We start from the raw sequence: 129,969 nt of genomic DNA, 5'->3' as shown, positions 1-129,969 counted from the left end.
TCTTTGTCCACCTTGTCTATTCCACGCAGTATTTTATATGTCGTTATCATGTCTCCCCTGACCCTCCTGTCCTCCAGTGTCGTCAGGCCGATTTCCCTTAATCTTTCTTCATAGGACATTCCCCTTAGCTCTCGAACTAACCTTGTCGCAAACCTTTGTACTTTCTCTAGTTTCTTGACGTGCTTTATCAAGTGCGGGTTCCAAACAGGTGCTGCATACTCCAGTATGGGCCTGACATACACGGTGTACAGTGTCTTGAATGATTCCTTACTAAGGCATCGGAATGCTGTTCTCAGGTTTGCCAGGCGCCCATATGCTGCAGCAGTTATCTGATTGATGTGTGCTTCCGGAGACATGCTCGGTGTTATACTCACCCCAAGATCTTTCTCCTTGAGTGAGGTTTGCAGTCTTTGGCCACCTAGCCTATACTCTGTCTGTGGTCTTCTGTGCCCTTCCCCTATCTTCATGACTTTGCATTTGGCAGGATTAAATTCGAGAAGCCATTTGCTGGACCAGGTGTCCAGTCTGTGTGTGTGTATATGAGTGTGTGTGTGTGTGTGTGTGTGTATGAGTGTGTGTGTGTGTGTGTGTGTGTGTATGAGATTGTGTATGTGTGTGTTCTCACCTAATTGTACTCACCTAATTGTGGTTGCAGGGGTCGAGACTCAGCTCCTGGCCCCGCCTCTTCACTGATCGCTACTGGGTCCTCTCTCTCTCTGCTTCCTGAGCTTTGTCATACGTCTTCTTAAAACTATGTATGGTTCCTGCCTCCACTACTTCACTTGCTAGGCTATTCCACTTGCTGACAACTCTATGACTGAAGAAATACTTCCTAACGTCCCTGTGACTCGTCTGAGTCTTCAGCTTCCAGTTGTGGCCCCTTGTCCCTGTGTCCCCTCTCTGGAACATCCTATCTCTGTCCACCTTGTCTATTCCCCGCAGTATCTTGTATGTCGTTATCATGTCTCCCCTGACTCTTCTGTCCTCCAGTGTCGTCAGTCCGATTTCCCTTAACCTTTCCTCGTACGACATTCCCTTGAGCTCTGGGATTAGCCTTGTTGCAAACCTTTGTACTTTCTCTAACTTCCTGATACAAGATTTGCCTTCCATGAACCCATGCTGGTTTTCATTTATAATCTTGTTCCTTTCCAGGTGTTCGACCACTCTCCTCCTGATAATCTTCTCCATGACTTTGCACACAATACATGTCAGAGACACAGGTCTGTAGTTTAGTGTCTCGTTTCTGTTTCCTTTCTTAAATATGGGGACTACATTAGCTGTCTTCCATTTCTCAGGTAGTTGCCCAGTTTCAAGGGATGTGTTGAAGATTGTGGTTAGAGGCATACACAGCATCTCTGCTCCTTCTCTAAGGACCCATGGGGAGATGTTGTCCGGTCCCATCGCCTTTGAGGTGTCAAGGTCACTTAAGAGCTTCTTCACCTCCTCCTCAGTTGTTCGTATGTCATCCAACACTTGTTGGTATATTCCCTCTTGATGTTCCCTTCTGTGCTGTCTTCCCACAGCCCTTCCTGTCTCTACTGTAAAAACTTCCTTAAATCTCCTGTTCAGCTCCTCACATACCTCCTGATCATTTCTTGTGAGTTCTCCACCTTCTGTCCTTAATCTGATCACCTGGTCTTTGACTGTTGTCTTCCTCCTGATGTGGCTATACAACAGTTTCGGGTCAGTCTTGATTCTCGATGCTATGTCATTTTCATACTGTCGCTGGGCCTCCCTCCTTACCTGTGCGTACTCATTCCTGGCTCTGCGACTGATCTCCCTATTTTCGTGTGTTCTCTGCCTTCTGTACTTTTTCCATTGTCTATTGCACTTTGTTTTTGCCTCCTTACACCGTCGGGTAAACCAGGGACTCGTTCTGGTCTTCCCATTGTTACTGTTGCCCTTGGGAATAAACCTTTCCACTGCCTCCTTGCATTTTGTTGTTACATATTCCATCATTTCATTTACTGGCTTTCCTGCCAGTTCTCTGTCCCACTGGACCTCCCGCAGGAAGTTCTTCAACCCTATGTAGTCCCCTCTTTTATAGTCAGGCTTTTCCCATTCAACTCCTGTTATTCTCTCCACTTGCAGCTCTACTATGTATTCAAAGCACAGAACCACGTGGTCGCTAGCTCCTAGGGGACTCTCATACTTGATGTCCTCAATGTCTGAGCTGCCCAGGGTGAACACAAGGTCCAATCTTGCTGGTTCATCCTCCCCTCTCACTCTGGTAGTGTCCTTAACATGTTGGTGCATGAGGTTTTCCAGCACCACGTCCAACATCCTGGCTCTCCATGTTTCGGGACCCCCATGTGGCTCCAGGTTTTCCCAGTCAATCTCCCTGTGGTTGAAATCCCCCATAACCAGCAACTTTGCTCTGCTGGAGTGAGCTCTTCTTGCCACCTCAGCAAGTGTGTCCACCATTGCTCTGTTGCTCTCTTCACATTCCTCTCTTGGCCTCCTGCAGTTCTGTGGTGGATTATACATCACTGCAATGACCACTTTGTGTTCCCCAGACTGAAGTGTACCTGCTATGTAGTCTCTTTCTCCCGTCTCATCTATGCCTTCCATTTTCTCGAATTTCCATCTGTTTTTTATGAGCAGAGCAACCCCACCTCCCCCCCTGCCCCTTCTATCTTTCCTCATGATCTGGTATCCTGGTGGGAAGATTGCATCTGTTATTGTCTCCGTGAGTTTTGTTTCTGTAACTGCTATGATGTCTGGGGACTTCTCATTGATTCTTTCTTGCCATTCCTCATGTTTATTCGTTAATCCATCTGCATTTGTGTACCAAACCTTCAACTTCTGTTCTAATACTGTAACTGTGGTGCGGGGGGTGGAAACAGAGGGATTGGTGTGTGATGGTTGGTTTGGATTGTTCAGTTGCCTTGGGGGTGTCGTGGCTGGAGTCCTTCTGCAGGTGTTTCTGGGGGGTGCACTTGTCCTTCCATTTGATCCTGGGTTATTCTGCTCTCCTTTTTCATTTCCTCCCATTTCTCCTTTCGTTTTTGAACTCTCTCTTTCATTGTCTTCCTTTCGTCCTGTGTTCTGTCTCGATCGAGGTACACACTCCGGAACTCCTGCTTGCCTCTCAGCCGTGCTTTCTCCTGCAGGATCATGGTTCGGGTTGATTCTGCCTTGAAAATTACTTTGAGAGGCCGATTCCTTTTCTTTGTGAACCACCCGATTCTCCGAAAATTTGCCACCTGGGTCATGTCCCCCTCGCCTATCACCTTCATGATATCTTCAATCGCTTTTTTCTCCTCCTGCTTTCTTTCATCATAAGTTTCCCGTTTAGCTTCATCTAACCCATAGACAAACACGGATCTCTCCCTTTCCACCTCCCACTGTGACTCCCATTGCATCCTCTGATGTGTTTTAGTTCCTTCCCATGGAGTGTTCCTTCCTTCAGTCCCTTCCCTAGTTATGGCCCCTATGCTTCTTGGTTTGTCCTTCCTGCTCACCTGTTCCTGGCCCCCACAGGTATCTGGTAAGGTCCTTGCACATGTCCTAGTTCCTTCAATGTCTTCCAACCTCTCGTTCTGTCCTAGTGTGCTCCCTGTCTTTGTTTTGGCCCCATGTGGGTTTGACAGGACCTCTGCATACAGTTTAGTTTCCATGCTTCCTTCAGACCTGTTGTCTGTGTTTGATGTAGCCATTGCCGATACTACTTCTGTAATATCTTTGTCTCTGTGCTGTTTCAGATGTCTCAGCTCCTCTTCTAATCTCTCTATCTTGATTTCTGCTGCTGTGGCCTGTTGCTTCCACCTTCTGCATTCTGCTGCTAACCTCTCTTCCATCTTCCTTTCCAGCTCATCTAGTCTCCTTCCCCAGTCTTCCTTCCTTTTTTTGAGCTCTCCCTCCCATTCCTCCCTTCCAGATTCGTCCTTGGAGCCCCTTGTCCTCATCCTGGTTCTAGGTTCCCCCCGTTGCTCCACAGAAGGAGGGACGGGTGGTTAGGGGGAGGGGAATAGATGCTTAGGAGGAGAGGGGATGGATGGTTGTGGGGGGGAGGATGGTTATTGGAGTGGTAGAGATAGTTGGGGGAGGGGTTAGATGGTTTGAGGGAGAGAGGGGATGGATGGTTATGGGGGAGGGGGAGGATGGTTATTGGAGGGAGGGAGGTAGTTGGGGAGTTAGATGGTTTGGGCAGGGGTTAGGTGGTTTGGGGGAGGGGTAGGTGGCTAAGGTACGGTGGTTAGGGAAGGGGGAGAGGTGGTTAGGGGAGGGGGGTACATGTTTGTGTCAAGTGTTTGTGTCAAGTGGTGGAGGGTGTGTGTGTGTGTGTGTGTGTGGGTGTGTGTGTGTACTCACCTAGTTGTACTCACCTAGTTGAGGTTGCGGGGGTCGAGTCCGAGCTCCTGGCCCCGCCTCTTCACTGATCGCTACTAGGTCACTCTCCCTGAGCCATGAGCTTTATCATACCTCTACTTAAAGCTATGTATGGATCCTGCCTCCACTACATCGCTTCCCAAACTATTCCACTTACTGACTACTCTGTGGCTGAAGAAATACTTCCTAACATCCCTGTGATTCATCTGTGTCTTCAGCTTCCAACTGTGTCCCCTTGTTACTGTGTCCAATCTCTGGAACATCCTGTCTTTGTCCACCTTGTCAATTCCTCTCAGTATTTTGTAAGTCGTTATCATGCCCCCCCCTATCTCTCCTGTCCTCCAGTGTCGTCAGGTTGATTTCCCTTAACCTCTCCTCATAGGACATACCTCTTAGCTCTGGGACTAGTCTTGTTGCAAACCTTTGCACTTTCTCTAGTTTCTTTACGTGCTTGGCTAGGTGTGGGTTCCAAACTGGTGCCGCATACTCCAATATGGGCCTAACGTACACGGTGTACAGGGTCCTGAACGATTCCTTATTAAGATGTCGGAATGCTGTTCTGAGGTTTGCCAGGCGCCCATATGCTGCAGCAGTTATTTGGTTGATGTGCGCTTCAGGAGATGTGCCTGGTGTTATACTCACCCCAAGATCTTTTTCCTTGAGTGAGGTTTGTAGTCTCTGGCCCCCTAGACTGTACTCCGTCTGCGGTCTTCTTTGCCCTTCCCCAATCTTCATGACTTTGCACTTGGTGGGATTGAACTCCAGGAGCCAATTGCTGGACCAGGTCTGCAGCCTGTCCAGATCCCTTTGTAGTTCTGCCTGGTCTTCATCGATTGTATTCTTCTCATCAACTTCACGTCATCTGCAAACAGGGACACCTCTGAGTCTATTCCTTCCGTCATGTCGTTCACAAATACCAGAAACAGCACTGGTCCTAGGACTGACCCCTGTGGGACCCCGCTGGTCACAGGTGCCCACTCTGACACCTCGCCACGTACCATGACTCGCTGCTGTCTTCCTGACAAGTATTCCCTGATCCATTGCAGTGCCTTCCCTGTTATCCCTGCTTGGTCCTCCAGTTTTTGCACCAATCTCTTGTGTGGAACTGTGTCAAACGCCTTCTTGCAGTCCAAGAAAATGCAATCCACCCACCCCTCTCTCTCTTGTCTTACTGCTGTCACCATGTCATAGAACTCCAGTAGGTTTGTGACACAGGATTTCCCGTCCCTGAAACCATGCTGGCTGCTGTTGATGAGATCATTCCTTTCTAGGTGTTCCACCACTCTTCTCCTGATAATCTTCTCCATGATTTTGCATACTATACATGTCAGTGACACTGGTCTGTAGTTTAATGCTTCATGTCTGTCTCCTTTTTTAAAGATTGGGACTACATTTGCTGTCTTCCATGCCTCAGGCAATCTCCCTGTTTCGATAGATGTATTGAATATTGTTGTTAGGGGTACACATAGCGCCTCTGCTCCCTCTCTCAATACCCATGGGGAGATGTTATCTGGCCCCATTGCCTTTGAGGTATCTAGCTCACTCAGAAGCCTCTTCACTTCTTCCTCGGTTGTGTGCACTGTGTCCAGCACTTGGTGGTGTGCCCCACCTCTCCGTCTTTCTGGAGTCCCTTCTGTCTCCTCTGTGAACACTTCTTTGAATCTCTTGTTGAGTTCTTTACATACTTCACGGTCATTTCCTGTTGTCTCTCCTCCTTCCTTCCTTAGCCTGATTACCTGGTCCTTGACAGTTGTTTTCCTCCTGATGTGGCTGTACAACAGTTTCGGGTCAGATTTGGCTTTCGCTGCTATGTCATTTTCATATTGTCTTTGGGCCTCCCTTCTTATCTGTGCATATTCGTTTCTGGCTCTACGACTGTTCTCCTTATTCTCCTGGGTCCTTTGCCTTCTATATTTCTTCCATTCCCTAGCACACTTGGTTTTTGCCTCCTTGCATCTTTGGGTGAACCATGGGCTCATCCTGGCTTTTCCATTATTCCTGTTACCCTTGGGTACAAACCTCTCCTCAGCCTCCTTGCACATTGTTGCTACATATTCCATCATCTCATTAACTGGCTTCCCTGCCAGTTCTCTGTCCCACTGAATCTCATTCAGGAAGTTCCTCATTCCTGTGTAGTCCCCTTTCCTGTAGTTTGGTTTCATTTGTCCTGGCCTTCCTGCTTCCCCCTCCACTTGTAGCTCTACTGTGTATTCGAAGCTCAAAACCACATGATCGCTGGCCCCAAGGGGTCTTTCATATGTGATGTCCTCAATATCTGCACTACTCAAGGTGAATACTAAGTCCAGTCTTACTGGTTCATCCTCTCCTCTCTCTCTTGTAGTGTCCCTTACGTGTTGTTACATGAAGTTTTCCAGTACCACCTCCATCATTTTAGCCCTCCATGTATCTTGGCCCCCATGTGGCTCCAAGTTTTCCCATTTGATCTCCTTGTGGTTAAAGTCGCCCATGATCAGGAGCTTTGCCCTGCATGCATGAGCTCTTCTCGCCACTGCAGCCAGTGTGTCAACCATCGCTCTATTGCTCTCGTCATACTCTTGCCTTGGCCTCCTTCTGTTCTGTGGTGGGTTATACATTACTGCAATTATCACCTTGGGACCACCAGAGTGAAGCGTTCCCGCTATGTAATCACTTTCTTCTCCGCTGTCTTCTCTCTCCATCTCATCAAAATTCCATCGGTGTTTGATCAGCAATGCCACTCCTCCACCCCCCCCCCCTGTTTCTTCTGTCTTTTCTCAGGATCTGGTATCCCGCTGGAAAGATGGCATCTGTTATCATACCTGTAAGCTTGGTTTCTGTGATCGCTATGATGTCTGGTGATGCCTCTTTGACTCTTTCGTGCCACTCCTCCCACTTGTTTGTTATTCCATCAGCGTTTGTGTACCATACCTTCAGTTTCCTTTCCAACACTGTGGTTTGGGGGGCCTGTGGGGGTGGGAGACCTGGTAGCATACTGTGGGATTCTATGGTTGGGGGTTGGGTGGAAGCTGTGGGTATGGATTGTATTGTGTGTTGGGATGGTGTGATAGGTTGTGGGGTTCTGAGGATAGTTGTGTGTGTGCTTGCCCTTGCTGCTCTGTTCTGCTCTGACTGACCTCTGCTGGTTCCATCCTTGTCTCCTTTCCTAGCTCCTTTCGCTTTTTTGTCCTCTCCCTCAGCTGCTGTCTCTCTGTTTGTGTTCTGTCTCTGTCTAGGAACACCTTCTTGTACTCTTCCGAGCTTTTCAACCGTGGTTTCTCTTGGAGGATCCTGTTCTGCACTGTTTCTGTCCTGAGAATCAGCTTGATTGGTCGGTTTCTCCCCTTCAAGTACCCCCCTATTCTCTGAAAATTTACAATCTCATCCATGTCTTCTCCCCCTATTTCCGTGATGATTTTCTCAATCTCCTTTCTTTCTTCCTGCCATCTTTCAGTGTGTGTCTTTTCCTCTCTCTCCCAAAGCCCATGGATAATCACTGATTTTGCCCTTTCCTTCTCCCATTGCCTCTCCCTCTGTGACTCTGGTTCCTGTCTGTATGTGGTCATTTTCTCCCTTGATTTTTCCAGTGGCTCTTGGTAGCATGGTTGTGCCTCAGCATTTGACCTATCTCCCTCTCCATCTGCACCCATCTGCTCTTCCCTTCCACTCCCTGGCCCTTCTTTGCAGGCTGATATGACCTTAGCATAATTCATATCTCCTTCCTTCCTGTTCAGCCTCTCATCTTCGTATGGTGTGACTTCTCTGGTCACTACCCCTGAGACTTGCTTCAGCCTATTTACCTCAAATTCTAGGACCTTTACCCGGCTACTGCAGTTTCGACTTGTGCCTCCCAATTCTTCGTCTCCTTCTCCAACCTCTTTTCCCATTCCACAGAGAGCTCTTTCTCCATTTTCTCAGAAAGCTCTCCTAATTTTCTCTCCCATTCTTGCTCTATCCTTTTCCACTGTTCCTCCATCCATTCCTCCCTACCAGTACCATTGTCATCTGATCCCTGATTCCTGCGAGTCCCAACCATTTTTTTTTTTTTTTGTTTTTTGTTTTTAGTGAAAGAGAGAGCGAAAGAGAAAAAGAAAAAGGGGGAGAGAGTGAGAGAGAGGGAGAAAGAGAAGGGGAGCCTATTAGGAGGGGAAAAGAAGGGAAAAAGGGGGAGAAAGTGAGAGAGAGGGAAAAGGTAAGAGAGAGGGGGGGAGTGACAAGGGAAGAGAGAGGGAAAAGAAGAGAAAGAGAGAGAGTAAGAGAGGAAGAGAGGAAGAGAGAGAGGGAGAGGGAGAGGGAGAGAGAGAGGGAGAGAGAGAGAGAGAGAGAGGGTGAGAGAGAGAGAGAGAGAGAGAGAGAGAGAGTATGCTCCACTTTCTTGGTTTGCCTGCCCCCCCCCCTCTCAGAGAGAGAGAGAGAGAGAGAGAGAGAGAGAGAGAGAGAGAGACAAGGCCAATATTGAGAGAGAGAGAGAGACGAGAGAGAGAGAGAGAGAGAGAGAGGAACACATTCGTAGCATAATGAGTCAACGAGAGAGAGAAAATGCTGGCCCACAGATGGCTCCAACTTCATCCTGTTCCCTACTTGTATGTCTCATAACAATAAAAATGAGAGCTGATGAGGTAGCTCTTAGCTTGCCAATAAAGTTAGGAATCCTTAACCTGTAAATAGCTGTCAATAAAGCTAGGGATCCTTAACCTTGTCAAACCCTGTGAGAGGAGAGGGCGAGAGATGGGGGGGAAAGGAAGGGTTATAGGGTCACTTCACAGGAAGGTGTAAAATCCTGTATATGTGTGTGTGTGTGTACTCACCTAATTGTACTCACCTAATTGTGGTTGCAGGGGTCGAGACTCAGCTCCTGGCCCCGCCTCTTCACTGATCGCTACTGGATCCTCTCTCTCTCTGCTTCCTGAGCTTTGTCATACCTCTTCTTAAAACTATGTATGGTTCCTGCCTCCACTACTTCACTTGCTAGGCTATTCCACTTGCTGACAACTCTATGACTGAAGAAATACTTCCTAACGTCCCTGTGACTCGTCTGAGTCTTCAGCTTCCAGTTGTGACCCCTTGTCCCTGTGTCCCCTCTCTGGAACATCCTATCTCTGTCCACCTTGTCTATTCCCCGCAGTATCTTGTATGTCGTTATCATGTCTCCCCTGACCCTTCTGTCCTCCAGTGTCGTCAGTCCGATTTCCCTTAACCTTTCCTCGTACGACATTCCCTTGAGCTCTGGGACTAGCCTTGTTGCAAACCTTTGTACTTTCTCTAACTTCTTGACGTGCTTGACCAGGTGTGGGTTCCAGACTGGTGCTGCATACTCCAGTATGGGCCTAACATACACAGTGTACAGTGTCTTGAACGATTCCTTATTAAGGTATCGGAACGCTATTCTCAGGTTTGCCAGGCGCCCGTATGCTGCAGCGGTTATTTGGTTGATGTGTGCCTCCGGTGATGTGCTCGGTGTTATGGTCACCCCAAGGTCTTTCTCCCTGAGTGAGGTCTGTAGTCTTTGTCCACCTAGCCTATATTCTGTCTGCGGTCTTCTTTGCCCCTCCCCAATCTTCATGACTTTGCATTTGGCTGGATTGAATTCGAGAAGCCAGTTACTGGACCACATGTCCAGCCTCTCCAGGTCTCTTTGCAGTCCTGCCTCATCCTCGTCCGATTTAATTCTTCTCATCAACTTCACGTCATCTGCGAACAGGGACACTTCAGAGTCTATTCCTTCCATCATGTCGTTCACATATATCAAAAATAGCACTGGTCCTAGAACTGACCCCTGTGGGACCCCGCTCGTAACAGGCGCCCACTGTGATACCTCTTCACGTACCATGACTCGTTGCTGCCTCCCTGTCAGGTATTCCCTTATCCATTGCAGTGCCCTTCCTTTTATGTGTGCCTGATCCTCCAGCTTCTGCACTAATCTCTTGTGGGGAACTGTGTCAAAGGCCTTCCTGCAGTCTAGGAAAACGCAATCTACCCAACCCTCTCTCTCGTGTCTTACTTCTGTTACCTTGTCATAAAACTCCAGGAGGTTTGTGATACAAGATTTGCCTTCCATGAACCCATGCTGGTTTTCATTTATAATCTTGTTCCTTTCCAGGTGTTCGACCACTCTCCTCCTGATAATCTTCTCCATGACTTTGCACACAATACATGTCAGAGACACAGGTCTGTAGTTTAGTGCCTCGTTTCTGTTTCCTTTCTTAAATATGGGGACTACATTAGCTGTCTTCCATTTCTCAGGTAGTTGCCCAGTTTCAAGGGATGTGTTGAAGATTGTGGTTAGAGGCACACACAGCATCTCTGCTCCTTCTCTAAGGACCCATGGGGAGATGTTGTCCGGTCCCATCGCCTTTGAGGTGTCAAGGTCACTTAAGAGCTTCTTCACCTCCTCCTCAGTTGTTCGTATGTCATCCAACACTTGTTGGTATATTCCCTCTTGATGTTCCCTTCTGTGCTGTCTTCCCACAGCCCTTCCTGTCTCTACTGTAAAAACTTCCTTAAATCTCCTGTTCAGCTCCTCACATACCTCCTGATCATTTCTTGTGAGTTCTCCACCTTCTGTCCTTAATCTGATCACCTGGTCTTTGACTGTTGTCTTCCTCCTGATGTGGCTATACAACAGTTTCGGGTCAGTCTTGATTCTCGATGCTATGTCATTTTCATACTGTCGCTGGGCCTCCCTCCTTACCTGTGCGTACTCATTCCTGGCTCTGCGACTGATCTCCCTATTTTCGTGTGTTCTCTGCCTTCTGTACTTTTTCCATTCTCTATTGCACTTTGTTTTTGCCTCCTTACACCGTCGGGTAAACCAGGGGCTTGTTCTGGTCTTCCCGTTGTTACTGTTGCCCTTGGGAATGAACCTTTCCACTGCCTCCTTGCATTTTGTTGCTACATATTCCATCATTTCATTTACTGGCTTTCCTGCCAGTTCTCTGTCCCACTGGACCTCCCGCATGAAGTTCTTCAACCCTATGTAGTCCCCTCTTTTATAGTCAGGCTTTTCCCATTCTACTCCTGTTATTCTCTCCACTTGCAGCTCTACTATGTATTCAAAGCACAGAACCACGTGGTCGCTAGCTCCTAGGGGACTCTCATACTTGATATCCTCAATGTCTGAGCTGCCCAGGGTGAACACAAGGTCCAATCTTGCTGGTTCATCCTCCCCTCTCACTCTGGTAGTGTCCTTAACATGTTGGTGCATGAGGTTTTCCAGCACCACGTCCAACATCCTGGCTCTCCATGTTTCGGGACCCCCATGTGGCTCCAGGTTTTCCCAGTCAATCTCCCTGTGGTTGAAATCCCCCATAACCAGCAACTTTGCTCTGCTGGAGTGAGCTCTTCTTGCCACCTCAGCAAGTGTGTCCACCATTGCTCTGTTGCTCTCTTCATATTCCTCTCTTGGCCTCCTGCAGTTCTGTGGTGGATTATACATCACTGCAATGACCACTTTGTGTTCCCCAGACTGAAGTGTACCTGCTATGTAGTCTCTTTCTCCTGTCTCATCTATTCCTTCCATTTTCTCGAATTTCCATCTGTTTTTTACGAGCAGAGCAACCCCACCTCCCCCCCTACCCCTTCTATCTTTCCTCATGATCTGGTATCCTTGTGGGAAGATTGCATCTGTTATTGTCTCCATGAGTTTTGTTTCTGTAACTGCTATGATGTCTGGGGACTTCTCATTGATTCTTTCTTGCCATTCCTCATGTTTATTCGTTAATCCATCTGCATTTGTGTACCAAACCTTCAACTTCTGTTCTAATACTGTAACTGTGGTGCGGGGGGTGGAAACAGAGGGATCGGTGTGTGATGGTTGGTTTGGAATGTTCAGTTGCCTTGGGGGTGTCGTGGCTGGAGTCCTTCTGCAGGTGTTTCTGGGGGGTGCGCTTGTCCTTCCATTTGATCCTGGGTTATTCTGCTCTCCTTTTTCATTTCCTCCCATTTCTCCTTTCGTTTTTGAACTCTCTCTTTCATTGTCTTCCTTTCGTCCTGTGTTCTGTCTCGGTCGAGGTACACACTCCGGAACTCCTGCTTGCCTCTCAGCCGTGCTTTCTCCTGCAGGATCATGGTTCGGGTTGATTCTGCCTTGAAAATTACTTTGAGAGGCCGATTCCTTTTCTTTGTGAACCACCCAATTCTCCGAAAATTTGCCACCTGGGTCATGTCCCCCTCGCCTATCACCTTCATGATGTCTTCAATCGCTTTTTTCTCCTCCTGCTTTCTTTCATCATAAGTTTCCCCTTTAGCTTCGTCTAGCCCATAGACAAACACGGATCTCTCCCTTTCCACCTCCCACTGTGACTCCCATTGCATCCTCTGATGTGTTTTAGTTCCTTCCCGTGGAGTGTTCCTTCCTTCAGTCCCTTCCCTCGTTATGGCCCCTATGCTTCTTGGTTTATCCTTCCTGCTCACTTGCTCCTGGCCCCCACAGGTATCTGGTAAGGTCCTTGCACATGTCCTAGTTCCATCAATGTCTTCCAACCTCTCTTTCTGTCCTAGAGTGCTCCCTGTCTTTGTTTTGGCCCCATGTGGGTTTGACAGGACCTCTGCATACAGTTTAGTTTCCATGCTTCCTTCGGACCTGTTGTCTGTGTTCGATGTAGCCATTGCCGATGCTACTTCTGTAATATCTTTGTCTCTGTGCTGTTTCAGATGTCTCAGCTCCTCTTCTAATCTCTCTATCTTGATTTCTGCTGCTGTGGCCTGTTGCTTCCACCTTCTGCATTCTGCTGCTAACCTCTCTTCCATCTTCCTTTCCAGCTCATCTAGTCTCCTTCCCCAGTCTTCCTCCCTTTTTTTGAGCTCTATCTCCCATTCCTCCCTCTCAGATTCGTCCTTGGAGCCCCTTGTCCTCATCCTGGTTAGGGGGAGGGGAATAGACGGTTAGGAGAGGGGATGGATGGTTGTGGGGGAGGGGGAGGATGGTTATTGGAGGGGCAGAGATAGTTGGGGGAGGGAGTTAGATGGTTTGGGGGAGGGAGTTAGATGGTTTGGGGGAGAGAGGGGATGGATGGTTATGGGGGAGGGGGAGGATGGTTATTGGAGGGAGGGAGGTTGTTGGGCGGGGGTTAGACGGTTTGGGGAGGGGTTAGGTGGTTTGGGGGAGGGGTAGGTGGCTAAGGCTAAGGTGTCAAGTGGCGGAGGGTGTGTGTGTGTGTGTGTGTGTGTGTGTGTGTGTGTGTGTGTGTGTGTGTGTGAATGTGTGTGTGTGAATGTGTGTGTGTGAATGTGTGTGTGTGTGTGTGTGTGTGTGTGTGTGTGTGTGTGTGTGCGTGTGTGTGTGTGTGTATGTGTATGTTTATGTGTATGTGTGTGTGTGTGTGTGTATAAATATGTGTGTATGTATGTGTGTGTGTGTATGTGTGTATGTGTGTGTATGTGTGTGTGTGTGAGTGTCTACCCTTGTGTGTGTGTGCTTGTGTGTGAGGGAGGGAGGGTTAGGGGGGGGGGGGTTGAGAGGTCCGCCGTGTAGGCACAAATTTAGTCTCATTTATCTTTCCCAATTATGCTACTCTCTCCACTTATTGCCCTTTCTGGATTTACGTGTTAATTGTTGCTGGTTATTATCATTTTCCTTGTTCACATTGAGAGAGGACTTCCTAGCTTCCTAAGTATTCTTACTGCTAATAACTACCGGTAGTAACACTGCCTGTGTGCGTGTGTGCGTGTGTGTGTGTGTGAGTGTGTGTGTGTGTGTGTGTGTGTGTGTGTGTGTGTGTGAGAGAGAGTCTTGTGCGGTGTAATGACTGGCCGCAACTTCTTGTGACCTGACTAAACCCTCCTGGGACCCCCTAGCACCGTCTTACCATGTTGCCCTTAAAAGCTTGTCCCACCTACCTTCTCACACTCGTCAACACTATATTCTCTATGTCTATGCTATTTCTATTCTAATTCTGGTAATAGCTTGCAGGAGTGAGTGACCAGTATCAAACAGTATACAAGGCCAGCCAGGGCCGTCAACATGCAAACCACAACTAGGCGAATAAACTTGCGGTTGACAGTTGCCAGCTGCTGATGACGTAGTCGTACGTAGGCCTTAAATCCCTATTTTTGGAGATCCTTCACCCGTGATGATTATAACCATATATTCCGCTTCCTCACTTCACTCTTCACTGATGGTAGTATACACTTCACATTATATACACTTCACTTCATATGTATAATGGCACACAACTTGTCGTGACGTCACTTCATCAGGCCTACCGCTGCCAATGTGGCAACAGCGCCTAAGACCCCCAGCGGTTTGCGCTTTGAAATATTATGATTTCAGCTTTCCTCTCACTTTCTTTAACTAATAACTTTAATTATCACTCGTAGTATTGTTCACTGACGTTCCACTACCACTGATTACTTCTAGCTGATATTACGCGTCTTTCAACGCCAAGGTTCTCGGAGCCTTGTTACCCACGTCTTCACCCCACGGACCCACGTGTGTGTGTCTGTATGTGTGTGTGTGTGTGTGTGTGTGTGTGTGTGTGTGTGTGTGTGTGTGTGTGTATGTGTGTGTGTGTGTGTGTATGTGCATGTGTGTGTGTGTGTGTGTGTGTGTGTGTGTGTGTGTGTGTGTGTGTGTGTGTGTGTGTGGGGGGGTGGAGTGTGTGTGTGTAGTGTGTGTGGAGTGTGTGTGTGGGTGGTGTGTATGTGGAGTGTGTGTGGTGTGTGTGTGTGTGTGTGTGTGTGTGTGTGTGTGTGTGTGTGTGTGTGTGTGTGTGTGTGTGTGTGTACTCACCTATTTGTACTCACCTATTTGTGGTTGCAGGGGTCGAGTCCTAGCTCCTGGCCCCGCCTCTTCACTGGTTGCTACTAGGCCCTCTCTCTCCCCGCTCCATGAGCTTTATCAAACCTCGTCTTAAAACTGTCTATGGTTCCTGCCTCCACTACGTCATTTTCTAGGCTATTCCACTGCCTTACAACTCTATGACTGAAGAAATACTTCCTACTATCTCTCTGACTCATTTGTGTCTTCAACTTCCAATTGTGGCCTCTTGTTTCTGTGTCCCCTCCCTGGAACATCCTGTCTTTGTCCACCTTGTCTATTCCACGCAGTATTTTATATGTCGTTATCATGTCTCCCCTGACCCTCCTGTCCTCCAGTGTCGTCAGGCCGATTTCCCTTAATCTTTCCTCATAGGACATTCCCCTTAGCTCTGGAACTAACCTTGTCGCAAACCTTTGTACTTTCTCTAGTTTCTTGACGTGCTTTATCAAGTGCGGGTTCCAAACAGGTGCTGCATACTCCAGTATGGGCCTGACATACACGGTGTCTTGAATGATTCCTTACTAAGGTATCGGAATGCTGTTCTCAGGTTTGCCAGGCGCCCATATGCTGCAGCAGTTATCTGATTGATGTGTGCTTCCGGAGACATGCTCGGTGTTATACTCACCCCAAGATCTTTCTCCTTGAGTGAGGTTTGCAGTCTTTGGCCACCTAGCCTATACTCTGTCTGTGGTCTTCTGTGCCCCTCCCCCATCTTCATGACTTTGCATTTGGCAGGATTAAATTCGAGAAGCCATTTGCTGGACCAGGTGTCCAGTCTGTCCAGGTCTCTTTGAAGTCCTGCCTGGTCCTCATCAGATTTAATTCTCCTCATTAACTTCACATCATCTGCAAACAGGGACACTTCTGAGTCTAACCCTTCCGTCATGTCGTTCACATATACCAAAAATAGCACTGGTCCTGTGTGTGTGTGTGTGTGTGTGTGTGTGTGTGTGTGTGTTTATGTGTGTGTGTGTATGAATTTGTATATGTGTGTGTGTGTGTGTGTGACTCAACAATCAATATTTGCACCAATAACTCATTACAGTTGTGACCGGGTGTGGAAGTGTGAATTGCTCATTACTCTAAAATTTGTTCATGATTGTAGCCATGTATAAACGTAAGTAACCATTCTTACAGTATTCATTACCTTTGTAACTTGTGAGTTCATTACCTTTGTAACTTGTGAGTTCATTACCTTGTACCTAGTTCAGCCATCAAAACTTTGGGGCCCAGTCCCTGGACCCATTATGTACCTCTGTAATCTGTAAATACCTTTGTAACTTGTCATGATTGTGACTAGACCTACCTGGAGTTCATTACCTTTGTAAATTGTGAGTTCATTACCTTTGTAAATTGTGAGTTCATTACCTTTGTAAATTGTGAGTTCATTACCTCTGTAACTTGCTCAGGTATCAAAACTTTGAGGTCCAGTCCCTGGACCCATTATGTACCTCTGTAATCTTTTGACTACCGCCCACAGGATGGGTATGGGGTGCATAATAAACATAAACATACTAAACTAAGCCACTTGTGAGGCTGAGGTACCGACCTCAGAGCTCGGTGTCAACAGAGTTTGCCAGGGAAGGCGACTCACTTGGAGGCAGTCCAGACAAGTTTTCACATAAGTAGTCTGTAAGCCAATAATGTTAAGTTGGCCCATAATGCCTGGGCATAATAGAGGCTCTCTTTGCATTGCAACCCACTACTGTAAATACGAAATCTCAATGTACTGTTTGCAAAGACATAAAATAAATAAATAAAATCAATAAATAGAATAAGTTAATCTTTAAGTTCGCCCGAAATGTTCAGCATACAGAGGGGCTTTTGGCATGTACACCCATCTATTATATTCCTCTGAACAACCATGTAATTTGTCAAAATAAAAAATATAAATTTAAATCTAAATCCATGTGCACTCTGACTCCACTCTCTACAATCTTGCCATACTTGTGTCTGGCTTCTGACACAGCCATGCCACAATTTACACTTAATGAGTTGAGAGCATTTATGGATGACAGAGAATCAGTTACAACTGTTAGATACATGGACGTATTTGAGTGCAAGGAGTATTACAGCCAGTTCTGTTGGAAGGTTAGAGGCCCAGTTATTGATGCGTTTGCACTGGAGACGTCTAATACACCCAGTTTGGTTGATACAGTTGTGGTCAATACGGCTACGCTGTCAGAGGCTCTATAAACTCTAACAACAACAACAACAACTTAATCTGCTGTTACCCCTCGCCAGTAGAGGTGAGTGGGACTATTCTTTAATGGTTTTGCTGGAAAACCGGTTACTGAACTTAAGTGGTGAGTGTGGTCGTCTCCCTCTAGTGCCTGGCAAGGAGGTACAACTGATCTCAATGGCAACTTCTAGTTTATATTTCTGTTTACAAAGGAAATCTTGTTCCTTTCTCTTTCATGACCCAGCTGTAATTAATATCTTTATTTACTACAAGTATATGTACAAGGTATACAGACCATAGTTGACATCAGTGACATACTACAATATAGAAAGCCGCTTGTTATGCTGAGCATTTCAGGCAAATTAGGTTATTTTTTTCCCCAGGATGCGACCCACACAAGTCCACTAACTCCCAGGTGCCCATTTTACTGATGTGTTTCTACCCTCACTGGCAATCAAACCCAGACACTCGCCGTATGAAGTGAGAGCTTTGTCCACCAGGCCATTATTATTATTATTATAATCAAAAAGAAGCGCTAAGCCACAAGGGCTATAAAGCGAGTCCACCAGGCCAGAGGGCAACATATCATCCACATACATCAGCAAGTCGGGCTCGATACAGCGTAAACTGTCAGTGACCCTGATAAACACACCACAAACAACAACAAAATAAATAAATAAATAAATTAAATGTATATATATATATATATATATATATTATATATATATATATATATATATATATATATATATATATATATATATATATATATATATATATATATATATATATATATATATATATATATATATATATATATATATATATATATTTTATATATATATATATATATATATATATATATATATATATATATATATATATATATATATATATATATATATATATATAATTATTTATTTATTTATTTATTTATTTGTTTATTTATTTTTGTGAAGGAGAATGGAGGGGGGGGGTGAAATATGAAGGCGGCGATGCACCAGACATAATCACAGTTGTCTTGATCATGTTACTATGTTATATTGAGGGTAAAGTTGAGTGTGAGGTGATAGCTGCTTAGGGAGGCTCAGGTGTTGAGTGTGTGAGGTGTTAGGTGCTCAGGAAGCAGCAGGTGTTGAGTGTGTGAGGTGTTAGGTGCTCAGGAAGCAGCAGGTGTTGAGTGTGTGAGGTGTTAGGTGCTCAGGAAGCAGCAGGTGTTGAGTGTGAGATGGTAGATGCTCAGGGACCAGCAGGTGTTGAGTGTGTGAGGTCTTAGGTGCTCAGGAAGCAGCAGGTGTGGAGTGTGAGGTGTTAGGTGCTCAGGAAGCAGCAAGCGTTGAGTGTGTGAGGTGTTAGGTGCTCAGGAAGCAGCAGGTGTTGAGTTTGTGAGGTGTTAGGTGCTCAGGAAGCAGCAGCTGTTGAGTGTGAGATGGTAGGTGCTCAGGGAGCAGCAGGTGTTGAGTGTGTGAGGTGTTAGGTACTCAAGGAGCAGCAGGTGTTGAGTGTGTGAGCTGTTAGGTGCTCAGGGAGCACCAGGTGTTGAGTGTGAGATGTTAGGTGCTCAGGGAGCAGCAGGTGTTGAGTGTGAGGTGTTAGGTTCTCAGGAAGCAGCAGGTGTTGAGTGTGTGGGGTGCTAGGTGCTCAGGGAGCAGCAGGTGTTGAGTGTGTGAGGTGTTAGGTGCTCAGGGAGCAGCAGGTGTTGAGTGTGTGAGGTGTTAGGTGCTCAGGGAGCAGCAGGTGTTGAGTGTGAGATGTTAGGTGCTCAGGAAGCAGCAGGTGTTGAGTGTGTGAGGTATTAGGTGCTCAGGGAGCAGCAGGTGTTGAGCATGTGAGGTATTAGGTGCTCAGGGAGCAGCAGGTGTTGAGTGTGTGAGGTATTAGGTGCTCAGGTAGCAGCAGCTGTTGAGTTTGAGATGTTAGGTGCTCAGGGAGCTGCAGGTGTTGAGTGTGAGATGTTAGGTGCTCAGGGAGCAGCAGGTGTTGAGTGTGTGAGGTGTTAGGTGCTGAGGGAGCAGCAGGTGTTTAGTGTGAGATGTTAGGTGCTTAGAAAGCAGAAGGTTTAAGTTAGCCACTAAGTTTTGAGGTTTTTGGTGCAGCACATACAAATTTATTCACAGTGTTTCTTGCAGCACACATGTGTGCATATGCAAGGTTCATTATATAAATTTAACCAATAAAATCTCCCATTAACACAACATTTTCATATTTAGACGACTTATGAATTTCGTCCCTTAGCAGCCCACTGCACTCCCTATCAAGGTTCGGGGGCCAATAAATCACACCCAAAATTAATTTTTCATGACATTCGAGAAACTGTAGCCAAACAGAGTCTGTGTTCGATGTTTCTAATCTTATATCTTTTCTAACACAAAAATTTAAATTATCTCTGACATACATCGCCACTCTACCACCCTTCCTGTTGACCCTATCAATGTGGAATAGTTTATAACCCTGTATGTTGCATTCAGAAGGCATTTCTCTATCTTTCAAGTTGAACCAGGTCTCCGTTATAGCAATAATATCTATATTACCTGGACTTACAAGTAATCTTAGCTCATCTATCTTATTTCTTAGACTCCTACTATTTGTATAGTACACCTTAAGGGAGCTAGTCACTCGTTGCCCTCTACTATCGCTCTTTGTTTGTTAAGCAGTTGCTTTGCCTTTACTAGTAACTTGATTTTGAATATTGTCTTTTAAATGTATCCCTGGGGTATCCTGGTAATATCTGCTGTTTTCAACCCTAGTACTGCTGCCTGATTGTTTCCCACAAACACCCATACCTCTATAATCTATCAGTTTAAAGTCCTAGATAAGTCATCAGTGACGCCCTCAATTGAACTGATTAATGCAACCACTCCAGCCCCAAAGAGATGAACTCCATCCCTTGCATACATATCACATTTGCCATAGAGTTTGTCCCAGTTCTCAATGAATGAGATTGCAAGTTCATTGCAGTATCTGTCTTGTGAAGGACCTGGGAGTGATAATGTTAGAGGATCTCACCTTCAAATGCCACAAAAATTGATCTACCTCATCTGCTAGAAAAATGATCGGATGGATTATGAGAACCTTCAAAACCAGGGATGCCAAGCCCGTGATGACTCTCTTCAAATCACTTGTTCTCTCTAGCAGCCTGGAATACTGCTTTACGCTAACTGCCCCCTTCAAAGTAGGCGAAATTCCTGACATGGAGGATGTACAGAGAACTTTCACAGCACACATAAGTACAATACACACCTAAATTACTGGTAATGGTTTGTATTCCTTGGAATGCAGGCATGAAAAATACAGTGGAACCTCTACTTACGAGTTTAATCTGTTCCATGACCTTGCTTGCAGCTGGATTTGCTCATTTGCAGAGTCAATTTTCCTCATTTAAATTAACTGAAATGTACAGGTCTCCCTCAACATTCGCGTTTTCAACTTTCGCGGGCTTCACACATTCGCGAATTCCCAACCACCAAATTCCCAGCCGCCAAATCATATTTAAGTTTACCGCCAGGAGTCCTTACTACCCTCCCTCCGACCCCTGCAACTAGCAGCCAGCCCTCCCACCACTGTGTGGTGAGTGTTTTGTTTGTTTATTATTTGCTATTAAACTACAGTATAAATAATGTAAACCCATCCATGACTGCATATTAAAATGGCTATTCGGACAGGTATTGGAAGGTGACATCATGTGTTTACTCTTGAACACAGCAAAGAATCAAACATTTCTGCTACTGCTAATAATAATAATAATAATAATAATAATAATAATAATAATAATATTAATATAATAATAATAATAATAATATTAATATAATAATAATAATAATAATAATAATAATAATAATAATAATAATAATAATAATAATAATAAATACGATAGAATTGAAGAAGGAAATTGTACAAAAATACGAGGGTTGAAGCAGTGGTGGAGGAAGTGGTTGACACATCGTCAGTGTGGCTTTGTTTATGCTGGAGTGAGTATTAGTCTCCGTGCTCTTCCAAACATTTCACAATAATTCATTGTATTTGGTGCTTGTAGATTGAGTGTGACTGGAGTGGTTGAGGCAGTGGTAGAGGCAGTGATAGAGGCAGTGATAGAGGCAGTGGTAGAGGCAGTGGGTGAGGCAGTGGGTGAGGCAGTGGGTGAGGCAGTGGGTGAGGCAGTGGTAGAGGCAGTGGTAGAGGCAGTTATAGAGGCAGTGGTTGAGGCAATGGTAGAGGCAGTGGTAGAGGCAGTGGTAGAGGCAGTGGGTGAGGCAGCAGTTGAGGCAGTGGGTGAGACAGTGGTAGAGGCAGTGATAGAGGCAGTGATATTTACTAACATATATGTTATAAATAATAATAGTACATTATGAATAACATTTATTATTATTATTATTATTTTTATTATTATTATTATTATTATTATAAATGTTATTAATACAGTGGACCCCCGCTTAACGATCACCTCCCAATGCGACTAATTATGTAAGTGTATTTATGTAAGTGCGTTTGTATGTGTATGTTTTGGGGTCTGAAATGGACTAATCTACTTCAAATTATGGGAACAAATTCGGTCAGTACTGGCACCTGAACATACTTCTGGAATGAAAAAATATCGTTAATCGGGGGCCCACTGTATTAACATGTACTATTATTATTTATAACATATATGTTAGTAAATACCACTGCCTCACCCACTGCCTCTATCACTGCCTCTACCACTGCCTCACCCACTGCCTCACCCACTGCCTCACCCACTGCCTCACCCACTGCCTCTACCACTGCCTCTATCACTGCCTCTATCACTGCCTCTACCACTGCCTCAACCACTCCAGTCACACTCAATCTACAAGCACCAAATACAATGAATTATTGTGAAATGTTTGGAAGAGCACGGAGACTAATACTCACTCCAGCATAAACAAAGCCACACTGACGATGCGTCAACCACTTCCTCCACCACTGCTTCAACCCTTGTATTTTTGTACAATTTCCTTCTTCAATTCTATCGTATTTATTATTATTATTATTATTATTATTGTTATTACAGTGGACCCCCACATAGCGACTTTAATCCGTGCAAGAGGGCTCATTGTTATGCGAAATGATCGGTATGCGAATGAATTTTCCCCATAAGAAATAATGGAAATCAAATTAATCCGTGCAAGACACCCAAAAGTATGAAAAAAAAAAAATTTACCACATGAAATGTTAATTTTAATACACACAAACTGAAAAAGGCATGCACAATTACATGACACTTACTTTTATTGAAGATCTGGTGATGATTGATGGGATGGGAGGAGGGGAGAGAGAGTGTTAGTGTTTAGAAGGGGAATCCCCTTCCATTAAGACTTGAGGTGTCGAGTCCTTTTCTGGGGTTACTTCCCTTCTTCTTTTAATGCCACTAGGAACAGCTTCAGAGTCACTGGACTTCTTTCGCACAACATATCTGTCCATAGTGGCCTGTACCTCTCGTTCCTTTATGACTTCCCTAAAGTGTTTCACAACATTGTCAGTGTAATAATCACCAGCACGGCTTGCAATAGCTGTATGAGGGTGATTTTCATCCATGAAGGTTTGCACTTCAAGCCACTTTGCACAGATTTCCTTAATCTTTGTAGTAGGCAATTTCTTCAATTTCTCTCTTCCCTCCTTCGAACCAGTTTCCTCAGGTCTGGCCTCTTGCTGTTGAAGTTGATCTATCAGCTCATCATTGGTTAGTTCTTCATTGTCCTCCTCCACCAACTCTTCCACATCATCCCCACTAACCTCCAACCCCAAGGACTTTCCCAATGCCACAATGGATTCCTCAACTGGCATAATCCTCTCAGGGTTAGCCTCAAACCCTTCAAAATCCCTTTTGTCTACACATTCTGGCCACAGTTTCTTCCAAGCAGAGTTCAAGGTCTTCTTAGTCACTCCCTCCCAAGCCTTACCTATAAGGTTTACACAATTGAGGATATTAAAGTGCTCTCTCCAAAACTCTCTTATAGTCAGTTGAGTTTCTGAGGTCACTACAAAGCACCTTTCAAACAGAGCTTTAGTGTACAGTTTTTTGAAGTTTGCAATAACCTGCTGGTCCATGGGCTGCAGGAGAGGAGTGGTATTAGGAGGCAAAAACTTCACCTTAATGAAGCTCATGTCCCCATAAAGTCGCTCTGCCATGTCTGTAGGATGACCAGGGGCATTGTCTAACACCAGGAGGCACTTAAGTTCTAATTTCTTTTCAGTTAGGTAATCTTTCACATTGGGGGCAAATGCATGGTGTAACCAGTCATAGAAAAAGTCCCTAGTGACCCATGCCTTACTGTTTGCGCTCCACAGCACACACAAATTCTCCTTGAGGACATTCTTTTGCCTGAACGGTCTGGGAGTTTCAGAGTGATACACTAATAAAGGCTTCACTTTGCAATCACCAGTAGCATTGGAACACATCAACAAAGTAAGCCTGTCTTTCATAGGCTTATGTCCTGGGAGTGCCTTTTCCTCCTGAGTAATGTAGGTCCTGCTTGGCATTTTCTTCCAAAACAGGCCTGTTTCATCACAATTAAACACTTGTTCAGGTTTCAGTCCTTCACTGTCTATGTACTCCTTGAATTCCTGCACATATTTTTCAGCTGCTTTGTGGTCCGAACTGGCAGCCTCACCATGCCTTATCACACTATGTATGCCACTACGCTTCTTAAATCTCTCAAACCAACCTTTGCTGGCCTTAAATTCGCTCACATCATCACTAGTTGCAGGCATTTTTTTAATTAAACCCTCATGCAACTTCCTAGCCTTTTCGCTTATGATCGCTTGAGAGACGCTATCTCCTGCTAGCTGTTTTTCATTTATCCACACCAACAAGAGTCTCTCAACATCTTCCATCACTTGCGATCTCTTTTTCGAAAACACAGTTAAACCTTTGGCAAGAACAGCTTCCTTGATTGCCTTTCTGTTGCCCACAATAGTAGCGATGGTTGATTTGGGTTTCTTGTACAACCTGGCCAGGTCGGCGACACGCACTCCACTTTCATACTTATCAATGATCTCTTTCTTCATCTCTATAGTAATTCTCACCCTTATTGCTGTAGGGTTGGCACTAGAAGCTTTCTTGGGGCCTATGGTCACTTATTTTGCAGATAAAATCACCAAAAACACTGTAATAATACGAAATGTTCCGATTGTATGCTTGGATGTTACCGCGGAGGCTGGCTGGAAAACAATGCCACCGGCGGCACATGTGAGGCTGGCTAAGGGCGCACATTGGATGCGTCTCGGACGAAGAGCGGTGAGCGGGTTTTTGAGCGGTATGCGAGGCAAAATTTTTGCGATAAAAGCGAGCGGTATGCGGATTGAACGTTATGTGATGCCGACGGTATGCGGGGGTCCACTGTATTATTATTATTATTATTATTATTATTATTATTATTATTATTATTATTATTATATTATTATTATTATTATTATTATTATTATTATTATTATTATTATTATTATTATTATTATTATTAGCAGTAGCACAAATGTTTGATTCTTTGCTGTGTTCAAGAGTAAACACATGATGTCACCTTCCAATACCTGTCCGAATAGCCATTCCAATATGCAGTCATAAATGGGTTGATATTATTTATACTGTAGTTTAATAGCAAATAATGAACAAACAAAACACTCACCACACAGTGGTGGGAGGGCTGGCTGCCAGTTGTGGGGGGTTGGAGGGAGGGTAGTAGGGACTTGCAGTGGTGGAGGCAGTGGTATTTAATAACATACATGTTATTAAGCCATAACGTATGTATTTAGTACAATTTACGACGTTTTCATGTATTTTATGATTGTTCATGGTTCGACAAGTTAAGGAAGCAGTATTGTATTATATTTCCCTACAATATATTGGGGCACCAAACATTCGCGATTTTTCAACATTCGCGAGGCTCTTGATCCCCTAACCCTCGTGAATGTTGAGGGAGACCTGTAATTAATTCGTTCCAGTGGAATTCCAGGCACGAGAAAATACTTTAACAATTTCCCTAATATCAACTCTACACTTATTTATCTATTACAATTCATGTAATATGACATAATAATATTAGAATGAATAAAATACATGTCATTAGGTATGTGGCTAGTGGTGGTGACAGCAGCCATTGTTGTTGGGGTTTATAGGGCCACCACAGCGGTCATTCCTGCCTCTGACTACATGTGTAGAGAACCTTGGGTAACCCAGAAAAGTCAGACAGAGTGACTTATAAGTGCTACACTCTTAATGCTTCACTTAACCCTTTGAGGGTTTTGGCCGTACTAGTACGGCTTATGACCCAGAGTTTTTGACGTACTAGTACACCTAAATTCTAGCGCCCTCATATCTAGTGGGAGAAAGCTGGTAGGCCTACATATGAAAGAATGGGTCGATGTGGTCAGTGTGCACAGTATAAAAAAAATCCTGCAGCACACAGTGCATAATGAGGAAAAAAAAAACTTTGACCGTTTTTTTGGAATAAAACAGCGAATTTGCACTGTATTTTCGTATGGTATTTATTGTCGTATTCTAGTTTTCTTGGTCTCATTTTGTAGAATGGAAGACATATTACAGAAATTGAGATGATTTTTGACTGGTTTTACAATGAAAAGTACCTTGAAATTGAGCTCAAAGTAGCAGAAATGTTCGATTTTTACCAAAGTTCAAAAGTAAACAAATCATGTCAAGCATCCAATACACATCAACTGGTGAGTCTAATATTCTTTCGCATTTGCGCCAATATTATTTATACCAGTTTTTACACTAATGCAGTAGTCTGCATAGCAGTAAATCTTCTAATTTTTGTGAGAATAAAAATTCAAAGAGGAAAGCAAAAGAATATAAGAGGGGCCTTGAGACGTGACTAATGAACAGAGGAAATGTCATTTTAGTGCCAGGAATGTCTTTCTTGTTTATTCTGGACCCTATTCGGAAACTGGCATCTTTTGAAATTTGTGTGAAATTGGCAAAATTGCTAAATTCTGACCACTGTATTGGATAGTTGAAATTGATAAATGGGTGGTTTCTTGCACTCATTCGATAGAAAAAATGGAGTTCTAGCGAAATATTCATGTTTTTTGTTAACTAGTACAGTGGAATTGACCGAAAATGGGGCTCAAAGTGGGCAAAATCGCCGATGCATAAACATTGTCGAGACCGCTAACTTCGCGAGAGCATAATTCTGTAAGTTTTCCATCAAATTTCAAACTTTTGGTGTCATTATGATCGGGAAAAGATTCTCTATCTTTTCATTAGAGAAAATTATTTCTTTTTTTTTTTTTTTTTTAAATTTGGCCGACCCTGAGAACGAGTCTCGGAGAGGGCCTGTCGACCCTCAAAGGGTTAATTGCTACACTCTTAATGCTACACTTAATTGCCACACTCTTAATCCTACACTTTGCCACTGCTGCTTCATGTTGTATGTTGTCTGCCACTGCTGCTTCATGTCTGCCACTGCTGCTTCATGTTGTCTGCCACTGCTGCTTCATGTTGTCTGCCACTGCTAGCTCATGATGTCTGCCACTGCTGCTTCATGTTGTCTGCCACTGCTGCTTCATGTTGTCTGCCACTGCTACCTCATGATGTCTGCCACTGTTGCTTCATGTTGTCTGCCACTGCTGCTTCATGTTGTCTGCCACTGTTGCTTCATGTTGTCTGCCACTGCTGCTTCATGTTGTCTGCCACTGTTGCTTCATGTTGTCTGCCACTGCTGCTTCATGTTGTCTGCCACTGCTGCTGCATGTTGTCTGCCACTGTTGCTTCATGTTGTCTGCCACTGCTGCTTCATGTTGTCTGCCACTGCTGCTGCATGTTGTCTGCCACTGCTGCTTCATGTTGTCTGCCACTGTTGCTTCATGTTGTCTGCCACTGCTGCTTCATGTTGTCTGCCACTGCTGCTTCATGTTGTCTGCCACTGCTGCTTCATGTTGTCTGCCACTGCTGCTGCATGTTGTCTGCCACTGCTGCTGCATGTTGTCTGCCACTGCTGCTGCATGTTGTCTGCCACTGTTTCTGCATGTTGTCTGCCACTGCTGCTGCATGTTGTCTGCCACTGCTGCTTCATGTCTGCCTCTGCTGCTTCATGTTGTCTGCCACTGCTGCTTCATGTTGTCTGCCACTGCTGCTGCATGTTGTCTGCCACTGCTGCTGCATGTTGTCTGCCACTGCTGCTGCATGTTGTCTGCCACTGCTGCTGCATGTTGTCTGCCACTGCTGCTTCATGTCTGCCTCTGCTGCTTCATGTTGTCTGCCACTGCTGCTTCATGTTGTCTGCCACTGCTGCTGCATGTTGTCTGCCACTGCTGCTGCATGTTGTCTGCCACTGCTGCTGCATGTTGTCTGCCACTGCTGCTGCATGTTGTCTGCCACTGCTGCTGCATGTTGTCTGCCACTGCTGCTGCATGTTGTCTGCCACTGCTGCTGCATGTTGTCTGCCACTGCTGCTGCATGTTGTCTACCACTGCTGCTTCATTTTGTCTGCCACTGTTGCTTCATGTTGTCTGCCACTGCTACCTCATGTTTTCTGCCACTTCTGCTTCATGTTGTCTGCCACTATTGCTTCATGTTGTCTGCCACTGCTACCTCATGTTGTCTGCCACTGCTGCTTCATGTTGTCTGAGACTGCTGATTCATGTTGTCTGCCACTGTTGCTTCATGTTGTCTGCCACTGCTGCTTCATGTTGTCTGCCACTGCTGCTTCATGTTGTCTGCCACTGCTACCTCATGTTGTCTGCCACTGCTGCTTCATGTTGTCTGCCACTGCTACCTCATGTTGTCTGCCACTGCTGCTTCTTGTCTGCCACTGCTACCTCATGATGTCTGCCACTGCTGCTTCATGTTGTCTGCCACTGCTGCTTCTTGTCTGCCACTGCTACCTCATGATGTCTGCCACTGCTGCTTCATGTTGTCTGCCACTGCTGCTTCTTGTCTGCCACTGCTACCTCATGATGTCTGCCACTGCTACCTCATGTTGTCTGCCACTGCTGCTTCTTGTCTGCCACTGCTACCTCATGTTGTCTGCCACTGCTGCTTCATGTTGTTTGCCACTGCTGCTTCATGTTGTCTGCCACTGTTGCTTCATGTTGTCTGCCACTGCTACCTCATGTTGTCTGCCACTGCTGCTTCATGTTGTCTGCCACTGCTGATTCATGTTGTCTGCCACTGTTGCTTCATGTTGTCTGCCACTGCTGCTTCATTTTGTCTGCCACTGTTGCTTCATGTTGTCTGCCACTGCTACCTCATGTTGTCTGCCACTGCTGCTTCATGTTGTCTGCCACTGCTGCTTCATGTTGTCTGCCACTGCTACCTCATGTTGTCTGCCACTGCTGCTGCATGTTGTCTGCCACTGCTACCTCATGTTGTCTGCCACTGCTGCTTCTTGTCTGCCACTGCTACCTCATGATGTCTGCCACTGCTGCTTCATGTTGTCTGCCACTGCTGCTTCTTGTCTGCCACTGCTACCTCATGATGTCTGCCACTGCTGCTTCATGTTGTCTGCCACTGCTGCTTCTTGTCTGCCACTGCTACCTCATGATGTCTGCCACTGCTACCTCATGTTGTCTGCCACTGCTGCTTCTTGTCTGCCACTGCTACCTCATGTTGTCTGCCACTGCTGCTTCATGTTGTCTGCCACTGCTGCTTCATGTTGTCTGCCACTGTTGCTTCATGTTGTCTGCCACTGCTGCTTCATGTTGTCTACCACTGTTGCTTCATGTTGTCTGCCACTGTTGCTTCATGTTGTCTGCCACTGCTGCTGCATGTTGTCTGCCACTGTTGCTTCATGTTGTCTGTCACTGCTGCTTCATGTTGTCTGCCACTGTTGCTTCATTTTGTCTGCCACTGCTACCTCATGTTGTCTGCCACTGCTGCTTCATGTTGTCTGCCACTGTTGCTTCATGTTGTCTGCCACTGCTGCTTCATGTTGTCTGCCACTGCTGCTTCATGTTGTCTGCCACTGCTGCTTCATGTTGTCTGCCACTGCTGCTGCATGTTGTCTGCCACTGCTGCTGCATGTTGTCTGCCACTGCTGCTGCATGTTGTCTGCCACTGCTTCTGCATGTTGTCTGCCACTGCTGCTGCATGTTGTCTGCCACTGCTGCTTCATGTCTGCCTCTGCTGCTTCATGTTGTCTGCCACTGCTGCTTCATGTTGTCTGCCACTGCTGCTGCATGTTGTCTGCCACTGCTGCTTCATGTTGTCTGCCACTGCTGCTGCATGTTGTCTGCCACTGCTGCTGCATGTTGTCTGCCACTGCTGCTGCATGTTGTCTGCCACTGCTGCTTCATGTTGTCTGTCACTGCTGCTTCATGTTGTCTGTCACTGTTGCTTCATGTTGTCTGCCACTGCTGCTTCATGTTGTCTGCCACTGCTGCTTCATGTTGTCTGTCACTGTTGCTTCATGTTGTCTGCCACTGCTGCTTCATGTTGTCTGTCACTGTTGCTTCATGTTGTCTGCCACTGCTGCTTCATGTTGTCTGCCACTGCTGCTTCATGTTGTCTGTCACTGTTGCTTCATGTTGTCTGCCACTGTTGCTTCATGTTGTCTGCCACTGCTACCTCATGTTTTCTGCCACTGCTGCTTCATGTTGTCTGCCACTGTTGCTTCATGTTGTCTGCCACTGCTACCTCATGTTGTCTGCCACTGCTGCTTCATGTTGTCTGCCACTGCTGATTCATGTTGTCTGCCACTGTTGCTTCATGTTGTCTGCCACTGCTGCTTCATGTTGTCTGCCACTGCTGCTTCATGTTGTCTGCCACTGCTACCTCATGTTGTCTGCCACTGCTGCTTCATGTTGTCTGCCACTGCTACCTCATGTTTTCTGCCACTGCTGCTTCATGTTGTCTGCCACTGCTGCTTCATGTTGTCTGCCACTGCTGCTTCATGTTGTCTGCCACTGCTACCTCATGTTTTCTGCCACTGCTGCTTCATGTTGTCTGCCACTGCTGCTTCATGTTGTCTGCCACTGCTACCTCATGATGTCTGCCACTGCTGCTTCATGTTGTCTACCACTGTTGCTTCATGTTGTCTGCCACTGCTGCTTCATGTTGTCTGCCACTGTTGCTTCATGTTGTCTGCCACTGCTGCTGCATGTTGTCTGCCACTGTTGCTTCATGTTGTCTGCCACTGCTGCTTCATGTTGTCTGCCACTGCTGCTGCATGTTGTCTGCCACTGCTGCTTCATGTTGTCTGCCACTGCTGCTTCATGTTGTCTGCCACTGCTGCTTCATGTTGTCTGCCACTGCTGCTTCATGTTGTCTGCCACTGCTGCTTCATGTTGTCTGCCACTGCTACCTCATGTTGTCTGCCACTGTTGCTTCATGTTGTCTGCCACTGCTACCTCATGATGTCTGCCACTGTTGCTTCATGTTGTCTGCCACTGCTGCTTCATGTTGTCTGCCACTGTTGCTTCATGTTGTCTGCCACTGCTGCTTCATGTTGTCTGCCACTGTTGCTTCATGTTGTCTGCCACTGTTGCTTCATGTTGTCTGCCACTGCTGCTGCATGTTGTCTGCCACTGTTGCTTCATGTTGTCTGCCACTGCTGCTTCATGTTGTCTGCCACTGCTGCTGCATGTTGTCTGCCACTGCTGCTTCATGTTGTCTGCCACTGCTGCTTCATGTTGTCTGCCACTGCTGCTTCATGTTGTCTGCCACTGCTGCTTCATGTTGTCTGCCACTGCTGCTTCATGTTGTCTGCCACTGCTACCTCATGTTGTCTGCCACTGCTGCTTCATGTTGTCTGCCACTGCTGCTTCATGTTGTCTGTCACTGCTGCTTCATGTTGTCTGCCACTGCTGCTTCATGTTGTCTGCCACTGCTGCTTCATGTTGTCTGTCACTGCTGCTGCATGTTGTCTGCCACTGCTGCTTCATGTTCTCTGCCACTGCTGCTTCATGTTGTCTGCCACTGCTGCTTCATGTTGTCTGTCACTGCTGCTTCATGTTGTCTGCCACTGCTGCTTCATGTTGTCTGCCACTGCTGCTTCATGTTGTCTGCCACTGCTACCTCATATTGTCTGCCACTGCTGCTTCATGTTGTCTGCCACTGCTGCTTCATGTTGTCTGCCACTGCTACCTCATGTTGTCTGCCACTGCTGTTTCATGTTGTCTGCCACTGCTGCTTCATGCTGTCTGCCACTGTTGCTTCATGTTGTCTGCCACTGCTGCTTCATGTTGTCTTCCACTGCTACCTCATGTTGTCTGCCACTGCTGCTTCATGTTGTCTGCCACTGCTACCTCAAGATGTCTGCCACTGTTGCTTCATGTTGTCTGCCACTGCTGCTTCATGTTGTCTGCCACTGTTGCTTCATGTTGTCTGCCACTGCTGCTTCATGTTGTCTGCCACTGCTGCTGCATGTTGTCTGCCACTGTTGCTTCATGTTGTCTGCCACTGCTGCTTCATGTTGTCTGCCACTGCTGCTGCATGTTGTCTGCCACTGCTGCTGCATGTTGTCTGCCACTGCTTCTGCATGTTGTCTGCCACTGCTGCTGCATGTTGTCTGCCACTGCTGCTTCATGACTGCCACTGCTGCTTCATGTTGTCTGCCACTGCTGCTTCATGTTGTCTGCCACTGCTGCTGCATGTTGTCTGCCACTGCTGCTGCATGTTGTCTGCCACTGCTGCTGCATGTTGTCTGCCACTGCTGCTGCATGTTGTCTGCCACTGCTGCTGCATGTTGTCTGCCACTGCTGCTGCATGTTGTCTGCCACTGCTGCTGCATGTTGTCTGTCACTGCTGCTGCATGTTGTCTGCCACTGCTGCTTCATTTTGTCTGCCACTGTTGCTTCATGTTGTCTGCCACTGCTACCTCATGTTGTCTGCCACTGCTGCTTCATGTTGTCTGCCACTGTTGCTTCATGTTGTCTGCCACTGCTACCTCATGTTGTCTGCCACTGCTGCTTCATGTTGTCTGCCACTGCTGCTTCATGTTGTCTGCCACTGTTGCTTCATGTTGTCTGCCACTGCTGCTTCATGTTGTCTGCCACTGCTGCTTCATGTTGTCTGCCACTGCTACCTCATGTTGTCTGCCACTGCTGCTTCATGTTGTCTGCCACTGCTACCTCATGTTGTCTGCCACTGTTGCTTCATGTTGTCTGCCACTGCTGCTTCATGTTGTCTGCCACTGTTTCTTCATGTTGTCTGCCACTGCTGCTTCATGTTGTCTGCCACTGTTGCTTCATGTTGTCTGCCACTGCTGCTGCATGTTGTCTGCCACTGTTGCTTCATGTTGTCTGCCACTGCTGCTTCATGTTGTCTGCCACTGCTGCTGCATGTTGTCTGCCACTGTTGTTTCATGTTGTCTGCCACTGCTGCTTCATGTTGTCTGCCACTGCTGCTGCATGTTGTCTGCCACTGCTGCTTCATGTTGTCTGCCACTGTTGCTTCATTTTGTCTGCCACTGCTGCTTCATGTTGTCTGCCACTGCTGCTTCATGTTGTCTGCCACTGCTGCTGCATGTTGTCTGCCACTGCTGCTTCATGTTGTCTGCCACTGTTGCTTCATTTTGTCTGCCACTGCTGCTGCATGTTGTCTGCCACTGTTGCTTCATGTTGTCTGCCACTGCTGCTTCATGTTGTCTACCACTGCTGCTGCATGTTGTCTGCCACTGTTGCTTCATGTTGTTTGCCACTGCTGCTTCATGTTGTCTGCCACTGCTGCTGCATGTTGTCTGCCACTGCTGCTGCATGTCGTCTGCCACTGCTGCTGCATATTGTCTGCTACTGCTGCTGCATGTTGTCTGCCACTGCTGCTTCATGTCTGCCACTGCTGCTTCATGTTGTCTGCCACTGCTGCTGCATGTTGTCTGCCACTGCTGCTGCATGTTGTCTGCCACTGCTGCTGCATGTTGTCTGCCACTGCTGCTGCATGTTGTCTGCCACTGTAGCTGCATGTTGTCTGCCACTGCTGCTGCATGTTGTCTGCCACTGCTGCTGCATGTTGTCTGCCACTGCTGCTGCATGTTGTCTGCCACTGCTGCTTCATTTTGTCTGCCACTGTTGCTTCATGTTGTCTGCCACTGCTACCTCATGTTGTCTGCCACTGCTGCTTCATGTTGTCTGCCACTGTTGCTTCATGTTGTCTGCCACTGCTACCTCATGTTGTCTGCCACTGCTGCTTCATGTTGTCTGCCACTGTTGCTTCATGTTGTCTGCCACTGCTACCTCATGTTGTCTGCCACTGCTGCTTCATGTTGTCTGCCACTACTGCTTCATGTTGCCTGCCACTGTTGCTTCATGTTGTCTGCCACTGTTGCTTCATGTTGTCTGCCACTGTTGCTTCATGTTGTCTGCCACTGCTACCTCATGTTGTCTGCCACTGCTGCTTCATGTTGTCTGCCACTGTTGCTTCATGTTGTCTGCCACTGCTACCTCATGTTGTCTGCCACTGCTGCTTTATGTTGTCTGCCACTGCTGCTTCATGTTGTCTGCCACTGCTGCCTCATGTTGTCTGCCACTGTTGCTTCATGTTGTCTGCCACTGTTGCTTCATGTTGTCTGCCACTGCTACCTCATGTTGTCTGCCACTGCTGCTTCATGTTGTCTGCCACTGTTGCTTCATGTTGTCTGCCACTGCTACCTCATGTTGTCTGCCACTGCTGCTTTATGTTGTCTGCCACTGCTGCTTCATGTTGTCTGTCACTGCTGCCTCATAATGTCTGCCACTGCTGCCTCATAATGTCTGCCACTGCTGCCTCATAATGTCTGCCACTGCTGCCTCATAATGTCTGCCACTGCTGCCTCATAATGTCTGCCACTGCTGCCTCATAATGTCTGCCACTGCTACCTCATGTTGTCTGCCACTGCTGCCTCATAATGTCTGCCACTGCTGCCTCATAATGTCTGCCACTGCTACCTCATGTTGTCTGCCACTGCTGCCTCATAATGTCTGCCACTGCTGCCTCATAATGTCTGCCACTGCTACCTCATGTTGTCTGCCACTGCTGCCTCATAATGTCGCCAAAGAATCAAACATTTCTGCTATTTTGAGCTCAATTTCAAGTTACTTTTCATCATGAAACCAATTAAAATCATATTTATTTTTGTAGTATATCTTCCATTCTATCACATGAGACCAAATAAAACGAAAATACAACCATAAAAACCATATGAAAATGTACCACTAATGGGAGGCTAATGGCTGAGAAGTGAACCCCATTATTTATGGTCCAATTTCTTTCATTTTTGTGTACGTTAAGAAGCATCTTTTCATCATACATTGCCTAAGTTTCAATAAGATAGTCCAACAAACAACTGAGATCCAGTTCCCTAGATCAAGAGCAAGAGCCTCCTCACCAGGGTCAATTAACCTCCCTTAAGGCCCGATTGCATCTGGAAGCAAAAAATCGACTGAGCAGCTGCTCGTATCTGGAAAAACGCATCTGGAAGCAAAAAATCGACCGAGCAGCTGCTCGTATCTGGAAAAACTCACACTTGTAAGTAGAGATTCCACTGTACATGATAATATACACTTGGAAAATCCTAGAGGGATTAGTATCTAACTTGCACATGAAAATCACTCCCCATGAAAGCAAAAACTTGGCACAAGGTAAAGCATTCCCCCAATGAAAAGCAAGGGTGCCACGAGTACACTAAAAGACAACGTAGTAAGTGTCAGAGGCACAAGACTGCTCAACTGCCTCCCAGCATACATAAGGGGGATTACCAATATACCCCTGGCTGTCTTCAGGAAGTTGTTGGACAGGCACCTAAAGTCAGTACATGATCAGCCAGGCTGTGGCTCTTATGTCAGTTTATGTGTGGCCAGCAGTAACAGCCTGGTTGATCAGACCCTGATCCACCATGAGGCCTGGTCTCTCAGACCGGGCCATGGAGGAGTTGAACCCATAAAGGTTCTCTGTACATTCTTCAGGTCAGCAATTTCACCTTCCTTGAAAGGGGCCAATAGTGTACAACAATATTCCAGCCTAGAGAGAACAAGCAATTTGAAAAGAATTATTATGGGCTTGGTATCCCAGGTTTTGAAAGTTCTGATTATCCATCCTATCATTTTTGTAGCAGATACAGTAGATACATTGGTGTGAAAGTAAGATATTCTGACATTATCACTCCCAGGTCCTTCACATTAGTTTTTTGCTCTATTGTGTAGTTGTAACTTTTTTTTATACTACATTCAGTTTCAATTTCCTCAAATTGTCCATATTGGATTAATTGAAATTTCTCTTCATTGAACTTTATATTGTTTCCTGAGGCCCATTTAAAAATTTGGTTGATGTGTGCTTGGAGTCTTGCAGTATCTTAGATGGATGACACTCTCATGCAAATATTGTCTTTACATCCACAGCAGGACCTGCTACTCTGTATCAGAGTCCACAGTACTTTACCACTGAGCTAGACCCAAGATAAGCGTGAGCACTTAGCCGAAGCTAAGTGATGTTTCCCCATACCCCTGGGCACCAAGCTCGTTTTGAAAGTTATTTCATCGAATCCTGCCACATGCACTGGACAACGAAAGAGATTTGAAATGCTTAACAATTCGCAAACAGGTGAAATTATTTACACTGTCTCTATGCCTACAGCAGGACTCTAACCTGTCCCATCTTGTCTTAGCAGAGATCCAATAGTGGATGTTTTCACTTTAGATTTTACATAAGAAAAGAAATATTTTGGGTTTCTTTCAGTTTCAATTATGGCTTTTAGTTCTTCCTGAGTTTCTTGTCTCCTGTATGATTCCTTCATCTTAAGTTCAATATCTGCTATTTCTCTGACCACTGCCTTCCTTCGTATTTCAGATATACTGGCCACTTTCAGCAGCTCTGTGATTCTTCGCTTGTGTATGGAGCATCTTTCTATAGTTTACATCTTCTCTTCCCTTTTCTTAAAGGACTGTGCTTTGAGCATACCTCAAGTGCCATATAGTTAATTCTTTCTAGGCAAAGGTTGAGATCTATGTTGTTGAGGATATCTTCCCAGCTTGTTTCATTTAGGACATGGTTGACTTGATCCCAGTGTATGTTTTTGTTATTGAAGTTAAATTTGGCAAAGGCAACCTCATAACTGATCAAATTTTTGCTTGTCAGGAGCTCTGTGCATACATGTCTGCACCTCCATTATATTGTGATCTGAGTGTATTGTCTTTGATACTTTTATATTTCATATTAGATCATCATTGTTTATAAAGATGATGTCCAGTGTATTTTTCAGTCTTTTTGGTTCTATTATTTGCTGGTTTAAGGTGAATTTGGTGCAGAGATTTAATAGCTCATGTGTGTGTGAATTTTCATCTGACCTGCCTCCTATGGTTATCTCTGCTAACACATTATTTGCTGCATTCCTCTGTTTTAGGTGTCTTAAGTTGAAATCATCCAGCAGCAAGATGTTTGGGGCAGGAGTTTGGAGATTTTCCAGACAGTGGTCAATTTTCAAAAGCTGTTACTGAAATTGTTGGGAATTTCCATCTGAAAATTCCCAAAATAAACCAAAACCAAAACAAAACCCAACAAAAACAAAAACAAAACCCAACAAAAACCAAAATATTGTCATCCACAATGACAGTATTTTGGTTTTCGATTTTTACAGTGGAACCCCGCGAATTTGTGGTTCCGAATTCATGACTTCAGTAATTCAGTAACTACCATGTAATATAAGGGTTTGCTGTATATATAATTTCTTTATACACCCTCTCCTCATTTAATGACGAGTTCCTTTTCTAAGACCACATCGATAAATGAATTCGTCACTAAGTGAGGAGCATTCTGTAAAGGTAGTGGGTTTGTTTCATCCATCTTTGATATTGCTTTAACCCTTTCAGGGTCTACAGGCCCTCTCAGAGACTTGTTCTCAGGGTTGGCCAAATTTAAAAAAAAAAATTATTTTTTCTTATGAAAAGATAGAGAATATTTTCCCGATCATAATGACACCAAAAGTATGAAATTTGATGGAAAACTTACGGAATTATGCTCTTGCGAAGTTAGTGGTCTTGACGATGTTTACACATCAGCGATTTTGCCCACTTTGAGCCCTATTTTCGGCCAATTCCAGTGTACTTGTCGACAAAAATCATAACTATTTCACTAGAGCTCCATTTTTTCTATCAAATGAGTACAAGAAACCACCCATTTACCGATTTCAACTATCCAATACAGTGGTCAGAATTTAGCAATTTTGCCAATTTCACACAAATTTCAAAAGATGCCAATTTCCGAATAGGGTTCAGAATAAACAAGAAAGACATTCCTGGCACTAAAATAACATTTCCTCTGTTCATTAGTCACGTCCCCATGCCCCTCTTACATTCTTTTGCTTTCCACTTTGAATTTTTATTCTCACAAAAAATAGAAGATTTACTGTTATGCAGACTACTGCATTGGTGTAGAAATGGTATAAATATTATCAGCGCACTTGTGAAAGAATATTAGATTCACCAGTTGACGTGTATTGGATGCATAGCATGATTTGTTTACTTTTGAACTTTGGTAAAAATCGAACATTTCTGCTACTTTGAGCACAATTTCAAGGTAGTTTTCTTTGTAAAACCAGTCAAAATCATCTCAATTTCTGTAATATGTCTTCCATTCTATAAAATGAGACCAGGAAAACTAGAATACAACAATAAATACCATACGAAAATACAGTGCAAAGTTGCTGTTTTAATCCAAAAAAAACGGTCAAAGTTTTTTTTTCTCATTACGCACTGTGTGCTTCAGGATTTTTTTTATACCACGCACACTGACCACATAGACCCATATGTAGGCCTACCAGCTTTCTCTCACTAGATTTGAGGGCGCTAGAATTTAGGCGTACTAGTACGTCAAAAACCCTGGTGCGTAAGCTGTACTAGTACGGCCGAATCCCTGAAAGGGTTAATGTCACCTTTGCACCATTTATAACATACAGTGGACCCTTGGATAAGATAATTAATCCGTTCCAGAGAGTGTCTTATACCGAATCTGACTTAATCCGAATTAATTTTTCCCATAAGAAATAATAGAAATCCAATTAATCCATTCCAGACACCCAAAAGTATTAAACAAAATAATTTTTTTACGTGAAATATACATTTCCCTACACAGAAAACAATGAGACATGCAGAGTAAAACATTACAAAAGTGACACTTACCTCTATTGAAGACTTATTGATGAATGATGAGACAGGATGAGGGGAGAGGATGGAGGTGTACTATTGTTTGGAAGGGGAAACCCCTTCCATAAAGACTTCAGGTACCAAATCATTTTTCAAGGTTACTTCCCTTCTTTGTTTTTAATGCCACTAGGACCAGCTTGAGAGTCACTGAACACCTGTGGCACTAAATATCTGTCCAGAGAGCTCTGTTTCTGGCATCTCTTTAAGATTTCCCTAAAATGGGACACAACATTGTCATTGTAGATGTTGCCAACACGGCCTGCAACAGCTATGTCAGGATGAAGTTTGTCCATAAATGTTTGCACATAAGAAAGCAGGAACACTGCAGCAGGCCTGTTGGTCCATACTAGGCAGGTCCTTAACAAACCATCCCACTAACAGAATCGTATTTGCCCAACCCAATTTTCAATGCTTCCCAAGCAATAAGCTTTGATTATTCTATTCACTCATGCGCAAGTCCCACTCAAATCAAATCATGTGTGTGAGGAACTACCCTGGTTGGTATGTGGGGAAGTACCCTGGCTGGTGTGTGGGGAAGTACCCTTGCTGGTATGTGGGGAAGTACCCTGGCTGGTGTGTGGGGAAGTACCCTGGCTGGTATGTGGGGAAGTACCCTGGCTGGTGTGTAGGGAAGTTCCCTGGCTGGTGTGTGGGGAAGTACCCTGGCTGGTGTGTGGGGAAGTACCCTGGCTGGTATGTGGGGTAGTACCCTGGCTGGTGTGTAGGGAAGATCCTTGGCTGGTGTGTGGGGAAGTACCCTGGCTGGTATGTGGGGAAGTACCCTGGCTGACATGTGGGGAAGTACCCTGGCTTGTGTGTGGGGAAGTACCCTGGCTGGTGTGTGGGGAAGTACCCTGGCTGGTATGTGGGGAAGTACCCTGGCTGGTGTACCACAATCACTACCACCCTCTATCACCACCACTTTCGTATCTTTCTACAAACTTTTTCTTGAAAATTCTATAGTGTTTCTCGCCCTCTTTACCAAAGGGCTGGCACTAGAAGCTTTCTTTGGGCCCATGGTGGCTTATTTAGCAGTTACAAGCGCTAGAAACAATGGAATAATACAAAATGTATTGCATGTATGCGTAAAATCGTTCTCACTGGCTGGTAAACAATGGCACACTGGCTGTTCATGGAGTGTCCGGGCGCACGGACACGTTCGGGATGAATGACTTTAACCGAGTTCAGTGTCGTTAACTGAGCCAGTATTTTGACACTGGTATAATTTTAAATGTTTATACAGCAGTGTACTGTACAGTAGGACCCCACTTATATGGCGGGTTAGGTTCCAGGCTGTCGCCAGAAAGCAGACATTGCCAGAAGGCAGAATGCCATTTTTTCCATTTATAAATACATTTAAATGCCAGACAACAAGCTTACACTAAATTCTATTAAGTTAATAATAATAATAATATCTTTATTTACTACAAGTACATGTACAAGGTATACAGTCCTAGCTGACAACAATGACATACTACTATATAGAAACTCCTTTGTTATGCTCTGCATTTCGGGCAAATTAGGTCAGTGTCCTGGGATGCGACCCACACCAGTCGACTAACACCCAGGTACCCATTTTACTGATGGGGAACATAGACAACAGGTGGAAAGAAACACGTCCAATGTTTCTACTCTGGCTGGGAATCGAACCCAGGCCCTTACCGTGTGAAGCGAGAGCGTTAGCCACCAGGCCACCAGAGCTAGGCATTAAAAGCACACAAAGTAAAATACGTTCACAGTACATTCATTACTTATCTTACAGTATTTGTACGTAATCTTAATGTAGGGAGAGAGGTGAGTAGTACTTATTTGTAGGAAGTCAGGTGTAGGTAGCCCTGGCTCCCCATCTCATACTTAATATAGGATATTTAAAACATCCCAGAGAGGTAAAATACACATACAGTACACTCATTATTTACCTTAAAATATGTGTAGTCTTAATATAGGAAGAGAGGTGAGTAGTATTTATTTGTAGGAAGTCAGTGTAGGTAGCCAGTAGGTGTAGGCTGCCTGGGCTGCACCTACCGGCTACCTACACTGTGGCCCAGAGCCATATTATTAGCATCGACATACCTTGTTCACTGAATTTAATCATTTATAACATCTACCTTTAGATGCCATCATAAACGAAGGGAGAAGTAACGAATAATTCATGCCGAAAATTGTAAACAAAAGCGGAGTGGGGGAGTGGCTGAGCCAAACGCAGATTCATACACGCTTTCTCTGGTGGCTGAGCAGAGAAAACGTAATGTTGTCCCTCCACCTGGCTACCACACAGGTCCACAAGTACAGGAAGGCCCCACTTATACGGCTGGTTAGGTTCCAGGCTACCGCCATAAAGCGGAAACCGTCGTAAAGTGGAACACCCTTTTTTTCCACTTACAAATGCATACAAACACTAGATAACAAGTTTACACTAACATATATTGAGTTAGCAATAGAACCAGGCATCAAAAAACAATAAAAAAGTACAATACACACATAGTGCACTCATTACTTACCTTAAAATATTTATAGTCTTAATCTAGGGTGAGACAAGTAGTATTTATTGTAAGAAATCAAGTGTGGTATGTATGGTAGTCAGCCAGGCTACCATACCAAGCCACCCCACCCACACATACAATTCTATGATATTTAAGCATCCCAGAGCGATAAAATGTATATACAGTTCACTCATTACTTACCTTAAAATATAGGGTGAGATGAGTAGTATTTATTGTAAAAAATCAAGTGTGGTATGTATGGTAGTCAGCCGGGCTACCATACCAGGCCAACCCACCTACACATAATATTCTTATTACATTTAAGCATCCCAGAGCGATAAAATGTATATACAGTTCACTCATTACTTACCTTAAAATATTTGTAGTCTTAATGTAGGGTCAGGAGTAAGTAAATGAGATAAAACGAATAAATGAGAGAGAGAAAGAATGAGTGCATGAGAGAGGACAGGCGCGGAGTTATGTAAACAAACCAGGCGAAGGTAAGTTTTGTAAACGAAGTGTACACGTCTGGTTTGTGTACAAGTTACATTGTGTACAGGTTGTCTCTACATTGATACGGTAGAATAAATAAAGAAGAACACTCCCATTCTCATGTAACATCATTTTGAGAAGAAATGAAGCTCTGAGTGAAGGCAATGGAAATAAGTCACTCTGACTTTTTTGGGTTATCCTAGGTTCTCTACACATATGTTGTTATGTATGATAATCTATGTAACTGTATTTGTGTATACCTGAATAAACTTACTTACATACATACGAAAGGAATAATTTTCTACAGTTACCCCCAGTAACACATTTTCTCTTATGTTCGATTAGAGAAAATGTTATTCTTGGCATCACTTGTACAAGTTATCTGGCTACCACATCTCATATTTATGTTTATTTATTCTTTTGTAGGGTGTATTTATCATCTTTTTATGTTATGTATCGTGTTTATTATATAATTTTGAAAAAAATATCATGGATGGATTAATGAAAATGTGTATATTAACGTAATATACAACATTTAATGAGACTCGGTGATTATTATTATTATTATTATTAGCATTTCTAATATGGCGTCACTTGTGCAAGGCGTCTGCTACCACATCTCATATTTATGTTTATTTATTCTATTGTGGGGTGTATTTATAATCTTTTTATGTTATGTATCGTGTTTATTATATAATTTTGAAAAAATATCATAGATGGATTAATGAAAATGTGTATTTAACGTAATATACGACATTTAAATGAGACTCGATGATTATTATTATCATTACTAATATGACGTCTGGAGACATAAGACACTCTTACTGATTTTAATGTGTACCTGCATGCCAGCACAGTATGTAAGTTTATTTAAGTACAGGTATACATAAGTATAATTATCAGAGTATATATAAAATATGAAATAACTTTTAAAAACATTTGAAATTTTGGAGTTTCCAGACAAAATGGAGAGACTTAATGCTTACTGAGCTCACGAAGAATGTAAACAAACAAGGTGGGGCGCGGTGACTGTATTAGAAAGTCAGGTGGGGGGAGCCGTATAGCGAGTTTTGGTCATAATTTGAAATGACCGTATTAGCGGAATGCCGTAAAGTGAAACGCCGTAAAGCGGGGCCTTCCTGTATTATTATCAGAGCACATATAAAATATGCAATAAATTCCAGACAACAAGTTTACACTAACTTATATTAAGTTAGCAATAGAAATAGGCATTAAAAACACAATAAAAGGTAAGATACACACAGAGTACACTTATTACTTACCTTAAAATATTAATATTAATGTGTGAGAGGTGAGTGGCAGGGTGTTTATTGAATAAAATCAGAATGGCACACCATCATCCTCTAACTTGGCACTTAAAGCAAGAGTCTTACGACTCCTCTTTTTATCACAGCTAACCTTAGACGCTATTTTCAATGAGAGCTAACTAGTTAACGGAAGAGTAAACGAGAGAGAGAACGAGATACAGAGTTCAGATGTAAGAACACAAACTGAACAGGTAGTGGGCGATCACTTGGTCAGGCGAAATAAATGCGTATTAATATGTGTCTACTTTTAGTTCATTCACGTACGTTTGTAAGAGTTTGTAAAACATTTACCTCAATATTTTTTTTATTATAATAATAATTACCTCACAATACAAATACAGTGGACCCCTGGTTATCGGCCGCATCCATTCCTGAAGGTCGGCCGATAACCGAAATGGCTGATAAATTAATTAATATTTCCCATAAGAGTTAATGGAAAGAAAATTAATTCATTCCAAACAAAAATATTCACAAAAAAAAAATTTTTTTTACAATTATGTAAGTATTACATACCTTTATTGAAGCTAATGCTGGCTTCTGAAAGATATGGAGGAGGAAAGAGGGAGGAGTTTGTGTTTGGAAAGGGAATCCCCCTCCATGAAGACTTTAGGTAGCAATGCCTTATCTGGGGTTACTTCCCTTCTCTGTTTTTTAATGCCACTAGAACCAGCTTGAGAGTCACTGGACCCCTGTCTCACAAAATAACTGTCCAGAGTGCTCTGTTTCTGGCATCTGAAGTGGGACAGGGTTTTGTCACTAAACATGTTGCAGATATGGCTTGTTTCAGCTTTGTCAGGGTGGTGTTTCTCTACAAAAGCTTGCACCCTGGTCCACATTGCACACAGCTCTTGCAGCCTCACCATGCCTTACAACACTGTGTATCCCACTACACTTCTTAAATCTATCAAACCATCCTTTGCTGGCCCTAAATTCACAAACTGCAGCACTTGTTCCAGGCATTTTCTTTGCAAGATCCTCATGCAACTGCTTTGCCTTCTCACAAATGATTGACTACGCTACACTATCTCCCACTAATTCTTTTTTCCTTAATCCACATTAATAATAACTTTTCCATCTCTTCCATTATCGGTGTCCTTTGTTTAGTTAGAAAAGCTACTCCTTTTGCATCATTAGAGTCTTTGATTTGTTCATTCTTTTCCAGGATGGATGTAATTATTAATTTATTCTTGCTGTACATCCTGGTAAGTTCCACAACCTTCATGCCACTCTCGAATTTTTCTATCACTTCACGCTTAAATTCCATGGTGTTTCTCACTCTCTCTATCACAGGAACTTTACTAGGAACTTTCTTTGGAGCCATGGTTACTTATTTCACTGTTGCACTGCAAGAAAAACCACTAAAAACAGTGGTAAACAAGCAAAATGTTTGGATGTATGAGCAGAAACTTCCTCAGCCACCAAGAGACAAAGCAAAACTGAAACACAAGCTGCACCAGCCGGCGGATGGACGCGTCCAAAATGGCCGATAACCGAGCAAATTGCCGATAACCGAGCACCAAAAACCCCGCCGATAACCGAGTTGGCTGATAACCAAACTGGCCGATAACCGGAGGTCCACTGTACTCTTACATTGTGTACAAGATAGTACAGAATAAACAAACAGCAACACACCATTTTTAGACTGAAGATACTATTATTATTATTATAATAAAAAGCACTAAAACCACAAGGGTCATGAATTGCTATATATAGAGTGAAGGCATACGAAAAGAATATTTTTCTACAGTTGTCCCCCAGTTTGACTAGAGAAAACGTAATTCTTCCAACACTACCTACACAGCCGCTTTGTAAGTATATCTCATATTTACGTAAATTTTTATTCTGTGAGTGTATGTATCATGTTTATATGATATGTAACGGGTTTCATATATAATTTCGAGGAAAATATCATAGATGGATTAATGAAAATGCCTATATTAATGTAAAATAAGATGTTGAGTGTGCCCAGGAGTGATTATTATTACGTAGTATTGGCATCATGAGTAGAGAGACTCTTAGCGATTTTAATGTGTACCTGCACACCAGCACAGTGCGTAAGAATATTTAGGTACAGTATAATTATCAGAGTACATATAAAATATGCAGTAACTTTAAAACACTTGAAATTTTGGAAAGTTTCCTGACATAATAGATGTGGTAATGGGGAATGTAAACAAACCAGGTGGGGCGTGCCGTATTTGAAAGACCGCTTGCCGTATAGCAAATTTTGGTCATAATTTGACATCGCCGTATTGACGGAAAACCGTAAGGTAAAACGCCGTAAAGGGGGGCCCTACTGTATGTTGTAATAAACAAAATAGAGGAAATCAGCTCTAATATACTTTATTTAGGTATGCATGCTGGTCAGAGAGCCCATAGTAAGTTGGAGTCATTGTTAAATGAGTGCATTGCTAAGTGAGGAGAGGTTGTATTTGTATTTTACCATATAACTGCCCTGTTTTACTATTTAAAATTTTCTTAATATCTGTTGTTGCTCTGTATTACCATTTAAAATTTTTTTAATATACGTATGTTGTTGCAGGATATTACCATTTACAGTTTGTTAACATCTGTTGTTTAGCATTTTATTATTATATCACTACTAAAATTCACACAATCTATTTAATTTGAAACTGTGCACATTGTATTTTACTGTACAGCTTAAATTAGCTTTAGTGCAATTACAAGTCATAGTCTGGTGCTATATTATCTTCTAATCTTGTCTTAATAGTTTTATACAGGTCGGCCATCACTAATCCAGCATCTTCGGGACCTATAGGGTGCTGGATTAGTGACTGCCGGATTACAGAGTGGTTAGGTTAGAATACACTTAACCAAATGGTGATATTTACACATCAGCGATTTTACCTAATTTATGCCCTATTTTTGGCCAATTCCATTGTTCCAGTCTACCAAACTCATAGCTACACTCACCATCTGACTTACGACCTGTGTGACATGAGACCACTTGACTTATGACTCTGCATCTGGCAGCCCTGCTGCCAGATGCATGGTCAGATGCAGCAGTATAATGTGATCCTTTATTGACAACGTTTTGCCCACACAAGAAAAGGTGGTAGTAGTATTAGTTATTCATGTGGTGAAAAAGTCAGCTGGTACATGAGAAAGAAAGGTTACAAAAGCTATGGCTTGGGTAGCATAAAAAAATAGGTTGGGCAAATGTATATGGATGGATGGATTTGAGAAGGCATGTTTCAGTGTCCCATCTCGATTACATAAGAACAGAAGAAAGGAGGAACACTGCAGCAGGCCTGTTGGCCCAAACTGGGCATGTCCTTTATGTAGTAGCAACTATGTTTACCTGGAGTTTACCTGAAGAGAGTTCCAGGGGTCAACACCCCCATGGCCCGGTCTGTGACCAGGCCTCATGATGGATCAGAGCCTGATCAACCAGGCTGTTACTGCTGTCTGCACACAGTCCAACGTATGAGCCACAGCCAGGCTGGTCAGGTACCGACTTTAGGTGTTTGTCCAGTGCCTGCTTGAAGACAGCCAGGGGTCTATTGGTAATCCCCCTTATGTATGCTGGGAGGCAGTTGAACAGTCTCGGGCCCCTGACACTTATTGTATTGTCTCTTAACATGCTGGTGACACCCCTGCTTTTCATTGGGGGGATGTTGCATCGTCTGCCGAGTCTTTTGCTTTTGTTGTGAGTGATTTTCGTGTGCAAGTTCGGTACTAGTCCCTCTAGGATTTTCCAGGTGTATATAATCATGTATCTCTCCTGCCTGCATTCCAGGGAGTACAGGTTCAGGAACTTCAAGCGCTCCCAGTAATTGAGGTGTTTTATCTCTGTAATGCCCACCGTGAAGGTTCTCTGTACATTTTCTAGGTCAGCAATTTCACCTGCCTTGAAAGGCGCTGTTAGTGTGCAGCAATATTCCAGCCTAGATAGAACAAGCATCCTGAAGAGTGTCATCATGGACTTGGCATCCCTAGTTTTGAAGGTTCTCATTATCCATCCTGTCATTTTTCTAGCAGATGCGATTGATACAATGTTATGGTCCTTGAAGGTGAGATCCTCCAACATGATCACTCCCAGGTCTTTGACATTGGTTTTTCGCTCTATTTTCTGGAAGGAATTTGTTTTGTACTCTGATGAAGTTTTAATTTCCTCATGTTTACCATATCTGAGTAATTGAAATTTCTCATCGTTGAACTTCATATTGTTTTCAGCAGCCCATTGAAAGATTTGGTTGATGGCTGCCTAGAGCCTTGCAGTGTCTGCAATGGAAGACACTGTCATGCAGATTTGGGTGTCATCTGCAAAGGAAGACATGGTGCAGTGGCTGACATCCTTGTCTATGTCAGATATGAGGATGAGAAGATGGGAGAAAGTACTGTGCCTTGTGGAACAGAGCTTTTCACCGTAGCCACCTCGGACTTTACTCTGTTGACTACTACTCTTTATGTTCTGTTTGTGAGGAAATTATAGATCCATCTACCAACTTTTCCTGTTATTCCTTTAGCACGCATTTTGTGTGCTATTACGACATGATCACACTTGTCGAAGGCTTTTGCAAAGTCTGTATATATTACATCTGCATTCTTTTTGTCTTCTAGTGCATATAGGACCTTGTCGTAGTGATCCATTAGCTGAGACAGACAGGAGCGACCTGCTCTAAACTCATGTTGCCCTGGGTTGTGTAATTGATGGGTATCTAGATGGGTGGCAATCTTGCTTCTTAGGACCCTTTCAAAGATTTTTATGATATGGGATGTTAGTGCTGTCGGTCTGTAGTTCTTTGCTATTGCTTTACTGCCCCCTTTGTGGAGTGAGGCTATGTGATGGCAGGGTTTACTGTTTTCATGAGGATTCTTACTAAGACTTTCTTTTTCATGTACCAGCTAACTTTTCCACCACATGTATAACTACAATTGTATTGATAATGCACGGGAAGCTTATATTTGTTCACGTTTTTGAGCACGGGGGTTCTCAGCCATGGACACAGAGGGTATATGTGGGCTTTGAGTGAGGTGTAGTACAAGCAGAGGTAGTAGTAGTAGTTATACATGTGGTGGAAAAGTCAGCTGGTACATGAAAAGGAAAGGTTACAAATGCTATGGCTTGTGTAGCATAAAAAATAGTCTTGCTAAGACTTCAGAGATAATGAAGCTGCCTTTTTTTTGTGGCCACAATTTCTTCCAAGCAAAGTTCAAGGTCCTGTTAGTCACTCCCTCCCAAGCCTTACCTATAAGGTTTATGCAATTGAGGACACTAAAGTGTAAGTAAGTAAGTAAGTAAGTAAGTTTATTCAGGTATACACAAATACAGTTACATAGAATTATCATACATAGCAGCATATGTGTAGAGAACCTAGGATAACCCAAAAAAGTCAGACAGAGTGACTTATTTCCAGTCTCTTAGAGTCAGTTGAGTGTCTGAGGTCACTTCAAAGCACTTTTGAAACACTGCCTTTGTGTACAGTTTTTTGAAATTTGAAATGACCTGCTGGTCCATGGGCTGGAGGAGAGGAGTGGTATTAGGAGGCAAGAACCTGACTTTGATAAAATTCAAGTCCCCTGCAATTCGCTCTGGCAACTCTGAAGGATGAGCAGGATCATTGTCTAATACAGTGGACCCCCGCATAACGATGGCATCACATAGCGATTTTTCCGCATACCGATTACTTTTATCGCAAAATTTTTGCCGCGCATACCGATTAAAAACCCGCTTACCGATTTTCGTCCGAGACGCGTCCAATGTGCCCTCAGCCAGCCTCACATGTGCCGGCCGTCCCATTGTTTACCAGCCAGCCTCCGCGGTAACATCCAAGCATACACTCGGAATATTTCGTATTATTACAGTGTTTTCGGTGCTGTTTCTGGAAAATAAGTGACCATGGGCCCCAAGAAAGCTTCTAGTGCCAACCCTGTGGTAAAAAGGGTGAGAATTAGTATGGAAATTAAGAAAGATTTTGAAGGGTTTGGGGCTAACCCTGAGAAGCCTATGCCAGTTGTGGAATCCATTGTGCCTACTTCAAAGATTAAGGAAATGTGTGCACAGTGGGTTGAACTGCAAACCTTTATAGATGAAAATCACCCTGACACAGCTGTTGCAAGCCGTGCTGGTGACTATTTCAATGACAATGTTGTGGCCCATTTTAGACAAATCGTAAAGGAACGGGAGGTACAGAGCTCTATGGACAGATTTGTTGTGCGACAGAGGTCCAGTGACTCTCAAGCTGGTCCTAGTGGCATTAAAAGAAGAAGGGAAGTAACCCCAGAAAAGGACTTGCTACCTCAAGTCGTAATGGAAGGGGATTCCCCTTCTAAACAGTAAGAAGATAATGCTCTCCCCTCCTCCCATCCCATCAATCATCACCAGATCTTCAATAAAAGTAAGTGTCATGTAATTGTGCATGCCTTTTTCAGTTTGTGTGTATTAAAATTAACATTTCATGTGGTAAAAAAAATTTTTTTTCATACTTTTGGGCGTCTTGCACGGATTAATTTGATTTCCATTATTTCTTATGGGGAAAATTCATTCGCATAACGATTATTTCGCATAACGATGAGCCCTCTTGCACGGATTAAAATCGTTAACCGGGGGTCCACTGTACCAGGAGGCACTTGAGGTCCAATTTATTTTCCAGGAGGTAATTTTTCACAGTGGGGCCAAATACATGATAAAACCAATCATAGAAAATGTCGTAAGTGACCCATGCCTTACTGTTTGCCCTCCACATCACACACAAATTAGCCTTGACAACATTGTTTTTCTTGAACACTCTGGGAGTTTCAGAGTGATATACGAGTAAAGGCTTCGCTTTGCAATCCCCACTAGCATTACTACAAAACATTAGAGTTACCCCTGTCTTTCATAGGCTTGTGTCCTGGCAGTGCTTTTTCCTCCTGTGTAATGTAGGTCCTGTTTGGCATTTTCTTCCAAAACAGGCCTGTTTCATCACAATTAAACACTTGTTGGGGTTTTAATTTTTCAGTGTCTTTGTACTCCTTGAATTCCTGCACGTATTTTTCAGCCGCTTTTTTTTCTGAACTGGCAGCCTCTCTATGCCTTACCACACTATGTATGCCACTACGATTCTTAACCTTTCTGTCTACCTGTGTGTCTGTCTCTCTACCTGTGTGTGTCTGTCTACCTGTGTGTGCCTTTCTGTCTACCTGTATGTCTGTCTTTCTGTCTACCTGTGTGTCTGTCTGTCTGTCTATCTGTGTGTCTGTCTTTCTGTCTACCTGTGTGTCTGTCTTTCTGTCTACCTGTGTGTGTGTCTATCTGTGTGTCTCTTTGTCTACCTGTGTGTCTGTCTTTCTGTCTACCTGTGTGTCTGTCTTTCTATCTACCTGTGTGTCTGCCTTTCTGTCTGCTTGTCTGTCTCAGAGCCCCTCATTAAGAGTGTAATTGGTCTTGAAGACGCCATATTAATAATGATAATAACAATAATAATCACTGAGGCGCATTAAATGTGTATAAAACGTTAATATAGACATTTTACTTAATCCATCTATGATTTTTTTTTCAAAATTATGTAATAAACATGCTACATAACATATAAATTAAGAAATATGAGATGTTTTTCTGGTCGGCTTGACAGAGTGAACAGAAACCATTTGTGTCCGGGCTGGTAACAACAACAACAACAACGTTTGTTTACATAACTCGTGAAACTTCTACCCTCTCTCTCTCTCTCTCTCGTTTATTCATTTATTCACTCTACATTAAGACTACAGTTATTTTAAGGTAAGTAACGAGTGGACACGATTATTATATTATAGTTTAACAATAACATTATTATTAATATTAGTACATATGTATTATTGTAATAATAATAATGATTATTAATATTATTATTAATTTAGGGCACTGGAGCACAGATCCACTGTATAGCACCTTGTCTGGATTTTTTGGGTTTTCCTAGGTAATTTATACTATGATAACTTCACTTATGTGTACATGTGTGTGTGTGTGTGAGAGAGAGAGAGAGAGAGAGAGATACAGAGAGAGAGACAGCCACATTCAGTCAGCCAGTCAGTCAGCCAACCAACCACCTGGCCACCCACCCGGCCACCCACCTGGCCACCCACCCGGCCACCCACCCAGCCACCCACCCGGCCACCCACCCGGCCACCCACCCGGCCACCCACCCGGCCACCCACCCGGCCACCCACCCGGCCACCCACCCGGCCACCCACCCGGCCACCCACCCGGCCACCCACCCGGATAAGTATTACACAGAGTTGTTTCTCTTTACTTAGGGTATAGGTTATACTACATTCTGGCAGGATGACACTACCAATGGTATTCTCCCATTCCACTGTGTCGACAATACATAAAGATAACAGTAACATATGATACTGTATGCAATGTAAAATTTGCAATACAGTTCACTACCATGTATACATTATATACAGTACATAAATAATTAAAATATAACAATAGAAGTAAATTATGGTAAAAAGAATGAAATAATGATTGTACATTACATTACAGTACTATGTAGGTAGTTCATATAGGAAAGGTTTGACATTATGCCCTACCCAGTATGTCGGCAATTTTCAAAGGTTTGACTTACGTCCATTTTGACTTACGACCGGTTGGTCGGAACCAAGCTTGGTCGTAAGTCGGATGGTAGGTGTATATACAAAATTATTATCATATTGTCACAGACATACATACACACTGACAGGTGATTTTTGCACACCTGGCTGAATCACACATTATTATCTACAACTATATACAAGTATTTACATGTCCCACTTATGTTTCTAGAGCTCCACGATTGTATGATACTCCATGAAGCATGGATTCATACAGAGTGCCACCCCACACTGGTTACAAATGTATCATGTGTCCTTCGCTGTTGGGGTCGTTTTGTGGTGGTAGCACACACAACACACTTTTTCTGGGAATGCTTCTTCTTTGGGGTAGGTGGTATTGGTACCAAGTAGTGACAATTAGGGATGATTCGGTCTGGCACTTCCCCCACTGGCTGTGGTTGTGGTTGGGGGACAGGTTGTGGGGTGACAGGTCGCTGTTGAGGGGCAGGTACAGGTGTGGTGCCATACTTTTTTGCTCTCTGTTTTACGACATTCAGGGATAATTCTGCAAAACATTGTCGTTTTCAAGTCTTTATTTCGCACACATTGAATACATTGAGCACTGCAATGTCTACAAGGTGAAAAAACGGTTTTATATACCACTTGCGACTCCTACGCACACAGTCAATGAACCCTATCATCATGTCACACTTGCTAATGAGTCGCATATTGTTTGTACAGTGGTCCCTCAATAATCGTCCGTAATCCGTTCCTGGAAGTGGGACTATTATCGAAATGGACGATTTACGAATCAATTTTCCCCATAAGAAATAATGTAAATTCAATTAATCCGTTCCTGACACCCAGAAGTATTAAAGCAAAAAATTTTTTTACATGAAATATAGATGTAGTACATAAACAATACAGTGGCACATGATGAATTAAACATTAACAGAATAACACTTACCTTTATTGGCGATTCTTCTTTGTGTATGGAAGACTGGAGAAGGAGACTGATTGGATGAATTACTGTTTGGAAGGGGAATCCCCTTCCATCAACACCTTGGGTATCAATTGCTTTTCTGGGGTTACTTCTCTTCTCTGTTTCTTAATGCCACTAGGACCACCTTGAGAGTCACTGGAGTCCTGTCTCGCAAAAAAACTGTCCAGAGAGCTCTGTTTCTGGCGTCTCTTTAAAACTTCCCTAAAATGGGCCAAGACTCTGTCACTGTACAAGTTGCCGATATGGCTTGCAACATCCTTCTCTGGGTGATGTTTCTCCATAAATCTTTCCATCCTACCCCACATTTCAAAAATCTCCTTAATTTCTGAAGAAGGCACCTTCCTCCATCTCTCTTCCTCCTCCTCTGCAGCAAGATTCAGAGCTGCCATCTGTTGCTGTTCCTGCTGAAGCTCTTGCAGCTCCTCAGTGGTTAGCTCTTTGTTGTGGTCCTCCACCAACTCTTCCACATCCTCCAAACTCACATCCAACCCCATGGAAGCCCCCAGTGCCACAATGGATTTAACAACTGACATAGGCTCATCAGGGTCAGCCCCAAACCCTTCAAAATCCCTCTTGTGGACACAATCTGGCCACAATTTTCTCCAAGCAGAGTTCAAAGTCCTGGTAGTCACTCCCTCCCAAGCCTTACCTATAAGGCTTACACAATGGAGAATACTGAAATGTTCTTTCCAAAAATCTCGTAGGGTCAAGTGAGTGTCTGAGGTCACATTCAAGCACCTTTCAAACATTGCTTTGGTGTAGAGTTTTTTAAAGTTTGCAATGACCTGCTGGTCCATGGGTTGGAGGAGAGGAGTGGTATTCGGGGGCAAGAACTTTACTGTGATGAACCCAAACTCCTTCAGAATTAGGTCATCCAAGTTTGGAGGATGAGCAGGTGCATTGTCCATTACTAGGAGGCACTTGAGATCCAATTTCTTTTCCAGGAGGTAATTCTTCACACTAGGGCCAAACACTTTGTTGAACCACTCTACAAAAATTTCCCTCGTGACCCATGCCTTACTATTAGATTTCCAAAACACACACAATTTACTCTTCATAACATTGTTTTTCCTGAACACTCTGGGATTTTCAGAATGGTACACTAGTAACGGCTTCACTTTGAAATCCCCACTAGCATTAGCACAGTACATTAGCGTCAGCCTGTCTTTCATAGGCTTGTGTCCTGGCATTGCCTTTTCCTCTTGTGTAATGAAGGTCCTCTTTGGCATTTTCTTCCAAAAGAGGCCTGTTTCGTCACAATTGAACACTTGTTCAGGTTTCAGTCCTTCACTGTTTATGTACTCCTGGAATTCATGCACATATTTTTCAGCCGCCTTGTGGTCCGAACTGGCAGCCTCACCATGCCTTACCACACTGTGTATGCCAGTACGCTTCTTAAATCTCTCAAACCAGCCTTTGCTAGCCTTAAATTCACTCACATCATCACTAGTTGCAGGCAATTTCTTTACCAAATCGTCATGCAACTGCCTAGCCTTTTCACAAATAAGCAACGTCATAAGACTGTCTCCTGCTAATTGTTTCTCATTTATCCACACCAATAATAACTTCTCAACATCTTCGAGTACTGGTGATCTCATTTTTGTCAGCATATTTACCCCCTTTGCAACAACAGCATCCTTGATTTCCTTTTTCTTGGCTATGATGGAAGATATGGTTGTACGGGATTTGTTATACATCCTGGCCAGTTCGCCCACACGTACGCCACTATCATATTGTTCAATGATGTTTTTCTTAAATTCAATCGTATTTCTCACCTTCTTTACCAAAGGCTTGGCACTAGGAGCTTTCTTTGGAGCCATGGTAGCTTATTTAGCACTTAAATAACTTGCAAGCACTAAAATAAATGAAATATTATGAAATATTTCACTGGAGCACGTGAGGGGACCGTCGCTCACTGGTAAACAATGGCACACTGGCTGGGAAGGAAAGGCTGAGGCGGCTCGAGGCTGCTCAGACCGTGCATACGCGTCTGGGACGAAGGACTATTAGCGAGTTACCGGACCATTTCCGAGCCAATATTTTGACGAAAAAACAGGACTACGTATTTCCGAAATGGACGACTTTCAGGCCGGACGATTATTGAGGGACCACTGTATAGTCAACAACAGCAGCTGGTTTGACAATACGTTCATTGATCTCCCTGTTCACTTTGTCTGTTTGTACCATCTCGTTTCTATGGATGGATGATTGACAGCAATGTCACGTCCCGTTTGTCATGCCACGTCAGTGCCATGAAGTCATTGGCATGAAATGCTTGCACTGCACCTTCAACACTGCCTCCACTGAACCTTGGCATATGTTTTCTATTCCTTCTCACTGTTCCACATATATCAGTATTGTTCATGCGTAGGAAATCAGCGAGCATAGGGCTTGTATACCAGTTGTCTGTGTACAATGTATGGCCCTGGCCAAGGTATGGTTTCATCATTTTTCGAACAACATCACCAGAAATGCCCAACATGCGCCTGGTATCCTCAAGTGTGTTTTTCCTGGTATATACAATCACCATCCAACACTAGACCACTCTCACAGTCACACATAAAAAGTTTTATACCAAAACGATGATGTTTGCTTGGTATATATTGTTTGAATGACAAGCATCCCTTGAACAGAATCAAGGACTCATCAACAACAATGTTCTTGTAGGGATAAAAGTAGGCACTGAATTTCTGCTTCATATAGATAAACACTTCCCGGATTTTGTATAGAAGGTCATTTCTGTTGGGCCTATCCCTGTCTGAGAAGTGCAACATTCGTAGCAACAGAACGAATCTGTTGCAGGGAAGGAGGTCACTGAAGACAGGAGTACTGATAAAGTAGTCTGTGGCCCAGTAGTTACATATATTGTTCTTATAGATATGTGGCATAAGCATGACAGTGGCAAAGAATAAATACATTTCATCCACTGTTGTATCTTTCCATCTGTACAGCTGTGATGATTCCCCAACCTCTGGTGTATTGTCCGTGATATAGCGGTAATAATTGTTCGTCTGGGTCACTATCAAGTTCATTATAGGCTCGTCAAAGTATAACTGGAAAAAGTATAACTCTGTAGACTCATTCGTTATGGGACATTCTGGCAGGATGCCACTTCCACTCGTATCAAAATCAAAAGGCTCTGGCACGAATATACTTCATGTCCAGTTCCACTCTCGGTCACATGGTGCAGGGTGGACCTCTGGCATGGGGCGTGGGGGAGCAGGAGGGGGGACAGGAGTGGAGGCAGCACATGGTTGACGGGGTGCCGGGCAGTCCTTTGTCTGTCCACCCACCGCGCCATGTGGTCCAGGCACCGTGCCATCCACCACTATTTCCTCCATCCCCTCATATTCACCTTCATGATCACTTTCACTATCAGTGGCAGGGGTTTTGGATCGTGACCTGCCATGACCCATGCCACCAACTGCAAATGGCACACTGCCTGAACTTAGGTAATGACGCCTAAAAGTACGTTTCACTGGTGAATAATGATCACTGTCACTAGATGAATCCTCTAATGGCATAAAATCCATCTCATCATCACTTATATCACTTTCACTATCACTAGAACACTGGGAAAGCGATAGTTTCCTCTAGCGTAGTTGCCTATGTGTAACACTCACCACTCCAGAGGTGCTTGGCCCAGGGCCTTGTGTGGCCACACTGGCCACCCCAGAAGTGTTTGGCCCAGGGTCTGGTGTGGCCACACTGGCCACCCTAGAAGTGCTTGGCCTAGGGTCTGGTGTGGCCACACTGGCCACCCCAGAGGTGATGGGTTGAGGGTCATCTGGGTTATCGTCTATATTTTCACTATTTCCTTGATTATTAGTAGCCACATCTGCGTCAGATCCACTAAACTGACCTTCCATATCACTTTCCTCGAATAATAGAGTGCTAATACGACGAGGCGTGAGTGAATCACGAGGATGTGCCATGATGTTGACCCAAGATAGAGCTGAATGTAACTGGTCCTACCATGCGGTACCCAGGCATCCCAGATTTTTTTGATACTGCGCACACTGAGTGCGCACATCCATTCTCTCATGTCTATGCGACTCAGGCCTATCGTGCCAATTTTGAAGGAATGAAAAATAAAACGTAAATATACGTTTGGGGCAGTAGCAGTAAAAATGTATATATACGTTTGGACCATTTATGGATTAAGTCATATATTATAACCCTAGCAACTGATAATAAAGATTTTAGATCAACACTAGCATGACATGAAGCCAAGATATCCATCCTCGGATAATTCTCTGCAAACAGCTATCTCCATTCACACCAAGCAAACAACGTCTCAGAACACAAAGGTGGAAGAAGCAATCAAGGACTGGAAAATCAACATGAATGCTCATTTGAATGACTACCTTGATTACCACGATGACAAAACAGAACAAAAACAGTTCTCTGAAGCAGTTATAATTAACAGCTCTCACTTTACCAGTGAAATAACCCAAGCCAACTGCAAAGATACTGCAATCAGAATCATAAAAGACCACCTAAAAGCTTATGTACAAGACAACAGAATTAAAGAAACACACTTACTAGAAAACCAAGGTAGTAAACATTATGTTATGATCAGATTTCGTTCATATGACAAAAAAAAAGGATCTAATTCAATCATCAGCTAGAGTAAAAAATGGAATGTACATCAATGAGTGCCTGACGAGAAAATGTCAGAGCCTTTTGTTCAGGTTGAGAAAACTTAAATGGGAAAACAGCTACAAAGTCCATCAGTGCTTCACTCGAGATGGGAAAATTCTAGTGAGAAAAACAGAAGTATGCCGCTTATGTACTGTCACAAATGAATGTGATCTCTCTGACTTCCTTTAGAGATGCTGATCTTACTGTGACTGATTAATCAACTTGTCCTTAACATTATTATCTACATGTAGTGTATGTTCCTTCTGCATTATTATCTAGTTAGTACTAACTACCTCATATCCTATTTTTTTTTTATAGTGCTATTACTTGCTTAAATTTTGTGCTACAAGTCAAATCTTATTGTCTAAATTTGTTTAACTCTTTCAGGGTCCGTCCCGTAGATCTACGGCTTTGCGTTCAGGGTCCAAACTGTAGATCTACGCCAAAATTCTAGCGGCGCCAAATTTAGCGCGAGAAGGCTGGTAAGCCTACATCTGAGAGAATGGGTCTGGGTGGTTAGTGTACACACTATAGAAAAAATCTGGACGCCCGCATGGCATTGTGGGAACGCTGCCAAAGTAGCTTTGTTCATTGTGCCTGGCGGCAAGGAAGCTCTCACTCCCCACTCACTCTCCGGGCGAATTCTGACTCTCCTCTTCACAACTTACAGTTCTAAGACTGATGGAAGTGGAGCTGTAGAGGAATTCTATGGTTTTGAACCATATGGTACCACCGTACCATATGGTACAATGGTACCATATGGTACAATGGTGCCATGTCATACAATGGTATCATGGTACAATGTGCCATATGGTACATTGTACCATGTGGTACATTATACCATATGGTACATTGTACCATATAGTATAGGGTACAGGGACCCAAATGGAAATGAATCTCTCTGACTTCTTTTGGGTTATCCTAGGTTCTCCAAACATATGCTGCTAAGTATGATATTCTATGCAACTTTATTTGTGTATACCTAAATAAACTTATTTACGATGCCACATGCACTTGAGTAAGTTTATTCAGGTGTACACAAATACAGTTACATAGATTATCATACATAGCAGCATATGTATAAAATCCTAGGATAGCCCAGAAAAGTCAGGGTGACTTATTTCCATAGAGATCCCTGTATCTGTACCATATGGTGTCCTGTACCATATGGTACCCTGTACCATATGGTACCCTGCACCATATGGCACCCTGCACCATTTGGTATGCTGCACCATATGGTACCCTGTACCATATGGTACCCTGCACCATATGGTACCCTGCACCCTATGTTATCCTGTACCATATGTTATCCTGTACTGTATGGTACCCTATACCATATAGTACAATGTACCATATGGTACCCTGTAACATTTGATACCATGCACCATATGGTCAATAGGACGTGTTGGTGGCAGCAGGCACCAGCTAAGACTGAGTGGCGACGCAAGCTAGCTACTGACTCAGCAGTTTCCAAGACAAAGTTCTCTGTCATCCACCTCAAGGAACATGTCGAGTTCCTGTACATTTGTAAATATATAATAGAACATTACTAATACAGTGGACCCCCGCATAACAATGGCATCATAGCGATTATTTCGCATACCGCTTACTTTAATTGCAAAAATTTTGCCTCGCATACCGCTTAAAAACCCGCTTACCGATTTTCGTCCGAGACGCTTCCAATGTGCGGCCTGAGCCACGCTCACATGTTCCGCCGGTGGCATTGTTTACCAGCCAGCCTCCGCAATAACATCCAAGCATACAATCGGAATATTTCGTATTATTACAGTGTTTTCGGTGCTGTTTCTGGAAAATAGGTGACCATGGGCCCCAAGGAAGCTTCTAGTGCCAACCCTGTGGTAAAAAGTGTGAGAATTAGTATGGAAATTAAGAAAGATTTTGAAGGGTTTGGGGCTAACCCTGAGAAGCCTATGCCAGTTGTGGAATCCATTGTGCCTACTTCAAAAATTAAGGAAATGTGTGCACAGTGGGTTGAACTGCAAACCTTTATGGATGAAAATCACCCTGACACAGCTGTTGCAAGCCGTGTTGGTGACTATTTCAATGACAATGTTGTGGCCCATTTTAGACAAATCGTAAAGGAACGGGAGGTACAGAGCTCTATGGACAGATTTGTTGTGCGACAGAGGTCCAGTGACTCTCAAGCTGGTCCTAGTGGCATTAAAAGAAGAAGGGAAGTAACCCCGGAAAAGGACTTGCTACCTCAAGTCCTAATGGAAGGGGATTCCCCTTCTAAACAGTAAGAAGATAATGCTCTCCCCTCCTCCCATCCCATCAATCATCACCAGATCTTCAATAAAAGTAAGTGTCATGTAAGTGTGCATGCCTTTTTCAGTTTGTGTGTATTAAAATTAACATTTCATGTGGTAAAAAAAAATTTTTTTCATACTTTTGGGTGTCTTGCACGGATTAATTTTATTTCCATTATTTCTTATGGGGAAAATTCATTCACATAACGATTATTTCGCATAACGATTACCCCTCTTGCACGGATTAAAATCGTTAACTGGGGGTCCACTGTATACAACATTTTTGCATATTTTTGTTGTAAACAATTATTGTAAACAAAATAAAGATGAAAATATTAGTGTGTTTATTGTGTTGAATACAACAGTACCATATAGTACCATATGGTGAAGTGAACCATATGGTATCATTGTACTGTATGGTACAATGTACCATATGGTACCATTGCACCATATGGTAACATTGCACCATAAGGTACCATTGCACCATATGGTACCGTTGTATCATATGATACCATTGTACCATATCGTGCCATTGTACCATATGGTACCATTGTATCATATGATACCATTGTGTGAAACAAGATTATTTGATGAACTGAAAGCGGGGTGTGAATTATAAACGTCTTCGGAGGCTTCTTTGTTTATTGAAAATTCGTGGTGGGTACACAGGCTTGTGTATTGTGCCCATGGCCTGGGAGGCCATGCCCACGAGAGGGAGAACTAGTAGGCTTTGTATCTTGCTGCTAGGCCGCTGTGAGAGTGAGTGTGGGACCAGCTTCCCACAGACCTGGAGCAGGCCCAGAGGGCAGCACCTTAGTGCCGCGAAATATGAACTAAGCTGGCAGACAGCATAGGCTGTCTGTGCAGACAGTACAGGCTGTCTACATTCATTCGGCCACCTACCTCGCGTCGGGACTGGTGGTAAAAGAAACTCAGTCTCGCTCTCTCTCGTAGGAACAGGGCACAGAACACAAAATGAAAAACATATATATACATATGGACTTGGAAAAAAAACTTCCTTCAGGGAGGGAAGAAAAAAGCATGTGGGGTGTGCTAAACATTGTGGTCAAAGGCAGTGAGCGTCGAAGGGCATCACTGCACGCCTTCCTGTGTCTAGACAGATACTGCAACACAGGAGACATCGCTGCGGCTGAGCTGTGACGTAACAGGGTATGGTCTCGTCTGGAATGGTGAAGCAGTCATTGTAGGAGTCGCTGCAGGTTTCACTCAACCTGGGGCACAATATGCTGGTGCCCACGAGTGAGGCGTCGACAAAACTCGGCAACTGGGCAGGACTTTGGGCAAGCGACTCAGGAGGACACTTCTCGACTGGTACTGTCGCTGGGCTGTCACTGCCGGCGAGCGTAGAGCGAGTTGTGAAGCGAGTCGTGGCAGAGACGACTGGGCAAAACATCTGGGAGTTGTAGCATCATACACCAGACTGCAGTGAGTGAGCTAGCAGTCAAAGTGACATCATCTTCGTGCAGGCTGCTCACTGAAGCTTGTGACACGAGGCTGACAAAGCACCTGCCGACAGGGCTAACTGCGGCTTGACGAGTGTCATTCTCTCGGCAGTTGGAGCTATAGCAGAGGTTAGTCTAAGCATCCCCGGACTTGTTTCTCTACATATAACTGCACTCTGAAGGTCTGGAGGTGAAGTGAAACAAATCTCGATGGGAATCGTAGCAGGTACAGTTCTGCAGAACATCTATGAGCGACAAGCATAAGAGCTTTCTGTACAAGGAGGCTCATACGCTCAGGGGCTGGCTGATATCAGCTGTCAAACGCGCTGGTGCTACACAAGGGTCTGACTCAAGACCACTGGACACACGGAAAACTTTACCCACACCCGCGGTACATGCGGTACAACATGGCTTAACTAGCAAATGATGCCTTTCTGTGCACAAAACTGACACTAAGCTATATACTAACATGTGAGAACACTGAGAGGAATTATTTAATACACAACATATATCTTCTCGACAATACTGAAATATTTACTGAAACACTCGATGTGACATAATGTGATGTCAGGCGTGATGTCACGAGGTGACGTCAGCAGCACTGTGATGTAAGCAGACATCTCGAGGTGACGTCAGGCAGACATCGTGATGTCATGAAGTCAGGCAGCATCGTCGGTGACGTCAATGTAATGCGGGAAGCAGACCACAGCATGAGGCCTGGGACATCTGGCGTGGTAACCCATGTGGCTTGTAGATCCACGTGACATTGCCCACACCCCACGTGGCGTCGGGATCCACGTGGTGTTGTGATCTACGTGGCATGCTGATCCACATGGCTTGCTGATCCATGTGGCTTCCTGATCTGTGTGGCTTGCTGATCTACATGGCTTACTGATCCACGTGGCTTGCTGATCCACATGGCTTGTTGATCCACGTGGCTTGCTGATCCACATGGCTTGCTGATCCACATGGCTTGCTGATCCATGTGGCTTGCTGATCTACGTGGCTTCGAGTGGCCTCGGGCACTCGGATACACAGCTTTGGCAATGAATCACTCGAAAAACAGCAGAAAACACAGCAGAGGGAGTGAGTAGTGGTAGATGGGTGAGCATAAGTAGGGCAAGCATGGGCGAGGCAAGGAAACGGCCATTTCCTCCTCCTCCTCTCCCACCCACAAACACAGGGAAACACACTGGACACAGAAATCACCACAAAACTCACCTCTGGCTTGCTGAAATAGCTGTGCTGAGCTGAACAACAGCAGAACATACAAGTGACGCCAAACACGGACTTGAGAAATAGCTTGGGACGCTGTATCGTGGGGTCACTGGGATGCCACTTACAATTTTCGAAGAAATTCGGCAAATTTCAGCTAGATCCTGCTTGTACCTGTGTCTGGATGCTCAAACGTGCAGACACGATATCAGGATAACTCGTTGAGAGACAGATGCTTCTTGTATAGGATAATGAAGTGAAGATGACTTCATCCCTCTTCCTTCCTCTCTCTGGGCAAACACAACTGCTGTGACCACCGCTTCCCACCATTTATAGCGAGATTATTTGGTGAACTGAAAGCGGGTGTGAATTATAAACGTCTTCGGAGGCTTCTTTGTTTATTGAAAAGTTGTGGTGGGTACACAAGCTTGTGTGTTGTGCCCATGGCCTGGGAGGCCATGCCCACGAGAGGGAGAAGTAGTAGGCTTTGTGTCTTGCTGCTAGGCCACTGTGAGAGTGAGAGAGTGTGGGACCAGCTTCCCACAGACCTGGAGCAGGCCCAGAGGGTAGCATCTTAGTGCCGCAAAATATGAACTAAGCTGGCAGACACCATAGGCTGTCTGTGCAGACAGTACAGGCTGTCTACAATTGTACCATATGGTACCATTGTACCATATGGTACAGTTGTACCATATGGTACCATTGCACCCTATGGCACCATTGTACCATGTGGTACTATATGGTACTGTTGTATTCAACACAATAACCACACTAATATTTTCATCATTTTGTTTACAATAAACTTGTAAACAAGTTTTGTAAGCAATATAATGATAAACAAATTAGTGCAGTTATTGTGTTGAATACAATGAGTGTACACTTAAACAGTATACATTATACTGGTCTCACAGGCCACAAATGTTACTAGAAAAAAGAAAAAAATAGAAAAGAAAAGAAGAAAGTATAAAAAACGCAAAATAAAAAAATGCAATTTTGCGGTAGTCACTGATGTTGCCGCCACCGGGTCATTTTGGGTCAGCTTCCCTCCGCTGTATCTCGGTAATTACTGATCAGAATTTTTTTTTGTTTTATTACCTTCACAAAAATATTATCTTTAATTCTGTAAGAAAAAAATAATTTTTTTTTTTTTTCAAAATTTCTTGGGCACTGGAGCACCACTTCAGATTTTTGCCTTGGACCCTGTCTCAGTAGTAGTACCAGTTCCTAGTAACCAGTTACCAGTAACCAGTGTACCAGTAGATGACTCACTACTAACCGTCTCTGCGTGAATCACTGACTGTATTCATATTGCTGCTGACCTAGCAGGATTTCAAACACCCCCTCACATATGGGTACTGGGGTTAGTCAGTCTTACGAGTGAGAGCAAGGAGGCAGGTCACGGCTGTTTGGCGCTTCCCACACTATCCGTAATATACGTACTACCAGCCTATGCCACAAGCCATTGCAGAAAGACGTTTCTGTGGCTAGTGTGCTCACTTGAGTGTTGTTGTTGTCCCTTGTGTTTCAGATTGCGATCCCATCCTAGTTGACAGTAATCAGTGCATTGTAAGAAGTTATTTCTCGAGTAACTTCCACGTTGTTAACGTTTGTAAGTGAAGTTTATAGCTGATACCTCGTGTCACTGTGTGCGACTCAGATTGAATATCAGCATTGTTCACCGTGTTCATTTCTTTTCTCCTCTGCTTGCAGTTTGAGATAGTAGATTCGTTCTCCCTTGCTCATATTGCATGTTATAGCATTAATTTTTTTCAACCGGGGGGAGTCATCCACTCCACCGAGTTTGTTCATTCCTCCAGTAAGAAAGAACCGATCCCTTGTCTTCTGGTGATTCGATTCCTGTTCCAGGAAGATCTTATTCTGACTGTGAAGCCACCGGCACCCATCAGTGACTTTGTCATGAACCAAGAATTACTGTATCGAACAGCCGAGTTGGGTACTCCTAGCAGAAGAGTATACCAGTTAGTAATTCCACAGTCACTAGTGAATGTAGCTTTACAGCTAGTTCACGATGTACCAGGTGTTGCACACCCTGGTATGGATCGTTCAGTAAAACAAGCCAGATTGAAATACTTTTGGCCTCGTATGGCAACTGATATTTCTGAGTATGTTAAGAAATGTAGTGTCTGCATGCAACATAAAGGTAATGCTAATGGTCCTAATCCAATCCAAGTATATCCAACTACTAGCGAACCGTGGGAAAGAGTTGCGCTAGATTTGTTAACTAATTTCCAATATTCCCTCCAGGGCAACAAACATCTGTGTGTTATGGTAGACCATTTCACCAGATATTGTGAGTTAGTTCCTATTGCAGATAAGACTGCCGAGACAGTAGCTAAAGCGTTTAAAGAACGCATTATCTGCAGGCATACCACCCCTAAGTCCCTAGTAACAGATAATGGAGGTGAATTCTGTAATGAGATTCTTGAAAATTTGTGTACCTTGTACAAGATCTCTAAATCCACCATTGTTCCTCATCATCCTGCCAGCAATGGGTTAGCGGAACGAACCAATAAGAAAGTACTTGATGTCTTGAGAGCCACTATCAATCCCAACAGTGAAACTTGGGATGAAGTTATACCTGATGTGCAGTGTGCTATAAATTCTGCTTACAATGTTTCTATAGGTGACACTCCACATTATGCATTGTACGGTGTAGATAAACGTTTGCCTTATGAGTTGTTATATTCTAATCCGAAACCAAATTACAACCCTGATGATTTCATAGCAACTCGTACCAGCTTAGCTCAAAGTGTTTTTAGAAGAATCCGTGAAACACTTCATAAATCAACAGCAGAATTTACAAGAGTCGCAAACACTCGAGCAAAGCCATCCAAAATCAAAGTAGGTTCGAGAGTTATGCTGACTAACTTTAACAAAACGTCTGCAATGCCAAAGCTTGATCAAAAGTTTGTTGGTCCTTATCGAGTAGTTGAACATATCATTGGTAATAAGTATAAGGTTAGAGAAATTAGTACTGGTCAGTATAAAGAATCGCATTTAGATCATATGAAGTTAGTATGTGATGATAATGATGTTCCAACCCAGACTAATGTGACAGACTCTGACAATCCTCCTGATCCTGTACTCTCTTCCTCTGATACTCAGTCAGATGATCAACCTGAATGTCGTTATTCCCTACGTACACGACAGGTATTGAGAAATCCTCAAGTATCATTTGTAACTACCAATTCAGATTTGCCTCAAATACAGCATGAGTTAGCCAGTGCAACAGAGTTTGATCCTCCCAGAGATGACACCCATTCTGCATATGTCAATCTCACCCTAGCAGAGTTGGGGTTAAATGTAAATAACCTGTATAGATGAATAATTACAGTATCAACTTATCAGTATTCAAGAATTTTTTTGTGTGTTCACGTTCTCTCCGAATTCTGAGAGTTAACAGTCTAGATTTGAGTGCACCGAATCTGCCTTTCTGTTAAACACTTCTTTCTTTGTATATATTCCTTCCTCAGAATCCGTAGATCACATGAATACAGATCGATCGATCAAAAATTTTTTTTATCACTTCTGTTGTGTAATCTCAACGTTGAGTTTCATTCGATGAGTTGTGTTATATTATACCTTGTATTGCATTACAGTTTCAGTTACGTAAGCTTCCATTCCAATGTTCTACTTATGTATGTTATAATGTTCAATTGTTGTGTACTTTGACATTGTATAGAATCAGCCCAAGCCGTATACCTGCCATCTCTAGTTTGTATTAGTTGTATGTCGGGACGACATACGTTAGCGTCGCCGAGCTCTCAGTAGTACCAGTTCCTAGTAACCAGTTACCAGTAACCAGTGTACCAGTAGATGACTCACTACCAACCGTCTCTGCGTGAATCACTGACTGTATTCATATTGCTGCTGACCTAGCAGGATTTCAAACACCCCCTCACATATGGGTACTGGGGTTAGTCAGTCTTACGAGTGAGAGCAAGGAGGCAGGTCACGGCTGTTTGGCGCTTCCCACACTATCCGTAATATACGTACTACCAGCCTGCGTGAGTATTTCTTTACCCTATCCACGTGTTCGAACCCCACATGATACCTGAAAGGGTTAATACCTTATTTATTATCTATCCATTTTATGTTGTTGTATTATTACAGTGGACCCCCACATACCGTACGCATCGCATACCGTTCAATCCGCATACCGCTCGCTTTTATCGCAAAAATTTTGCCTCGCATACCGCCCAAAAACCAGCTCACCGCTCTTCGTCCGAGACGCGTCTAATGTGCGCCCTTAGCCAGCCTCACATGTGCCGCCGGTGGCATTGTTTACCAGCCAGCCTCCGCGGTAACATCCAAGCATACAATCAGAACATTTCGTATTATTACAGTGTTTTTGGTGATTTTTTCTGGAAAATAAGTGACCATGGGCCCCAAGAAAGCTTCTAGTGCCAACCCTACAGCAATAAGGGTGAGAATTACTATAGAGATGAAGAAAAAGATCATTGATAAGTATGAAAGTGGAGTGCGTGTCTCCGAGCTGGCCAGGTTGTATAATAAACCCCAATCAACCATCGCTACTATTGGTGGTACAGCTGCTGCTGCTGTTGTACCACTGTCAGCTGCTGCTGCTGCTGTAGTACCATCTGCTGCTGCTGTAGCATCGTCTGCTGCTGCTGTAGCATTGTCTGCTGCTGCTGTAGCACTGTCAGCTGCTGCTGCTGTTGTACCACCACCATCAGCTGCTGCTGTAGTACTGTCTGCTGCTGCTGCTGCTGTAGTACTGTCTGCTGCTGCTGCTGCTGTAGTACCGTCTGCTGCTGCTGTAGTACCATCTGCTGCTGCTGTATCACTGTCAGCTGCTGCTGCTGCTGCTGCTGTAGCACCGTTGTTGGTGTGGCTTATTGAGAATACCAAGAAACAATTAACCCCAGAGGATTTGCCACCCAGGATAACCCAAAAAAGTCAGTGTCATCGAAGACTGTCTAACTTATTTCCATTGGGGTCCTTAATCTTGTCTCCCAGGATGCAACTCACACCAGTCGACTAACACCCAGGTGAACAGGGAAAAATGCCTGGAACTAGTGCTCATATTGGTGAATTTAAAGCCAGCAAAGGTTGGTTTGAGAGATTTAAGAATCGTAGTGGCATACACAGTGTGATAAGGCCTGTTCTGGAAGAAAATGCCAAACAGGACCTACAGTACTCAGGAGGAAAAGGCACTCCCAGGACACAGTGTCTCATCAGTCATTGCTGCATCTTCAATAAAGGTAAGTGTCATTTATTCTTCATTTAGTAGACTAGTACATGCACAATATATATTGTGCATGTACTACTCTACTATTGTGCATGTATCCTTCTCTTTGTGTGTAGGAAAATGTATATTTCATGTGGTAAAAATTTTTTTTTCATACTTTTGGGTGTCTTGCACGGATTAATTTGATTTCCATTATTTCTTATGGGGAAAATTCATTCGCATACCGATCATTTTGCATAACAATCAGCCCTCTTGCACGGATTAAAGTCGCTATGCGGGGGTCCACTGTATTTGTTTAGTCTCTGTATATTCTTTTAGAATAGTTTTTTACATACTAATACTATGTACTGCCTCTTATAAGTTTTCATATTACCTTGAGTGCAATATTGAATCCTAAAAGTTGTGCAATATTGATTTAACTCTTTCACTGTCGGGACCTCTAATTCTGAAGTCTAGTTGTGTCAAAAAAATATTAAATAATTTTTTTTTTTTTTCATACCAGAATCTTAAGAATATTTTTCTAAGTGTTTTAACCCTTTGACTGTCGCAACCCCAAATCCTGAAGTTTCTCCTGGTGTCGAAAAATATTAAAAAAAAGAAAATTTTTTTTTATCAAAATGTTAAGATTAATTTTCTGATTGTTTTAACCCCTTCAGGGTCCAAGGCCAAAATCTGAAGTGTTGCTCTAGTGTCCAAGATATTTTGAAAAAAAAAAAAAAAAATTCTTACAGAATTAAAGAGTATATTTTTGTGAAGGTAACAAGACAAAAATTTTTTTTTGTTCTGATCAGTACTTACCGAGATACAGCGGCGGGAAGTTGACCCAAAATGACCGGGTGGCGGCAACATCAGTGACTTCTGCAAAATCCCATTTTTTTTATTTTACATTTTTTATACTTTTTCCTTTCTTTTCTAATTTTTTTCTTTTTCTAATAACATTTGTGGCCTGTGAGACCAGTATAATGTATATTGTATAAGTGTACACTCATTGTATTCAACACAATAACTGCACTAATTTGTTTATCATTATATTGCTTACAAAACTTGTTTACAAGTTTATTGTAAACAAAATGATGAAAATGTTAGTGTGGTTATTGTGTTGAATACAACGGTACCATATAGTACCATATGGTACAATGGTGCCATAGGGTGCAATTGTACCATATGGTACAATGGCACCATATGATACAATAGTACCATATGGTACAATGGCACATAATACAATGGTACCATATAATACATTGGTACCATATGGCACAATGGCACCATTTTGTACAATGGTACCATACGATACAATGGTACCATATGGTGCAATGGTACCTTATGGTGCCATATGGTGTAATGGTACCATATGATGCAATGGTACCATATGGTGAATTGTACCATACAGTATAATGATACCATATGGTTCATTGTACCATATGGTACTGTTGTATTCAACACAATAACACACTAATATTTTCAATATTATTTTGTTTACAATAGTTGTTTACAACAAAAATATGCAAAAATGTTGTATATTAGTAATGTTCTATTACATATTTACAAGTGTACAGGAACTTGACGTGTTTCTTGAGGTGAATGACAAAGCACTTTGTCTCGGAAACTGCGGAGTCAGTAGCTAGCTTGCGTCGCCACTCACTTAGTCTTGGCTGGTGTCTCATGCCACCAACACCTATTGACCATATGGTACATGGTATATGTTACAGGGTACCATATGGTACTTTGTACTATATGGTACCATGCAGTACAGGATAACATTTGGTGCAGGGTACCATATGGTACAGGGTACCATATGGCACAGGGTACCATATGGTGCAGGGTACCATACAGTACAGGACACCATATGATACAGATACAGGTATAACCAGTTTATTTGGTGTTCTGGTAGCAGGGAGTAAATGATACGTCTTCGGAGGCTTCTTACTTTATTGTTAAGTAGTGGTGGGTACACAGGCTTGTGTGTTGTGCCCATGGCCCGGGAGGGCCATGCCCACGAGGGAGAGAGGAATGGACACTTCTTGACTGAGTGAAGGGTGTCGCCAGATTGAGGCAGAGGCAAGGGTAGGCAGGCTGGCGTGCCCACCGAGAGGCCTGGCTACAGAGGGCAGCACCTTAGTGCCGCGAAATATGAACTAAGCTGGCAGACAGCATAGACTGTCTGTACAGACAGTACAGGCTGTCTACATACGCTCAGCCACCTACCTCGCGTCGTCCTGACGCGACAGTACTCGTGGTAAAAGAAACTCGGTCTCTCTCTCGTAGGAACAGGGCACAGAACACAACATAAAAAACATATACAGTGGACCCCCGCTTAACGATCACCTCCCAATGCGACCAATTATGTAAGTGTATTTTTGTAAGTGCGTTTGTACATGTATGTTTGGGGGTCTGAAATGGACTAATCTACCTCACAATATTCCTTATGGGAACAAATTCGGTCAGTACTGGCACCTAAACATACTTCTGGAATGAAAAAATATCGTTAACCGGGGGTCCACTGTATATACATATGGACATGGACAAAAAAAATTCCTACAGGGAGGGAAGAAAAAAACATGTGGGGTGTGCTAAACATCGTGGTCATAGGCAGTGAGCGTCGAAGGGCATCACTGCATGCCTTCCTGCGTCTGGACAGATACTGCAACACAGGAGACATCGCTGCGGCTGAGCTGTGACGTAACAGGTTGCGGTCTCCTCTGGAACGGTGAAGCAGACATCGTAGGAGTCGCTGCAGGTTTCACTCAACCTGGGGCACGACATGCTGGTGCCCTCGAGTGAGGCTTCGACAAAACTCGGCAACTGGGCAGGACTTCTGGCAAGTGACTCAGGAGGACACTTCTCGACTGGTACTGTCGCTGGGCTGTTACTGCCGGCGAGCGTGGAGTGAGTTGTGGAGTGAGTCGTGGCAGAGAAGACTGGGCGAAACATCTGGGAGTCATAACATCATACACCAGACTGCAGTGAGCGAACTAGCGGTCAAAGTGACATCTTCTTTGTGCAAGCTGCTCACTGAAGCTTGACACGAGGCTGACACAGCGCCTGCTGACAGGTCTAACTGCGGCTTGACGAGTGTCATTCTCTCGGCAGTTGGAGTTATAGCAGAGGTTAGTCTAAGCGTCCCCAGACTTGTTTCTCTACATATAACTGCATTCTGAAGGTCTGGAGGTGAAGTGAAACAAATCTTGATGGGAATCGTAGCAGGTACAATTCTGCAGAACATCACGAGAGACGAGCGTAAGAGCTTTCTGTACAAAGGGGCTCTGGCTCAGAGCTGACTGATAACAACTGTCAAACGCACTGGTCACATCGGGTGACTTAGCACAGTGGTGCTACTCAGGTCTGGCCGCAGACCTCACTGGACACACTGAAACTACACACACCCACGGTACATGCGGTACACTAACATGTGAGAACACTGACTGAGAGGAATTATTTAACACACGACATATATCTTCCCTCAAACTTCTCGACAATACTGAAATAATTACTAGAAACACCCGATGTGACATCATGTGATGTCGCGAGGTGAGGTCAGCAGCACTGTGATGTCAGCAGACATATCGAGGTGATGTCAGGCAAACATTGTGACGTCATGAAGTCAGGCAGCATCGTCAGTCACGTCAATGTGATGCGGGCAGCAGACCACAGCATGTGGCCTGGGACATCTGGCTCGGTAACTCACGTGGCTTGTAGATCCACGTGACATCACCCACACCCAACGTGGCGTCGGGATCCACGTGGCGTCGTGATCTACGTGGCATGCTGATCCACGTGGCTTCGAGTGGCCTCGGGCACTCGGATACACAGCTCTGGCAATGAATTCACACGGAAAACAGCAGAAAACACAGCAGAGGGAGTGAGTAGTGGTGAGTGGTGTATGGTAGGATGGTGAGGTGTGAGAGTACAGCAGGGCGAGGCAAGGAATGGCCACTTCCTCCTCTCCCACAAACACATGGAGAAACTCACACTGGATGCAGAAATCACCACAAAACTCACCTCTGGCTTGCTGAAACAGCTGTGCTGAGCTGAACAACAACAGAAACATACAAGTGACGCTGAACACGTGACTTGAGAAACAGCGTGGGACGCTGTAGCATGGGGTCACTTACAATTCTCAAAGAAATTCGGTAAATTTCGGCTGGATCCTGCTTGTACCTGTGTCTGGATGCTCAAACGTGCAGACATGACATCAGGATAACTCGTTGAGAGACGGATGCTTCTTGCATAGGGTGATGAAGTGAAGATGACTTCATACCTCTTCCTTCCTCTCTCCGGGCAAACACAACTGCTGCAACCACCGCTTCCCACCATTTATAACCGGTTTATTTGGTGTTCTGGTAGCGGGGAGTAAATGATACATCTCCGGAGGCTTCTTACTTTATTAAGTCGTGGTGGGTACACAGGCTTGTGTGTTGTGCCCATGGCCTGGGAGGGCCATGCCCATGAGGGAGAGAAGAGTGGGCACTTCTTGACTGAGTGAAGGGTGTCTACAGAGTGAGGCAGAGGCAAGGATAGGCAGGCTGGCGTGCCCACCGAGAGGCCTGGCTACAGAGGGCAGCACCTTGGTGCCGCGAAATATGAACTAAGCTGGCAGACAGCATAGACTGTCTGTGCAGACAGTACAGGCTGTCTACACAGGGATAACTAAGGAAATAAGTCACCCTGACTTTTTTGGGTTATCCTAGGATTTTATACGTATGCTGCTATGTATGATAATCTGTGTAATTGTATTTTTGTACACCAGAATAAATTTACTCAACTGCATGTGGCATCATAAGTAAGTTTATTTAGTTATACACAAATAAAGTTACATAGAATATCATACTTAACAGCATATGTTTGGAGAACCAATGATAACCCAAAAATGTCAGACAGACTTATTTCCATTAGGGTCTCTGTGCCCTGTACCATATGGTATAATGTACTATATGGTACTATGTACTATATGGTACCATTCTACCATATGATACTATTGTACCATATGATACCATTGTATGACATGGCACCATTGTATCATATGGCACAATGGTACCATATGGTTCAAAAACATAGAATTCATCTTCATCTCCACTTCCATCAGTCTTAGAACTGTAAGTTGTGAAGAGGAGAGTCAGAATTCGCCCGGAGAGTGAGTGGGGAGTGAGAGCTTTCTTGCCGCCAGGCACAATGAACAAAGCTACTTTACCGGCATTTCCACAATGCCATGGGGGTGTCCAGATTTTTTTCTGTGGTGTGCACACTGACCACGCAGACCCATTCTCTCAGATGTAGGCCTACCAGCCAGCCTACCAGCGCTAAATTTGACACCGCTAGAATTTTGGCATAGATCTACGGTTTGGACCCTGAATGTAAAGCCGTAGATCTACGGGACGCACCCTGAAAGGGTTAAGCCCCTCCCTCCAAAAAAAAAAAAAATTGGAATCAGTACTTACCGAGATATAAAGTCATAAAGTTGGCAGAAAATGAGCTGCATATGGCAACAGTGGCGAATGCCACTCACCCGGTAAACTTTGGTTTACTTGCATTCGAAGGTTTCTTGTTTTTTTCACTATTTTATTTTTTCATGTAACTTATGTGGCCTGTGAGACCAAGGTATGGTGCAATGTTCATATATACATTCGTTGAATGTAACACAATTATAGCAAAAACACTAGTATTTATTTATTTATTTATTTATTAACAATTTGAGCACACATACAGAGGTACAAAAAATACAGATAAGAGCAGCATGCCAAAGCCACTTATACTATGCATAGCATTACGGGCTGGCTTAAAATTAACTTAGGATTAACTAAGCAATGATGAAATCAGTGATAAAACATTAATGTAAACAGATAACTATAAAGCACAAGTGAGTATTACAAAGACAGGTCATATGGTTGCATGCATTGCTGTACATTCAGTCGTATGAAGTATTCTGTTAGGTAGTGTATTTAAAAAAATAATAAAGTTAGATTCGGTTTTAGGTTTAATATTTATGTGATATAATTGTGAGAAACATTTAAGATATACAATTTATAAGGTTCAGTTATTCAGTATTTATTTGGTTTTGGGTGAGTAAGTGATCTTTGAGAAGAGACTTGATCATCATATTGTTTACAAAACTTATTTACACAAACAATATAAAAAAATGTTTATTACTATTGTTCTATTAATACATATGTACAATCACTGGACACTTTCCTAGAACTGCTGCAGCTTTTGGAATTATTTGAAACATGGGTGTATGCACAATGGTGTTTTACACTCCTCACACATAAAATGAGTGTATCTGTGGACAGACATAACACCTCTTCTGAGCATTTTTTTAGAAAGTAGTAAGAGGCAGTGGTATGGTATGCAGGCATTACTGGCACTAACATTTCCTCTGTTCATCAGATATGTTTTCAGGCTTTACAAATGAATTCCATTTTGATTTTTTATTCACATAATGAATTTTTATTCACACCAAAAAATAGAAGATGTACTGTTATGAATTGTTGTAATAATTGTATAAATAATATCAGCACATTTGTGAATGTATATTAGATCCTCCAGCTGATGTGTATTAGACTCTTGATGACATTTCTTTATTCTTGAATATTGGCAAAAATTCAACATTTCCACTAATTTGAACTCAGTTTCAAGCCATTTTCAGTATTAACCCTTTCAGGGTTCGTCGCGTAGATCTACAGCTTCACATTCAGTGTCCAAACCGTAGATCTACGCCAAAATTCTAGTGCTGTCAAATTTAGTGCAAAAATGCTCATAGGCCTACATGTGAGAGAACGGGTCTGCGTGGTGGGTGTGCGCCATAAACAAAAAATCTAGGCGCCCACATAGCATTGTGGGAATGCCGGCTCAGTTACCTTTGTTCACCATGCCTCGTTGCAAGGCAGCTCTCACTCCAAGGAAAATTGGGACTCTCCTCTTCCTATCTGATAGTTCTGACACTGATGGAAGTGGAAATGAAGACGAATTCTTTTGCTTTGATCAGTTAGTGACCGAAAGGAATGACTAGGATATCGATAATAGCGCAGAAAACCCTGACGATCCTCAACCTTCTACCTCTGGTGTGGGCACTCCTCAGTCACGGTCAGTTGTACCTCAACACAAGAGAAAACTATTATTTTCGCGTGGCCAGGCCTCTGACTTCAGTAATGATGATGATAGTGACGTGGATTGTGATTTTATTACTCTTGACGATCATTCGAGTAGTGATAATGAGGAAACATATTCACCAGTGAAGCGTCGGTATGTATGCCGCCGCATGTGCTCGGGTAGTGTACCCTATGCAGTGCCCAGGGGACAGAGTACATCCCGGAGTACATCCCATGGCCCTACACCAGGAATAGACAGTGAAAGTGAGGATGATGTGGCTACACTTGGCATGGATAGACCACAGGCATCAGTAGATGGTGGTAGTGGTGATGGTAGTGCCACAGCCATGCGTGACTCACCAGCCCAGGCTGGGACCCACGCTGCTGACTCCGCAGTTCAAGGACAAAGCAGAGCGTCAGCCACTAGCCCACCACAACCACAACTACCCGCACAACCAGCCTATAATGTCCAGTGTCCACCAGCAAACCGTATCTGGGATTGGCAGCAAAATCCCAATTTTGTTCCCAAGCCCCACCACTTTGATGACTCTCAAAGTGGAATTCTACCTACTTGTTCCCTTGGAAACACGGCCAATGAACTGGAATTTTTTTAAATATTCTTTGACCAGCCATTGATGGAAATTATTGTCAGGGAAAGTAACAAGTATTTTCAGTACACCATGACAAATATGATGATATCACCACAGCCAAGACTACACCGGTGGAAAGAGACAACTGTTGCAGAAATGTATTTGCTTTTTGCAACAATAATGCTTATGCTTCATGTCTATAAGCATAATATAAAAGCATACTGGTCCACAGATCAGCTAATTTCTACCCCGGTCTTCAGTGAAATCATCCCAGTGAACAGGTTTATCTTACTGTTACGTATGTTGCACTTCTCTGACAAAACCAGGCCTGACAGAAGTGACAGGTTATACAAGATTAGAAATGTTTTTATGTATCTCAAACAAAAGTTCAGCATGCACTTTTATCCATTCAAGAATCTTGTAATTGACGAGTCTTTGATTTTGTTCAAAGGTAGGCTGTCATTCAAGCAATATATACCGAGCAAGAGGAAACGCTTTGGTATAAAACTGTTTGTACTCGGTGACTGTGACAGTGTCCTGGTATTGGATATTGTTGTATACATGGGAAGTAAAGTAAAACATTGAAAGATACCAAGATGTTATTGGGTATCTCAGGTGATGTAGTGAGAAGCATGATGGCACCTTATCTTGGTAAGGGGCATACATTATATACCGATAACTGGTACACAAGCCCTTTACTCAGTGATTTCTTGTGAGTAAACAAGACAGATGTGTGTGGCACAGTGTGTTCTAATCGTAAACATATGCCCAGGCTCAACGCAGGTGCTCGTGGTGATGACGTGCAGGTGTTTACTGCCAATGACATCATGGCATTAAGGTGGCATGACAAACGAGATGTCACATTGTTGACAACCATTCACAGTAACAAAATGCAAGACAGTGGCAAAGTTGATTGAGTGAATAATGAACGTATTCGAAAACCAGTGACAGTGATTGATTATACACAAAATATGCGCTTGGCTGACAAATGTGACATGCAGATTGGCTTTGTTGATTGTGTTCGTAAAAGTTACAAGTGTTACATGAAACTTTTCTTCCATCTCATGGGCATTTCAATGCTCAATGCATATAATATGTACCAAATGAAGACTGGCAACAGACCACCGTATGGTGAATTTTGTTTGTCTGTTGTCAGACAACTCATAAGGAAGTACCAGGTAACAACACCTGCTATACAACAAGGTCCTTGAATTCCTGAGAATATACCCAAGCATTTGAGGAGGGAAAGTGATCATTTCATAATACAGCTTCCTTCAACTCAGAAGAAATTTGCTCAGAAGAGATATGTTGTCTGTGCACAAACAAAACGACGGCAACAAAGACGCAAAGACACTCGGTTTATGTGTGAGGAATGTAAGGTACATCTGTGCATGGTGCCTTGTTTCAAGGAGTTCCACAAGCTCCAGCAGTTCTAAAACCATGTCCAGTGATTGTAAATATGTAAATATATGATAGAACATAAGTATTATACAAGATTTGTGCATGTTTATTGTAATAAACAAAAGTGGTAAACAGTAATATGATAATAACTTTAGTAGTAGGTTGGTAGACAGCAACCACCCAGGGAAGTACTACTGTCCTGCCAGATGACTGAAACAGAAACCTGTAACTGTTTTGCATGATGGTAGGATTGCTGGTTTCTTTTTTCTGTCTCATAAACACACTAGATAATGGAAATCTTGCTACTCCTACTTACACTTTGGTCACACTTCACAGACACGCACATGCATATATATATACACCTACCATCCGACTTACGACCTGCTCGACTTATGACCACTCGACTTACGACCATGTTTTTTATTCCAAACTTCTGGGAAATAAACAACTATTTGTGTTGTACACAGTGTTTATCCTAAACCTTACAGTATAAAATACAGTACTAACAGCATAAAAAGTAAAGTAAAACATGTAATACCAAAATAAAACAATAAAATAAAGTCATTACAAAAATGTTTTGTTGATATTCAGTAGTAAAGTTTGACCTACGACCATTTCGACTTACGACCGGTTTCTCGGAACCGAACTTGGTCGTAAGTCGGATGGTAGGTGTACATACATCTAGGTTTTTCTCTTTTTTCTAAATAGCTCTTGTTCTTCTTTATTTCTTCTATTGTCCATGGGGAAGTGGAAAAGAATCTTTCCTCCGTAAGCCATGCATGTCGTATGAGGCGACTAAAATGCCGGGAGCGATTGGCTAGTAACCGCTTCTCCTGTAGACATTTACTAAAAAAGAGAAGAAGAAAAACTTTATAAAACTGGGATGCTTGAATGTGCATGGATGTAGTGCGGATGACAAGAAACAGATGATTGCTGATGTTATGAATGAAAAGAAGTTGGATGTCCTGGCCCTAAGCGAAACAAAGCTGAAGGGGGTAGGGGAGTTTCGGTGGGGGGAAATAAATGGGATTAAATCTGGAGTATCTGAGAGAGTTAGAGCTAAGGAAGGGGTAGCAGTAATGTTGAAGGATCAGTTATGGAAGGAGAAAAGAGAATATGAATGTGTAAATTCAAGAATTATGTGGTTAAAGTAAAGGTTGGATGCGAAAAGTGGGTCATAATAAGCGTGTATGCACTTGGAGAAGAGAGGAATGTAGAGGAGAGAGAGAGATTTTGGGAGATGTTAAGAGAATGTATAGGAACCTTTGAACCAAGTGAGAGAGTAATTGTGGTAGGGGACCTGAATGCTAAAGTAGGAGAAACTTTTAGAGAGGGTGTGGTAGGTAAGTTTGGGGTGCCAGGTGTAAATGATAATGGGAGCCCTTTGATTGAACTTTGTATAGAAAGGGGTTTAGTTATAGGTAATACATATTTTAAGAAAAAGAGGATAAATAAGTATACAAGATATGATGTAGGGCGAAATGACAGTAGTTTGTTGGATTATGTATTGGTAGATAAAAGACTGTTGAGTAGACTTCAGGATGTACATGTTTATAGAGGGGTCACAGATATATCAGATCACTTTCTAGTTGTAGCTACACTGAGAGTAAAAGGTAAATGGGATACAAGGAGAAAAGAAGCATCAGGGAAGAGAGAGGTGAAGGTTTATAAACTAAAAGAGGAGGCAGTTAAGGTAAGATATAAACAGCTATTGGAGGATAGATGGGCTAATGAGAGCATAGGCAATGGGGTCGAAGAGGTATGGGGTAGGTTTAAAATTGTAGTGTTAGAGTGTTCAGCAGAAGTTTGTGGTTACAGGAAAGTGGGTGCGGGAGGGAAGAGGAGCGATTGGTGGAATGATGATGTAAAGAGAGCAGTAAGGGAGAAAAAGTTAGCATATGAGAAGTTTTTACAAAGTAGAAGTGATGCAAGGAGGGAAGAGTATATGGAGAAAAAGAGAGAGGTTAAGAGAGTTGTGAAGCAATGTAAAAAGAGAGCAAATGAGAGAGTGGGTGAGATGTTATCAACAAATTTTGTTGAAAATAAGAAAAAGTTTTGGAGTGAGATTAACAAGTTAAGGTAGCCTAGATAACAAATGTATTTGTCAGTTAAAAATAGGAGAGGAGAGTTATTAAATGGAGAGTTAGAGGTATTGGAAAGATGGAGGGAATATTTTGAGGAATTGTTAAATGTTGATGAAGATAGGGAAGCTGTGATTTCGTGTATAGGGCAAGGAAGAATAACATCTTGTAGGAGTGAGGAAGAGCCAGTTGTGAGTGTGGGGGAAGTTCGTGAGGCAGTAGGTAAAATGAAAGGGGGTAAGACAGCCGAGATTGATGGGATAAAGATAGAAATGTTAAAAGCAGGTGGGGATATTGTTTTGGAGTGGTTGGTGCAATTATTTAATAAATGTATGGAAGAGGGTAAGGTACCTAGGGATTGGCAGAGAGCATGCATAGTTCCTTTGTATAAAGGCAAAGGAGACAAAAGAGAGTGCAAAAATTATAGGGGGATAAGTCTGTTGAGTATACCTGGTAAAGTGTATGGTAGAGTTATTATTGAAAGAATTAAGAGTAAGACGGAGAATAGGATAGCAGATGAACAAGGAGACTTTAGGAAAGGTAGGGGGTGTGTGGACCAGGTGTTTACTGTGAAATATGTAAGTGAACAGTATTTAGATAAGGCTAAAGAGGTTTTTGTGGCATTTATGGATTTGGAAAAGGCATATGACAGGGTGGATAGGGGGGCAATGTGGCAGATGTTGCAGGTGTAGGAGGTAGGTTACTGAAATCAGTGAAGAGTTTTTACGAGGATAGTGAGGCTCAAGTTAGAGTATGTAGGAAAGAGGGAGATTATTTCCCAGTAAAAGTAGGCCTTAGACAAGGATGTGTGATGTCACCGTGGTTGTTTAATATATTTATAGATGGGGTTGTAAGAGAAGTAAATGCGAGGGTCTTGGCAAGAGGCGTGGAGTTAAAAGATAAAGAATCACACATAAAGTGGGAGTTGTCACAGTTGCTCTTTGCTGATGACACTGTGCTCTTGGGAGATTCTGAAGAGAAGTTGCAGAGGTTGGTGGATGAATTTGGTAGGGTATGCAAAAGAAGAAAATTAAAAGTGAATGCAGGAAAGACTAAGGTTATGAGGATAACAAAAAGATTAGGTGATGAAAGATTGGATATCAGATTGGAGGGAGAGAGTATGGAGGAGGTGAATGTATTCAGATATTTGGGAGTGGATGTGTCAGCGGATGGGTCTATGAAAGATGAGGTGAATCATAGAATTGATGAGGGGAAAAGGGTAAGCGGTGCACTTAGGAGTCTGTGGAGACAAAGAACTTTGTCCTTGGAGGGAAAGAGGGGAATGTATGAGAGTATAGTTTTACCAACGCTCTTATATTCAAATTCAAATTCAAAGTTTATTCTCTATAAGGATTACAATGCTGAGTTTACAGAATTTGGTTATTGTGTGGTTTACATGTAGTAAAATAATGATTACAGAGTGTACCACTAGAACATCTAGCATGGCTAGGCATTTCGGGCAGACTTAGTTTAATTCTTAATTTTAAAATATTGCAAATTATGAGGTAAGTTGGTATTATGGCTAAGTGACTAAATACTAGTTTGTGAGTTTAGCAATGTGAATGCTTTTGTTTTGGCACAGTACATAGTTTCAGTATTGGAGTATCACAGGATTCATTATTTTAAGATTGAGATTAATATTTCTGTTTATGGTCAACTGGGTGAGTGAGTGTAAGTGTGAACCACCAGGTGGTATTCGTGTAGTTAGTTGACGGGGTGTATCAGGGAGATAAGATGTTTTCTAATGGTAGTTTTGAAGGTGATGTGTCTGCAGCTCTAGAGTTCTCAGGTAGGGTGTTCCAGATTTTAGGGCCATTGACATACATTGAATTTTTTTAAAGGTTTAGTCGGACACGGGGAATGTCATAGAGATGTATATATGGGTGTGAAGCATGGGTGATGAATGTTGCAGCGGGGAGAAGGCTGGAGGCAGTGGAGATGTCATGTCTGAGGGCAATGTGTGGTGTGAATATAATGCACAGAATTCATAGTTTGGAAGTTAGGAGGAGGTGTGGGATTACTAAAACTGCTGTCCAGAGGGCTGAGGAAGGGTTGTTGAGGTGGTTCAGACATGTAGAGAGAATGGAGCGAAACAGAATGACTTCAAGAGTGTGTCAGTCTGTAGTGGAAGGAAGGCGGGGTAGGGGTCGGCCTAGGAAAGGTTAGAGGGATGGGGTAAAGGAGGTTTTGTGTGCGAGGGGCTTGGACTTCCAGCAGGCATGCGTGAGCGTGTTTGATAGGAGTGAATGGAGACAAATGGTTTTTAATACTTGACGTGCTGTTGGAGTGTGAGCAAAGTAACATTTATGAAGGGATTCAGGGAAACCGGCAGGCCGGACTTGAGTCCTGGAGATGGGAAGTACAGTGCCTGCACTCTGAAGGAGGGGTGTTAATGTTGCAGTTTAAAAACTGTAGTGTAAAGCATCCTTTTGGCAAGACAGTGATGGAGTGAATGATGGTGAAAGTTTTTCTTTTTCGGGCCACCCTGCCTTGGTGGGAATCTGCCAGTGTGTTAATAATAAAAAAAAAACTTTAGTGCAGTTATTGTGTTCAATACAGTGTATTGAACATATACAGGCTCCAAATGTTAGTAGGAAAAAAAAATTAGAAAAGAAAAGAAAAACTACAAAAAAATGTTAAATAAAGTAATGCGCGTATGTGGAAATCGTCGATGTTGCCGCCACCAGGTCATTTTGGGTAAACTTCTCGGCACTGTATCGGTAAATATTGATCAGTTTTTTTTTTTTGTCTTATTACCTTCACAAAAAATATACTCTTTAATTCTGTAAGATTTTTTTTTTTTTTTTTTTTTTTTTTTTTTTTTTTTTTTTTTTTTTTTCAAAATTTCTTGGACACTGGAGCACCACTTCATATTTTGGCCTTGGACCCTGAAGGGGTTAAAACCAATCAAAATCATCTCTATTTCTATAGTATGTATTCATTTCTATCAAATGAGACCAAGAAATCATGAATACAACTGTAAAAATCATATGAAAAACACTGCAAAGTCGTTCTAATCCAAAATTATGGTCGCAGGTTTTTTTTTTTCTCAAATTATGCACTGCGTACTGCAGTATTTGTTTCATGTGGTGCACACTTACCATATATATCTAGGCCCAAATTTACCTCCCACAGGTTGTCTGAGTGAGCTGAGCTCATGGCGTAGATCTACGGTTTGGTCCCTGGCTTCAGAGCCATAGATCTATGGCACAGACCCTGAAAGGGTTAATAACACCACAACAACAACAACTTGCACACATCCTAGTTTTTTATTACAAAATACGAGTGTACCAACTAAACTGATGCACAAATATATATGAAGTAGGTACTGTATATGCATTACGTCCAGGTTTCTTTCATTTTTTACTCTTTATTATGCAAAGGAAGAGGAGCAGAGGGTCTATATACACTGGGAGACTCCCTCCAGACAGGCGCAGTTCATGTCACCATTTACAATTTGTATATAAACACTGTCTCCAGCATTTTCACATTTGAGTACAGATGATGCAAATTCTATGAAAACTGTATGTATTAACTGGTATGTAGGAATCAGCTAATTAAGGTAATTTACACTATGAATGAATTGTATCTGTGTTAAAATAGACTTACCCAAACAGACCAGAGAATCATACGGGACACGCATGTACATATGAACCACCAAGACATGAGAGATGAGATGGGAGAGGTAAGGGTAGAAGCTATTCCTTCTCTCCACAGATAATGGCCTGACCCACAAGCAGACTGCCCACAAGGCCACTAGATGGAGGGGAAATCTCCCACAGTCCAACTTATGCAGCTTGAAACTTTTCTCCCAGAAGTTGCACCATCCTAGGCAAATTTCAAGGAGTGCTCATTGGAAATATGCCGCAATTTTGCAATACAATCTCCCCTACACATTCAGTTCTGAGAAGTCATTCGTAAGTCCAACATAAGCATGTATACAGTATTGTACAGTCATGCCACCGAAATGCCATGATGTCATTGGCAGCAAATGCCTACACCTCACCTCTACGAGTGCCAGCGTCAAACCTGGGCATATGTTTACGATTTGCACACACTATGTCACACACATCTGTCATGTTCACTCACCAAAAATCACTGAGTGAGGGGCTTGTGTACCAGTTATCAGTATATAATATATGCCCCTTACCAGGATATGGTTCTATCATTGCTCTAACCACATCACCAGAGATGCCCAATAACTTCCTGGTACAGTGGAACCCCGGTTCGCGATATTAATCCGTTCCTGAGAGCTCATTGTAAACCAAAATTATCGGAAAGCGAATCAATTTTCCCCATAAGAAATAATGGAAATCAAATTAATCCGTGCAAGACACCCAAAAGTATGAAAAAAAAACTTTTACCATATGAAATATTAAGTTTAATGCAATAGAATAATTACAATAACAACAATAACAATAGAATAATATGTAACAAAAGAATAATTGACACTTACCTTTAATGAAGATTTGGTGATGATTGATGGATGGGAGGAGGGGAGAGTGTGGATGGTGTTAGCATTTAGAAGGGGAATTCCCCTCCATTAGGACTTGAGGTAGCAAGTCCTTTTCCGGGGTTACTTCCCTTCTTCTTTTAATGCCACTAGGACCAGGTTGAGAGTCACTGGACTTGTGTCGCACAACATATCTGTCCATAGATGCCTGTACCTCTCATTCCTTTATGACTTTCCTAAAGTGGTTCACAACAGTGTCATTGTACAAGTTGCCAACATGGCTTGCAGTAGCTGTGTGAGGGTGATTTTCATCAAAAAGCTTTGCACTTTAAGCCACTTTGCACACATTTCCTTAATATTTGAAGCAGACAACTTCTTCAATTTCTCTATCCCCTCCTCCAGAGCAGTTTCCTCAGGTCTGGCCTCTTGCTGTTGAAGATGATCTAGCAGCTCATCAGTGGTTAGTTCGTCATTGTCCTCCTCCATGAACTCTTCCACATCCTCCCCACTAACCTCCAACCCCAAGGACTTTCCCAATGCCACAATGGATTCTTCAACTGGCATAGGCTTCTCAGAGTTAGCCTCAAACCCTTCGAAATCCCTTTTTGTCTACACATTCTGGCCACAGTTTTTTCCAGGCAGAGTTCAAGGTCCTCTTAGTCACTCCCTCCCAAGCCTTACCTATAAGGTTTACACAATTGAGGATATTAAAGTGATCCTTCCAAAACTCCTTTAGAGTCAATAGAGTATCTGTGGTCACTTCAAAGCACCTTTCAAACATAGCTTTTGTGTACAGTTTCTTGAAGTTGGAAATGACCTGCTGGTCCATGGGCTGCAGGAGTGGAGTGGTATTAGGAGGCAAAAACTTGACCTTAATGAAACTCGTGTCCCCAGAAAGTCACTCTGCCAAGTCTGTAGGATGACCAGGGGCATTGTCTAATACCAGGAGGCCTTAAGGTCTAATTTCTTTTCAATTAGGTAATTTTTCACATTGGGGGCAAATGCATGGTGTAACTAGTTATAGAAAAAGTCCCTAGTTACCTATGCCTTACTGTTTGCCCTCCACAGCACACACAAATTAGCCTTGAGGATATTCTTTTGCCTGAACGCTCTGGGAGTTTCTGAGTGATACACCAGTAAAGGCTTCACTTTGCAATCACCACTAGCATTGGCACACATCAGAAGAGTAAGCCTGTCTTTCATAGGCTTATGTCCTGGGAGTGCCTTTTCCTCCTGAGTAATGTAGGTCCTGCTTGGCAATTTCTTCCAAAACAGACCTGTTTCGTCACAATTAAATACTTGTTCAGGTTTCAATCCTTCAGCCTCTATGTACTCCTTTAATTCATACACATACTTTTCAGCCGCTTTGTGGTCTGAACCGGCAGCCTCACCATGCCTAATCACACTATGTATGCCACTATGATTCTTAAATCTTTCAAACCAACCTTTGCTGGCCTTAAATTCACTCACATCACCACTAGTTGCAGGCAATTTTTTTACCAAATCGTCATGCAACTGCCTAGCCTTTTCACAAATGATCGCTTGAGAGATGCTATCTCCTGCTATCTGTTTTTCTTTTATCCACACCAATAACAGTCTCTCAACATTTTCTAACACTTGCAGTCGCTGCTTCGTAATCACAGTTGCGCCTTTTGCAACAACAGCTTCCTTGATTGCCGTTTTCCTGCTCACTATAGTAGAGATGGTTGATTGGGGTTTACTATACAACCTGACCAGCTCCGACACACGCACTCCACTTTCGTACTTTGCAATTATCTCTTTCTTCATTTCAACAGTCATTAGCACCCTTTGTCTCGAAGGGTTGGCACTAGGAGCTTTCTTGGGGCCCATGGTGACTTATTTTGCAGAAACAAGCACCAAAAACAGTGATAATATGGACAATATGGAATGTACTGACTGTATCCTTAGATGCGCGCACGCTGGCTTGCTTGTAAACATTGGCACACACGGGGCAGTTCAGGCCACATGTGGACACGTCTCATACAAACCGCATCGCATACCGGGTTTTGTAATGGGAACTGAGGCAAATTTTCTGCTGTATAATGCATCGGTTACCGGATATATCAGATACCGATAGCATCGCGAACCGGGGGTCCACTGTATTTTGCAATGTATAACTTCCAATGTACACAATAATATCTAATACAAGACCAGTGTAGCAGTCACAAGGCACAAATAACTTTATACCAAAGCGTTTCCTCTTGCTTGGTATATACTGCTTGAGTGAGAATCTTCCTTTGAATAGAATCAAAGACTCATCAATAACAAGCTTCCTGAAGGGATAAAAATACATATTGAATTTCTCTTTCAGATGCACAAACACATTCCTAATCTTATATAACCTGTCGTTTCTGTCAGGCCTGGTTTTGTCTGAGAAGTGAAGCATACGTAATAGTAGCACAAATCGATTCACTCGCATTATATCACTGAAACCTGGGGTTGCAATCAGGCAGTCTGTTGACTAGTATGATTTCACAGTGTGCTTATACACATGTGGCATAAGCATTATTGTGGCAAAGAAAAGATACATCTCAGCCACAGTTGTCTCCTTCCACTGGTGTAGATGTAATTTTGGTGAAAGTAGTATTGTGTTTGCCATGGTGTAATCGAAGTATCTGTTGCTTTCCCTGACAATAATTTCCATCAGGGGTCCATCAAAGAATAACTCGAAACATTCCAGTTCAGTGGCATTGTTCCCAAGTGTACAAGATGGCCGTATTCCTCTTTGACTTTCATCAAACTGATGGGGATTTGGTACAAAATTGGCAGCTTCCTGCCAATCCCAGGTGCAGTCTGCTGGTGGGTACTGGATATTGACAGGTGATTGTGGTTGTGGAGTTTGTGGTTGTGGAGGTTGTGGTTGTGGATGCTGGTGTGGTGGGTGGGTGGGGGATGGTGGCCTTTGTTGTAGATCAGCTGAGGCAGCAGTGTGGGTGGCAGCATGGCCCACTGCTGGTACCTCACTGCTGGCACCACCACTACCACCACCATGCACATTTTCCATCCCAATTGCAACACTATCATCGTCATTTTCACTATATGTTCCTGTTGTACAGCCACGAGATGTACTCCAAGATGTACTCCTTCCCCTTGGAATAGCATATGGCACACTGCCAGAGCGCATATACTGTCATATATACTGACGCTTCACTGGAGAATATTCCACTTCACTTTCGCTACTGGAACTGTTTTCAAGAGCTTGTAGTTCATATTCACTATCACTATCAACACCAATGCTGACATCTGAGTCTGGGATATGGGAAAATAGGAGTTTCGTCTTTCATTCTGGTACAACTGAACGTGAACAAGACGGCCCAGCATCAGAGGTGGAAGGCTGAGGGTCGTCTGGGTTTTCCTCACTACTACCAGTATTATTGTCATTAGTTTTGGTCACAACCTCATCAAAACCTTGAAACTCATCTTCACTGGCACTTCCATCTGTATTAGAACTGTCACTGGGGAACAAATGTGTCCCAATTCGCTGAGGAGTGTGCAAGGTGTACTAAAATGGCTTTCTCACAATGCGTCACTGGGTCCCAGAACTTTTTCTTACTGCGCACACTCACCACACAGACCCATTCTCTCACATCTAGGCCTACCAGCTGTTTCCCGCTTGATTTGAAGGCGCTAGAATTTATGCGTACTAGTACGTCAATAACCCTGGCACGTAAACTGTACTAGTATGTCAGAAACCCTGAAAGGGTTAAGTGCCAACTCTGCAGCCTCATTTCTCAGTAAGTACTGACCCCAATTAGAAAAATGTGCTCCTTATTTTTTTTTTTTTTTTATTATCACACTGGCCGATTCCCACCAAGGCAGGGTGGCCCGAAAAAGAAAAACTTTCACCATCATTCACTCCATCACTGTCTTGCCAGAAGGGTGCTTTACACTACAGTTTTTAAACTGCAACATTAACACCCCTGGGGTAGTGAACATATATATACATTTGGACTGTTTATGGGTTAAACTAACATCTCTTCCAAGGTAAGTGTAAATATAAAAGTGTATGTATAAAAGTAAATAGAAGTGTGAATATAAAAGGACCCCAATGGAAATAAGTTACTCTGACTTTTTTGGGTTACCTTTGCTACTTTACACATATGCTGCTATGTATGATAATCTATGTATGTAACTGTATTTGTGTATACCTGAATAAACTTATTTATAAATTAAAATGTAAATATTTCTTATTTATAAATTAAAATGTAAATATTTCTTATTTATAAATTACATATATTGTTTAGCCCTTAAACGGTCCAAACGTATATATACATTCACTTCTGCAGCACCCCGAGTATTTTGAAATTTTTTTTTTTATAGAAAAAAAGAGCACATTTTTTTTAAGTATTTTAGAATAAAAAAAAAATTTAGGGTCAGTACTTACAGAGATATGAGGCCGAGAAGTTGGCACTGGATGCTCATGTGACAGCAGCATCGAGTCCTGCCGCTTGCAGAAGTGTTGCCGATATACCTTTTTTTCTATTTTTCATATTTTATGTAATTTTTATGTTCTTATGATTACAATTTGTAGTAGTTCTTGTCATTTTATAACCAATCTTTGTTCTCACACTAGTACAGTGGACCCTCACCTAACGATATTAACCCTTTGAGGGTTTCAGCCTTACTAGTACGGCTTACAACCCAGGGTTTTTGACGTACAGTGGACCCCCGCATAACAATATTAATCCGTTCCTGAGAGCTCATTGTTATGCGAAATTATCGTTATGCGAATGGATTTTCCCCATAAGAAATAATGGAAATCAAATTAATCCGTGCAAGACACCCCAAAGTATGAAAAAAAAAAATTTTACCACATGAAATATTAATTTTAATACACACAAACTGAAAAAGGCATGCACAATTACATGACCTTTATTGAAGATCTGGTGATGATTGATGGGATGGGAGGAGAGAGTCTTAGTGTTTAGAAGGGGAATCCCCTTCCAATAAGACTTGAGGTGTCAAGTCCTTTTCTGGGGTTACTTCCCTTCTTCTTTTAATGCCACTAGGACCAGCTTCAGAGTCACTGGACTTCTGTCGCACAACATATCTGTCCATAGTGGCCTGTACCTCTCGTTCCTTTATGACTTCCCTAAAGTGTTTCACAACATTGTCAGTGTAATAGTCACCAGCACGGCTTGCAATAGCTGTGTGAGGGTGATTTTCATCCATAAAGGTTTGCACTTTCAGCCACATTGCACAGATTTCCTTAATCTTTGTAGTAGGCAACTTCTTCAATTTCTCTCTCCCCTCCTCCGAACCAGTTTCCTCAGGTCTGGCCTCTTGCTGTTGAAGTTGATCTAGCAGCTCATCAGTGGTTAGTTCTTCATTGTCCTCCTCCACCAACTCTTCCACATCATCCCCACTAACCTCCAACCCCAAGGACTTCCCCAATGCCACAATTGATTCCTCAACTGGCATAGGATTCCTAGGGTTAGCCTCAAACCCTTCAAAATCCCTTTGGTCTACACATTCTGGCCACAGTTTCTTCCAAGCAGAGTTCAAGGTCCTCTTAGTCACTCCCTCCCAAGCCTTACCTATAAGGTTTACACAATTGAGGATATTAAAGTGCTCTCTCCAAAACTCTCTTAGAGTCAGTTGAGTTTCTGAGGTCACTACAAAGCACCTTTCAAACAGAGCTTTTGTGTACAGTTTTTTGAAGTTTGCAATAACCTGCTGGTCCATGGGCTGCAGGAGAGGAGTGGTATTAGGAGGCAAAAACTTCACCTTAATGAAGCTCATGTCCCCATAAAGTCGCTCTGCCACGTCTGTAGGATGACCAGGGGCATTGTCTAACACCAGGAGGCACTTAAGGTCTAATTTCTTTTCAGTTAGGTAATCTTTCACATTGGGGGCAAATGCATGGTGTAACCAGTCATAGAAAAAGTCCCTAGTGACCCATGCCTTACTGTTTGCCCTCCACAGCACACACAAATTAGCCTTGAGGATATTCTTTTGCCTGAATGCTCTGGGAGTTTCTGAGTGATACACTAATAAAGGCTTCACTTTGCAATCACCAGTAGCATTGGAACACATCAACAGAGTAAGCCTGTCTTTCATAGGCTTATGTCCTGGGAGTGCCTTTTCCTCCTGAGTAATGTAGGTCCTGCTTGGCATTTTCTTCCAAAACAGGCCTGTTTCATCACAATTAAACACTTGCTCAGGTTTCAGTCCTTCACTGTCTATGTACTCCTTGAATTCCTGCACATATTTTTCAGCTGCTTTGTGGTCCGAACTGGCAGCCTCACCATGCCTTATCACACTATGTATGCCACTACGCTTCTTAAATCTCTCAAACCAACCTTTGCTGGCCTTAAATTCACTCACATCACTAGTTGCAGGCATTTTTTTAATTAAATCCTCATGCAACTTCCTAGCCTTTTCACTTATGATCACTTGAGAGATGCTATCTCCTGCTATCTGTTTTTCATTTATCCATACCAATAAGAGTCTCTCAACATCTTCCATCACTTGCGATCTCTGTTTCGAAAACACAGTTTAACCTTTGGCAAGGACAGCTTCCTTGATTGCCGTTTTGTTGCCCACAATAGTAGCGATGGTTGATTGGGGTTTATTATACAACCTGGCCAGCTCGGAGACATTCACTCCACTTTCATACTTATCAATGATCTCTTTCTTCATCTCTATAGTAATTCTCACCCTTATTGCTGAAGGGTTGGCACTAGAAGCTTTCTTGGGGCCCATGGTCACTTTGCAGATAAAATCACCAAAAACACTGTAATAATACGAAATGTTCCGTTGTATGCTTGGATGTTACTGCGGAGGCTGGCTGGTAAACAATGCCACCGGCGGAACATGTGAGGCTGGCTCAGGCCGCACATTAGACGCTTCTCGGACGAACAGCGCTGAGTGGGTTTTTTAGCGGTATGCGAGGCGAAATCTTAGCGATAAAATGTATCAGTATGCGGATTTAATGTTATGTAAGGCCAACGGTATGCGGGGGTCCACTGTACTAGTACGCCTAAATTCTAGCACCCTCAAATCTAGTGGGAGAAAGCTGGTAGGCCTACATATGAAAGAATGGGACTATGTGGTCAGTGTGCATAGTATAAAAAAAATCCTGCAGCACACAGTGCATAATGAGAAAAAAAACTTTGACCGTTTTTTTTGGAATAAAACAGCGACTTTGCACTGTATTTTCGTATGGTATTTATTGTTGTATTCTAGTTTTCTTGGTCTCATTTTATAGAATGGAAGACATATTACAGAAATTGAGATGATTTTGACTGGTTTTACAATGAAAAGTACCTTGAAATTGAGCTCAAAGTAGCAGAAATGTTCGATTTTTACCAAAGTTCAAAAGTAAACAAATCATGCCAAGGATCCAATACACATCAACTGGTGAGTCTAATATTCTTTCACATGTGCGCCAATATTGTTTATACCATTTTTTACACTAATGCAGTAGTCTGCATAGCAGTAAATCTTCTATTTTTTGTGAGAATAAAAATTCAAAGTGGAAAGCAAAAGAATGTAAGAGGGGCCTTGAGACGTGACTAATGAACAGAGAAAATGTCATTTTAGTGCCAAGAATGTCTTTCTTGTTTATTCTGGACCCTTTTCGGAAATTGGCATCTTTTGAAGTTTGTGTGAAATTGGCAAAATTGCTAAATTCTGACCACTGTACTGGATAGCTGAAATTGATAAATGGTTGGTTTCTTGCACTCATTCGATAAAAGAAATGGAGTTCTAGCAAAATATTCATGTTTTTTGTCGACTAGTACAGTGAAATTGGCCGAAAATGGGGCTCAAATTGGGCAAAATCGCCAGTGCGTAAACATCGCCGAGACCGCTAACTTCGCGAGAGCATAATTCCATAAGTTTTCGATCAAATTTTCATACTTTTGGCGTCATTATGATCGGGGAAAAATTCTCTATCTTTTCATAAGAATTTTTTTTTTTTTTTTTTAAATTTGGCCAACCCTGAGAACGATTCTCGGAGAGGGCCTGTCGACCCTCAAAGGGGTAATCCGTTACTGAGAGCTCAACGCTAGGTGAAATTATTGTTAGCCGAATTAATTTTCCCCATAAGAAATACACGTAATGGAAATCAAATTAATTCGTTCCTGACACCCCAAAGTATGAAAAAAAAAAATTTTACCACTTGAAATATTAATTTTAATACACACAAACTGAAGAAGACATGTACAATTACATGACACTTACCTTTATTGATGATCTGGTGATGATTGATGGGATGGGAGGAGGAGAGAGTGTGGATGGTGTTAATGTTTAGAAGGGGAATCCCCTTCCATTAGGACTTGACGTGTCAAGTCCTTTTCCGGGGTTACTTCCCTTCTTCTTTCAATGCCACTAGGACCAGCTTGAGAGTCACTGGACTTCTGTCGCACAACATATCTGTCCATAGATCTCTGTACCTCCCGTTCCTTTAAGATTTGTCTAAAATGGGCCATAACGTTGTCATTGTAATAGTCACCAACATGGCTTGCAATAGCTGTGTTAGGGTGATTTTCATCCATAAAGGTTTGCAGTTCAACCCACTTTGCACACATTTCCTTATTCTTTGAAGTAGGCACAATGGATTCCACAACTGGCATAGGCATCTCAGGGTTAGCCCCAAACCCTTCAAAATCTTTATTTATTTCCATACTAATTCTCACCCTTTTTATCACAGGGTTGGCACTAGAAGCTTTCTTGGGGCCCATGGTGACTTATTTTGCAGGTGCAATCACTAAAAACGCTGTGATAATGTGAAATGTTCTGATTGTATGTTTGGATGCGACCGCGGTTGCTGGCTTGTAAACACTCGCACCCACGGTACAAGTGAGGTGCGTTCAGGCCACATGTGGACACGTCTCGAACGGAACGAATCGCATTGGATGAGTTCTTTAGCGCTAGCCAAGGCAAATTTTTTGCGTTAAAATGTATTGCTAGGCGGATTTAATGTTATGCGATGCGTTCGTTAGGCGAGGGTCCACTGTATTAGGTACTGAAATTGTACTCAAATTGTCACAAACACACTGACAGGTGGACATTTACACCTGCCTTAGCCATTTACTATTGTCTTGGAATATCTACAAAGTATTTATATGTCCCAGGAATGTTTTGGATATGTGGAAGTATATAATAACAAGAAGGAGGAGGAGGAGGAGGAGGAGAAGAAGGAGGAGAAGAAGAAGGAGGAGAAGGAGAAGGAGAAGAAGAAGGAGAAGGAGAAGGAGAAGGAGAAGGAGAAGGAGAAGGAGAAGGAGGTGTTCGCATCGCGGTGTTCGCATCGCTGTTGGGCCGTGCGGACGTGCTGAGCAGTAGCTCCTGATTGAGTTGGCTTTTGCGCAGTGTTGACGTGTACTTGGCTCTGTGAAGACCTGTTTGCGCTCTCTCTAGAATTGAAGCAAGATGCCCTCCATTGAGCAACTTTACCAACAGCTTAAGGAACAATTGAGGATGGCGAATATGGAAATTCGGCGACTGACCGAGGAAAACAAAAAGATTCGTAGTAGTCCTCCTGTTTTGAGTCCTCAGGTCAAGAAGGGAAACTGGTCAGTGGCTGGACAGCAGGGAAAGAAGTTGACGATCAAGAAGACGAATGGAAAGGTAGAAACGATGAAGAAGAAAGAGACTGCCATGGAAACTGTTGTGGAAACATCTAATACATTCTCAGTGCTACCCGACGAATGTGAGTCGACTACTGGGAACGTCACGACGAACGACACCAAGGAAGGTACGAATATTGTTGTTGTTGGGGATAGCCAAGTAAGGTATATGGATAGGGCGTTCTGCTTGAAGGACAGGAGTAGGAGACAGAGTTTGCTTTCCTGGGGCTGGGATGGAGGATATTGTTAGCCGTCTGGATGACATCATGAGAGGTAATGGGAGTAATCCTATTATCTGTCTCAGTGCTGGAGGCAACGATGTTGGCAGACGCAGGAGTGAAGACCTGATTAGCAGGTATAGGTCAGCAATAGAAATAATTAGGAGTAAGGGTGGGAACCCTCTCATATGTGGTATTTTGCCAAGGAGGGGAGTTGGAAATGAATGGTTGTCCAGGGCAATTGGTGTCAATTGCTGGCTGGACAAATACTGTAAGGAAAATGCGGTAACATTCATTGACAACTGGGACCTCTTCTATGGCAGAAATGACATGTATGCCAGGGATGGGGTTCACTTATCTAGGTGTGGAGTGGGAGCACTAGCAACTGCAGTGGAGGGAGCAGTTAGGACTTTAAACTAGGAGTAGTTAGTGGTATGGGTTTTGGCAGGAAAACAGTGAAGTCCCAGTGTAGTAATATTACGAGTTCTAGGGGAACTAGTAATAATAAGAACAAGGTAGATATTGAAAAGCCAGGGACCTTGGGTGATAAGGACAGTAATAGGTTTAGTAGAAAAATAGAAATGAGCAGGAAGGGTAAAGAGAAAGGAGAGTCTTTCAATGTTTATTATGCTAATTGCCATAGTGCTAGGAATAAGATGGATGAGTTGAGATTAGTTGCTAGTGTAGGTAACATTGATGTATTTGCCTTAACTGAGACGTGGTTTAATTAAAAAAGTCGGGACATGCCTGCGGAATGTCATATTCAGGGTTTTAAATTGTTCCAAGAAGATAGAAGTATTGGGAAGGGGGGTGGGGTGGCATTGTATGTCCGAGATCGCTTGAACTGTTGCATAAAAACGGGTATTAAGTCTGAAGTAACACATACAGAGTCTGTTTGGATAGAATTTTCAGAGGGGCATGAAAAACTGATTTTAGGAGTGATATACCGTCCCCCAAACTTAGATAGGGACCAAGGGAAACTACTATGGGAGGAAATTGTTAAGGTCACAAGGCACGATAATGTAGTAATTCTAGGAGACTTTAACTTTAGTCATGTTGATTGGAATTTCTTGACTGGGAATTTAGAATCATACGACTTCTTAGAAGTATTTCAGGATTGTTTTTTGAAGCAGTTTGTGACAGAACCTACAAGGGGAAATAACCTGCTTGACTTAGTTATGGCAAACAATGAATCCCTTGTTAATAATTTAGAAATTTCCGAGGAACTGGGTGCTAGCGACCACAAATCAATTACATTTAGCATTGAATTGAAGTACGATAGTAGCGATAACTCAGTAACAGTCCCAGATTTTCGCTTAGCAGATTACGATGGACTTAGAGAACACTTATCATCTGTTGACTGGGGTAACGAAGAGAGCTATCAATATGACAGTTTTCTGAACACTATACATGCTGCTCAAAGAGCGTTTATCCCATATAAAGAAATTAGATCAAATAGAAATGACCCAAAATGGATGAATAATAGGCTCAAATATCTACTAGGGCATAAGAAAGGAATTTATAGGTGTATCAAAAGAGGTGAGGGTCATCTTATGAATCAGTATATTGACATTAAGAGGGACATTAAAAGGGGATAAGAAAAGCTAAAAGGGACTATGAAATTAAAGTTGCTAGGGATTCTAAAACTAACCCAAAAAGTTTTTTCCAGGTCTATAGAACAAAAGTTAGAGATAAGATAGGTCCCCTTAAAAATAACTATGGGCACCTTACTGACAAAGAGAATGAAATGTGCTTGATTTTAAATAATTATTTTCTCTCAGTTTTTACACAGGAAGACACTAACAATATTCCAGTAATTAATTTTTACAGTGGGCTAGAAGAAGATAAATTATGTAACATCACAGTCACTAGTGAGATGGTTGTGAAGCAGATAGACAGACTGAAGCAAAATAAGTCGCCGGGTCCTGATGAGGTTTTTTCAAGGGTTCTTAAGGAATGCAAAATGGAAGTCTGTGAACCATTAACTAATATTTTTAATTTATCTCTTCAAACAGGTGTAGTGTCTGATATGTGGAAGATGGCTAATGTAATTCCTATTTTTAAAACAGGGGACAAGTCGTTACCGTCAAATTACCGCCCAATAAGCCTGACCTCAATTGTAGGCAAATTACTAGAGTCAATTATAGCTGAGATTATAAGAAGCCATCTCGATAAGCATAGCTTGATTAATGATACTCAGCATGGATTCACAAGAGACCGGTCTTGTCTAACTAATTTATTAACTTTCTTCAGTAAAGCTTTTGAGGCTGTTGACCACAATAAAGAATTTGATATTATTTACTTAGATTTTAGTAAGGCTTTTGATAGAGTTCCGCACCATAGACTGTTAAAGAAAGTGGCAGCTCATGGCATTGGGGGAAAAGTGCTCTCGTGGATCGAGTCATGGCTCACTGACAGGAAGCAGAGAGTGTCCATAAATGGGGTTAAGTCCGAGTGGGGATCTGTAACAAGTGGCGTTCCACAGGGATCAGTCTTGGGCCCGTTGTTGTTTATAATATATATCAATGATCTTGATGAGGGAATTACTAGTGATATGAGCAAATTCGCCGATGACACAAAGATAGGTAGGATAATTGATTCAAACGTAGATGTTATGGAACTTCAGGAGGATTTAACCCTTTGAGGGTCGACAGGCCCTCTCCGAAACTCGTTCTCAGGGTCGGCCAAATTTAAAAAAAAAAAAAAATTATTTTCTCTTATGAAAAGATAGAGAATCTTTTCCCGATCATAACGACACCAAAAGTTTGAAATTTGATAGAAAACTTACGGAATTATGCTCTCGCAAAGTTAGCGGTCTCGGCGATGTTTATGGATCGGCGATTTTGCCCACTTTGAGCCCCATTTTCGGCCAATTTCACTGTACTAGTCGACAAAAAACATGAATATTTCGCTAGAACTCCATTTTTTCTATCGAATGGGTGCAAGAAACCACCCATTTATAAATTCAACTATCCAGTACAGTGGTCAGAATTTAGCAATTTTGCCAATTTCACACAAATTTCAAAAGATGCCAATTTCGGAATAGGGTCCAGAATAAACAAGAAAGACATTCCTGGCACTAAAATGACATTTCCTCTAGTCATTAGTCACGTCTCAAGGCCCCTCTTATATTCTTTTGCTTTCCACTTTGAATTTTTATTCTCACAAAAAATATAAGATTTACTGTTATGCAGACTACTGCATTAGTGTAAAAAATGGTATAAATATTATTGGTGCACTTGTGAAAGAATATTAGACTCACCAGTTGACGTGTATTGCACGCTTGGCACGATTTGTTTACTTTTGAAGTTTGGTAAAAATCGAACATTTCTGCTACTTTGAGCTCAATTTCAAGGCACCTTTCATTGTAAAACCAGTCAAAATCATCTCAATTTCAGTAATATGTCTTCCATTCTATAAAATGAGACCAAGAAAACTAGAATACAACAATAAATACCATACGAAAATACACTGCAAAGTCGCTGATTTATTAAAAAAAAATGGAAAAAGTTTTTTTTTTCTCATTATGCACCGTGTGCTGCAGGATTTTTTTTAGACTGTGCACACTGACCACATAGACCCATTCTTTCATATGAAGGCCTACCAGCTTTCTCCCACTAGATTTGAGGTCGCTAGAATTTATGAGTACTAGTACGTCAAAAACCCCTACGCGTAAGACGTACTAGTACGACGAAAACCCTCAAAGGGTTAAACAAACTCTATTCTTGGTCAGAAAAGTGGCAGATGCAGTTCAATGTAGATAAATGCAAGGTTCTGAAGCTTGGGAGTGCCCATAACCCTAGTACTTATAAGTTAAATGATGTAGAACTTAGCCATACAGATTGCGAAAAGAACTTGGGGGTTATGGTGAGCAGCAACCTTAAACCAAGACAGCAATGCCTAAGCGTACGTAATAAGGCAAATAGATTACTGGGATTTATATCAAGAAGTGTAAGCAACAGAAGTCCAGAGGTCATACTGCAGCTTTATACATCATTAGTAAGGCCTCACCTAGATTATGCAGCTCAGTTCTGGTCTCTGTATTACAAAATGGACATAAATTCGTTAGAAAACATTCAGTGTAGGATGACTAAATTAATACATAGCATTAGAAATCTTCCTTATGAAGAAAGATTGAAGACTCTTAAGTTACATTCACTTGTTAGACGAAGAATGAGGGGAGACCTGATCGAAGTGTATAAGTGGAAGATAGGTATTAATAAAGGGGATATTAATAAGGTCTTGAGGATGTCTCTCCAAGAGAGAACCCGCAGTAATGGATTTAAATTAGATAAGTTTAGATTTAGAAAGGACATAGGAAAGTATTGGTTTGGAAATAGGGTAGTTGATGAGTGGAACAGTCTACCTAGTTGGGTTATTGAGGCTGGGACTTTGGGTAGTTTCAAATCTAGGTTGGATAAGTACATGAGTGGGAGGGGTTGGATTTGAGTGGGACTTTCACATCAGAGCTTATTTCTTGGGTGGCATTGCAAATTGGGTTGGGCAAATGTTTTGTTAGTGGGATGAACTGTAAAGGACCTGCCTAGTATGGGCCAGCAGGCCTCCTGCAGCGTTCCTCCTTTCTTATGTTCTTATGTTCTTATGAGAAGGATAATAATAATAATAATAATAATAATAATAATAATAATAATAATAATATGTAATAATAATAAGTAATAATAAGTTGCCTTGAAGCATGAAAAACAAAGTCCACCCCTAACAGTGACATGATAAGATGAGATAACATCTGATAAGAGCTGACCATACACTGAGCATACACGAGAGTGGGGGAGGGTGCAGCTGATAAAAAAGATTAGATGACCATTCTCCTAGCTTTGTTTTTACTGGTACACAAACATTTCTGTCTATTTGTCAAGCTCCCTGTCTATCTGTCTGTCCGTCTAGCTCTCTGTCTCAGAGAGAGCCACAAGACTGCATCATCACCTTTACTCACATCCTCAAGCAGAGTATAGCACTTTATCTGGATTTTTTGGGTTATCCTATGTAATTTATTCTACATATACCTGAATTTATGTGTACCTGTGAGACAGAGATAGACAAAGACAGATTGAAAGAGATAGACAGAGACAGACTGAGACACACAGATAGACAGAGACAGACTGAGACACACAGGTAGACAGAGACAGACACATAGACAGACACAGATAGACAGAGACAGACAGATAGAAACAGATAGACAGAGACAGGGACAGATAGACAGAGACAGGGACAGATAGACAGAGACAGACTGAAAGACAGAGACAGATAGACACAGATAGAGACAGAGATAGAGATAGAGATCGACAGACCCTAAACTTGGGGTTAACATCACTTTCCTCTTAAAAGAGAAGCGTTAATATGACATTACAGCAGTGAATCCTTGGTGTTTGCCGCACTGTTTGCTCTAGCTGGCGCTCAGTTTAACTTGCGCTCCCACAAGGTACTAGGTGGTCCCAGATTTGTTAAGATCAATTCTGTGCTGACCAGGCATCTCAGTACACGTTTGGACTGTTTAGGGGTTAAGTGTGAATAGTGGTGGTGGCTTCTGCTGCTGCCTCCACCACCACTAATATGTACAGCTTCTCTCAGTGGCCCTTGTAAACCCAACAACAACACCTCCTCCACTTACTCCTCGCATACATTATGACATATTTTGTTCATTCTAGAGTATATATCATGTTTCTATGTTATTAATATTGTTTATTGTCATATTAGATGAATTGTGATAGATAAATAAGCCATAGAGATGACGTTAGCATCATATTGAAGCATAATAAACTCGCCTTCCTCTTGCCTCCTAACTGTCTTCCATACACCAACAAGAGTCAGTAAATGTAAATGTGATGTTAAATGTTCATTTATCCATTTTATTAGTTATTTATATTTATTTGTCATTGTTTTCTGTATGTATGTCTATATTTAATCTTTTATTTATTTATTTATTTATGTGTGGCAAAATGTTTCCTTAATAAAAATACCCAAGAGTTGCACATGTGTCTAATTTATCAACGTGTCGGTTCTGTGACCCATTCATCTACAATCCTGTCAGACACTGCAGCTTCTTGGGATCTTAATACTTGGGAATTCTTCGCTTGCCTAACCCTTGGGCACGACCTACTTCCACATTGGGCAAATGTGACACCACCTATAACTGCTACACCTCTCCTGCCTACGGTTTATATGCTGCTTCTCCGCTCATATGCCGTATTCTATTCAAGATTGATGGACTGACCACATCGACTCAAGGTTGAGGGACTGATTACCTCATTCTCCTCCTGTTCTTCAAGTTTCTCCTGTGTATGGACTGATGAAGCCACTGTGTGGCAAAAAGTTTCCTTAATAAAGATACCCAAGAGTTGCACATGTGTCTAATTTATCAACGTGTCAGTTCTGTGAACCATTCATCTACAAGAACAAATGCTACCCAAGCAATAAGCTCAGGTGCAAGTCTGACTCAAATCCAACCCCTCTCACTCATGTATTTATCCAGCCTAAATTTGAAACTACCCAAACCATAGCTTTTAGAACATAAGAAAGGAGGAACACTGCAATAGGCCTGTTGACCCATACTAGGGTGGTCGTTCACAAATCCAACCCACTAACAGCATAGCTGCTACCCAAGCAATAAGCTTTGATAAACCTATTTACTCATGTGCAAACCCGATTCAAACCAACCCCCTCTCACTCATGTATTTATCCAACCTAAATTTGAAACTACCCAATGTTTTAGCTTCGATCACCCTACTGGGCAGACCATTCCACTCATCAACTACCCCTATTACCAATGTTCATTTGTGCATTTTATTAGTGCTTTACATTTATTTGGCATTCTTTTCTGCATGTAAATCTATATCTAAGCTAGGGAAGTGACTCCTGAAGTGACCTAGAATCCTTATGGAGGAGGATTCCCCTTCCAAACAATAACCTCTCTTCCCTCTCTCCTCCTCCCTGTCTTCCATTCATCAACAACAGCCTTCAATAAAGGTAACTGTCATGTTGAATGTTCATTCTTTTGTGCATGTAAATCTATCTTTAAGGTAAAAAAAAATTGTTGTTGATACTTCTGGGTGTCTGTAACGAATTAATTGGATTTACATTATTTCTTATTCGGAAAATGGATTTGAAAATTGTCAATTTCGATTGTAGTCACACTTCCAGGAACGGATTAATTATGAAAAACGAGGGACCACTGTACTTAGAAATACGATAGAAACAAGCAGATTGCATCAAAATGTTGCCAGAATTTTGTACAGTAGGGCCCCACTTTACGGCATTTCGCTTTATGGCATTCCGCTAATACGGTCATTTCAAATTATGACCAAAACTCAATATACGGCTCCCCCCACCTAACTTTCTAATACGGTCACCGTGCCCCACCCGGTTTGCTTACATTTTCTGTGAGATCTGTAAGCACTAAGTCTCTCTATTTTGTCTGGAAACTCCAAAATTTCAAGTGTTTTTAAAAGTTATTTCATATTTTATATATACTCTGATTATTATACTTATGTATACCTGTACCTAAATAAATTTACACACTGTGCTGGCGTGCAGGTACACATTAAAATCAGTAAGAGTGTCTTATGTTTCCAGACGTCATATTAGTAATGATAATAATAATCATCGAGTCATTTAAATGTCGTATATTACATTAATATACACATTTTTCATTAATCCATCTATGATATTTTTTTCAAAATTATATAATAAACACGATGCATAACATATAAATATGATAAATACACCCCACAGTAGAATAAATAAACATAAATATGAGATGTGGTAGCAGACGACTTGCACAAGTGACGCCATATTAGAAATGATAATAATAATAATAATAATAATAATAATCACCGAGTCTCATTAAATGTCGTATATTACGTTAATACAGTACATGTATACACATTTTCATTAATCCATCCATGATATTTTTTTCAAAATTATAAAATAAACACGATACATAACATAAAAAGATGATAAATACATCCCACAATAGAATAAATAAACATAAATATGAGATGTGGTAGCCAGATAACTTGTACAAGTGATGCCAAGAATAACTTCTCTAATCTAACATAAGAGAAAATGTGTTACTGGGGGTAACTGTAGAAAATTATTCGTTTCGTATGTATGTAAGTTTATTCAGGTATACACAAATACAGTTACATAGATTATCATACATAACAACATATGTGTAGAGAACCCAGGATAACCCAAAAAAGTCAGTGTGACTTATTTCCATTGCCTTCACTCAGAGCATCATCTCTTCTCAAAATGATGTTACATGAGAATGGGAGTTTTCTTCTTTATTTATTCTACCGTATCAATGTAGAGACAACTTGTACACAATGTAACTTGTACACAAACCAGACATGTACACTTTTTTTGTTTACAAAACTTATCTTCGCCTGGTTTGTTTACATAACTCTGTGCCTGTACTCTCTTATGCACTCATTCTTTCTCTCTCTCATTTATTCGTTTTATCTCATTTACTTACTCCTAACCCTACATTAAGACTACAAATATTTTAAGGTAAGTAATGAGTGAACTGTATATACATTTTATCGCTCTGGGTTGCTTAAATATCATAGAATAGTATGTGTGGGTGGGGTGGCCTGGTATGGTAGCCCGGCTGACTACGTACATACCACACTTGATTTCTTACAATAAATACTACTCATCTCACCCTAGATTAAGACTACAAATATTTTAAGGTATGTAATGAGTAAACTGTATATGCATTTTATAGCTCTGGGCTGCTTAAATGTAATAGAATATTATGTGGCCTGGTATGGTAGCCCGGCTGACTACCATACATACCACACTTGATTTCTTACAATAAATACTGCTTGTCTCACCCTAGATTAAGACTATAAATATTTTAAGGTAAGTAATGAGTGCACTATGTGTGTATTGTACTTTTTTATTGTTTTTTGATGCCTGGTTCTATTGCTAACTTAATATATGTTAGTGTAAACTTGTTATCTAGTGTTTGTATGCATTTATAAGTGGAAAAAAAGGGTGTTCACTTTACGGCGGTTTCAACTTTACGGCGGTAGTCTGGAACCTAACCTGCTGTATAAGTGGGGCCCTACTGTACTGTTTTTCAGTAAGAAAACATTTTTTTCCATAATTTTTCAATTTTAATATCCTGAAACTGGAAAAAGGCTCGCTCCTCCCTTAAATGTCAAATATTACGTTAATATAGACATTTTTCATTAATCCACCTATGATGATATTTTTTTTCAAAATTATATAAAAAAAAGTTAAATAACATAAATAATGTACACCCACAGTAGAACACATTGACATAAATATAAGATGTGGAAGCCTGGTGACTTGTTGGAGTGACATCAAGAATTATGTTCCTTCTCTCCAACACCAGAGAAACTGTGTGCACAATAATATTACTGGGGGTAACTGTAGAAAATTATTCCTTTCATATGCCTTCACTCAGAGTGTCATTCCCTCTAAAATTGGTGTGTTGCATGAGAATGGGATTGTACTGTGGTAAAAGTTTAACCCTTTGACTGTTTTGGTCGTATATATACGTCTTACGAGCCAGTGTTTCAGACGTATATATTGTATACTCAATAATTCTAGCGGCTTCAAATCAAGCGGAAGAAAGCTGGTAGGCCCACATGTGAGAGAATGGGTCTGTGTGGTCAGTGTGCACCACATAAAAAAATCCTGCAGCACACAGTGCGTAATGAGAAAAAAAACTGATCATTTTTTTGGATTAAAACGCTGACTTTGAGGTGTATTTTCGTATAGTATTTATCGATGTATTTGCATTTTCATGGTCTTAGGTGATAAAATAGAAAACATATTACAGAAATAGAGATGGTTTTTATTACATTGACGATGAAAACGACCTTGAAACTGAGCTCAAAGTAGCGGAAATGTTTGATTTTTACCAATGTTCAGGAGTAAACAAATCACACCACACGTCCAATACACGTCAATTGGGGAGTCTAATATTCTTTCACTAGTGCACTGATATTATTTATACCATTTTTACAATGCAGTAGTCTGCATAACAGTAAATTTTGTATTTTTTTGTATGAATAAAAAATCAAAATAGAAAGCAAAAATAATATAAGAGCGGCCTAGAGATGTGACTAATGAACAGAGGATGTGTTATTTTAGTGCCAAGAATGTCTACCTTGTTTTTTCTGGACCTTATTTTGAAATTGGCATCTTGTTTAGTTTGCATGAAATTGGCCAAATTGCCAATTTCTGTCCACAATATTGGGTAGTCCAAATTGGTAAATGGGAGGTTTCTTGTACTCAGCAGATAGATAAAATGGAGTTCTAAAGAAATAGCTATGAGTTTGGTCAACTGGAACAACGGAATTGGCTGAAAATAGGGCTCAAAGTCAGCGAAATCGCCGATACGCGTATGTCGCCGAGACCACTAACTTGGCAGGAGCATAATTCCATGAGTTTTCGACCAAATCTCGAACTTTTGGTGTCATTACCATCGGAAAAAGATTCTCTATCATTTCATAAGAAAAACTTATTTTTTTTTTTTTTTTTTCAAAAATTTAGCGACATAGAATGACAGTTTCAGAAAGGGGCCTGAAACAGTCAAAGGGTTAACAAATGTGTGTGGAATGAATGTGAATGATCTATAACTAGACAGGTATTAATACACATTCATCTGTTTGTTTATGTTCATGGTGCCTCTTTCATTCTCTCTCATTTACAATGGCATCTAAGAGTAGTTCTAAGAACTACCCTTAGATGCCATTATAAATGATTCAGCTCCGTGAACAAAGTATGTCGATAGTTATAATAATCACTCTGGGCTGCTTAAATTTAAATCATATATTTCATATAGGTGTGGTAGCCTGACGAGCTACCACTCCTGACATTCTGCAGTAAATGCTCACCTCTATCCCTAAATAACAAATAGGCGCAATACCATGACTGAAACAATATACAAATAACTTGGACATATGAAAGAGGAGCTTAGGGTGACATTTTGGTCCAACTAGGATCATTTACAAAATCACAGTGTGACTTTGTAAGTGGTCCTAGTCGGACCGAAATATCGTTGTAAGCTCCTCTCTCCTGTGTGCAGGTTATTTGTGTACTCTAACCCTACATTAAGATTCACACATTTTATGGTAAGTAATGAGTATTTTATCACTCTAGAGCACTCTAAATGTCATATATTAAGTGTAGGTGTGGTAGCCGGGCAAGCTACCATACCTACCTCCTGACTTCCTACAATAAATACTACTTACCTCTTACCCTACATTAAGACTACACATAGCTTTAGGTAAGTAATTGGTGTATTATATGTGTATTTTACATCAATGATCTTCCCAGCATATCACAACATCTGAAACCCATTCTCTTTGCTGACGACACGATTTATGTCGTCTCCCACCCAAATCTTGCCACCTTCAACACCATTGCTAATGAGGAGCTACTCAAAATATCTGCTTGGATGACAGCCAATAAACTTACACTTAACACTGACAAAACCTTCTATATTATGTTTGGTAACAGAGCAGGTGTTGCACAACTTAACATTAAAATTGACAACACTCTTTTTGCCAGACATAATGAGGGCAAATTCCTAGGCCTGCACCTCGACAGCCACCTGAATTTCAGCACCCATATCCAACACATAACAAAAAAAGTATCCAAAACAGTTGGGATCCTCTCCAAGATAAATTACTTCATGCCACAATTTGACCTTCTCACACTATACCATTCACTCATTTATCCCTACCTCACCTATGCTATTTGTGCTTGGGGATCAACTGCAACGACACCCCTAAAGCCAATAATAACCTAACAAAAAGCTGCAGTAAGAATAATCATGAATCCAATCTCAGGCAACACTGCCCCCCCCCCCTCACTCTTCATAGATCTAAACTTACTGTTCAGACTTACTACTGTGCAACCTACATTTACAGAACCTTAAATTCCAATATTAACCCTAACCTGAAACACTTTTTTAATAGTTGTGACAGGACCCACAGGCATAACACCAGACACAAACATCTCTATGACATTCCCTGTGTCTGGCTAAACCTATAAAAAAATTTGCTGTACATATAAGAGCCTAAAATCTGGAATACCCTACCTGAAAACTCTAGAACTGCAGACACATTCATCACTTTCAAAACTACCATTAGAAAACATCTTATCTGCCTGACACAATCCACCATCAGCTAACTACATGAAAACTGCCTATTCTCTTGTATCATACACACATAAAAAACTACCTAGACCTCCCGTCGATATCTGTGATTACCCGCAGTTCACACCTACACTCATCCAATTGACTATAAACATAGAAATACGTAATACAACTATTACCTAAGGAATCTTAACTAGTCATAAGTTTGCCTGTGATACTCCAATATAGGAGCTTCAATAGAAACTATGTACATGTATTGTACCAAAACAAAACCATTCACAAAGCTAAATTTATGAGCTATAATGCAGTTACTTAACCTTAAGACCAATATGCTCCATAATCTGTACTAATGTAGAGTTTTGAATTAATCTTAGCCTGCCTGAAGTGCCTAGTCATGTTAAGTGTGATAGTGGCCCTCTCTGTAATTAGTTTTATATAGTATGTAAACCACACAATAACCTATAATGTGTAAACCCCACATTGTAATCTTTTCAGAGAATAAACTTGATTTGAGTTGATTTATTGTTTTTAATACCTAGTTCTACTACTAACTTAATATATGATAGTGTAAACATGTTATGAAGCATTTATATGTATTTATAATTGAAACAAGTGTGATCACTTTATGGCCATTTTTGCTTTACAGCGATATCCTGTAACCTAACCTACCATACAAGTGGGGCGCTACTGTAAGTATTTTTTAGGCCTAGCTCAATTTCTCACTAAAAATATAATAATGTAAACATGTGATCAGGCTTTTATATGCATTTAAAAATGAAAAAAAGGCCATATTTCACTTTACAGCAATTTTGCTTTATAGCAGTAGCCCGGAACCTAACCTGCTGTATAAGTGGGGCCCTGCTGTATAAGTGGGGCCCTGCTGTATACATATCTGCATTTTCCTTACAGTTTTACCGATGATGCAGAGAATGAGAAAACAATGTATACTGATGGCTGATATAGTGGGATGGGGCAATTGTCAACCTTGAATCTAGTCACCATACAAGTGAAAGGTCATTAATTGGGTCATTATTTTTGATTGAATAATTGCATTATGTGAGTGGTCATTAAGTGAAGGTCCACTGCACTGTATTTATTTTATTCCATGCCTAAGTCTGTAATTCTTTTTTGCAAAAAAAAAAAAAACATTAAAATTATTGTTTCTTGCAGGCCTCATATTTGCTTCATTGTGGTGGAGATTCCATGGAGTTGTCATAAGTATCTTGTTGTGAGACTACTACCTGGCTGCTATGTGGATGTCTACCTATGATGTGACATACTCTCCTGCATCCCTTTATATAGCAGGTGTGAATACTTTTTATTTATGTTTGCTTTTTAATCCTGTTCATTACCACTGTCTAAATTACTCTTTGATTTAGTTATCTTGCTTATAAGATATCTAACATATACATACCTGGAGCTTTGTCAAGAAATTGACTTAACCTTGAGTGTGTGAACCAGCATGGCTGACTCAGTCAACACCAGGGAGTGTGAACCAGTATGGCTGAGTCAATAAATACCAGAGAGTGTGAACCAGCATGGTTGGGTCAGTATCATACACCAGAGAGTATGAACCAGCATAACTGGGTCAGTAAACACACACGACAGAGTGTGAAATAGCATGGCTGAGTCAGTAAACACACACTAGAGAGTATGAACCAGCATGGCTGGGTCAGTAAACACGCACACAACAGAGTATGAACCACCACGGTTGGGTCAGAAAACACACATCAGGGTGTGTGAATCAGCATGACTGGGTCAGTATCACAGAGCAGGGTGTGTGAACCAACATGGCTGGGTCAGTATCACACAGCAAGGAGTGTGAACCAGCATGGTTGTTTCAGTATCACACACAAGGTAGTGTGAACCACCATGGCTGGGTCAGTATCACAGACCAGGAAGTGTGAACCAGCATGGCTGGGTCAGTATTATATGCCAGGGAGTGTGAACCAGCATGGCTGGATCAGTATCACAGACCAAAGAGTGTGAACCAGCATGTCTGGGTCAGTATCATGCAGGAAGGAGTGTCAACCAGCATGGCTGGATCAGTATCACAGACCAAAGAGTGTGAACCAGCATGGCTGGGTCAGTATCACACAGCAAGGAGTGTGAACCAGCATTGCTGGATCAGTATCACACACCAAGGAGTGTGAACCAGCATGTTAGGGTCAGTATCACAGACTGGGGAGTGTGAACAATCATGGTTGGGTCAGTATCACACACCAGGTCGTGTGAACCAGCATGGCTGGGTCAGTATCACACACCAGGGAGTGTGAACCAGCATGGTTGGGTCAGTATCACACACCAAGGTGTGTGAACCAGCATGGCTGGGCCAGTATCACACACCATGGAGTGTGAACCAACATGGCTGGGTCAGTATCAGAGCAAGGAGTGTGAACCAGCATAGCTGGGTCAGTATCACATGCCAAGGAGTGTGAACCAGAATGGCTGGGCCAGTATCATACACCAGGGAGAGTGAACCAACATGGCTTGGTCAGTATCACACACCAGGGAGAGTGAACCAGCATGGCTGGGTCAGTATCACACACCAGGGAGAGTGAACCAGCATGGCTGGGTCTGTATCACACACCAGGGAGTGTGAAGCAGAATGGCTGGGTCAGTATCACACACCAGGGAGAGTGAACCAGAATGGCTGGATCAGTATCACAGACCAAGGAGTGTGAATCAGCATAGCTGGGTCAGTATCAAACACAAGGGAGTGTGAACCAGCATCGCTGGGTCAGTATCACACACCAGGAAGTGTGCACCAGCATGGCAGTGTCAGTATTACACACCAGTGTATGTGAACCTGCAGGGCTGAGTCAGTACCACACACCAGGGAGTGTGAACCGGCATGGCTGGATCAGTATTACGCAGCAAGGAGTGTGAACCAGCATGGCTGGGTCAGTATCACAGACCAAGGAGTGTGAACGAACATGGCTGGGTCAGTATTACAGAACAGGGAGTGTGATCCAGCATGGCTGGGTCAGTATCACACACCAGGGAGTTTGAACCTGCATGGCTGGGTCAGTATCGCACTCCAGGGAGTGTGAACCAGCATTACTAGGTATCACAGACCAGGGAGTGTAAACCAGCATGGCTGGGTCAGTATCACACATCAGTGTATGTGAACGTTCATGGCTGTGTCAGTATCACACACCAGTGAGTGTGAACCAGCATGGCTGGATCAGTATCACACACAAAGGAGTGCAAACCAGCATGGCTGGATCAGTATCACACACCAGGGAGTTTGAACCTGCATGGCTGGGTCAGTATCGCACTCCAGGGAGTGTGAACCAGCATTACTAGGTATCACAGACCAGGGAGTGTAAACCAGCATGGCTGGGTCAGTATCACACATCAGTGTATGTGAACGTTCATGGCTGTGTCAGTATCACACACCAGTGAGTGTGAACCAGCATGGCTGGATCAGTATCACACACAAAGGAGTGCAAACCAGCATGGCTGGATCAGTATCACACACCAAGGAGTGTGAACTAGCATGGGTAGGTCAGTATCACACACCAAGGAATGTGAGTCAGCATGGCTCAATCAGTATCACCCACCAAGGAATGTGAACCAACATGGCTGGATCAGTATCACCCACCAAGGAGTGTGAACCAGCATGGCTGGATCAGTATCACACTCCAAGGAGTGTGAACTAGCACGTCTGAATCAGTATCACACTCCAAAGAGTGTGAACCAGCATGGCTGGGTCAGTATCACACTCCAAGGAGTGTGAACCAGCATGGCTGGATCAGTATCACACTCCAAGGAGTATGAACCAGCATGGCTGGGTCAGTATCACACTCCAAGGAGTGTGAACCAGCATGGCTCAATCAGTATCACACTCCAAGGAGTGTGAACCAGCACGTCTGGATCAGTATCACACTCCAAGGAGTGTGAACCAGCATGGCTGGGTCAGTATCACACACCAGGGAGTGTGAACCAGCATGGCTGGGTCAGTATCACACACCAAGGAGTGTGAACCAGCATTGCTGGGTCAGTATCACACACCAAGGAGTGTGAACCAGCATGGCTGGGTCAGTATCACACACCAAGGAGTGTGAACCAGCATGGCTGGGTCAGTATCACACACCAGGGAGTGTGAACCAGCATGGCTGGGTCAGTATCACACACCAAGGAGTGTGAACCAGCATGGCTGGGTCAGTATCACACACCATGGAGTGTGAACCAACATGGCTGGGTCAGTATCAGAGCAAGGAGTGTGAACCAGCATAGCTGGGTCAGTATCACATGCCAAGGAGTGTGAACCAGAATGGCTGGGCCAGTATCATACACCAGGGAGAGTGAACCAACATGGCTTGGTCAGTATCACACACCAGGGAGAGTGAACCAGCATGGCTGGGTCAGTATCACACACCAGGGAGAGTGAACCAGCATGGCTGGGTCTGTATCACACACCAGTAAGTGTGAAGCAGAATGGCTGGGTCAGTATCACACACCAGGGAGAGTGAACCAGAATGGCTGGATCAGTATCACAGACCAAGGAGTGTGAATCAGCATAGCTGGGTCAGTATCAAACACCAGGGAGTGTGAACCAGCATCGCTGGGTCAGTATCACACACCAGGAAGTGTGCACCAGCATGGCAGTGTCAGTATTACACACCAGTGTATGTGAACCTGCAGGGCTGGGTCAGTACCACACACCAGGGAGTGTGAACCGGCATGGCTGGATCAGTATTACGCAGCAAGGAGTGTGAACCAGCATGGCTGGGTCAGTATCACAGACCAAGGAGTGTGAACGAACATGGCTGGGTCAGTATTACAGAACAGGGAGTGTGATCCAGCATGGCTGGGTCAGTATCACACACCAGGGAGTTTGAACCTGCATGGCTGGGTCAGTATCGCACTCCAGGGAGTGTGAACCAGCATTACTAGGTATCACAGACCAGGGAGTGTAAACCAGCATGGCTGGGTCAGTATCACACATCAGTGTATGTGAACGTTCATGGCTGTGTCAGTATCACACACCAGTGAGTGTGAACCAGCATGGCTGGATCAGTATCACACACAAAGGAGTGCAAACCAGCATGGCTGGATCAGTATCACACACCAGGGAGTTTGAACCTGCATGGCTGGGTCAGTATCGCACTCCAGGGAGTGTGAACCAGCATTACTAGGTATCACAGACCAGGGAGTGTAAACCAGCATGGCTGGGTCAGTATCACGCATCAGTGTATGTGAACGTTCATGGCTGTGTCAGTATCACACACCAGTGAGTGTGAACCAGCATGGCTGGATCAGTATCACACACAAAGGAGTGCAAACCAGCATGGCTGGATCAGTATCACACACCAAGGAGTGTGAACTAGCATGGGTAGGTCAGTATCACACACCAAGGAATGTGAGTCAGCATGGCTCAATCAGTATCACCCACCAAGGAGTGTGAACCAACATGGCTGGATCAGTATCACCCACCAAGGAGTGTGAACCAGCATGGCTGGATCAGTATCACACTCCAAGGAGTGTGAACCAGCACGTCTGAATCAGTATCACACTCCAAAGAGTGTGAACCAGCATGGCTGGGTCAGTATCACACTCCAAGGAGTGTGAACCAGCATGGCTGGATCAGTATCACACTCCAAGGAGTATGAACCAGCATGGCTGGGTCAGTATCACACTCCAAGGAGTGTGAACCAGCATGGCTCAATCAGTATCACACTCCAAGGAGTGTGAACCAGCACGTCTGGATCAGTATCACACTCCAAGGAGTGTGAACCAGCATGGCTGGGTCAGTATCACACACCAGGGAGTGTGAACCAGCATGGCTGGGTCAGTATCACACACCAGGGAGTGTGAACCAGCATGGCTGGGTCAGTATCACACTCTAAGGAGTGTGAACCAGCATGGCTGGGTCAGTATCACACACCAAGGAGTGTGAACCAGCATTGCTGGGTCAGTATCACACACCAAGGAGTGTGAACCAGCATGGCTGGGTCAGTATCACACACCAAGGAGTGTGAACCAGCATGGCTGGGTCAGTATCACACACCAGGGAGTGTGAACCAGCATGGCTGGGTCAGTATCACACACCAAGGAGTGTGAACCAGCATGGCTGGGTCAGTATCACACACCAAGGAGTGTGAACCAGCATGGCTGGGTCAGTATCACACACCAGGGAGTGTGAACCAGCATGGCTGGGTCAGTATCACACACCAAGGAGTGTGAACCAGCATGGCTGGGTCAGTATCACACACCAAGGAGTGTGAACCAGCATGGCTGGGTCAGTATCACACACCAAGGAGTGTGAACCAGCATGGCTGGGTCAGTATCACACACCAAGGAGTGTGAACCAGCATGGCTGGGTCAGTATCACACACCAAGGAGTGTGAACCAGCATGGCTGGGTCAGTATCACACACCAGGGAGTGTGAACCAGCATGGCTGGGTCAGTATCACACACCAGGGAGTGTGAACCAGCATGGCTGGGTCAGTATCACACACCAAGGAGTGTGAACCAGCATGGCTGGGTCAGTATCACACACCAAGGAGTGTGAACCAGCATGGCTGGGTCAGTATCACACACCAAGGAGTGTGAACCAGCATGGCTGGGTCAGTATCACACACCAAGGAGTGTGAACCAGCATGGCTGGGTCAGTATCACAGACCAAGGAGTGTGAACCAGCATGGCTGGGTCAGTATCACACACCAAGTAGTGTGAACCAGCATGGCTGGGTCAGTATCACACACCAGGGAGTGTGAACCAGCATGGCTGGGTCAGTATCACACACCAGGGAGTGTGAACCAGCATGGCTGGGTCAGTATCACACACCAAGGAGTGTGAACCAGCATGGCTGGGTCAGTATCACACACCAAGGAGTGTGAACCAGCATGGCTGGGTCAGTATCACACACCAAGGAGTGTGAACCAGCATGGCTGGGTCAGTATCACACACCAAGGAGTGTGAACCAGCATGGCTGGGTCAGTATCACACACCAAGTAGTGTGAACCAGCATGGCTGGGTCAGTATCACACACCAAGGAGTGTGAACCAGCATGGCTGGGTCAGTATCACACACCAAGGAGTGTGAACCAGCATGGCTGGGTCAGTATCACACACCAAGGAGTGTGAACCAGCATGGCTGGGTCAGTATCACACACCAAGGAGTGTGAACCAGCATGGCTGGGTCAGTATCACACACCAGGGAGTGTGAACCAGCATTGCTGGGTCAGTATCACACACCAAGGAGTGTGAACCAGCATGGCTGGGTCAGTATCACACACCAGGGAGTGTGAACCAGCATGGCTGGGTCAGTATCACACACCAAGGAGTGTGAACCAGCATGGCTGGGTCAGTATCACACACCAAGGAGTGTGAACCAGCATGGCTGGGTCAGTATCACACACCAAGGAGTGTGAACCAGCATGGCTGGGTCAGTATCACACACCAAGGAGTGTGAACCAGCATGGCTGGGTCAGTATCACACACCAAGGAGTGTGAACCAGCATGGCTGGGTCAGTATCACACACCAAGGAGTGTGAACCAGCATGGCTGGGTCAGTATCACACACCAGGGAGTGTGAACCAGCATGGCTGGGTCAGTATCACACACCAAGGAGTGTGAACCAGCATGGCTGGGTCAGTATCACACACCAGGGAGTGTGAACCAGCATGGCTGGGTCAGTATCACACACCAAGGAGTGTGAACCAGCATGGCTGGGTCAGTATCACACACCAGGGAGTGTGAACCAGCATGGCTGGGTCAGTATCACACACCAAGGAGTGTGAACCAGCATGGCTGGGTCAGTATCACACTCCAAGGAGTGTGAACCAGCATGGCTGGGTCAGTATCACACACCAAGGAGTGTGAACCAGCATGGCTGGGTCAGTATCACACTCCAAGGAGTGTGAACCAGCATGGCTGGGTCAGTATCACACACCAAGGAGTGTGAACCAGCATGGCTGGGTCAGTATCACACACCAGGGAGTGTGAACCAGCATGGCTGGGTCAGTATCACACACCAAGGAGTGTGAACCAGCATGGCTGGGTCAGTATCACACACCAAGGAGTGTGAACCAGCATGGCTGGGTCAGTATCACACACCAAGGAGTGTGAACCAGCATGGCTGGGTCAGTATCACACACCAAGTGTGAGTGGCTGGGTCAGTATCACACACCAAGGAGTGTGAACAGCATGGCTGGGTCAGTATCACACACCAAGGAGTGTGAACCAGCATGGCTGGGTCAGTATCACACACCAAGGAGTGTGAACCAGCATGGCTGGGTCAGTATCACACACCAAGGAGTGTGAACCAGCATGGCTGGGTCAGTATCACACACCAAGGAGTGTGAACCAGCATGGCTGGGTCAGTATCACACACCAAGGAGTGTGAACCAGCATGGCTGGGTCAGTATCACACACCAAGGAGTGTGAACCAGCATGGCTGGGTCAGTATCACACACCAGGGAGTGTGAACCAGCATGGCTGGGTCAGTATCACACACCAAGGAGTGTGAACCAGCATGGCTGGGTCAGTATCACACACCAGGGAGTGTGAACCAGCATGGCTGGGTCAGTATCACACACCAGGGAGTGTGAACCAGCATGGCTGGGTCAGTATCACACACCAGGGAGTGTGAACCAGCATGGCTGGGTCAGTATCACACACCAGGGAGTGTGAACCAGCATGGCTGGGTCAGTATCACACACCAGGGAGTGTGAACCAGCATGGCTGGGTCAGTATCACACACCAGGGAGTGTGAACCAGCATGGCTGGGTCAGTATCACACACCAGGGAGTGTGAACCAGCATGGCTGGGTCAGTATCACACACCAGGGAGTGTGAACCAGCATGGCTGGGTCAGTATCACACACCAGGGAGTGTGAACCAGCATGGCTGGGTCAGTATCACACACCAGGGAGTGTGAACCAGCATGGCTGGGTCAGTATCACACACCAGGGAGTGTGAACCAGCATGGCTGGGTCAGTATCACACACCAGGGAGTGTGAACCAGCATGGCTGGGTCAGTATCACACACCAGGGAGTGTGAACCAGCATGGCTGGGTCAGTATCACACACCAGGGAGTGTGAACCAGCATGGCTGGGTCAGTATCACACACCAGGGAGTGTGAACCAGCATGGCTGGGTCAGTATCACACACCAGGGAGTGTGAACCAGCATGGCTGGGTCAGTATCACACACCAGGGAGTGTGAACCAGCATGGCTGGGTCAGTATCACACACCAGGGAGTGTGAACCAGCATGGCTGGGTCAGTATCACACACCAGGGAGTGTGAACCAGCATGGCTGGGTCAGTATCACACACCAGGGAGTGTGAACCAGCATGGCTGGGTCAGTATCACACACCAGGGAGTGTGAACCAGCATGGCTGGGTCAGTATCACACACCAGGGAGTGTGAACCAGCATGGCTGGGTCAGTATCACACACCAGGGAGTGTGAACCAGCATGGCTGGGTCAGTATCACACACCAGGGAGTGTGAACCAGCATGGCTGGGTCAGTATCACACACCAGGGAGTGTGAACCAGCATGGCTGGGTCAGTATCACACACCAGGGAGTGTGAACCAGCATGGCTGGGTCAGTATCACACACCAGGGAGTGTGAACCAGCATGGCTGGGTCAGTATCACACACCAGGGAGTGTGAACCAGCATGGCTGGGTCAGTATCACACACCAGGGAGTGTGAACCAGCATGGCTGGGTCAGTATCACACACCAGGGAGTGTGAACCAGCATGGCTGGGTCAGTATCACACACCAGGGAGTGTGAACCAGCATGGCTGGGTCAGTATCACACACCAGGGAGTGTGAACCAGCATGGCTGGGTCAGTATCACACACCAGGGAGTGTGAACCAGCATGGCTGGGTCAGTATCACACACCAGGGAGTGTGAACCAGCATGGCTGGGTCAGTATCACACACCAGGGAGTGTGAACCAGCATGGCTGGGTCAGTATCACACACCAGGGAGTGTGAACCAGCATGGCTGGGTCAGTATCACACACCAGGGAGTGTGAACCAGCATGGCTGGGTCAGTATCACACACCAGGGAGTGTGAACCAGCATGGCTGGGTCAGTATCACACACCAGGGAGTGTGAACCAGCATGGCTGGGTCAGTATCACACACCAGGGAGTGTGAACCAGCATGGCTGGGTCAGTATCACACACCAGGGAGTGTGAACCAGCATGGCTGGGTCAGTATCACACACCAGGGAGTGTGAACCAGCATGGCTGGGTCAGTATCACACACCAGGGAGTGTGAACCAGCATGGCTGGGTCAGTATCACACACCAAGGAGTGTGAACCAGCATGGCTGGGTCAGTATCACACACCAAGGAGTGTGAACCAGCATGGCTGGGTCAGTATCACACACCAGGGAGTGTGAACCAGCATGGCTGGGTCAGTATCACACACCAGGGAGTGTGAACCAGCATGGCTGGGTCAGTATCACACACCAGGGAGTGTGAACCAGCATGGCTGGGTCAGTATCACACACCAGGGAGTGTGAACCAGCATGGCTGGGTCAGTATCACACACCAGGGAGTGTGAACCAGCATGGCTGGGTCAGTATCACACACCAAGGAGTGTGAACCAGCATGGCTGGGTCAGTATCACACACCAAGGAGTGTGAACCAGCATGGCTGGGTCAGTATCACACACCAGGGAGTGTGAACCAGCATGGCTGGGTCAGTATCACACACCAAGGAGTGTGAACCAGCATGGCTGGGTCAGTATCACACACCAGGGAGTGTGAACCAGCATGGCTGGGTCAGTATCACACACCAGGGAGTGTGAACCAGCATGGCTGGGTCAGTATCACACACCAGGGAGTGTGAACCAGCATGGCTGGGTCAGTATCACACACCAGGGAGTGTGAACCAGCATGGCTGGGTCAGTATCACACACCAGGGAGTGTGAACCAGCATGGCTGGGTCAGTATCACACACCAGGGAGTGTGAACCAGCATGGCTGGGTCAGTATCACACACCAGGGAGTGTGAACCAGCATGGCTGGGTCAGTATCACACACCAGGGAGTGTGAACCAGCATGGCTGGGTCAGTATCACACACCAAGGAGTGTGAACCAGCATGGCTGGGTCAGTATCACACACCAGGGAGTGTGAACCAGCATGGCTGGGTCAGTATCACACACCAGGGAGTGTGAACCAGCATGGCTGGGTCAGTATCACACACCAGGGAGTGTGAACCAGCATGGCTGGGTCAGTATCACACACCAGGGAGTGTGAACCAGCATGGCTGGGTCAGTATCACACACCAGGGAGTGTGAACCAGCATGGCTGGGTCAGTATCACACACCAGGGAGTGTGAACCAGCATGGCTGGGTCAGTATCACACACCAGGGAGTGTGAACCAGCATGGCTGGGTCAGTATCACACACCAGGGAGTGTGAACCAGCATGGCTGGGTCAGTATCACACACCAAGGAGTGTGAACCAGCATGGCTGGGTCAGTATCACACACCAAGGAGTGTGAACCAGCATGGCTGGGTCAGTATCACACACCAAGGAGTGTGAACCAGCATGGCTGGGTCAGTATCACACACCAAGGAGTGTGAACCAGCATGGCTGGGTCAGTATCACACACCAAGGAGTGTGAACCAGCATGGCTGGGTCAGTATCACACACCAAGGAGTGTGAACCAGCATGGCTGGGTCAGTATCACACACCAGGGAGTGTGAACCAGCATGGCTGGGTCAGTATCACACACCAGGGAGTGTGAACCAGCATGGCTGGGTCAGTATCACACACCAGGGAGTGTGAACCAGCATGGCTGGGTCAGTATCACACACCAGGGAGTGTGAACCAGCATGGCTGGGTCAGTATCACACACCAAGGAGTGTGAACCAGCATGGCTGGGTCAGTATCACACACCAAGGAGTGTGAACCAGCATGGCTGGGTCAGTATCACACACCAAGGAGTGTGAACCAGCATGGCTGGGTCAGTATCACACTCCAATCCATACAAAGAAGAATCCTCCCTCTTACTTTTCTCCTTCACTTCCTTCCACTGGTTCTCCTTCACTTCCTCCCTCTGCTTCTCCTTCACTTCCTTCCTGCCACTGTTTCTCCTTCACTTCCTTCCACTGCTTCTTCACTTCCTTCCAATTTTTTCCTTCACCTCCTTTCACTGCTTTTCCTTCACTTCCACTGCTTCTCCTTCACTTCCTTCCTCCCACTGCTTCTCCTTCACTTCCTTCCTCCCACTGCTTCTCCTTCACTTCCTTCCTCTCTCTGCTTTTGCTTCACTTCCTTCCTACCACTACTACTCCTTCACTTCCTTCCTCCCACTGCTTCTCCTTCACTTCCTACCTCTGCTTCTCCTTCTTTTCCTTCATCCCACTGCTTCATCTTCACTTCTTTGCTCCTGCTGCTTCTCCTTCACTTCCTTCCTACTGCTGGTTCTCCTTCACTTCCTTCATCCCACTGTTTCTCCTTCACTTTCTTCCTCTCACTGCTTCTCCTTCACTTTCTTCCTTTCGCTGCTTCTCCTTCACTTCCTTCTTTCCACTGTTTCTCCTTTACTTCCTTTCTCCCACTGCTTCTTCACTTCCTCCCTCCCACTGCTTCTCCCTTTTGTTTCTTATTTATTTATTTGTGTTTATTCCATACTAATATTTTTTGTGATGGTATCACATGCATTGTGATGTTGTGGCCACAACACCGCTCACAATGTAATTGTATTGCAGGCATAGTTATGTTATGGCCACAATGATGCTCACAATGTAATGGTATCACAGGGACAGTGATGTTGTGGCCTCAACAACTCTCACAATGTAATGGTATCATAGGCATAGTGATGTTGTGGCCACAATGATGCTCACAGTGTAATGGTATCACAGGGACAGTGTTGTGGTCTTAATAACACTCACAATGTTATGGTATCACAAGCACAATGATGTTGTGGCCTTAACAACGCTCACAGTGTAATGGTGTCACAGGAAGTGTGTTGTTGTGGCCACAACAACATTCACAATGTAAGAATTGTTAATTTTGGGATCTCAACTGTGAAATGGTTAAAAATAACTTAAACAAAATTGACAAAATATCTGTATAAAGAAAATTAATTCTTAGTTCTTGGCTAATATATCCTCTCCTCCTGCAGGTCAGCGTCTCAACTGAAAATTATGCATACATTGTCAACACTCAGTACAGTGAAAGTATTATAAGTGGCAGAAATAGTGTAAGCAATATTGATCACATTGTCATAAATACATTATGAGTAAGTGTACTTGCATCATGCAGCTCACATCGTTATTCTGACATTTATGTCCACACAGCATCTGCTGGATATAAGTTCACTTACTGAAATACTGCTGTTCTTATATTAGTATAGTACTGTTCTTGCATTATCACCATCCATCACACTAAAGTTTATTAACTTATTCTATAAATATTTAGTTGCTTTATTATATGATTGCAGTATTAAGTCTTAATAAAGTGTTGATTTATTCTTTAGTAATATTTAACTATATTATATTTTCAAAAAATCTGTTACATTTTTAACCACTAGAAGTAATAACATATTTAGTTGTCTTTGTTATTTTATGTAACCGATGTTGCTGAATTTATTACTTATATCACTCAGGAATTTTATTTCTTGACTGTGACCAGGAAATTTTAATTCATCCTCTATATTACTTTCTTTATTTCAGATATTTAATCTTCACACAGTTCTTACATCTTACTTGTAGTCTTATAGCTGCCTCCATTATCTTATTAATCATTTGAAAAAACAGTTTTTGCTAATCATATATTCTGAAAGTATTTCAGTATTATCTTTTACTATCATTATCATAATACATGTTTGCCTGTCTCCATAATATTTTATTTTTAAATGTTGACACTCATGTTGATGCTATGTGCTGTTGTTGATGTGTTCACTCACGTTGATGCTATGTGCTGTTGTTGATGTGTTCACTCTTCTTGATGCTATGTGCTGTTGTTGATGTGTTCACTCTTCTTGATGCTATGTGCTGTTGTTGATGTGTTCACTCTTCTTGATGCTATGTGCTGTTGTTGATGTGTTCACTCTTCTTGATGCGATGTGCTGTTGTTGATGTGTTCACTCTTCTTGATGCTATGTGCTGTTGTTGATGTGTTCACTCTTCTTGATGCTATGTGCTGTTGTTGATGTGTTCACTCTTCTTGATGCGATGTGCTGTTGTTGATGTGTTCAGTCATGTTGATGCTATGTGCTGTTGTTGATGTGTTCACTCATGTTGATGCTATGTGCTGTTGTTGATGTGTTCACTCTTCTTGATGCTATGTGCTGTTGTTGATGTGTTCACTCATGTTGATGTTCTATGCTGTAGTTAATCATAACAGAGACAATATTTTGTTGACTGTTTAGTCTTTATTTAAGAAAGTTGAAAAATCACAAATCTAATTTATAAATTATTTCATTGAATTATTTATAGACATATGCCACTATATTGTTCTTGCCAGATGTAATTTGAACATGCACCTTATAACCTCTCATGCTCAATGTAAGTCAGAAAATTATTTTATTTAAAGATTAAAATAATTATATATTTTTAGTTTATTTTACTTTAAGTTTATTTTTACTTTTAAATTTATTTATAAATATATATTCTACAAAGAAGAAGAAATACTGAGAGAGCAATGTTGCCAGTGTCTCTCAGTGATCTTTCTCATAAATATTCTACCATTTAAAATTTCAAAATGTACATTATATAAGAGGCCATTGTGTAAAAATACAATATCGGAATTAACCCTTTCATTGTCTCCACGTCAATCTTTGTTATTGATGTCAGTGTCACATAGATCTGCGTTTTAAGTACAGCAGCCTCACATATGATTTTAGTGGTAATTTATAGCCTAGACATGAGAGAATGCATCTGAACTGTGCGTGATTTTGGAAAAGCAAACTTCTGATCCTGTGTTTTGGTTTAAAATAGCAATTTTCTGGTGAATTTCTAGGGTTATTTTTATGGTTTTATTTTGCTGTTTATTGGTGTTAATTGATAGAAGAGAAGACTTACTAGTGAGAGAGAGAGAGAGAGATGATGATTTTGTTTAGTTTGAAACTAGAAGTAGTTAGAAATAGGGCTCAAAAATGGCAGAAATGTTGGAATTTTGGCAATTTTCCTAAGGAAGGATAGGACCCTTGATAGTCCTTTTGTGTGTTTTATACATTTTCCCTGAGTCTGCTTCAATTTTTGGGATGGCTTAAAATGCATCCAATCATTTTTGGTTATATTTTACCAATCAAGGGAATATGGAGTTATATAGGAGAAGCCTGGGGACATAATTAATGACCTAAGGCAAGGTTGCTTTAGTAGCTGGAATACCTTCACTGTTCTTCATCATCACTAATCTGTTCTCCTTTATTATTGTCCATCCACTATCATCACTACAAAATACAAATGCAAATACAAAAGTTTATTATTTGCAGAGGTTATAATGTGTGATTACATTTCATAATTTGATTGGTACAAAGAAAGCCACTATCATGTCAGGGCATTTCGGGCAGACTTAGCCTAATACTTACAGAACACTTAAGTCTAGACAGGTAAATAGTGGCAAATTTCAAATATTATTTATTTTACTCTCTTACTAATATGAGGTAGTCAAAAAAAAAAAAAAAAAATTAGTTAATAAGCTTTATGGTCCAACTAATATTATAACAATCCTGTTCATCATTTTCCTCTCTAGTTCATTCTCATCATCATTACTCTCTCCTCAACTAGCAGTAAAACTCTGCTACCTAGCATAATCACCTCACAGCTATCACTGTTCTAATATCTGTGTTTTTGAAGCAGTCCTTTTCAACCTGGAGAGAGTTTATGACACACTGTGGAGGCTTTATGTTGTTTGCTCTCTCCAGACTTTGGGATTACAGGGTTGTCAGTTCTGGTTTCTCCAGCAATTTCTGACTAACAGACTGAGATGTATGCCAGAGTTACCCAGCGTTTGTTATAGACTCTGTTTTTAAACTAGATTTTGAATTTGTAATAAAAGTCAAATTATCTTCTGATACTTAAATAGCTGGTTTCTCGTACTCATTCAATAGAACAGAAGGTATAGTATTGGCTAGCAATTGTGTTGGGTTAAACAATGAAATAGGCTGAAATTGGATGTATAGTAAGCAAAATTGTTGTTGTATAAGTTTTCCATCAAATGTTGCTTTTAATTTTTGGGTCATAACAGTGAAAAGGTTGAGTGCCTAAATGACTTTCAAGACAAAAAAATAAGATGCAGTGCATGAGAGTTCCTTTAAGGAAACAAACATATCAGTGTTCTGAATGTCTAAAAGACTTCTTGCAGAGATCACATCTAATACAACACATAAGAGTTCACACACAAGAAAAACCATATCATTGTTCTGAATGTTTAAAAGGTTTTTCACAGAAATCACATCTAATACAGCACATGAGAGTTCATACACAAGAAAAACCATATAAGTGTTCTGAGTGTCTAAAAGATTTTTCACAGAGATCACATCTAATACAACACATGAGAATTCATACACAAGAAAAACCATATCAGTGTTCAGAATGTCTAAAAGACTTTTCACGGAAATCAAACCTAATAGAACACATGAGAATTCATTTAAAAGAAAAACCATATCATTGTTCAGAATGTCTAAAAGGCTTTTCACAGAGAACAACCCTAATACAACACATGAGAGTTCATTCACAAGAAAAACCATATCACTGTTCAGAATGTCAAAAAGAATTCTCACAGAGATCATATCTAACACGACACATGAGTATTCACTCACAAGAAAAACCACATCAGTGTTCGCAATGTCTGAAAGGCTTTACACGGAAATCATCCCTAATACGACACATGGGAGTTCATTCAGCAAAAACGTATCAGTGTTCTGAATGTCTAAAAGACTTTTCACAGAGATCATATCTAATACAACACATGAAAGTTCATAAACAAGAAAAACCATTTCAGTGTTCTGAATGTCTAAAAGACTTTTCTCAGAGATCGTATCTAATACGACACTTGAAATATCATTCACCAAAAAAACCGTATCAGTGTTCTGAATGTCTAAAAGACTATTCCCAGAGATCACATCTAATACGACACATGAAAGTTCATACACAAGAAAAACCATTTCATTGTTCTGAGTGTCTAAAAGACTTTTCACTAAGATCACAGCTAATACAACACATGAAAGTTCATACTCAAGAAAAACCATTTAAGTGTTCTGAATGTCTAAAAGACTTTTCACGTAAATCAAATATAATACAGCACATGAGAGTTCATGCACAAGAAAAACCCTATCAGTGTTCTGAATGTCTAAAAGACTTTAAACAAAAATCGCAACTTATACAACACATGAAAGTTCATTCATGAGAAAAACTATTTGTGTTCTGAATGTCTAAAAGACTTATCACATAAATCAGATCTAATACAACACATTATAGTTCACTCATCAGAGAATTCCTTTTAAAGAGGGTTGCCATGATTCAGGCAATTTGAGTAACCCCTCACTTTCCTTGGATCAAATATGATTACCCTACATCCCTCGCATTTTCCGTGTTGTATGACCCATATTGGTTTAACATTTGCTCTTGAATATAAAAAATAATCATGAGAGAAACTATAATATAAAATTTTGGAGTTTCAGTAGACCCTTATATGTATTACACTGTAGTTACATTCCTGAAAACGCTGTGTTAGATTAATCCGTGTTATATAAACTGAAGAACTTAAAGGGAAAATAGGGTTACGTTCCTGGGACCCTGCTAAAAGCTTAACAGCTTTTTTTTAAGATGTCCAGATCTTACAAAAATAAAAATAATGCTGTTTTTGTTGCTTAACCCCTTGACTGTCGCAACCCCCAATCCTGAGGTGTCTCCTGGTGTCGCAAAATTTAAAAAAAAAAAAAAAAAAATTTCTTATGAAATGATAGAGAATCTTTTCCTGATTGTAATGACACCAAAAAAAACGAAATTTGATGGAAAACTGACGGAATTATGCTCTCGCGAAGTTAGCGCTCTTGGCGATATTTACAAATCTGCAATTTCGTCCACTTTGAGCCCATTGTTCCAGTCGACCAAACTCATAGCTATTTCTTTAGAACTCCATTTTTTCTATCGATTGAGTACAAGAAACTGCCCATTTACTGATTTCAACTACCCAATAACATGGTCAGAAATTTGCAATTTGGCCAATTTCACGAAAATTAAAAAATATGACAATTTCAAAATATGGACCAGAATGAACAATGCAGACATTCCTGGCTCTAAAATAACATTTTCTTTGTTCATCAATCATGTTTCCAGGCCCCTGTGATATTACTCTTGCATTCTATTTTGAATTTTTATTCAAACAAAAAATAGAAGATATACTGTTATGCAGACTACTGCAATACTGTAATAATTATATAAATAACATCAACCCATTCTAGACTGCATATTAGAATGGCTAGTTGGATATTTATTGGAAAATGACATCATTTGTTTACTTTTGAACATGGGCAAAAATCAAACATTTCCCATTCTTTGAGCACCATTTCCAGGTTCTTTTTATAGTAAAATCAATCAAAATCACCTCTATTTCTATAATATATTTTCCATTCTATCAAATGAGACCAAGAAAACGAGAATACAACCATAAATACTATATGAAAATAGACCACAAAGTCGGCATTTTAATTAAAAAAACGGTCGGAGTTTTTTTTTTCTCATTATGCAATGCATGCTCCAAGATTTTTTTTATATGGTGCACACTGACCACACAGACCCATTTTCTCACATGTGGGCCTACCAGCTTTCTGCTTGATTTGAAGCCGCTAGAATTTATGAGTATATATACGTCAAACATGGTACCTCGTAAGACGTATATATACAGCCGCGACAGTCAAAGGGTTAAGACTATATATGCAACAGAAATAATACAGCCTCTTCTCACTTAGCGACGTACTCGTTTACCGATGCCTCGGACTTAGGAGTATTCATACCTGATTTCCTCAATTCTGTTTATTTCAGTATGCAGTACACTACTGTATAAACATTTAAAAATATACCAGAAATGTTATAAATGGTGCAAAGGTGACATTAACCCATAAACGGTCCAAGCAGATCTATGTTCACATGCGTAGTGCTCCAAAAGTAGATTACGTTTTTTTTTTGCATATTTTCAAATATAACAAAAAAAATGTAGATTGAAGTTTTTTACACGTTTTCAAATGTAAAAAAAAAAAAAGAAGATCTGCTTTTTTACATACTTTCAAATATTGAAAAAAAACAGTAGGGCCCCACTTATACGGCGGGTTAGGTTCCAGGCTGTCGCCGGAAAGCAGACATCGCCGGAAGGCAGAACTCCATTTTTTCCATTTATAAATGCATATAAATGCCAGACAACAAGTTTACACTAAATTATATTAAGTTAGTAATAGAACTAGGTATTAAAAACACACAAAGTAAAATACAGTCACAGTAAATTCATTACTTATCTTAAAGTATTTGTAATCTTAATGTAGGGAGAGAGGTGAGTAGTACTTGTAGGAAGTCAGGTGCAGGTAGCCCAGGTGTAGGTAGCACTGGCTCCCCATCTCATACTTAATATACAATATTTAAAACATCCCAGAGAGGTAAAATGCACATACAGTACACTCATTATTTACCTTAAAATATGTGTAGTCTTAATATAGGAAGAGAGGTAAGTAGTATTTATTTGTATAAAGTCATTGTAGGTAGCCAGTAGGTGTAGCCTGGGCTACACCTACCGGCTACTTACACTGTGGCCCAGAGCCATATTATTAACATCGACATGCCTTGTTCACTGAATTTAATCATTTCTAACAACTACCTTTAGATGCCATCATAAACGAAGGTAGAAGTAATGAATAATTCATGCCGAAAATTGTAAACAAAAGCGGAGTGGGGGAGTGGCCTTGCCAAACGCAGATTCATACACGTTTTCTCTGATGGCTGAACAGAGAAAACGTAATGTTGTCCCTCCACCCGGCTCCACAAGTATTATTATCAGAGCATATAAAATATGCAATAAATGCCAGACAACAAGTTTACACTAACTTATATTAAGTTAGCAATAAAAATAGGCATTAAAAACACAATGAAAGGTAAGATACACACAGAGTTCACTTATTACTTACCTTAAAATATTAATATTAATGTGTGAGAGGTGAGTGGCAGGGTGTTTATTGAATAAAATCAGAATGGCACACCATCATCCTCTCAGAGGAAGCAAGAAGTAAAGATGTAGAGGCAGAGGAAGCAAGAAGTAAAGATGTAGAGGCAGAAGAAGCAAGAAGTAAAGATGTAGAGGCAGAGGAAGCAAGAAGTAAAGATGTAGAGGCAGAGGAAGCAAGAAGTAAAGATGTAGAGGCAGAGGAAGCAAGAAGTAAAGATGTAGAGGCAGAGGAAGCAAGAAGTAAAGATGTAGAGGCAGAGGAAGCAAGAAGTAAAGATGCAGAGGCAGAGGAAGCAAGAAGTAAAGATGCAGAGGCAGAGGAAGCAAGAAGTAAAGATGCAGAGGCAGAAGAAGCAAGAAGTAAAGATGCAGAGGCAGAAGAAGCAAGAAGTAAAGATGCAAAGGCAGAGGAAGCAAGAAGTAAAGATGCAAAGGCAGAGGAAGCAAGAAGTAAAGATGCAAAGGCAGAGGAAGCAAGAAGTAAAGATGTAGAGGCAGAAGAAGCAAGAAGTAAAGATGCAAAGGCAGAGGAAGCAAGAAGTAAAGATGTAGAGGCAGAGGAAGCAAGAAGTAAAGATGCAGAGGCAGAGGAAGCAAGAAGTAAAGATGCAGAGGCAGAGGAAGCAAGAAGTAAAGATGTAGAGGCAGAGGAAGCAAGAAGTAAAGATGTAGAGGCAGAGGAAGCAAGAAGTAAAGATGTAGAGGCAGAGGAAGCAAGAAGTAAAGATGCAGAGGCAGAGGATGCAGAGGCAGAATAAGCAAGAAGTAAAGATGCAGAGGCAGAGGAAGCAAGAAGTAAAGATGTAGAGGCAGAGGAAGCAAGAAGTAAAGATGTAGAGGCAGAGGAAGCAAGAAGTAAAGATGTAGAGGCAGAGGAAGCAAGAAGTAAAGATGCAGAGGCAGAGGAAGCAAGAAGTAAAGATGCAGAGGCAGAAGAAGCAAGAAGTAAAGATGTAGAGGCAGAGGAAGCAAGAAGTAAAGATGTAGAGGCAGAGGAAGCAAGAAGTAAAGATGTAGAGGCAGAGGAAGCAAGAAGCAAGAAGTAAAGATGTGTAGAGGCAGAGGCAGAGGAAGCAAGAAGTAAAGATGTAGAGGCAGAGGAAGCAAGAAGTAAAGATGCAGAGGCAGAGAAAGCAAGAAGTAAAGATGAAGAGGCAAGAAGTAAAGATGTAGCAAGAAGTAAAGATGCAGAGGCAGAAGTAAAGAAGCAAGAAGTAAAGATGTAAAGGCAGAGGAAGCAAGAAGTAAAGAAGCAGAGGAAGAAAGAAGTAAAGAAGCAGAGGAAGCAAGAAGTAAAGATGCAGAGGCAGAGGAAGCAAGAAGTAAAGATGTAGAGGCAGAGGAAGCAAGAAGTAAAGATGTAGAGGCAGAGGAAGCAAGAAGTAAAGATGTAAAGGCAGAGGAAGCAAGAAGTAAAGATGCAGAGGAAGCAAGAAGTAAAGATGTAGAGGCAGAGGAAGCAAGAAGTAAAGATGTAGAGGCAGAGGAAGCAAGAAGTAAAGATGTAAAGGCAGAGGAAGCAAGAAGTAAAGATGTAGAGGCAGAGGAAGCAAGAAGTAAAGATGTAGAGGAAGCAAGAAGAAAAGATGTAGAGGCAGAGCAGAAGTAAAGATGCAGAGGCAGAGGAAGCAAGAAGTAAAGATGTAGAGGCAAGAAGTAAAGATGTAGAGGCAGAGGAAGCAAGAAGTAAAGATGTAGAGGCAGAGGAAGCAAGAAGTAAAGATGTAGAGGCAGAGGAAGCAAGAAGTAAAGATGCAAAGGCAGAGGAAGCAAGAAGTAAAGATGTAGAGGCAGAGGAAGCAAGAAGTAAAGATGTAGAGGCAGAAGAAGCAAGAAGTAAAGATGCAAAGGCAGAGGAAGCAAGAAGTAAAGATGCAAAGGCAGAGGAAGCAAGAAGTAAAGATGCAAAGGCAGAGGAAGCAAGAAGTAAAGATGCAAAGGCAGAGGAAGCAAGAAGTAAAGATGCAGAGGCAGAGGAAGCAAGAAGTAAAGATGTAGAGGCAGAGGAAGCAAGAAGTAAAGATGCAGAGGCAGAGGAAGCAAGAAGTAAAGATGCAAAGGCAGAGGAAGCAAGAAGTAAAGAGCAAGAAGTAAAGATGCAAAGGCAGAGGAAGCAAGAAGTAAAGATGTAGAGGCAGAGGAAGTAAGAAGTAAAGATGTAGAGGCAGAAGAAGCAAGAAGTAAAGATGCAGAGGCAGAGGAAGCAAGAAGTAAAGATGCAGAGGCAGAGGAAGCAAGAAGTAAAGATGTAGAGGCAGAGGAAGCAAGAAGTAAAGATGTAGAGGCAGAGGAAGCAAGAAGTAAAGATGTAGAGGCAGAGGAAGCAAGAAGTAAAGATGTAGAGGCAGAGGAAGCAAGAAGTAAAGATGATAGAGGCAGAGGAAGCAAGAAGTAAAGATGTAGAGGCAGAAGAAGCAAGAAGTAAAGATGTAGAGGCAGAGGAAGCAAGAAGTAAAGATGTAGAGGCAGAGGAAGCAAGAAGTAAAGATGTAGAGGCAGAGGAAGCAAGAAGTAAAGATGTAGAGGCAGAGGAAGCAAGAAGTAAAGATGTAGAGGCAGAGGAAGCAAGAAGTAAAGATGTAGAGGCAGAGGAAGCAAGAAGTAAAGATGTAGAGGCAGAGCAAAAGAAGTAAAGATGCAGAGGCAGAGGAAGCAAGAAGTAAAGATGCAGAGGCAGAAGAAGCAAGAAGTAAAGATGTAGAGGCAGAGGAAGCAAGAAGTAAAGATGCAGAGGCAGAGGAAGCAAGAAGTAAAGATGCAGAGGCAGAGGAAGCAAGAAGTAAAGATGCAGAGGCAGAGGAAGCAAGAAGTAAAGATGTAGAGGCAGAGGAAGCAAGAAGTAAAGATGTAGAGGCAGAGGAAGCAAGAAGTAAAGATGTAGAGGCAGAGGAAGCAAGAAGTAAAGATGTAGAGGCAGAGGAAGCAAGAAGTAAAGATGCAGAGGCAGAGGAAGCAAGAAGTAAAGATGTAGAGGCAGAGGAAGCAAGAAGTAAAGATGCAGAGGAAGCAAGAAGTAAAGAAGCAGAGGCAGAAGAAGCAAGAAGTAAAGATGTAGAGGCAGAGGAAGCAAGAAGTAAAGATGCAGAGGAAGCAAGAAGTAAAGATGTAGAGGCAGAGGAAGCAAGAAGTAAAGATGTAGAGGCAGAGGAAGCAAGAAGTAAAGATGCAGAGGCAGAGGAAGCAAGAAGTAAAGATGTAGAGGCAGAGGAAGCAAGAAGTAAAGATGCAGAGGCAGAGGAAGCAAGAAGTAAAGATGTAGAGGCAGAGGAAGCAAGAAGTAAAGATGCAGAGGAAGCAAGAAGTAAAGATGCAGAGGCAAAAGAAGCAAGAAGTAAAGATGCAAAGGCAGAGGAAGCAAGAAGTAAAGATGCAAAGGCAGAGGAAGCAAGAAGTAAAGATGTAGAGGCAGAGGAAGCAAGAAGTAAAGATGTAGAGGCAGAGGAAGCAAGAAGTAAAGATGCAAAGGCAGAGGAAGCAAGAAGTAAAGATGCAAAGGCAGAGGAAGCAAGAAGTAAAGATGTAGAGGCAGAGGAAGCAAGAAGTAAAGATGTAGAGGCAGAGGAAGCAAGAAGTAAAGATGTAGAGGCAGAGGAAGCAAGAAGTAAAGATGCAAAGGCAGAAGAAGCAAGAAGTAAAGATGTAGAGGCAGAGGAAGCAAGAAGTAAAGATGTAGAGGCAGAGGAAGCAAGAAGTAAAGATGTAGAGGCAGAGGAAGCAAGAAGTAAAGATGTAGAGGCAGAGGAAGCAAGAAGTAAAGATGCAGAGGCAGAGGAAGCAAGAAGTAAAGATGTAGAGGCAGAGGAAGCAAGAAGTAAAGATGTAGAGGCAGAAGAAGCAAGAAGTAAAGATGTAGAGGCAGAGGAAGCAAGAAGTAAAGATGCAAAGGCAGAGGAAGCAAGAAGTAAAGATGCAGAGGAAGCAAGAAGTAAAGATGTAGAGGCAGAGGAAGCAAGAAGTAAAGATGTAGAGGCAGAGGAAGCAAGAAGTAAAGATGTAGAGGCAGAGGAAGCAAGAAGTAAAGATGTAGAGGCAGAGGAAGCAAGAAGTAAAGATGTAGAGGCAGAGGAAGCAAGAAGTAAAGATGTAGAGGCAGAGGAAGCAAGAAGTAAAGATGTAGAGGCAGAGGAAGCAAGAAGTAAAGATGTAGAGGCAGAGGAAGCAAGAAGTAAAGATGTAGAGGCAGAGGAAGCAAGAAGTAAAGATGTAGAGGCAGAGGAAGCAAGAAGTAAAGATGTAGAGGCAGAGGAAGCAAGAAGTAAAGATGTAGAGGCAGAGGAAGCAAGAAGTAAAGATGTAGAGGCAGAGGAAGCAAGAAGTAAAGATGCAGAGGCAGAGGAAGCAAGAAGTAAAGATGTAGAGGCAGAGGAAGCAAGAAGTAAAGATGTAGAGGCAGAGGAAGCAAGAAGTAAAGATGCAGAGGCAGAGGAAGCAAGAAGTAAAGATGTAGAGGCAGAGGAAGCAAGAAGTAAAGATGTAGAGGCAGAGGAAGCAAGAAGTAAAGATGTAGAGGCAGAGGAAGCAAGAAGTAAAGATGTAGAGGCAGAGGAAGCAAGAAGTAAAGATGTAGTGGCAGAGGAAGCAAGAAGTAAAGATGTAGAGGCAGAGGAAGCAAGAAGTAAAGATGCAGAGGCAGAGGAAGCAAGAAGTAAAGATGTAGAGGCAGAGGAAGCAAGAAGTAAAGATGTAGAGGCAGAGGAAGCAAGAAGTAAAGATGTAGAGGCAGAGGAAGCAAGAAGTAAAGATGTAGAGGCAGAGGAAGCAAGAAGTAAAGATGCAGAGGCAGAGGAAGCAAGAAGTAAAGATGTAGAGGCAGAGGAAGCAAGAAGTAAAGATGCAGAGGCAGAGGAAGCAAGAAGTAAAGATGTAGAGGCAGAAGAAGCAAGAAGTAAAGATGCAGAGGCAGAGGAAGCAAGAAGTAAAGATGCAGAGGCAGAAGAAGCAAGAAGTAAAGATGCAGAGGCAGAGGAAGCAAGAAGTAAAGATGTAGAGGCAGAGGAAGCAAGAAGTAAAGATGCAGAGGAAGCAAGAAGTAAAGATGCAGCAGAGAAGTAAAGATGTAGAGGCAGAGGAAGCAAGAAGTAAAGATGCAGAGGCAGAGGAAGCAAGAAGTAAAGATGCAGAGGCAGAGGAAGCAAGAAGTAAAGATGTAGAGGCAGAGGAAGCAAGAAGTAAAGATGTAGAGGCAGAAGAAGCAAGAAGTAAAGATGCAAAGGCAGGGGAAGCAAGAAGTAAAGATGTAGAGGCAGAGGAAGCAAGAAGTAAAGATGCAGAGGAAGCAA

General features: G+C 42.8%; 1 protein-coding gene across 2 annotated transcripts; it reads left to right on the top strand.

The window, feature by feature from the left end:
* The first annotated feature begins 17,148 nt into the window (after positions 1-17,148).
* On the top strand, positions 17,149-124,695 carry LOC128699867 (zinc finger protein 271-like). 2 transcript variants are annotated; one of them, XM_070086867.1, is made up of 3 exons: positions 17,149-17,316; positions 105,727-105,861; positions 117,657-124,695. In XM_070086867.1, exon 3 carries the CDS (start codon positions 120,770-120,772, stop codon positions 121,883-121,885), a length of 1,116 nt encoding a protein of 371 aa, XP_069942968.1. In that variant the 5' UTR covers positions 17,149-17,316; positions 105,727-105,861; positions 117,657-120,769; the 3' UTR covers positions 121,886-124,695. The 2 variants fall into 2 exon arrangements, with proteins under 2 accessions (XP_069942968.1, XP_069942969.1); XM_070086868.1 differs by having other exon boundaries at positions 17,301-17,373.
* Positions 124,696-129,969: the final 5,274 nt, after the last annotated feature.

Source organism: Cherax quadricarinatus, chromosome 20 (assembly GCF_038502225.1).
Source record: "Cherax quadricarinatus isolate ZL_2023a chromosome 20, ASM3850222v1, whole genome shotgun sequence".
NCBI classification, from domain to species: Eukaryota; Metazoa; Arthropoda; class Malacostraca; order Decapoda; family Parastacidae; genus Cherax; species Cherax quadricarinatus.
The sequence above is the reverse complement of the archived record's forward strand: the minus strand, read 5'-3'. Positions and strand labels throughout refer to the sequence as shown.

What these genes read in the sequence shown, in the direction of transcription:
- LOC128699867 (XM_070086867.1), top strand. Translation starts at nt 120,770, where the DNA reads ATGCAGTGCATGAGAGTTCCTTTAAGGAAACAAACATATCAGTGTTCT.